Source organism: Mya arenaria, chromosome 3, assembly GCF_026914265.1.
Source record: "Mya arenaria isolate MELC-2E11 chromosome 3, ASM2691426v1".
NCBI classification, from domain to species: Eukaryota; Metazoa; Mollusca; class Bivalvia; order Myida; family Myidae; genus Mya; species Mya arenaria.
Window position 1 is genome coordinate 81,428,494 of NC_069124.1, and position 115,845 is coordinate 81,544,338.

At 37.9% G+C, this 115,845-nt stretch overlaps 5 protein-coding genes and 1 long non-coding RNA gene across 19 annotated transcripts; 4 read left to right on the top strand and 2 right to left on the bottom strand.

The window, feature by feature from the left end:
* Positions 1–24,518: 24,518 nt before the first annotated feature.
* On the bottom strand, positions 24,519–48,033 carry LOC128227940 (ceramide glucosyltransferase-like). Of its 7 annotated transcripts, none has more exons than XM_052938902.1 (11): positions 47,905–48,033; positions 40,121–40,462; positions 39,719–39,843; positions 38,673–38,814; positions 38,066–38,168; positions 37,077–37,178; positions 36,768–36,883; positions 33,017–33,195; positions 32,650–32,736; positions 31,484–31,688; positions 24,519–30,663 (listed from the first exon to the last, which is right to left on the bottom strand). In XM_052938902.1, exons 3-11 carry the CDS (start codon positions 39,838–39,840, stop codon positions 30,469–30,471), a joined length of 1,251 nt encoding a protein of 416 aa, XP_052794862.1. In that variant the 5' UTR covers positions 39,841–39,843; positions 40,121–40,462; positions 47,905–48,033; the 3' UTR covers positions 24,519–30,468. The 7 variants fall into 7 exon arrangements, with proteins under 7 accessions (XP_052794862.1, XP_052794867.1, XP_052794861.1 ...); XM_052938907.1 differs by lacking the exon at positions 47,905–48,033 and adding an exon at positions 43,007–43,163 and having other exon boundaries at positions 31,496–31,688; XM_052938901.1 differs by lacking the exon at positions 47,905–48,033 and adding an exon at positions 43,007–43,163.
* An 8,128-nt stretch (positions 48,034–56,161) lies between these two features.
* LOC128226765 (protein FAM227B-like) lies at positions 56,162–69,364 on the top strand. Of its 6 annotated transcripts, none has more exons than XM_052936805.1 (17): positions 56,162–56,263; positions 58,611–58,768; positions 59,163–59,271; positions 59,546–59,689; positions 60,029–60,099; positions 60,291–60,311; positions 60,993–61,058; positions 63,297–63,446; positions 63,597–63,695; positions 64,012–64,116; positions 64,492–64,618; positions 64,823–64,957; positions 65,132–65,328; positions 65,672–65,904; positions 66,135–66,285; positions 66,647–66,664; positions 68,633–69,364. In XM_052936805.1, the coding sequence occupies exons 2-17, from the start codon at positions 58,625–58,627 to the stop codon at positions 68,744–68,746; spliced, it is 1,884 nt and encodes a 627-aa protein (XP_052792765.1). In that variant the 5' UTR covers positions 56,162–56,263; positions 58,611–58,624; the 3' UTR covers positions 68,747–69,364. The 6 variants fall into 6 exon arrangements, with proteins under 6 accessions (XP_052792765.1, XP_052792764.1, XP_052792766.1 ...); XM_052936804.1 differs by lacking the exon at positions 66,647–66,664 and adding an exon at positions 67,785–67,805; XM_052936806.1 differs by lacking the exon at positions 66,647–66,664.
* Positions 69,365–71,485: 2,121 nt separating this feature from the next.
* Positions 71,486–87,941, top strand: LOC128228955 (neuronal acetylcholine receptor subunit beta-3-like). 3 transcript variants are annotated; one of them, XM_052940540.1, is made up of 7 exons: positions 71,486–71,622; positions 82,357–82,482; positions 83,866–83,999; positions 84,448–84,492; positions 85,705–85,814; positions 86,246–86,793; positions 87,058–87,941. In XM_052940540.1, exons 2-7 carry the CDS (start codon positions 82,386–82,388, stop codon positions 87,891–87,893), a joined length of 1,770 nt encoding a protein of 589 aa, XP_052796500.1. In that variant the 5' UTR covers positions 71,486–71,622; positions 82,357–82,385; the 3' UTR covers positions 87,894–87,941. The 3 variants fall into 3 exon arrangements, with proteins under 3 accessions (XP_052796500.1, XP_052796499.1, XP_052796501.1); XM_052940539.1 differs by lacking the exon at positions 71,486–71,622 and adding an exon at positions 79,397–79,531; XM_052940541.1 differs by lacking the exon at positions 71,486–71,622 and adding an exon at positions 80,369–80,435.
* Positions 87,942–89,441: 1,500 nt separating this feature from the next.
* LOC128225603 (uncharacterized) lies at positions 89,442–93,385 on the top strand. Its single transcript, XM_052935495.1, has 5 exons — positions 89,442–89,476; positions 90,207–90,284; positions 91,958–92,038; positions 92,317–92,429; positions 92,970–93,385. The coding sequence occupies exons 2-5, from the start codon at positions 90,209–90,211 to the stop codon at positions 93,180–93,182; spliced, it is 483 nt and encodes a 160-aa protein (XP_052791455.1). The 5' UTR covers positions 89,442–89,476; positions 90,207–90,208; the 3' UTR covers positions 93,183–93,385.
* Positions 93,386–93,735: 350 nt separating this feature from the next.
* Positions 93,736–109,734, bottom strand: LOC128226319 (neuronal acetylcholine receptor subunit alpha-7-like). Its single transcript, XM_052936203.1, has 8 exons — positions 109,627–109,734; positions 109,374–109,418; positions 99,579–99,685; positions 99,213–99,352; positions 97,116–97,229; positions 95,305–95,586; positions 94,928–95,121; positions 93,736–94,463 (listed from the first exon to the last, which is right to left on the bottom strand). Exons 1-8 carry the CDS (start codon positions 109,732–109,734, stop codon positions 94,050–94,052), a joined length of 1,404 nt encoding a protein of 467 aa, XP_052792163.1. The 3' UTR covers positions 93,736–94,049.
* On the top strand, positions 106,554–109,041 carry LOC128225604 (uncharacterized). Its single transcript, XR_008259663.1, has 3 exons — positions 106,554–106,636; positions 107,301–107,889; positions 108,114–109,041. It is a non-coding gene; the product is annotated as an uncharacterized LOC128225604 (long non-coding RNA).
* Positions 109,735–115,845: the final 6,111 nt, after the last annotated feature.

The following is a 115,845-nucleotide window of genomic DNA, read 5'->3' on the forward strand; positions in this document are numbered from 1 at the left end:
TTTGCCAGTGCGGGCCATGAGCGTGTAATTCCCTTGTATAGTCATATGTCGTTAATGTACTTTGCCAGTGCGGGCCATGAGCGTGTAGTTCCCTTGTATAGTCATATGTCGTTAATGTACTTTGCCAGTGCGGGCCATGGGCGTGTAGTTCCCTTGTATAGTCATATGTCGTTAATGTACTTTACCAGAGCGGGCCATGAGCGTGTAGTTCCCTTGTATAGTCATATGTCGTTAATATACTTTACCAGTGCGCCTTGTATAGTCATATGTCGTTAATATACTTTGCCAGTGCGGGCCATGAGCGTGTAGTTCCCTTGTATAGTCATATGTCGTTAATATACTTTACCAGTGCGGGCCATGAGCGTGTAGTTCCCTTGTATAGTCATATGTCGTTAATATACTTTGCCAGTGCAGGACATGAGCGTGTAGTTCCCTTGTATAGTCATATGTCGTTAATATACTTTACCAGTGCAGGCCATGAGCGTGCAGTTCCCTTGTATAGACATATGTCGTTAATGTACTTTGCCAGTGCGGGCCATGAGCGTGCAGTTCCCTTGTATAGTCATATGTCGTTAATATACTTTACCAGTGCGGGCCATGAGCGTGTAGTTCCCTTGTATAGTCATATGTCGTAAATGTACTTTGCCAGTGCGGGCCATGAGCGTGTAGTTCCCTTGTATAGACATATGTCGTTAATGTACTTTGCCAGTGCAGGCCATGAGCGTGTAGTTCCCTTGTATAGTCATATGTCGTTAATATACTTTGCCAGTGCAGGCCATGAGCGTGCAGTTCCCTTGTATAGACATATGTCGTTAATGTACTTTGCCAGTGCGGGCCATGAGCGTGTAGTTCCCTTGTATAGTCATATGTCGTAAATGTACTTTGCCAGTGCAGGCCATGAGCGTGTAGTTCCCTTATATAGTCATATGTCGTTAATATACTTTGCCAGTGCAGGCCATGAGCGTGCAGTTCCCTTGTATAGACATATGTCGTTAATATACTTTACCAGTGCGGGCCATGAGCGTGTAGTTCCCTTGTATAGTCATATGTCGTTAATATACTTTACCAGTGCGGGCCATGAGCGTGCAGTTCCCTTGTATAGTCATATGTCGTGAATGTACTTTACCAGTGCGGGCCATGAGCATGTAGTTCCCTTGTATAGACATATGTCGTTAATGTACTTTGCCAGTGCAGGCCATGAGCGTGTAGTTCCCTTGTATAGTCATATGTCGTTAATGTACTTTGCCAGTGCAGGCCATGAGCGTGCAGTTCCCTTGTATAGTCATATGTCGTTAATGTACTTTACCAGTGCAGGACATGAGCGTGTAGTTCCCTTGTATAGACATATGTCGTTAATATACTTTACCAGTGCAGGCCATGAGCGTGTAGTTCCCTTGTATAGTCATATGTCGTTAATATACTTTGCCAGTGTCGGTCATGAGCGTGTAGTTCCCTTGTATAGACATATGTCGTTAATATACTTTGCCAGTGCGGGCCATGAGCGTGCAGTTCCCTTGTATAGTCATATGTCGTTAATGTACTTTACCAGTGCGGGCCATGAGCGTGTAGTTCCCTTGTATAGTCATATGTCGTTAATGTACTTTGCCAGTGCAGGCCATGAGCGTGCAGTTCCCTTGTATAGACATATGTCGTTAATGTACTTTGCCAGTGCAGGCCATGAGCGTGCAGTTCCCTTGTATAGACATATGTCGTTAATGTACTTTACCAGTGCGGGCCATGAGCGTGTAGTTCCCTTGTATAGTCATATGTCGTTAATATACTTTACCAGTGCGGGCCATGAGCGTGCAGTTCCCTTGTATAGTCATATGTCGTGAATGTACTTTACCAGTGCGGGCCATGAGCATGTAGTTCCCTTGTATAGACATATGTCGTTAATATACTTTACCAGTGCGGGCCATGAGCGTGTAGTTCCCTTGTATAGTCATATGTCGTTAATATACTTTACCAGTGCGGGCCATGAGCGTGCAGTTCCCTTGTATAGTCATATGTCGTGAATGTACTTTACCAGTGCGGGCCATGAGCATGTAGTTCCCTTGTATAGACATATGTCGTTAATGTACTTTACCAGTGCAGGCCATGAGCGTGTAGTTCCCTTGTATAGTCATATGTCGTTAATATACTTTGCCAGTGTCGGTCATGAGCGTGTAGTTCCCTTGTATAGACATATGTCGTTAATATACTTTGCCAGTGCGGGCCATGAGCGTGCAGTTCCCTTGTATAGTCATATGTCGTTAATGTACTTTACCAGTGCGGGCCATGAGCGTGTAGTTCCCTTGTATAGTCATATGTCGTTAATGTACTTTGCCAGTGCAGGCCATGAGCGTGCAGTTCCCTTGTATAGACATATGTCGTTAATATACTTTGCCAGTGCGGGCCATGAGCGTGTAGTTCCCTTGTATAGTCATATGTCGTTAATGTACTTTACCAGTGCGGGCCATGAGCGTGTAGTTCCCTTGTATAGTCATATGTCGTTAATGTACTTTGCCAGTGCAGGCCATGAGCGTGCAGTTCCCTTGTATAGACATATGTCGTTAATGTACTTTGCCAGTGCAGGCCATGAGCGTGCAGTTCCCTTGTATAGACATATGTCGTTAATATACTTTGCCAGTGCAGGCCATGAGCGTGTAGTTCCCTTGTATAGTCATATGTCGTTAATATACTTTGCCAGTGCAGGCCATGAGCGTGTAGTTCCCTTGTATAGTCATATGTCGTTAATATACTTTACCAGTGCGGGCCATGAGCGTGCAGTTCCCTTGTATAGTCATATGTCGTTAATGTACTTTGCCAGTGCGGGCCATGAGCGTGTAGTTCCCTTGTATAGTCATATGTCGTTAATATACTTTACCAGTGCGGGCCATGAGCGTGCAGTTCCCTTGTATAGTCATATGTCGTTAATGTACTTTACCAGTGCGGGCCATGAGCGTGTAGTTCCCTTGTATAGTCATATGTCGTTAATGTACTTTACCAGTGCGGGCCATGAACGTGTAGTTCCCTTGTATAGTCATATGTCGTTAATGTACTTTGCCAGTGCAGGCCATGAGCGTGCAGTTCCCTTGTATAGACATATGTCGTTAATGTACTTTACCAGTGCGGGCCATGAACGTGTAGTTCCCTTGTATAGTCATATGTCGTTAATGTACTTTGCCAGTGCAGGCCATGAGCGTGCAGTTCCCTTGTATAGACATATGTCGTTAATGTACTTTACCAGTGCGGGCCATGAACGTGTAGTTCCCTTGTATAGTCATATGTCGTTAATGTACTTTGCCAGTGCAGGCCATGAGCGTGCAGTTCCCTTGTATAGACATATGTCGTTAATGTACTTTACCAGTGCGGGCCATGAGCGTGTAGTTCCCTTGTATAGTCATATGTCGTTAATGTACTTTGCCAGGGCAGGCCATGAGCGTGCAGTTCCCTTGTATAGACATATGTCGTTAATGTACTTTACCAGTGCGGGCCATGAACGTGCAGTTCCCTTGTATAGACATATGTCGTTAATGTACTTTGCCAGTGCAGGCCATGAGCGTGTAGTTCCCTTGTATAGTCATATGTCGTTAATGTACTTTACCAGTGCAGGCCATGAGCGTGTAGTTCCATTGTATAGTCATATGTCGTTAATATACTTTGCCAGTGCAGGCCATGAGCGTGCAGTTCCCTTGTATAGACATATGTCGTTAATATACTTTTCCAGTGCGGGCCATGAGCGTGTAGTTCCCTTGTATAGTCATATGTCGTTAATGTACTTTACCAGTGCAGGCCATGAGCGTGCAGTTCCCTTGTATAGACATATGTCGTTAATATACTTTACCAGTGCGGGCCATGAGCGTGTAGTTCCCTTGTATAGTCATATGTCGTTAATATACTTTACCAGTGCGGGCCATGAGCGTGCAGTTCCCTTGTATAGACATATGTCGTTAATGTACTTTGCCAGTGCAGGACATGAGCGTGTAGTTCCCTTGTATAGACATATGTCGTTAATATACTTTACCAGTGCGGACCATGAGCGTGTAGTTCCCTTGTATAGTCATATGTCGTTAATATACTTTACCAGTGCGGGCCATGAGCGTGTAGTTCCCTTGTATAGTCATATGTCGTTAATATACTTTACCAGTGCGGGCCATGAGCGTGCAGTTCCCTTGTATAGACATATGTCGTTAATGTACTTTGCCAGTGCAGGACATGAGCGTGTAGTTCCCTTGTATAGTCATATGTCGTCAATGTACTTTGCCAGTGCGGGCCATGAGCGTGCAGTTCCCTTGTATAGACATATGTCGTTAATATACTTTACCAGTGCAGGACATGAGCGTGTAGTTCCCTTGTATAGTCATATGTCGTTAATATACTTTGCCAGTGCAGGACATGAGCGTGTAGTTCCCTTGTATAGTCATATGTCGTTAATATACTTTGCCAGTGCGGGCCATGAGCGTGCAGTTCCCTTGTATAGACATATGTCGTTAATGTACTTTGCCAGTGCGGACCATGAACGTGTAGTTCCCTTGTATAGTCATATGTCGTTAATGTACTTTACCAGTGCAGGCCATGAGCGTGCAGTTCCCTTGTATAGACATATGTCGTTAATGTACTTTGCCAGTGCAGGACATGAGCGTGTAGTTCCCTTGTATAGTCATATGTCGTTAATGTACTTTGCCAGTGCGGACCATGAACGTGTAGTTCCCTTGTATAGTCATATGTCGTTAATGTACTTTACCAGTGCAGGCCATGAGCGTGCAGTTCCCTTGTATAAACATATGTCGTTAATGTACTTTACCAGTGCAGGACATGAGCGTGCAGTTCCCTTGTATAGTCATATGTCGTTAATATACTTTACCAGTGCAGGCCATGAGCGTGCAGTTCCCTTGTATAGTCATATGTCGTTAATATACTTTGCCAGTGCAGGCCATGAGCGTGTAGTTCCCTTGTATAGACATATGTCGTTAATGTACTTTACCAGTGCGGGCCATGAGCGTGCAGTTCCCTTGTATAGTCATATGTCGTTAATATACTTTGCCAGTGCAGGCCATGAGCGTGTAGTTCCCTTGTATAGACATATGTCGTTAATGTACTTTACCAGTGCGGGCCATGAGCGTGTAGTTCCCTTGTATAGACATATGTCGTTAATGTACTTTACCAGTGCAGGCCATGAGCGTGTAGTTCCCTTGTATAGTCATATGTCGTTAATGTACTTTGCCAGTGCAGGCCATGAGCGTGCAGTTCCCTTGTATAGACATATGTCGTTAATGTACTTTACCAGTGCAGGACATGAGCGTGCAGTTCCCTTGTATAGTCATATGTCGTTAATATACTTTACCAGTGCAGGCCATGAGCGTGCAGTTCCCTTGTATAGTCATATGTCGTTAATATACTTTGCCAGTGCAGGCCATGAGCGTGTAGTTCCCTTGTATAGACATATGTCGTTAATGTACTTTACCAGTGCGGGCCATGAGCGTGCAGTTCCCTTGTATAGTCATATGTCGTTAATATACTTTGCCAGTGCAGGCCATGAGCGTGCAGTTCCCTTGTATAGTCATATGTCGTTAATATACTTTACCAGTGCAGGCCATGAGCGTGCAGTTCCCTTGTATAGACATATGTCGTTAATGTACTTTACCAGTGCAGGCCATGAGCGTGTAGTTCCCTTGTATAGTCATATGTCGTTAATGTACTTTACCAGTGCAGGCCATGAGTGTGTAGTTCCCTTGTATAGTCATATGTCGTTAATGTTCTTTGCCAGTGCAGGCCATGAGCGTGTAGTTCCCTTGTATAGTCATATGTCGTTAATGTACTTTACCAGTGCGGGCCATGAGCGTGTAGTTCCCTTGTATAGTCATATGTCGTTAATGTACTTTACCAGTGCGGGCCATGAGCGTGTAGTTCCCTTGTATAGACATATGTCGTTAATGTACTTTGCCAGTGCAGGACATGAGCGTGTAGTTCCCTTGTATAGTCATATGTCGTTAATATACTTTGCCAGTGCAGGCCATGAGCGTGCAGTTCCCTTGTATAGACATATGTCGTTAATATACTTTGCCAGTGCAGGCCATGAGCGTGTAGTTCCCTTGTATAGTCATATGTCGTTAATATACTTTGCCAGTGCAGGCCATGAGCGTGTAGTTCCCTTGTATAGTCATATGTCGTTAATGTACTTTGCCAGTGCGGGCCATGAGCGTGTAGTTCCCTTGTATAGTCATATGTCGTTAATGTACTTTGCCAGTGCGGACCATGAACGTGTAGTTCCCTTGTATAGTCATATGTCGTTAATGTACTTTACCAGTGCGGGCCATGAGCGTGTAGTTCCCTTGTATAGACATATGTCGTTAATGTACTTTGCCAGTGCGGACCATGAACGTGTAGTTCCCTTGTATAGTCATATGTCGTTAATGTACTTTACCAGTGCAGGCCATGAGCGTGTAGTTCCCTTGTATAGTCATATGTCGTTAATATACTTTACCAGTGCGGGCCATGAGCGTGCAGTTCCCTTGTATAGACATATGTCGTTAATGTACTTTGCCAGAGCGGACCATGAACGTGTAGTTCCCTTGTATAGTCATATGTCGTTAATGTACTTTACCAGTGCAGGACATGAGCGTGTAGTTCCCTTGTATAGACATATGTCGTTAATGTACTTTGCCAGTGCAGGACATGAGCGTGTAGTTCCCTTGTATAGTCATATGTCGTTAATGTACTTTACCAGTGCGGGCCATGAGCGTGTAGTTCCCTTGTATAGTCATATGTCGTTAATGTACTTTACCAGTGCAGGACATGAGCGTGTAGTTCCCTTGTATAGACATATGTCGTTAATGTACTTTGCCAGTGCGGGCCATGAGCGTGTAGTTCCCTTGTATAGTCATATGTCGTTAATGTACTTTACCAGTGCGGGCCATGAGCGTGTAGTTCCCTTGTATAGTCATATGTCGTTAATATACTTTGCCAGTGCGGGCCATGAGCGTGTAGTTCCCTTGTATAGTCATATGTCGTTAATGTACTTTACCAGTGCGGGCCATGAGCGTGTAGTTCCCTTGTATAGTCATATGTCGTTAATGTACTTTGCCAGTGCAGGCCATGAGCGTGCAGTTCCCTTGTATAGACATATGTCGTTAATGTACTTTACCAGTGCGGGCCATGAGCGTGTAGTTCCCTTGTATAGTCATATGTCGTTAATATACTTTACCAGTGCGGGCCATGAGCGTGTAGTTCCCTTGTATAGACATATGTCGTTAATATACTTTGCCAGTGCGGGCCATGAGCGTGTAGTTCCCTTGTATAGTCATATGTCGTCAATGTACTTTACCAGTGCGGGCCATGAGCGTGTAGTTCCCTTGTATAGTCATATGTCGTTAATATACTTTGCCAGTGCGGGCCATGAGCGTGCAGTTCCCTTGTATAGTCATATGTCGTCAATGTACTTTACCAGTGCGGGCCATGAGCGTGTAGTTCCCTTGTATAGTCATATGTCGTTAATGTACTTTGCCAGTGCAGGCCATGAGCGTGTAGTTCCCTTGTATAGTCATATGTCGTTAATGTACTTTACCAGTGCGGGCCATGAGCGTGTAGTTCCCTTGTATAGTCATATGTCGTTAATATACTTTACCAGTGCGGGCCATGAGCGTGTAGTTCCCTTGTATAGACATATGTCGTTAATATACTTTACCAGTGCGGGCCATGAGCGTGTAGTTCCCTTGTATAGTCATATGTCGTTAATATACTTTACCAGTGCGGGCCATGAGCGTGTAGTTCCCTTGTATAGTCATATGTCGTTAATGTACTTTGCCAGTGCAGGCCATGAGCGTGCAGTTCCCTTGTATAGACATATGTCGTTAATGTACTTTACCAGTGCGGGCCATGAGCGTGTAGTTCCCTTGTATAGTCATATGTCGTTAATGTACTTTACCAGTGCGGGCCATGAGCGTGTAGTTCCCTTGTATAGTCATATGCCGTTAATGTACTTTACCAGTGCAGGACATGAGCGTGTAGTTCCCTTGTATAGACATATGTCGTTAATGTACTTTGCCAGTGCAGGCCATGAGCGTGTAGTTCCCTTGTATAGTCATATGTCGTTAATGTACTTTACCAGTGCAGGACATGAGCGTGTAGTTCCCTTGTATAGTCATATGTCGTTAATGTACTTTACCAGTGCAGGACATGAGCGTGTAGTTCCCTTGTATAGTCATATGTCGTTAATATACTTTGCCAGTGCAGGCCATGAGCGTGTAGTTCCATTGTATAGACATATGTCGTTAATGTACTTTGCCAGTGCAGGCCATGAGCGTGTAGTTCCCTTGTATAGTCATATGTCGTTAATGTACTTTACCAGTGCAGGACATGAGCATGTAGTTCCCTTGTATAGTCATATGTCGTTAATGTTCTTTGCCAGTGCGGGCCATGAGCGTGTAGTTCCCTTGTATAGTCATATGTCGTTAATGTACTTTACCAGTGCAGGCCATGAGCGTGCAGTTCCCTTGTATAGTCATATGTCGTTAATATACTTTACCAGTGCGGGCCATGAGCGTGTAGTTCCCTTGTATAGACATATGTCGTTAATGTACTTTGCCAGTGCAGGCCATGAGCGTGTAGTTCCCTTGTATAGTCATATGTCGTTAATGTACTTTACCAGTGCAGGACATGAGCGTGTAGTTCCCTTGTATAGTCATATGTCGTTAATGTACTTTGCCAGTGCAGGACATGAGCGTGTAGTTCCCTTGTATAGTCATATGTCGTTAATATACTTTACCAGTGCGGGCCATGAGCGTGTAGTTCCCTTGTATAGTCATATGTCGTTAATATACTTTGCCAGTGCGGGCCATGAGCGTGCAGTTCCCTTGTATAGTCATATGTCGTTAATGTACTTTACCAGTGCGGGCCATGAGCGTGTAGTTCCCTTGTATAGTCATATGTCGTTAATGTACTTTACCAGTGCGGGCCATGAACGTGTAGTTCCCTTGTATAGTCATATGTCGTTAATGTACTTTGCCAGTGCAGGCCATGAGCGTGCAGTTCCCTTGTATAGACATATGTCGTTAATGTACTTTGCCAGTGCAGGACATGAGCGTGTAGTTCCCTTGTATAGTCATATGTCGTTAATGTACTTTGCCAGTGCAGGACATGAGCGTGTAGTTCCCTTGTATAGACATATGTCGTTAATGTACTTTGCCAGTGCAGGACATGAGCGTGTAGTTCCCTTGTATAGTCATATGTCGTTAATGTACTTTGCCAGTGCAGGACATGAGCGTGTAGTTCCCTTGTATAGTCATTTGTCGTTAATATACTTTACCAGTGCGGGACATGAGCGTGTAGTTCCCTTGTATAGTGATATGTCGTTAATGTACTTTGCCAGTGCAGGACATGAGCGTGTAGTTCCCTTGTATAGACATATGTCGTTAATGTACTTTGCCAGTGCAGGACATGAGCGTGCAGTTCCCTTGTATAGTCATATGTCGTTAATGTACTTTGCCAGTGCAGGACATGAGCGTGTAGTTCCCTTGTATAGTCATATGTCGTTAATATACTTTACCAGTGCGGGCCATGAGCGTGTAGTTCCCTTGTATAGTCATATGTCGTTAATATACTTTGCCAGTGCGGGCCATGAGCGTGCAGTTCCCTTGTATAGTCATATGTCGTTAATGTACTTTACCAGTGCGGGCCATGAGCGTGTAGTTCCCTTGTATAGTCATATGTCGTTAATGTACTTTACCAGTGCGGGCCATGAACGTGTAGTTCCCTTGTATAGTCATATGTCGTTAATGTACTTTGCCAGTGCAGGCCATGAGCGTGCAGTTCCCTTGTATAGACATATGTCGTTAATGTACTTTGCCAGTGCAGGACATGAGCGTGTAGTTCCCTTGTATAGTGATATGTCGTTAATGTACTTTGCCAGTGCAGGACATGAGCGTGTAGTTCCCTTGTATAGACATATGTCGTTAATGTACTTTGCCAGTGCAGGACATGAGCGTGCAGTTCCCTTGTATAGTCATATGTCGTTAATGTACTTTGCCAGTGCAGGACATGAGCGTGTAGTTCCCTTGTATAGTCATTTGTCGTTAATATACTTTACCAGTGCGGGCCATGAGCGTGCAGTTCCCTTGTATAGTCATATGTCGTTAATATACTTTACCAGTGCAGGACATGAGCGTGTAGTTCCCTTGTATAGTCATATGTCGTTAATATACTTTACCAGTGCGGGCCATGAGCGTGCAGTTCCCTTGTATAGTCATATGTCGTTAATATACTTTACCAGTGCAGGCCATGAACGTGTAGTTCCCTTGTATAGACATATGTCGTTAATGTACTTTGCCAGTGCAGGACATGAGCGTGTAGTTCCCTTGTATAGTCATATGTCGTTAATGTACTTTGCCAGTGCAGGCCATGAGCGTGCAGTTCCCTTGTATAGACATATGTCGTTAATGTACTTTGCCAGTGCAGGACATGAGCGTGTAGTTCCCTTGTATAGTCATATGTCGTTAATGTACTTTGCCAGTGCAGGCCATGAGCGTGTAGTTCCCTTGTATAGACACATGTCGTTAATATACTTTGCCAGTGCAGGCCATGAGCGTGCAGTTCCCTTGTATAGACATATGTCGTTAATATACTTTACCAGTGCGGGCCATGAGCGTGTAGTTCCCTTGTATAGTCATATGTCGTTAATATACTTTACCAGTGCGGGCCATGAGCGTGCAGTTCCCTTGTATAGTCATATGTCGTTAATGTACTTTGCCAGTGCAGGCCATGAGCGTGCAGTTCCCTTGTATAGTCATATGTCGTTAATGTACTTTGCCAGTGCAGGCCATGAGTGTGCAGTTCCCTTGTATAGACATATGTCGTTAATGTACTTTGCCAGTGCAGGACATGAGCGTGTAGTTCCCTTGTATAGTCATATGTCGTTAATGTACTTTGCCAGTGCAGGCCATGAGCGTGTAGTTCCCTTGTATAGACATATGTCGTTAATGTACTTTGCCAGTGCAGGCCATGAGCGTGTAGTTCCCTTGTATAGACATATGTCGTTAATGTACTTTGCCAGTGCGGGCCATGAGCGTGTAGTTCCCTTGTATAGTCATATGTCGTTAATGTACTTTGCCAGTGCGGGCCATGAGCGTGTAGTTCCCTTGTATAGTCATATGTCGTTAATGTACTTTGCCAGTGCGGGCCATGAGCGTGTAGTTCCCTTGTATAGACATATGTCGTTAATGTACTTTGCCAGTGCAGGCCATGAGCGTGTAGTTCCCTTGTATAGACATATGTCGTTAATGTACTTTGCCAGTGCGGGCCATGAGCGTGTAGTTCCCTTGTATAGTCATATGTCGTTAATGTACTTTACCAGTGCGGGCCATGAGCGTGTAGTTCCCTTGTATAGACATATGTCGTTAAAGTACTTTGCCAGTGCAGGACATGAGCGTGTAGTTCCCTTGTATAGTCATATGTCGTTAATATACTTTACCAGTGCGGGCCATGAGCGTGCAGTTCCCTTGTATAGTCATATGTCGTTAATGTACTTTACCAGTGCGGGCCATGAGCGTGTAGTTCCCTTGTATAGTGATATGTCGTTAATATACTTTACCAGTGCGGGCCATGAGCGTGCAGTTCCCTTGTATAGTCATATGTCGTTAATGTACTTTGCCAGTGCAGGCCATGAGCGTGTAGTTCCCTTGTATAGACATATGTCGTTAATGTACTTTGCCAGTGCAGGACATGAGCGTGTAGTTCCCTTGTATAGTCATATGTCGTTAATGTACTTTACCAGTGCGGGCCATGAGCGTGTAGTTCCCTTGTATAGTCATATGTCGTTAATATACTTTACCAGTGCGGGCCATGAGCGTGCAGTTCCCTTGTATAGTCATATGTCGTTAATGTACTTTACCAGTGCGGGCCATGAGCGTGTAGTTCCCTTGTATAGTCATATGTCGTTAATATACTTTACCAGTGCGGGCCATGAGCGTGCAGTTCCCTTGTATAGTCATATGTCGTTAATGTACTTTGCCAGTGCAGGCCATGAGCGTGTAGTTCCCTTGTATAGACATATGTCGTTAATGTACTTTGCTAGTGCAGGCCATGAGCGTGTAGTTCCCTTGTATAGTCATATGTCGTTAATATACTTTGCCAGTGCGGGCCATGAGCGTGTAGTTCCCTTGTATAGTCATATGTCGTTAATATACTTTGCCAGTGCGGGCCATGAGCGTGTAGTTCCCTTGTATAGTCATATGTCGTTAATATACTTTGCCAGTGCAGGACATGAGCGTGTAGTTCCCTTGTATAGTCATATGTCGTTAATGTACTTTACCAGTGCGGGCCATGAGCGTGTAGTTCCCTTGTATAGTCATATGTCGTTAATGTACTTTACCAGTGCGGGCCATGAGCGTGTAGTTCCCTTGTATAGTCATATGTCGTTAATGTACTTTACCAGTGCGGGCCATGAGCGTGTAGTTCCCTTGTATAGACATATGTCGTTAATATACTTTGCCAGTGCGGGCCATGAGCGTGTAGTTCCCTTGTATAGTCATATGTCGTTAATGTACTTTACCAGTGCAGGCCATGAGCGTGTAGTTCCCTTGTATAGACATATGTCGTTAATATACTTTACCAGTGCGGGCCATGAGCGTGTAGTTCCCTTGTATAGTCATATGTCGTTAATGTACTTTGCCAGTGCGGGCCATGAGCGTGTAGTTCCCTTGTATAGTCATATGTCGTTAATGTACTTTGCCAGTGCGGGCCATGAGCGTGTAGTTCCCTTGTATAGTCATATGTCGTTAATATACTTTACCAGTGCGGGCCATGAGCGTGCAGTTCCCTTGTATAGACATATGTCGTTAATGTACTTTACCAGTGCAGGCCATGAGCGTGCAGTTCCCTTGTATAGACATATGTCGTTAATATACTTTACCAGTGCGGGCCATGAGCGTGTAGTTCCCTTGTATAGTCATATGTCGTTAATATACTTTGCCAGTGCGGGCCATGAGCGTGTAGTTCCCTTGTATAGACATATGTCGTTAATGTACTTTACCAGTGCGGGCCATGAGCGTGCAGTTCCCTTGTATAGACATATGTCGTTAATGTACTTTACCAGTGCGGGCCATGAGCGTGTAGTTCCCTTGTATAGACATATGTCGTTAATGTACTTTGCCAGTGCGCCTTGTATAGTCATATGTCGTTAATATACTTTGCCAGTGCAGGCCATGAGCGTGTAGTTCCCTTGTGTAGACATATGTCGTAAATGTACTTTACCAGTGCGGGCCATGAGCGTGTAGTTCCCTTGTATAGTCATATGTCGTTAATATACTTTACCAGTGCGGGCCATGAGCGTGTAGTTCCCTTGTATAGTCATATGTCGTTAATGTACTTTACCAGTGCGGGCCATGAGCGTGCAGTTCCCTTGTATAGTCATATGTCGTTAATGTACTTTGCCAGTGCAGGCCATGAGCGTGTAGTTCCCTTGTATAGTCATATGTCGTTAATGTACTTTACCAGTGCGGGCCATGAGCGTGTAGTTCCCTTGTATAGTCATATGTCGTTAATGTACTTTACCAGTGCGGGCCATGAGCGTGTAGTTCCCTTGTATAGTCATATGTCGTTAATGTACTTTACCAGTGCGGGCCATGAGCGTGTAGTTCCCTTGTATAGTCATATGTCGTTAATATACTTTACCAGTGCGGGCCATGAGCGTGTAGTTCCCTTGTATAGTCATATGTCGTTAATATACTTTTCCAGTGCGGACCATGAACGTGTAGTTCCCTTGTATAGTCATATGTCGTTAATATACTTTTCCAGTGCGGACCATGAACGTGTAGTTCCCTTGTATAGTCATATGTCGTTAATATACTTTACCAGTGCAGGCCATGAGCGTGTAGTTCCCTTGTGTAGTTATATATCGTTAATGTACTTTACCAGTGCGGGTCATGAGCGTGTAGTTCCCCTGTATTCGCATATGTCGTAAATGTACTTTGCCAGTTCAGACCATGAGCGTGTAGTTTCCCTTGTATAGTCATATGTCGTAAAAATACTTTTCCGGTGCAAACCATGAGCGTGTAGTTCCCTTGAATTGGCATATGTCGTTTATGTACCCTGCAGGAACAATCAGATTTCGATTGACTCCGCTTAAAACTAGACCTGATGTAAAAGGCTAACATATGCATATTAGTCATAACAATAACGGTTATGGAGTTTCTGAATTAATCCTTTATTATGTATTTCCTGTATTTGTCTGGAAAGGCATTTTATTCCAAGAAATATAACTTTTATGGAAATGAAAGGAATATATGCATAATTTCGAAGATTTTACCATCCAGTTTATGTAAAAACGTTCGATTGCTAGTGTGCAAAAATTCAGAATCGAAACATTATGCCTAAGCTGTATCCATTGCATGATTGTATTGTATATTATATATACAGTTCCTCGACGCCAATGCATATATACGGTATTAAATCATCCACGGCACTGTAGACCATTCGTTATTCGGTGAATTGTCGTGTGGAGCATTGCATTTATTGTCTTATGTTTTTGAAACTTGATTGAACCATGTAATGATTATAATTAAACATTGCAATTATGCCTGTGGGAAGCGCTGTATGAATCACTATATGCTTCTGTACCAGTTTTACTGTCAGTTACGATTTGTTCGGCCTCTAAGCCAATTTATAATGTCATTTGAAGATATTGAATATACACATACTCGTAAAGGCCTAACACGAACCAGACGGAAAACGTCACATTTTACACCACGGTACAGTCATAAGAGCGGACCAATTCTGACATTAAAACAATTAATGGAAATAAGACGATTTCCAGACTATGTGTCTATCAGTTGTTCTGGCCAAAGTTTCCCTTTTTTTCCTGAATAACAAGCGTTTATGGTTGCCATTTGTAGCAGAGCGTCCATAAAGTAGTATTTCGGGAGACATGCACTTACTATATATTATACATCATTCAATCATGTTGATAATATTTGTCAAAAATTGCCACAGTATACAACCCTGATAACCAACTCGTACCGCTTCCCGAAACTGACCATATTGCCAACACTCGTGGCCCAATCCCTTTGAATGCTTGATTTTACAAAGCCGGTTTAAATATTCTGTTAAAATTTGCATTGATATTCTCATTGTCAAATGTGTTATCATGCAATTAAATATTATTAAATCAAACAATATTGCCACACACATTCATGTTTACAGCACGGACCTTTGGATAAAACCCAACAGTGCATTAACTTTAGAATTGCGGAAAAAATACAACATTACATGATAATAGTTGTACATAAAATTGCCTGACAAAGCTACCGAATACCAAGAAGACCTCGAAACTAATCAGGATAATACACAGTTAATTTATGGTGCCATATACATTATGTTTATTGCATTTTTACTATGACAGATGTTTTGCAGTATCTACTATGCATGCCGGCGGTCTAGATAGTGCCAGTGAATACGAATCATAAGGAAATATGGTTGAACGGCCATCGCCATTTGCAAGCCTGTCATAGTTATAGATATATACTGATATAAGCTACATAGTTATAGATATATACTGACATAGGCCACACACTAATAAAGGCCACATGTTTCCTATCACAGATAAACAAATAACAATACAATCACATTAGAAACAATACACATATAAAACACATACAAAGTACATAACATTCACAGGTACTAGTTCACAACAGAATCTACCGATTGTGGATCGAACTCGTGCAATAAGGCTAACACCGCTATCACTCGTCGCTGTGCTGCTATTGTTATGCACCAGTAAATTGTAACCACGGCCCCCCAGGTCCGGGGGTATACCGGGGATAACCGGGGAAATGGGCCGTGTTTTACCTTTCAGGTGGCCCCGCAGTGCCGGGTGAATGCGGTGGTATTGTCTTCGCTTTAAATATAGCGGGGAATGGGCCTTACCTAGGGGCCATGGGTGCGGGGGCATTAGGCGGGGATTTTACCATCTGTTAGTCCCCCGCAGGGCGGGGATTTTAACCGGGGTTGGCTAGACCGAAAGTCAAAGTCCCCGCTATTCCTCGGACCTGGGGGCCGTAGTTACAATTGACTGGTGCATTACTGTACTGCAAAGTTAATAATGGTGAAATAGAAAGAGGTCGTGACTCTATAAAAACATGCAATACTTCAGAAATATGCCGCCATAATGAAATATACAGATACAGCCATGTACATGAAATATAATCAAAAAGACGTTAACAAACAAGGGCATTGCCCATTTGCAACATATAACAAATACAAATATGAACAGATACAAAACTAACCTCAAAATCCACAAGTACCTGACAAGTTAAAAATATACTTTGGCTTCATGAAGGGACAAAGAATGATGTCCTCTTCCTCCAGAACTAAAACTGCACAATGTCACATGACCAATTATAGGATTTAAACCACGAAAATGCGGGAAATGATTTTACGCCTGACTTTATATTTTATAAACACAAATCATAAAGCTAATGGTCAAAGGGAGACAACCTTAGGTTTACAACTACCAAAATTGGAAATTCATGAAAATAATGAATTTTCAAGCCGGTTACACATATTACATTTCTTAAAAATGTTTATTGCTTGAAACTATTTTAAGTTGATTAAACGAGTAAGGGAAACTGTGGTCCACATAGTTTCTGGTACTTAAATGTACACGACGTCGAGTCAACCACATATGACCATCAATAAATATTTTCCCTTACTTCTTTCAATTTATTCTGAACTGATTAAACATTTTTTTTCTAATCCATGACGTTCACATCGCCACAAATATAATGATGCTTCAAGATCCAATCAATTCGTTTCAAAACTGTTTAAGTTTGGGCTTTATTATGACGTTTCATAAAAGCGTATTGTTATTGTGTGCAAAATGTAAGAATTGTTAAGTTTACATATTCATTAGTTAAAAGATATCAAGATTCAAGAGAGCCAAAATGGCCAATATCGCTCGAGTATTATGTCATTCGATGTAAACAAGACTAATGTGCCAATACATTATTATAGGTTACTCATAATGACTAGGATTGGAGGTGGCAAGAATTGACCTTATGGCGTAATGTTTTGCCTAAGATTACAGGGATTCGATCCTGAATGAGAATCCATCATCACGTTCATTAGGTTTCACAACAATTTGACATAATGACCTTGTTTTCTATGGAGGCTATTCGTTGCCAAAAGTCCAAACGTGTATGTGTGTATTTTAGGTTTGTATCATTGATGATTTACCAATTTACATTTTACAGCCGCCAACTCATCGGTTGTATGTTTACATTTTACACTGCACGTTTTCATTTTTCATTGTACCGATTGGAGTTTTATTCTCGTTGCATCTATTCAACAGACGATTCAGTCGTGTTTATAAAGTTGTGTATGTTAAAACACACGTCATTCTGTGAAAGTCACGTGCCGGGTTTACATTGCGGTGTGTAGAAGACAGATTTCAGTTCGTAGTTCTACAAAATACATTGTATGGTGGTAACTTTTCATTCACAGTTGAACATGAGATGAATTTAATTTTATTTATAGATAGATCCGCCTTAACCATGTCTAACTCCGCCTTAACCATGTCTTAACTCCGCCTTAACCATGTCTTAACTCCTCCTTACGTCTTTCGGAAATTTCCGCTATCACTCGGCTCTATTTAAACCAATTATGGATACTTTGGACCATGGACATTGCGAACCTTATTATGGAAATTACGAATCATCTATATTATGACACTATGGACTATGATTTGGAAACAGGATGGATTATAAATTATTTCATGTCGACATGAAATGAGATGTATGCAAAATGATACTTGACTCAAACACAACAAAATGTAAGCCATTAGCATTAAATTATACTTCAAAAATGAAAAGTCCCATTGTCTTATTTTTCTTTTAAAGCTGCACTCTCACAGATTGGCCGTGTTGACAACTATTTTCATTTTTTTTGTTTTGGAATTAGCCAATTTTTGCGTAAATGTCTGGATACCAGTGGTATAAGACTGCTGACAAATGATCAGATACAGTTTTTCAGTTTTACGTTCGCAAATTGATGTTTTATGGCTAAAAGTGATACTACAGTAACGTTTTAAGAAAAATGAAAAATGTCGGCAGTTTAGATTTAACAATTTAGATCTGTTTTATTGTGAGTAATCTTATTATTTGTATAGAAAGCATTGCTGCCAAAATCAGCCGAGTCTGGGACAAAAAAAGGTTGTCAAAACTGTCAATCTGTGAGAGTGCAGCTTTAAATTACTATAAACACTATTTTAAATTCAACCATTAGAGGACACTTTCTTGCTTTTTTGCAATGTTTAAGATTGCAAGTAATATTAGATAATTTAAAATTTAAGAAGAAAAAAATCTAAATTTTCATTAAGTGGAAATTATTCACTAAGATGCGCCAGAGGTTTCTTACCTGGTAGCTGGAACTGTATGGATAAAATACACTAAGATTACAACTTCATATAACTCGTACATTATACTGTAACGAATATTATTTTATAGGTAATTAATAAAGTATTTTAATGATGAAGTCAATTTATTGCTAATGAACAATTATTTCTTGCTGCTAGCTTTTATACCCCACCCACACTCAACAGTCAGGGCTTTTTTCACATTTAGGTGAAGCGGACCTAGCCCTTTTGGAGGGGAAAAATCGCGCGTTTGTTTTTCTAATCTAAGACTCACGATATCTATTTTTCATGTTCTTGAAATCCCCCACTTGATTGTTATGGTTCACAGTGGCAGATCCCGTAATTCATAACTGCGGGACACAAGTGGGTTGGAGGGCTGTTCTTCCATCCACATGGATATTTTGTTTCAATGATGTATTGAAATTACACATTTACACCATACATGCTTATTAAGATAGTAAATGTATAACATCAGACAAAACTAGGTGGATATCATTATGATGTCCATCAAAAGTTTCGTGGGTTTGCTGGACCAGGTTTTGAACAGGCACTTGCGTTAGAGGGGCGTTACTTAAGGGCACAAATTTTTGGACATGATCCCTCGAGTGGGCATGACATTAATATGTTTAAAATGTGGGTAGTGGGGTTAAGGGGTACTCCCCCTAGAATATATAAAAAATATTTTTAGTCTGAATTGGTGCATTATGGCGTAATTAAGTACTTTTTTTCTGAGAAATATTGACAAAAAAATAACCTTTAAGTTTACTTGCGGGCCAACTGGGGGGGGGGAACAGGCCCTACAGCCCCCCACACACACTGAACGACCCGCCCATGGTCCACTTGTAAATAAAATAAATGAACAATTTTTGCCTGCTTGGGTATATAAGTAAAAAAAAACTGACAGTGGCAGTATAAATCTTGGTCCGTGAGCCCAGCTCAGATACACCCAACTGCAATTGACTAAATAATATGGTGATTTAAAACCCATTTAGCGCTGTCAGGAAAATGTCCACCTCAAACAAAATTTTAAAGTGGATTTAATTTGAAGACTGATACAATTGTTTCTTAAACTGTGGTGTTAGTCTTATTGTGATATTAAGGAATGGAATTAATTTATCTGTACATTGAAACATAAAATAACTTCAATAGGTCTGTGATTAGTACTGTTTACACGGGGAAAATTGAAGATTTGAATTTGCTGTAGTCTTTCCGACTAAAGAAAAACACGAGAATTGGACATTGAATTATGCTTGTTTGGCTAAAGACAATATAGTTATACTAACATATCGCACACCATTTTAAAGGTAATTGACTCTTCTTTCCATGTCACTTATTTAAAAATGGATTGTTTATATGTTGGTTGAGAAATTTGCATAAAACCGGACTCTATCGTGGAATCGGGTAAGTTTTAGTTACATACCTTGTTTCTTTTTTGTATATCAAAGACACTAAATATCTTCAGATGTGTTGTTTATCTCATTGTATGTACCCAAAATGGCTTTAAACAACATTTTAGTGACAAACAATGATTCAGATGCCTGTGGGGTCGATCTGACACAAATATACATTTTGACTACTATAATGACAAATGACAAATCAATACGGAACAACTGACGAATAGAAACAACAAATAGCACGTCTACATTGACAAATGTAAAAGATATTTAGTACGATTAAGAAGCACATTGTGGGAATTACACGTCTGGACTTTTGGCAACGAATAGCCTCCATAGTTTTCACCCGAATTGACACATATTCAAACTTGTTTTATACCTTATCAAGACGACCAATCTGATACAGGTTTGGAAAGGTTGGATGATTTTTCTTACCGGAGATAACATTCAAACTTGAATTAATCTTTATCCACATAATAATTATCACCAAATTTGGCAAATATCAGATGAAAAATTGGCCATAATTTTACGTAAATACGAATTTTTATGTCTACTATTTTTGCCACGTGCTAGTATTTATACCGCCCCTTGAGAGCATGACAAGCAGCCTCATTTGCGAAATCAGGGTTGTTTTATGTTTGACCTACCTGACCCTTATGCTTTTCAGCAAGACTGTATCAAGACGATCATTCTGACCAAATTTTGAAAGAACAGATGACAAAAAACAGCATATAATGCTAAGTTTATTCTACGATTTTTACCTAGCTTAATCGATACTTTATCAATTCTTTAGTGGAGCATGGAAAACGATAAAAAAATATGTGTTCAACAACATTTTTATGCCCCCAAAGGGCGGCGTATAGTACCGTCTGTCCGCCCATCTGACACACGGTTTCCGTTTAATAACTGAAGAATGCTTAAGCTCAGGGACCTCAAATTGGTATGCAGGTTGGTAATGAACAGCTAATGACCCGTACTGGTTTTGAAGTTAGTGGGTCAAAGGTCAAGGTCGTGGTGACCACAAGCTGTTAATCCGTGTCTGATCAATAACGCCCGTATACCGCCAACTTGGTAAGAAGGTTTGTTACGACCAGCAGATGAGCCATATTGATTTTGAAGTCAGTAGATCAACTGTCACGGTTTTGGTGACCACGTGCTGACCCACGGTTTCCGTTTAATAACTGAAGAATGCTTCAGCTCAGGGGCCTCAAACTTAGTATGCAGGTTGGTAATGACGTGCAGATGAACCCTTAACATTTTGAGGTCAGTGGGTCAAAGGTCATGGTCGTAGTGACCTCTAGCTGAAAATCCGTGTCCTATCAATAACTGAAGAACGCTTAATAGGCCCAGAGACGGATTGACATCCGCTCAATCTTGCAGTAATCTCATACTTCACTTTAAAAATGCTGTAGACACTAAGAAAGAACTATTTTTGCTCCCTCAGGGGCAATTTCGTGGTGTATTATCTTATAGAAAAGTAAAAAAAAAAATTAGGCCTTGGCCGTTTGGAAACTACAACATTTTAAAAGTCGTTACCAAATAATTTTCAACTTTAGAATATAATATTCTCTTGTAAAAAATTACCATTTAATAATTTTTTTTACAGAAAACTGTTTCAATTCTATAATATATGACGTAATAATACACATCAATATATCTTCAGCTAAAATGAAGATGTTTCATGTCTTAAAAAACTGAAATTTATATTACTTCAAACCTCGCAATATTTTATGATGGACAACAATAATAAAAAGAATCCGCATCGATTTGTGGAGAAAATTTTAATAAGACATAAAACTTCAGACGGTACTGATAAATAAGACATACTGTCAAGTTTGGTTTCACTGTTGAACTTTCACATGCATATAACGTGACATCATAAGAGAAGAATGTTGCCTGTCCATACATATTAAACAGATAATGCCTACTGTAAGCATTTGTCTTCATTTTGCAATTCTTCGTAGAAAACGTTACTTATAGTAAAATTACGTTACAATCAATTCTAAAGCAAATAGGACTAGATTTATAGACTTAAAACTTTTCTCAGCACAACCATATTCCGTTATGCAAGTTATTGCAAAAAATGAACATCTCACCGTTTCAAGATTTATGATACAAATACAAATCTGCCTATAAAATACGTTATTTTAAATTTCAATAACATGACTTAACATGTTAACATTCTTAAGTATGTGTCAATTAATGGATTAGAAACATCAATTACATTCTATCACGGATTAGAATACTGTATCTGTAAATTGTAGTGTACGTAACCACTGTTAACAAGAATATCATTAACCATGCAACATTATTATATTATTATCAGTGTACAAATAGTGTGAAAACACAGACAAGAAATGTGCTGTAGACACAGAGCACCCCTGAAGAAAAACGTGTCCCTCAACATGTACTTTTCTCACATTACATCAAAGCAATTTGATTTTTTTAACATTATTTGTCATTTACGTGATATAATACATGATAACTGATACATGTAACAATTTATGCACAATTTACGTGATGAAAAATGTCTACATGTATATAAGACATATATAAAAAGAATCTGTAATGTAGTCAAGTTATCTCTTTTAATTTTTGTAACACTTTCACACCGATATGCTCGCAAAATAGCAACATCCTGCTCGAGTATGTATCACAAGATTCGCTTTAAAACACGAGGTGATTCATATTATCAAGCTCCACTGCGTCATCGTCTTCTTCATAGTCAGTGGAATTTACATCTGCTCTAGTACACAATACGACAGTAATCTCTTATGAAACAATACAACCACTTGCCAGCCGTATTCGATACCACTGGGGCCTTTTTCTAACCACTACATTCTACATCTCGAAGTCGTAGTGGGTAATGTTCATGGGACTGAAGCCAGACGTACACTTGATATTTGACCCGCATGCATTTTAAGAGCTGCCCTACATGGCGTTAACTCATGTTGATACGGATTTACGTGTCTAAAGAGTCACCTTGATCTTGGTTCTTTGTGCAGAATGTTTCATATACATTCGTTTACTTGTGTATGTTTCGGTTTACCTTACAGCAGACGAAGCGTTCGATTCCTTCAAAAAGTTTTCGACAGTATAGCAATATGGTATTGACATTGGTTCTTTTCAAGGATTTAAAGGGGCGCCATTTTCTCCTTCCTCACTAACCGGCTTGTTTTATCACACATTGTGAATGTGAATGCTATGAATGGCTGGTACTTCTGAACCAAAATATAATTTCCTGTGTTCGACCAGTCTCAGTAACATTGAAAAGTTACCACTTGTTACCTACACCAGTATGAAATAAAAGTGGAATACGTTCGCAGCACTAGGCCATCTGTGTCTGGATATTTTACAGTTACCTAGTTTATGTCTGCCTCTTGTTAGGATAAAGACAAAGCCTCCTCGGGATATAGTTCAGCAGTGGCACCCCGTCAAGACTTGTAAAACTGTAACACATTTCTCTTCGAACACAGTGGAAACCACGATTTCAAAGCCTTTCTGCATAGTTGTCAGTTTTCCACTGTTAGGAAAGAAGACGTAGCAGTTGGGTTTTGCCTATGTTGCCCATAAAAGCCTTCGAGTCCGTCGGAGTTCTTGCTTTTGGACCAGATATCAAGAATGCTCGCGTAGACCTACTTTTGCATTCAAATGAAATGAATGAATCGTGGTTATGACGAGGTTGCGTTTAACATTGAACCTTTAAAATGTTACTTCACTGTTTCAAAACATTTATCTGGTTCAAAACAGTGAAATATCAAATTTATTTCACTGATAAATCTCTATAAACCACCAGAAAGCATTAAATAATATTAATGACTATTTGATTAAGCACTCTGTGTTACACATTATTTGGTAAAAAACAGCGATTTTATGCTACATTTTATAAGTTCTGTAATATACACCAATCTGTGCGGTTTGAATATAGAGAACGATGATTTACCGCTTTTTTTACTCTATACACGTTCATTATACATCGAATAAATAGAAGCAAGAAAACCAAAATTTACATACGGTAACGTTGTTTAAACGTCTGTTACTCACTCACACTCCCTCCCTCACAGTATAAACAGATCTCATTTTGTGACGTTTTCAAAATTGCCCGGGGTGAGCAAGGTCAATTCGCAGCTTATCCTCTATTACAGATAATATTCCCCAACTTCAAGGGAAGTTAGGGTTGGTCATCATGAAGATATGTTATACAACCAAGACTATCTGTCAATATAGGCCCAAATACTAATGGCTATCTAACGAGGTATTTGTTCACGGACATTTGTCACGTAGCTGTGACAACTCTTGTTAAATAGACGTTTAGGGTTTTGGGTCACCAGACGAAGATTATAAAACGAGCTTGGTTTCCTTTTTGGGTGGTTATTTCTGTATCGAGTTACTAGTATATGTGAAGTTCGTTTATCGATGTAAGTTACACCCCCCCCCCAACCTCCTTGGGGGAGCAATGAGATGGGTTTCCACCACACATTGGCTATATTGTGGGCATAGGGACATCACCTACTCCACTAATCAGTTATTACCAGAATGCATACTACCAGCACAAATGTCATGTCCTTACCTGGTTTCTGTTTTGCATGTATAAGCAAACTTGGATGGGTGTTACTTCCATGCCAGAAACACACATACACCAGTAACAGTGGACGGTATGGCCATCTTAGATAGGAATAATACTTGACAAAATATATCTTGCTATTGCCATCTTTACCAGGAATGTTCAAAAAACAAATCCAGTTGTTTTACTTTTATTACGAAAGTACTTTCATATAGCTTGGATGGATTTGGTTCTTTGGCTGTTAACCAAAATAGGCCACTTTTACGTGTATGGTACATATCTTAACAAAAGATTACAGTGGTTTTTAATACAAATATAATATGATTTATTTATATAAATACCTATTTAAAATAGTATGCATGTGCAGAGCAAATAACACATATAGCCACACCTATTTAATGATTTGTTCCAAGACTATTGAATGTTGCAGAGAAAAATTGGAGCAAGCCAGCAGAATCAAATTTCATCAATATTTGAAAATCATGAACAATTACAACATCATTCAACCTTCGAAGAAAAAGTTAAAGGCAATACCCACTAAATATAGTGATTTTATACATGTTTTAGGGGTTGCTTTACACTAAATATGTTCACAAGAAAGCACTGTTTGGCATCTTTCAATTGATGCAGGAAAAAATAGGCAAACTTGCTATAAAAAAGAATTAAAATAGGTTTTTGTATTTTTTGAAAAAGGTGCATAAATTTGTAAAACAAACATCATTTTGGTGTGGCCTTTAGTTTTTCTTGCAAATGTTGTAACAATATTGGTATGATATTTATTTAGATTAGTTTCTTTTCAAGCATTTCTCAATATTCATTCATTCCCTAATCCACAGCATCATTGCCTGGCAACAATTTAAGTTTGAAAATTATGGCTGTCTGAAAAATATAAAAACAAAGTAAATACAGCTCAATAGTCAACATGTTCCACATTTGGAATACTGACAACTAATTCAACAAAATACCTTAAATATTAAGTTTACAGTTCATACCCTGCGAATAAAAGTATTCATTTTGTGAAGTTCTATGATGCAAATTGTATGTGAATGAAAAGGAAGTCAGGAACTATTTAAATAGGAAATCTTAGTAAGTGATAGTAATAATAATAAAATTTAAGTTATGCAGATGTATGAATATTTGTTCTGACATTTGAAATTAAAGTTATTGCCAGGTGTTCATGATTCTAATGCTAAACATTATAAATAAAATATCAAGAAATAAACTGTATTTGAACACATTTTACTAAAAAAAAAAAAAATCAAATAACAGTGCTTAACCACCAAAGGTCTCATAACTACCTAAAACACAGCTAATAGAAAATAGAGAAAGGGGAAAACATTTATGTTTATTCTACAGTCACCACCAACAATAGGCCGCTATTGAGAAATAAAAATATAAATGTAAATAACATGTCGGGTTGCTCAGTAGTATATCTTCATTATCTAATATGTGAAGTCTCAATATATGGACATAAAGTTATAATACAATAAATATACATTAGTTTTTTTGTGTATAGGCTATTGTTTATTGGAAGTCTCTATGAAAAAAAAAATCAAGTCATTAGTGCAGCCAGACAAATGATTCATTTTTAAATAGACCTTCAATTGGCTGAAATTATTGTGTTACTGACAAAGCCCCAGTTAGTTACCATCATCCATGGTATTTTACATGATTATTCATCCTCTCACAAAAAGTACCTTTGTCCTTCCTACAGAACTGTTATATTTCCAGTGCAAAATTCCTTTTTAATCACCTGGTTGAATGATATTCATTACTCACAGTAGATAATTTGACAAGCTACATGTATAAGGTTTCACTTTCAATGTTCACGAATCGAACTTTAAGTACAGCCAATGAAACATAGATCTATCAGTATGAATGTCATCCCATTGGTCAAAATTGATTACAACCATAACGTAATTGAGTGGCTGCTTTCAATATTTGACATGCTGAGTGCAACAAGACGAGTAAGACACTTAATTTTCACATGTAATAGTTTCCATGACATTATCCTGCTTCTCCAAGATATAAAATTGTCTCTTAAAACCACAGGTACTTAACAGCTACATTGTAACATAGAAAGACAAAACAGGAACATGACTATTATGTGATAACAAATGAAGACACATGGTTAAATGTTGGTAAATTATTAAAACTGCATTTACCAGCTTTTGTGTTACTATAAGCTTTCAGACAAGGACTCAGATTAGTTTTAAATTACCATACAGATTCAGCTACTTGAGAATTGACAATACAAGCTTAAATAATAGATCAGGAAGTCCCAGAAATGACTGTGGAATCTCAATCATTTAAAATGTTGTGAAATCATATAACTCAGCATATAACTTGTTAGATATTGTTTCATTTAAACATATACATATAATTTTTAAACATTACGTAATAAATACATACATATATAATAAATACCTCCGACCAATTTTAAAACAATATCAATATATATGAAATTTCAATCACAACCATCAAGACACAACAACATCACATTAGCAGTAAAGTAAAATGGAATGTTACAGATATAATGGTCCTTTTCATCTTCCTGAGCATGTTAAAAATAACTTTTATTCTATAAAGCTCTCATTATTCAACAGTAGTATAACTAAATAAATGTAATAATCCTACCGTGTCAACAAACTTGAATGCTTGAAGACATTTAAACGTTTTATATGAATGTTGTCTAGATTTGTTATTCTATCAATTAAGAGTATAAAGATGGCATATATTGCCAGAGGATGAATCTGTGTGGTGATTTTTAAATGTTCATTTTTCCATTACATACTAAATGGCTAAAATTAACTAAGGAAATATTAACATGTTAAGACATATATGTGTATTAAGTACTACAACTGACAGGGCCAATAACTATACGGAGATATGAACAATATCTCACTTCATGGCATTATTATACATGGTAACACAATAATGAACAGTTTTAAAGAAGCCATTCAATTTCATTGTAACAGATTATTTTTTTAAATAACATGAATAATTCTTTTGAAATCTTTTTTCAAAATTCATTTTGTACTAAAAATGCAACTTCATATACAAAAAAATACTCATGTTTTAGAACAAAATAGAGTCACAGTTTTAGAACATTTTTTATAACAGGTATGATGGGTGATTCTCCGGTCTAATAATAATTATAATTATATCTTCCGTCACCACTAGTATTAATGAAGTGATTTCAACCAACTTCTATTTCCTGGGTACATAACACAACCTTCATGTATGGTTGTGTCTTAAATGGACTTTTACATCTTCAAACTAGAGATTCCAAAATGAACAGACAGGCTTGATGCCATGGTAACAGATGGCATCTTGTAACAAGTACAGCAAGCAACATATTGCACATAATATACATTACATCCCTGCCCTGCACACAGATAACAATCAAGTGCAGGTAAAGTGGGTCACAACGATATCACCGTATCATGTGTGGGTTAAGGCGATACTATTCTATCATGTGTGGGTAATGACAATATAGCCTTATCATGTGGGTTATGACAATCTCACCTTGTCATGTGGATCAAGGCAATACCACCTTATTATCTGGGTTAAGGTGATATCATCCTATCATGTGTGGGTAAAGGGGATATCATCCTATAATGTGTGGGTAAAGGCAATATCACCTTATCATGTGGGTAAAGGTGATACCACCTTATCATGTGGTTAAAGGCGATATCATCCTATCATGTTAGGGTAAAGGCAATATCATCCTATAATGTGTGGGTAAAGGGAATATCACCCTGTATTGTGTGGCTAAAGGGAATATCACCCTATCATGTTGGAGTTAAAACAATATCACCTTATCATGTGGGATAATGGCGATATCATCCTATCATGTGTGGGTAAAGGCGATATCACTCTATATTGTATGGGTAAGGGGAATATCACCCTATCATGTGGGTTCAAGGCGATATCATCCTATCATGAGAGGGTAAATGCGATATTACGCAATCGTGTGTGGGTAAAGAAAATATTACGCTATCATGTGTGGGTAAAGACAATATTACGCTATCATGTGTGGGTGAAGACAATATCACCCTATCATGTGTGAGTGAAGACAATATCACCCTATATTTTGTGGGTAAAGGCTATATCATCCTATATTGTGGAAGAACTATCATGTGCAGGTAAAGTCAATATCAATCATCTATAAATAACTGGGAAAGCTATGTCATTTTAATAAATTATCAGCTCTGTGTTTAGTATAAGCACATTTGGTATATTGCTTTATAAATAACTATGGAGCCCCTAACCTGTGTGCGTACAACAACAAAAAAGCAACAGACAAATTATAATAATTCTTTGTGTCAAAAATCCAATTGAAAGTTATAATTGCAAAAAAAAACCAGTCAACTTTGTCTCACATGACCAATGCATTTTTACAATTTCTTGTTCTCCATACATAACAGACAAGTTAATGATACCCAAGTCTACATATTTTGTCATACTACCACTTCCAACACTACCTAAAAGAACCGTTCAATAACCTAAGTATTCAAACAGTATTCTAGATGTTCATTATCCATTCATGCATGTAAAAAAATCTAATTTAGGGGGATTCATTCTCCAGGGGCTGATTCATAATGCATCTTAGTGACTATTTTCAACATAGTGAAAATTTGCCTTTTTCTAAGTTGAATTTAAAGAAAACTAACAATGTTTCTACACCAACGATATGAAAATACTGCAAAAATGTTCTAAAGAATATATGCATATGAATAAATTTGATGAGAAGTAGAGGGTATTAAAATAATCATTTTCAAAAGTTACGAAATGTTCACCAAGTTGAACCTCAATTCACTGCTATGCTTTATGAGTAAAGTCCCACGTATGAAATTCCATCACATACCCGGTATTTAATATCTGTATAACATGATTAAAAATATAATTATTTTTTATATGTACTGCATTCCCTTTAAGTCAAGGAAGCACTCGCTTAATAAACAGGCATGTAATGACATATGAAATATGTTAATATTTACAGAGTTACACAAGTAGGTCAAAGATGCTACCATTGCCAATGAAAATGGTATGTTAGTATATTACTAGATGCTTCAGAAGCTGTTAAAAACACCTGAATTATATTTGGCTATGCTTTGGTTTGACTGTTCACTGAACAAAGTGGCTATTAAAGTTTTAACATTGAGGAATGGTGAAATCTTATTTCTTCATGATGATTTAAAGTGAGCCCTATAGGGAAAGCTTATGCCCTAGTATGTTTAAAATTCAAGAAAATATATTTTGAAATTCTAAAAAAAATGGATTATGCTCCAATAGAATGTTTAAGTATTATAAAATACAATTAACATTGCTGTAAGATATAGTTATAGCCATGCCAAATTCAGTCAAGGCAATAAAGAATGCCCCTTTCAGACAAAAAGATCAAATTATGCAACTGACACGATTCTAACATCCTCCTTACAAGCATGGTTAAAGTTCAAGGTGGATATACAAATATTTCCTCTTGTATAAATACCAACAACCTTTCAAATAATCAAACACTGAGTTACAGTTTGTACTGCATTATATTATATAAAAAAAATATTCTGACACACAAAGTCATGCATTTGGCCCCACAAAGTATAAATATTGTAAAATCATATTATCCAACAGGTATATAAAGCATTTACAAAATATACTACAGTTTTGATGTTGATAAATATATATATATATATATATATGTGTATACAAATGTAAGTAAAACAAAGAGCCCCTTAATTAATATGGTAAAAAGAGTGATAAAGCAAAACTTCCATTATGCTTAATATACATGAAAAACTGGTTGGTCAAGATCTGGTTTTGAGTCATTCAAATTGCATAATGTAATTAAAAGCGAACAAAGCATTAATGACAGGACAGAACATCTTTCATATTTAGTCCATATATATCAAAACATACAACATATGTTAAATAACAAACATTATGTTAGCAGTTGACCATAGAAAATACAACTAAAAGATCAAATTCTGCACCTATTTACAACACAGCAATGAAGCAATGAAAATATGTCTTTTAAACTATGGTTAAGTATACATGTATAACTGATTGATGGATAAAATGGGTGACCTTGGCCTTAATTGGTAAAACTGATATGTCTGATGATTATGCTACAACTTGACTTTGCCCTTATCATGTGTGTTTAACAGTTCTGTATGTCCCCCGAGGGAAAGTTTATAAGTGTGTTTTCCCCATTTGATGCGGCGCGGTGAGATGAGAGCCACAAAGAAAACCCAGACAGCTAGGACCTCACGCAGGATCCATACTATGGTATACTGCAGCTTGGAGAAAGGTAATGGGCCATGCTGAAATACACAAAACACAGCGTTTCAGCCATAAACCTATAATAATTACATTTTCTGGAAATATGAAACTAGTAAGGTATTCCATGTTCACTGTGCACCAACGATAAAAACAAACCACTTCAATACTGTCAGAGTTATTTCATGTTGCCACATGCACTTCAAATTCACATTATATTTGCATCTGCTAAAACCTCTGTGTTTTATGCAGTAGCAGCACATCAGGGGAGAGAATTGGCTTGAAAATCATCTAGCTGTTTTGTATCGTTTTATTATTAACTTAAGACGGTTGAAATTTGTACTTAAATAACTTAATATGTGGATGAGCATTGACTATGAAATATCACTATAATATATTTTACTGCTTGTACATATGGGCATATAATATGTACTTGAAATGAACTCTTAATTCTGAAACATCAATTAGTATAACAAAAATGCATTTAAACATTTTCAATAAATCACACCGAGAATAAATCATTTACAGAGAATGAAACTTTAAAGTCTTTCTGAAAAATGAAAATATTAACTCTTTCTTTGTTCAATTTGAATGTTGTTCTAAAAGGAAATGAAACATTAAAATTAAAGCCTTCTTTATGATCGTACATCAAACATTTATAATTAAAAGATCAAACAATTGCAACTATGAATCACTTTCAAAATATCACATGATATTACTTCTTAAAAGAAATATGAACATAACTGTATATTGAAAGGAATTAAAGCATATAGAAAATAAATAATAATAATAATAAAGAAAATATACAATATGTATGATTACACTTGTGACAAAATAAAATTTTGTTTACTAAAAAATAAATACCTTTGATTTTACCTGTATCAATCTGAGAAGCAAGTGATCAGATATTAGCCAGAGGCAGAAATGGACAGCGAAGAAGATGTATGGGTTGATGCCAAGGAAGTGGTAGAATGCCCAGGCTGCATACAAGCCCAGGGGGATACACTCCGTCATGGGCTCCAGGAAGCCACTCACCAGAGGCATCATGTTCAACCGTAGTCGCAACCACCTAAAGGTAGAACATCATATTTCAACTTATATTGCTTGGTGGAGGGAAATCCTCCTGTGGTTACCTTTATTATTATGTTAGTTATGGATATTATGTTTCAAAAGTTTATTGTACGAAAGGCCTCTGACCCGTACACAAACACAAGAGCATACATAAATGATACAAACGTGATAGAAAGTGACAATGACATGTAATGATATCAAACTTAAACTTCCATAAAATAGTTTCTTTCTTTAAATGCATAATATATAAACATTGTCACATCACATATGATTAAAGCATTTGTACTAGACATTAAAGTATAAAAAATTTCTAAACTTGATAGTATTTTACAATATAAACATTCATCAACAAAAAATGGAATTCATATTCAATATTGGTATTTTTTGTCACTATTATGCCTGTGTAGGCAAACCTTATGGGCAAACAAGGAATGCTAAAAATGACACAATGCCACAAAACTATGTTTTTCAATCAGCACATTAAAAGTTTTTAATATCTCAATAAAAACAGTGATCTACACCTTGTTCCAAGCCCTTATAAGTTAAATCACGTTGCATCATTCGTAACAAAAGTTGTTGAGCCAAAACTGTTTTCCAATTATCTGTCAATTGACCATAATCCAATCCCAGGGTATGTAACCATGTTTCACAAGTGCCTCCTATATACTAAGTTTCATATAACTACATGTTATTTTTAACTCATATAGTTAACCTTTTTTGTCTATAACTATTAGCATTAACCTTGATTTTTCTATTTCTAGTAACAGCAACCTTGAACTTACGGTTTTGAGGGGAAACCACCAAAATCATATAAACAGGATTTTTCTTGGAAAATGCACTTACTACAGTACAGTTGATTTATAAATTTTCTGAGTTTTAAATACCAGGTTATTACAAAGAATTAAATTCATGGGTGATAAATGTATCATCCACCCCACCGCTTGATCAAGAGTACATACCTGACCATGCGGTTCTTATAACCAACTACTGCTGACTGGGCGAGGTTTTGTTGAGCCGGATAAGAGGACATCACCAGTCTGTGACCCCTGTGAGTGGACAGATAGAGAAATTTAGTGTAGTAGACTACCATTTGATAAGAGCAAAAGGCTTGAACTATTATAAATCACATGACACTGAATGATTCCTTAGCCTTAAGTTATTCATTGTACAAGTATATTAAGTTGACAATTTGTTTAATGATTGGATAAGCAGTTTTACATTCAGTAAGATATCTATGGACCTTATTAGTTTAAAAATTCCAAACTGTTGAAATGAATTGATATATTGCACGAGACATTTACACACAAAGGATTCAAGGCCACTTACTTCTCATGTAAAGCGTGTGTCAGGTAGAAGTCCTCTGCCAGATATTTGCCGAACCAGTTAAGACCGTGCAGCTCATCAAGGGCTGATTTCTTGAACATGTACGACATTCCCGTACAGCAACAGAGGCCCAGGATATTGAACGCAAGGTAGTAGCGGGCAAACGCTCCACCAAAATACGTCTGTTGAAGATAATGTTTCGTATGAGTAAAGTTTTATTTTTATCATAATACTTTAGACAGTGTAAAAAAATCAGATTTAATGCATTGGCCTGATTTCATATATTCTTACGTAAATTACCAGAAAAAAATACAAGCCTGACACTATATGTTTCAGAGGAATATTGATACATGTTCTGCTAGCCTGAAAACAGTTTCACCAGGTTTCTACCCTCAGGCTAGTGCAAATTCATTGTCGATGTTTAACATACATATTAAGTGTGTATACAGATGCATATACTTTAATTGCTGGACAGAAATGGCATTAAAACAGGCTGTGAAATGAAAATGACAAAAGAATTTTCATAAACAAAACAACTAAAAGTATTATGCACACGATAAGACTCCCGGTGAACAACCTGCAGCAATTTGTACACTGTACATCAGGAAAACCCTCAGTTGACCCCTGCCTTTGGGGGAGTTTACAGAACAGAACCAGGGCTTTTTCGGTAACCAGATTGTCATGTGCAATCTAAATAATGGTTTGAAAGTTTGGGCTGACAATAATTTAGGAGTGATATCTAAAATAACAAGAGCTGTCACAGAGACAGCGCGCTCGACTATTCCGCCGCTTTTCAGTGTAAGGATTGAAAAGTTTTGGCGAAACATGCATGGATCACTGTTAGATTAGATTTCAATGCAATACATGATGTGTAGAGGTATTAACATAAATGTGGTTACATGCAAAATTTTAACCAGAATTTTCAAGTGCAATAATAAAGGGCCATTATTTGCAAAACACAGTTATCTAGATTATTCAATTAGGTTGGGTGGTTGAATACCATTGTATAAAGTCTCAATGCAATACATCAAGCAGTTGCTTAGATATTATCCTATGTGTGCTAACATTCAAGACCTTAACCAGAATTTCTAAGTCCCATAATAAAGGGGCAAAAATTGTATAATATGAAAGATAGAGTTATCTTACTTTATTAAATAAGAAGGTTAAATGGTTGGGAGCCTGTGTGTGAAGTTTCAATGCAATACATGATGTATTTGCTGAAGCATTGACTTAAAAGTGGTTACATGCAAAACCTTAACCAGAATTTATATGTTGAATAAAAAGGGGCCATTATTTGAATTTAATGCAAACTAGAATTATCTTACATGGTTATTTAAGTAGATTGGATGGTTGAGTACCATTTTATAAAGTCTCAAAGCAATTCATCCAGTAGTTGCTGAGATATTAACCTATGTGTGCTTGCACACAAAACCTTAACCAGAATTTCTAAGTCAAATACAAAAGGCCTATTATTTGCATTAAATGCAAACTAGAGTTATCTTACTTGGTTATTTAAGTAGATTGGATGGTTGAGTACCATTTTATAAAGTATCAAGGCAATTATCCAGTAGTTGCTGAGATATTAACCTATGTGTGCTTGCACACAAAACCTTAACCAGAATTTCTAAGTCAAATAATAAAGGCCTATTATTTGCATTAAATGCAAACAAGAGTTATCTAACTTGGTAAATTAAGTAGGTTGGATGGTTGAGTACCATTGTATCAAGTCTCAATGCAATACTTCAAGCAGTTGCTGAGATATTAACCTATGTGTGCTTGCACGCAAAACCTTACCAGAATTTCTAAGTCAAATAACAAAGGCCTATTATTTGCATTAAATGCAAACTAGAGTTATCTAACTTGGTTAATTGAGTAGGTTGGATGGTTGAGTACCATTGTATCAAGTCTCAATGCAATACCTCAAGTAGTTGCTGAGATATTAACCTATGTGTGCTTGCACACAAAACCTTAACCAAGGGGTCTTTTCCTTCAAGTGACTTAATGTAATTAACAAAAAATAATGAAGTTTATCATAAAATGAAACAATGAAATATCCATTCTTTTATATCATTATAGTGATAACATTTGATAACTTTAACGTAAGTGCTGTCATGGCATAATTTGTAGGCAACTTTCTATATACAGGTTTATATGACTTAAAAATAAAAGTTTACAAAGGTCTCTGTAAACGTCGATTAAGTGATGTCCGTTATTTGTTACTTATAATAAAGGTATAAAAGTGATGGTTTCATTGACACACTTAAGCTGACACCAAATTTGAGCCAATTAAAATAAACCTGGCCTCCGTTTTTATTTGATATATTGATGCAATTTGACAGTGGATTGATAATGATGATGTATACACAAGTCATTAGGATATATTTTGAAAGCACATTTAGGTGAATTTACCTGCATGGGTAATGCATATATGAGAATGATAACGAATCAGCTGAGAATCACTCCTACACACCACTCTTAAAGCTGCACTCTCACAGATTGAACGTTTCGACAACTTCTTTATTTTTTTCTTGGAACAAGCAAATTTTTGCGAAAATCCATGGAAACAAGTTATATAAAACTGCTGACCGTAGATCACAGATTTTTATAAGTTAAAAACCTGATGTTTTATGCATTTTTCTTAAACTGTTAGTAACGGTTTAAGCCATAAAACATTATTTTTTTGTAACAGAAATATGAAATCTACAATCTGGTTTTTGTCAGCAAGCTTATATCATTGGTTTGCAGATATTTATGCAAAAATTTGCTCTTTCCAAGACAAAAAAGTTGTAAAAATGGTATATCTGTTGCAGTGCAGCTATAACCAGGCTTTATTCATTAAAAGCACTGGAGATAAAAATTGAATTAATAAAACTTTATCAGTAGTGAAATAAATCATCAGTGATTTTAAATTGCAAGAAAATGTTTAGGTGAAACTGTTGCTATGGTAACCCTATCAATATGAGACTTGTTTCCTTATTTTATCAAATCCAATTTACTGTCAAAGTAAAACTATTACAGAATTTGTTTTTCCCTGAGATAAGAAAGCTTTCAATAATATAAACATGTTTCATCTCTCATACTCTCCATCCTTTCAAAGCAGACAAAGCATTTCTAGAGATGTAACAGAAGACTTCTGCAGATATTCATCTACAAATTAAGATTTCTGGGTTGATATTTGTCTTATTTTGTTCAAACTGAGTATCTGAGTAGATATCTCGGCATGCTTGCTTAATTCCAGTTCAGAGTTAGATAGTTCAAATATCAAAAAAGGTGATCTAGTCTTAAATGAAAATTGCAGAGATGCATTTCCCTGTAACCGTAAAACATTCACGCCCATCATAATGAAAACTTTTTTCAACAGAGATGACTAAACCTTTCAGTTACATAACAAAATGCACCTTTATTCTCAAGGTGCCGACATCATGCACCTCTATCCTTCAGGTGCCGACATCATGCACCTCTATCCTTCAGGTGCCGACATCATGCACCATTATCCTTCAGGTGCCGACATCATGCACCATTATCCTTCAGGTGCCGACATCATGCACCATTATCCTTCAGGTGCCGACATCATGCACCTTTATCCTTCAGGTGCCGACATCATGCACCATTATCCTTCAGGTGCTGACCTTCTTTCAAGCACCTTTTTTACAGTAACTTTATCTCTATCTACATGTTCAAGTAACTTCTGGGACAGTGCCAAACCTGCAGGAGCAAACTTAATACATGTTTTTATTAACTTAAGTGCACATACCTTCTCTAGCGTCTGAGCGAAGCCCTTCTGGTCAGTGGTAAAGGGCATCTGGTGACAGAGGGCCACATTTGGTTTCTGCAGCTTACATGCCATGTCCATCATGATATCCGTACTCCCTGTGGGGAGATCATATAACTTTGTCAACAACTTGCCTCAATTTTTAGTAACAACTTTGAAGACGTGTACACTTGAGGAAAAGATTACTGATTTTCTTGCAAAAATGAAACATTCACCAAAAAACACCCCCTTGAACATTTTCAGAGTATGACATTGCTCAATTTTGTAGCAGCTATTTTTTTATGTTTGTACCTTTAATCCTACTTGTGCTGATCCAGACATACTCATACTTGGCATGGTCGTAGGCGGGGGCCATGTTGTGCACCATGGGGTTGATGATGCCGTCCTTTCCACCTGTACATACACACACAATTTTGGTCATGCAGTTTACGTTATTGCTTAACATACAACAACATCAAAGAAGATTTAATTATGCAATGCTGACAGTCTACTAAAACCAATCTAATACAACTTGAATACACTGCATTTTATCTGTTTTATAAATGAATATGATATTATATCAATTTAATGTAGTCATTTATAGATAAAGACTACATTTTTCTTGAGTTATTATAATTATTCACAAATATGTAGCAGTTGGCGTATAATTTTGATCAGGAGGGTTGTGGATAGAGTGACTGCTTGGAGCCTTGATGTAAAGGACAACATTCAACAACTAGTGTGTGTTTAAAGCTGCACTCTCACAGATTTACCGTTTTTACAACTTTTTTATTTTTTGTCTTGGAATGAGCAATTTTTTGCGTAAATATCTGCAAACCAACAATAAAAGATTGCTGACAAAAGATCAAATCGCAGATTTTCATATTTCCGTGCGAAAATTAATGTTTTATGGCTTAAACTGTTACTACAGTTTAAGAAAAATGCATAAAACATCAATTTTTGAACTTCTATATGAAAATCTGCGATCTGAATTTTTGACAGCACTCTTATATCACTGGTTTGCAGATATTTACGCAAAAAATTGCTCATTCTAGGACAAAAAATAAAAAAGTTATCAAAACGGTAAATCTGTGAGAGTGCAGCTTTAAGGGAAATATCTTTATTACCCTACCTATTATGCTACTTATTGCTTGGTAATGCCCACACATACTTGGTTGGACTTAATGTATAGACGAAAACAAATAAAACACTCTCCATCATGGTACAACTTAATATAATTCATTGCGTTAGACATATTAATGTTGTTGTGATTAGAGATCTATACTCAACCCTGTACTCACCTATAAAGAGTGAGCAGTCAACCTTGGGGTACTTTTCCTTGAGTTTATATACAAGATTGATGGCGGGATCGTGGTCATCCTGCACACAACACAGCAGCTCAAACTGGAAAACATAGTGGACATGAACTTATTAAGGAATATGTGGGGGTTATAATTCTACGTTCAAATTTGGTCAGGGTTAAAATTGGTTTCAATTTAGTCTTTATTATATAGCTATCAATGTTTAATAACAAAAAACTGCCTTGACAGCATCTTAAAAAAGATGTTTAGTAACTTCAATTTGATTATCAAGTTCCAATTGACACTAGATTTTAATTGAATTTGTTCGATTTTTCTGCATCCTATATATAAATAACAAGAGCTTTTTTACCACAAATCATTCAAAGTAGCAAAACAAGGAAATTATGCTTAGTTCCTAACATGTTTATGTGTCATAAGTTGATGAATGAGGTAATGCAATATTTACAAGAAAACACCTTGAAGATCTTTACACTTCCCTATGAAGCACACCATTTATATACATGCAACATGAACAGACCATCCTTATAGGTCAGAGTACATTATGAAATGTTCACACACAAAGAAATGTTCACACACAAAAACAAACCTTTGGATATGAAATGCTAAAGTGGCTTTCGAGGTTGATTTCCAACAAGGGATCAATTCCCATCAGGGGCTTGATGATGGACACGCCGGGAACATTGTCTGAGATCAGGGCTGTGTCTTCCTTCTTGAAGAGGATAAATCTCCTGAAACCCACAAACCATCCAGTTACAAGTGAAATATAAAACAACATTAATCAGCATGGTCATTTGGGGAATAGGAGACTAATGTATTTTAAGATTGACATTCACATCTAGGTAAACTTTTAAATTCCTCTGTTATCGAGTTACATGCAAAGTTAAACAACAAAGATGAACATAGGATCATGGAGTAAAATGTATTGTTTCATCTTCAGTCACAGGTGAACTGTGTTTGTAAAAGTAATACAAATATCATTTTACATGTACAGTCATTAAGATTTTATCAGTTGTTTAGTTCAAGAAAATATAGGTTGCATTTCAAATTAAAACTCTTAAAATCTAAATAACCCAGGCCAACCAATAGCCTCAGTAAATATCATTCATGAATAATTAACATTTATGAAGTTGCCTTTGAAAAGAATGCACTTACTTTTTAAGGCATGTAATAATTAACATGAGCTGCCATTGTGCAGTTTTCCCTATATGTATCTTGTTTCGGGAAGTTTTGTGAACAATGTCAGATCAGAGAAATATCAAAGCCAGTTAGAATAGTTCATGTCTTGAGTGAAACAAATTTAAGGGAATGAAAACAAACAGGACCAACACAATGCCTGTTTTTTTTCATAGATAATAATAATATATTTATTTGAAAACCTTAAAACGCAATTTCTTGAATATTGGGTGTATAATTCATGTTGTTATCTTTTTACACTCAGAAATGAAACTTTCCATTGCTTCAGGCTTATTATAACATTGAATCTGGACTATCATAAGCTGTGTTTTTTCTGGCACTAAATTACAGAGCTTAATTCAAAAATCCTCATTTGGACTCTCAAAATGAAAACCCCTTCTGGCTTCTGGAGACCAAGGGAACAGATTCAATTTTGATAGGTATAAACTCTTAACATACCCGCCTATCTGTGACACAATGATGAAGAAAGTGGACATGGCATAGAGGACGAGCGCTATCACGCCCAGGAAGAACACGATGTACGACCATGTTTGCTCATCCAGCAGGCTGTATAGGCCCATTGTCTACAAAACATAATTATAATAGTAAACACATATTACATGTCAATAACAAAATAGACTACATCAATATATATGGGTCATCTTATCAACGTGTTCACCACTATATATCGTAAGATCAGAAATTCCTTTGAATCCTTAGCAAGTTTAATGATTTTTAAAAATAAATAAATGTGTTTTAACAATAATATTACCACTGTCAACATATGATCAACGATTGAAAAAAAGCTTAAAAATTAACTACAAATAAGTACAAAGTTTCAATGGTAAAAACACCACCAACCTGAACAGTCTGTGTGAGGCTATTTCAAACTCCAATGTGAAAGATCAGAATCAGCCTCTACAACTGCATTATAATGCCTGGTGGTAACTCTTCTGATTATTTCAATATCTCCTCTATATATTTCGTAACTTATGTATATCCAAATTTGGCAACTTTGTTCCCTGAAGGTGACTTGACGTTGAGGTTGAAATGTTCCTGTGAGACCGGAGGGCACTGTGTCTTTTATTTTTATTCAGGCTCTAGCCATGTGATTTGTTCCAATGAAATGGAGGGTGGAGCACTACAAGCTGTCTTACTCTTGCTTCTGTCTCTAGCCTTTTGATTGCCAATACCTTCCAGCCTCTGTGTTAAAGGAGAGATAAACAGTGAGTGATACTGAGTGCAGGAAAATCTGTAATTTGTTATGCCTGCTACAAACACTAACTAAAACAACACCATCTTTGCAGTGGCAAGTAATGTCAATAAGGTACATGTATTTGCCTCAACAGACCCATTATGGTAGACAAATACAGTTAAATTATACAGAGAAACAGCTACTCTGTCATCTCAAATTCATTTTAAAACAAATAGATGCATTTATAATCATTTTACATACACCTGTAAAATCATTCAATTGTCTATATATTACATAAACTAGTTGATTTTTCCATTCTGGTAATATACATTGGCTAAACCATGAATATTGATACAGAACATTTGTATATTTAAATGTGTGTTCAGTATCAAAAAGAAGACAATATAAACAGTATCACATTATTTTCTCCCAAAACCTGTTTATTTTTTTAATAATTTTTATATATATCATGCTGCTAATTAAGCCACCTTCCTTCATTTCTAAATGCTTTGGGTGATGTTAGGTCTCTCAAGTCCTTTGACTTACAAAGTGTAAGAAACAGCATTTCAAACATGTTAGCCGTATCTTAAAATTTGAAAACCTGGATCATATTTTACGAAAAACAAATCAGATTTGAAAACGCCAATAAACCCATTAAATGATCAATGAATTCAATATTACTACAGACCTTAAAATTGTGAAACTCACTAGAGAAGCTCATTAAAAATTCATGCTCAGCAATAAAGGACTGCCATCATCCACATGATTTGACTAAAGACATTGTTATACTTCTAGGTTGTTGCATGCTAAACTATCATCTTACACCTAATTTCGCTGACAAAATATCTATTGCACAGCTAGACACAAGGGAAGCAGTGAAAAGCCTAAGAAATTTTACAACAAGTCTTAGTATTGAATTATGTTCAATTTGACTATATGTCGCACTCCCTAGTAAACATTGGGCCCATTGTTCGATACTTTGTAAAAGTTATCAACATGATAAACGACATTGTAGTTAACATTTAAATGTGAAATCTTTAATGCTGCGTTAATACATTTAAAAAAACCAACAACTTCAACAGAGACACCCTACAGTCATCCAAATATTGTTAGGAACATTGCAGATCACAGGTGACTATCCCCTGAGCAGTAACAATTTGAAAGTTAACAACAATGTTGTTTATCATGTTGTAAACGTTAACAAAGTTCTGAACAATCGGCACATTTACAGAAATGATGTATTTTACAACTGCTTCAGTGTCAATTTCTCTGATCTAACTATATTATCAATACAATAAGCATGTACACATAAACAGTTATCAATTTAGTAAAACCATGAAATATTTCATCTTTTAACTTAATAGCTATGGTAAATGCTTATGGTAAAGAATAATCAAATTACTTACAAAACCCCAAATGTGTTTTTTATTATCTGACTGAATCCAAAATTGTAACTACTACTACACTGCACATATTTTATATACTATCAGATCAGTGTGAACAACAAATTTACAAACTTCCTGGATAAGTGTCCTGACTTGCAAAATCCACAAAATGACAACAATAAGTAATCCCTTTGAGATTAATCAATAATTACATTCTTCTTGGACTTAAGACAGACATTGATATTCATGTAAATATTTTGTAATTAAAGAAAATCTCACTAAATCTCACCAAATTAAGCCTAAAATACCCTACAGGTTAATCCCAAAATATTCAAGTTGAAACATAATATTGAAAGATATTTAATATGCATGAAAGCATACATTTCTTGTGTGGTAAGTTATTTCATGAAAAGAACATTCATGAGTAATGGAATTTTTTGTGCATAATTTTATCAAATTTAATTCTAAATATTCATGTATTCTTTAATTTAATAAAGATGTTAAACTACCAGTGAACATATATACAAGGACTTTTTGTCACTAGAAGCAAAAATATACCAAAAAGATATTGATTTTGAAATTTTGTAAACAGTCTTTCTACTAATACACTTAAAATCAATTTTATTGATCTGGAAGGCTAGCACAATCATAATAAAGATTTTGTGGGAAATTGCCAATAATGGCTTAACATATTTATTTTAACCATTTCATCTCCAAGTACCGCTCCATTGAGAAAGTAAACACTCCTATAATTACCAATATTGGAATTGTAAATTCAGATGAAATCCATTAATAAATCAAGACTGGTCTTGCATATGAATTACAAAAGAACACTTTTATCAATATTTATCAGCGAAATTGGCTTGGCAATTCTCTGCCAAAAGTGGACACTGATTATTTTTTATATTACAGCAAAACTATTTCGTGACCAATCCTATTCCAAAGAATAAATAATGACAAATAGTAGCACATGCATTAATCATTGGTTTATGACTCTGTTTAACAATACTATTCATTTTAAAACTTCAAACTGACAACTTGATATTTATCTATTTGAGTGACATAATCATGGCAAGCCAAGCAGTTAGTAAGTTGAAATTAAGTAAACTATTTTTAAAATACATGTCCAAGAGCTTGAATTCTGAAGTGAGAAATCCTATTCAATACCTGTACATTGACTGACCATGTGTTATATGCCAGTTCTTCCTTTTCCTTTTGTTCTTATCCAATATGCACATATGTTATACAGCTCATTTGATAAATCCTTCTTACATTCCTTTAAGGCTGTAGTAATTAGAACATTTGTCACACAAATACAGTAGCAAATATATCTACACTAATGCATGTGAGTCATGGACAGAGGATCAATCATTAATTGCTAAAAATAGGGACAGCATGAACTGCTGCCCAGAATTCAATACCTACCTGTCCCAATATTTGCAATTATTGATCAGTCTTTGAATGTGGCATACCCAGCTTAGAGAACTGAATGAATATGAGATGGGCATTCAAGCCTTATATGTGGCCACTAGCTTCACCTATGGCGCTGTTTTAAAAGACAAAATCACCACCTTAAAACATATCATTGAAGAGTCAGTGAGTGGCTTACATTTAAGTCATCAGTGACATTCCTCAGCCTTTCATGTTCAGATCAATACAAGCTGCGAAATGATTCAATGGATTCATAAAATCATATTTATATGGGTCCGGGCATTTTCATTTCTGTCTAAAGTAACATGGTAATATACAGTCTACAATTTATTGAAACCTCACCCTACAGTACTTTATAACAGCAAATACCCTCGACCAAACAATGATACTATACAGCTGTTTCGTTGACTTCACAATTTTTTTTGACAAAATTAGAAGAATGGAATATCCTCTTCAGCTGTATATTTTTGAAATAACACTTTCATGTCACTATCACTGTAAAATCTTCACACAGATTGTCAATTGTATTTTTTGGCTACAAATTAATGTTGTTACATTTAATTTTAATAAAAGCATAAAAATTGTTCTGTATTATAAATATATACATTTGAAATTTTGAATTTACATCCTCTATAGAAAGTCCGACATGTATAAAATTTCGAGTAGTTTTCATATACATGTATGCACATTTTAAAAAAAAAAGTGTTGAGATGTCAACAGATCATGCAAGGAAAAACAACATTTGTAAGTTCAATTAAGTTCAAAGATTAATTCGATTCAGTACATTCTTTAAATTAATAGAATGTAGTTAATGTTTTTTAAGCTTACAGGTGTAACCAGGTGTTAAATTATAGGTAGTGCGAGTGTTTCTCAGGCGTGTATGTTCCGTTATGTATGATTAGCTCGAGTGTGAATACTTTTTATCCTGTCATGGCAGTGGACACTTTTTACTAACATAATTGTTATATTCACGGTCTATGCACAATTTATTAAATCCTTTGTCCCTTTCCTTTTTTCTTTATGTCATTCCTCATTTGCTTCTCGTTAGAGAAAGATTGTAATTCTAGACTCAAAACTACATTTGACTTTATTATACAAACATCATAGCTGTCCTGGTAAGCTTCTTTATCTTCTCATTTGTCTTAATTTCTATTTTGCATGTCGTTCGTAATTGTTTATTTTAATATGTATTTTGTATTTGTGATTTATTCTCTTTATAATGTCTCTAAAATAATCTTTTGTTTGTTATAGGTTTTTTTCCTCCATATATGAATAAAATAAATATCGAACCCATCAATCAAAATTAAATAAATAGCCCAAAGGTTACACAGGGTACTATACATACAAGATATATGATGACACAGCTATACAATTAAAGTCAAGATCAATAACACCTGCATCATAATTCAGGAAAGAGTTATGGAACATGTTCATCATTATTTTCACTAAAGACTTATATAATCCAGATCCAAATCAGGGCTTTTTCTGCCCATTTTGGGAAAAAGACCCTAGACATTTTGGGAAATTTTGCGTCGTGAAAATGCGGAAATTGGGAAATTTTACAGTGAAAAGAAAAAGCTGTCTAGTCTCCTGCGAATTAGGAAATGATTTAATATTAGTTTATTTTCCCTTTAAAAGACCCCAAAAATATCAATCCTTGGGGTGTAAATATCTGTTGCAATAAATCATGACAGATAATATTTCATATCTCTGAATGTGATGAAAATCAATGATTTCTGAGTTCAATTACCAAAAAAAATTCACATCACATAATTTATAAGGATGTTGAAAATGAACCAGTACAGGTAAAAAGAATTTTCCCAATATCTTATATTTTGCTTTGGGAATGGGTCCGATAGTCGGACCCGTGGGTACTATAGAAAAAGCCCTGCAAATGAAGGAAGAAGTTGGTAAACGAGGGCCTGGTATCCGTTCATCATTATTTTCACTAAAGACTATCCAGATCCAAATGAAGGAAGAAGTTGGTAAACGAGGGCCTAGTATCCCTTTGGTGATGTGGATAAATAGAAACAGCTGCCCTGTTAGATCAGTTGGAAGAGCGCTGTGTAAGTGTGTTTCATTTAGATTTAGGGTTCCAAATCAGGCACACTTTTACTGGTTTACTGTGTCTTTAATATTTATTGTTTAACAGGGCAGCAGGCTGCAACAGCCATGTGAAAATGGGCTTTCAGAAAAACTTTTGTTATTAAGACATTTTTGTGTATCCTGAAATGCCACAACTCTCAACTGTGAAAAAAAAACAACAACTAAAAACAATATAGTATATAGTAAACACAGCCAATAATACAGTTTGTTATGAACACAGTCTTTTTTAAAAATGTCAACACTGTTTACACCATGCAAATTACATATGCTTCTTATACAATAAAATCATTGTTATTGCATGCCAATGTGCTGAATAAATGTTCATATAATAAATGTTTAAATGCAATCTTAGGATGTCCAAATGCTTAGACCTATTGAGCTTCAGGGGGACTTTGCCCCCTCTTTACCCCCACAAGCGCCCTGCCCTTGACCCTAAAGCCCGGACAGTAAAGTGGCGTCAACTTTTCAGAACCCTGAAACCTCTTAACAGGTCCATATATTTTGTCAATAAAATAACAATTTGCTAAAATCTCATGCTTTATGTACAGCAGTATTTTATAATGGTTAGCACGACAATGTGCTAATTAAATGAAATTTAAGGCTCTTAAAATGCTTAAACCCCATGAGCTTCAGGAGGCTTCGCCCCCCTCTGAACCCCCATAAGGGCGCTGCACTGGACCCGTAAGGGGGCCTTTTGCGGCCCCCTTTACCCCCCGCGAAAAAGTGGCGACAACTTTTTAGAACCCAGGGGGAACCCTGCGGCACTGACTAGCTTCTGCCTTTCTGTTTGCAGACAAACATCATAACGGGAGGGCACTAGCATCTGCCTATCTTTTCATTGCTAATATTTTATTTCATTTCAATCAGTGTGTTTTCCACTTCAAATAGTTGGCTAGGGCCCAGGGGCTGCAGGTAAACAATTTCAAAAACAAAACCTCTTGGATATTTTATGCTAGGGCAGCTTGTATAATCCAAAAAACATATCAGCAAATACAAGAATCAGAGGAAAGATGAATTAGAGACTTTGCTCACATTTCTGACCAAAAAATATGGAAAATAATGTTCCATGAATGTTGCATCAACATCATGGAATACTTTGTCACAGTAAAATAGGCTTTAAAAGCCACTTCAACCAATTTGAAACCCTTTGAATATACTTCTGATAGCCACTGCAATCTCAATTTGTTTTTTGCTGTTTACCAGTCCTGCAGCTAGTAACTTCATTGATCAACTGTTCAAGTTTCAAGGCATTGTTGATAGTTTTCACCAACTTACAATTTGTTGTAAAATGTTGACAAAAATATTTGGATAATTCTGCAAATGAGAGCAGTTCAATTGATATTCTTTGCAAAAGCAGTCGAGGAACATCAAATAAATGTAGATGATTGTTACGGAAATGCAAGACCAGTTTGACTTTTATCGTTGTGTATGTGCTATTATGATCACTATTCTAACATCTGTGACGCATCAGTTTCTATTTAAAAATATAAAATGGGTACCAAAAATGAAAAATGGATTTGGATGCCTTTTTTCACTGATTTTTGTTGTCGTTTTTTTTGGCGAGATAAACAAAACCTTTTAGAGCCTAACCAAGACTTAGTAAAAAAACAAGCAGAAGGTTATCAGTTAGCGCAGTGGATAGCGCACTCGCTTCTCACCAAGGCGACCTGGGTTGAATTCCCGGCCTGGGTGCATGTGATTTTGGATGGTGGTCACCAAGTCGGACAAGTGGATTTTTTTCTACGGGTTTTCCAGTTTCCCCCTCAACACAAGACCACACTCTCGTGCAACATGGTGCCAACGACAGTGATTAATATAAGATGCAATAGCTTGTTTCACAATCGTTGTGAAATTAAATAAGTTTAAAACTAAGATGTCTTTAAAATCAAGTACTAGCAGAATATCAATAAGGTGTAACCAAGAATGGCAGGCCTGCAATTTCCAAATATAGAGGCAATGGTGAAGGTCATGCAGTTTTTGGAGTTTATGTATAATTTCATACAAAGACAAGTTTTTATTTTTTTGGCATTATTTGTCAATAAAGTATCAAAAAATATTCTGAACTGATTGAAGAGCGTTGATCTTCTCAACACAAATGCAAAGTTAATAATTGACTTTTTAATGTTAACATCATAACACAAATACCATGAAAGCAACAGCGACGCGACTCAATACAGATCCGATTATGTCCGAAAAAAACCCACATCCGAACATCGTTTTCTATCCACAACAAGACATTTTAGGAATTATGTTGGTCAAACACATTTCCTTGCCTTAATTAGTGTTACTAACAAGACAGCCCTTCTCAAGTTATGGTATGTCATTGACATGATGTTATGAAAAAAGCTTAAAATTGTTGAATTAGTCGTAGACAAGCGTCAGCGACCACCTGTTTTTATTTCTCACCTGAAAGTTTTGTATTTCCAAATGACGCTGAAGCCTTCTGTGATTACCACTATGCAGTCTATGCAGTCAATGTCAATATAAAAACGAACACTTAGTCATAATAAAACGGGTATTTGACTTACCTTCCTTGCGTATATTAATCACTCGATTATAAATCGCTCACACACAATACAAAATGTCTTATAATATTCATTTCCATAAAACAGGCCACCGGAACAGAACTGTCGCACAAACCGGCTCTGTGATTGGTCACTTACCTAAGTTAGTCATTCAGGTGTGACATATTTATTGTAAAAGACCGTTTCTTTCCGTACCAATATCCACAAAAGTACGCGTTGCATTTTGTTAATTGCACTTACTGAGAGGTTTGCTCAATTGTAATTAGTGGCGTAGCTAGCCCTCTATTCATGTGTGAACTTATTATTGTGCTATGGTGGTCTGGGGGCATGCCCCTCCTACTCACCGCTGAAATTTCTAAAAACAATGGTGCATTCTGGGGAGCTTCATTTAGTCATGGAAAATGGACAGTTATAGGATAATAAATCAACAAATAAACCCTTTGCTCGGCAGTGTTTGTTTGTATAAAATAGCAACTATGTTAATAACACTCAGATTGTCTTACAGAAGTCTGATTTTCGGTCCTTTTTGCCATTGACTTGTATAATAACATGTTCAATGGCAATGACCATATGTCTGTAACAGCAAGGTAGGACTTCAAGTACGAATACTCTTACTTTGGCTGAATAATTATTTTTGTCAGAATCATGTGGATTCAGCCGCGAACTCGCGTACGTATAGGCAGCTTTGCGCCTGGCACATTCATTCTTCTTTCTTTTTAAAACACAAACAAAAAACAATGGAATTTGGACAGAAATTTAGTTTGTTGATTGTGGAGCTTTATTTCAACGCGCTCTGCTTGTTCTTTTCATAACGTTTCGAATTGCCGATAATCTTAAAGGGGCTGTCTCACGTATGATAAAATAGCGGGGAAAAAAGAAAATTGTCGAAAACTGACATGTACATGTAAACTTGGCATCGAGCTGTACAATGCATTGAAACTTACTAACTGAAGTACCACATAGTTTACAATTTATTTAAGTTTAGCAGTTATTTCGTATTTTTCCATTAAAAAAGATTACTGGGTATGTCTACCAGGTAGAATTCATTCCTTATGCGTGATTGGCTAGTCGGTGTTATCACGTGATATTACCGAGGTAGCTGTATAGCTTAGTTATGTCACCCGATTAGTATAAGCCTCTGTAGCTCAGTGAGTAAGACGCTGGACTTCAATTTCGGAGACACTGGTTCGAACCCGGTCTCCGACACATTTTTTTGTTACATTTCGGTACTTATTTTACAATTATGATATCAAAGCGTAACACATTCTATTAGATAATTGTCCTGAGATTCGTTACAGAAAAAAACTTCTTTTGGTGCCAATCTGTGACAGAGTCCCTTTAAATTTATAATTATTTGATCAACCGTGACGCATTAAAACTTTTGAGACGCGCTCCTTTTCGAATTCTGCCAACTTTAGTACAAATAGACATGTATTTTCGGGATCGCATCTAGCTTTTTGAAATACTCCGCGTGCTTTATTTTGTTTATTTTAAGATAGACTGGAAGGTGTTCTGGTGGCTGATGACTCCATGTCAACAGACTCCATGATTCGACGGCACTGAATATTCCTGAATATCTCTATCAGCTCTGATTCTGATTCCGTCAATTATATTTACTGAAAAAAAGAGAAAGTTTTTGAGTACAAAGGTTCATTAGACCGTGACTCCTGTATGAATTGGTGGTACAATAAAAAAACTGCATTTGATAAAGGAACCAATTCTTTAAAAATGAATTGAAAAATAACCCAATAATATCAGTGACGTGCACAAGCTGGCACGCTTGAGGCATGAAGCAAAAGATTTTTTCCCCGAATTTCATCATGGCAAGTAACAATAAGTTCGGGAAATTAAATTTTGAAAGAAACTGGGCAAGTTGCGCAAAACTATTATGTCAAAGACTGAAACAGTGTTATGCACAAAAATGCCAGTGCTAACTTTATCAATGGAAATGCACACATTACTTTTTAATAATGTCATGAACAAATTGCTCAGTTAATATCTATGTATTTTTCACTTCTTTTGTTTTAATGTGCTTGTTACGTTAAGGACAGGAAAAATTTCCGCTGCCAAGTTCGGGAAGAGGTGGGACATCAGCATTTCAGCAGTATCTACCTTCACCTTAGTTACAATGATATACTTTGTACAGTCGAGGATTTCTACAGGTGTATTAAAGTGATACTCTTATTCAAAATCAATGTATAAAAACATAAATTTTGAGTGATCAACCTTTAACTAATTACTAAATTATGCATTTATGAAAAATATTAATAACTGATTAACAAGCTAGGTTGTAACCGTTTATTTAATAGCAGAAAGCGCCAAAAAAATGATTGGTGAATGCTAAGATATACTGTGGTCTACTATAGTCGTATAAGGTAGAAATACCGTACGTGTAGTATGCTCATTTCTTTCTAATTAAGCTTGGTATCCGTCATAAGAACCATTGTTTCGACATTTTTCATCCTTTTTGGAATATTAAAACAATATTATTAATTGTGGTTAATCTTATTTGGGAGTAAGCGTGCATCTTTATGTTTAGATGATTTAAAAGGATTTTATTAATATTAAAAATGTGTATATGAATTACTGTAATAAGTTTAAAAGTATATAAATTAGATTCCCTTCTATATATTTTTAAAGATTATTGTTTTCTGAGTTGACCTTCATATAATCGTGTTTCTGCAACACCATACATTATGTTTAAACACATGTTACTTTGTTCAGTAACAGTTTGCACCGTCAAAATGGTATTACTTGCGCACTTGGGCAATACTCATCAAACGTAATAATAGCCCCGGGGATATTTTCAATCACATGATCGAAAAAAGCCATGCAATTGTTCCCAACATGATGGAATAGACATGGTTGAACGTTTGCGGGGTAGTTGAGCAAACTTGCCCCTGCTGCATTTTTAAATAGGAACGTTTCACTGAGGCACAAGCCTGGCAGGTAATTCAGGAACAAACAAAAAAACTCTTTGTTAACAAATACGTGATTAGTAAAAACAAAAGCATGGCAACACGATTTTTTCATTAAATTACTAGTACAACAATTCATCATCTTTTATATTACCAACAAACAAAGCTGCGCCATGTGAGAATTTACTTAAGCCATGGCATTTGTCTGTTGTTATGTGCAATGCGTTTGAAACAACTTAACTAAGAGATCTCGCGATCGAACTCTTCTGAACGGGCACCTTTAACACTGTTTATTAACATGGACATGGTATACTTATTGATATTATCTAAACAAAAACAATCCTATACATGTGTAAAATGAATAAGTCTTCTGTCCATCTTTCTTTGCAAAGGATCGTTTTGTCTTAAACTGTCCATTTATTGTGCGCTGACATAAACTCTAATTGTTTGCACCATTGTCATCAACATAACTACTTAAACGCAATCAATCTAACCGAAACAAGAGATGTTTGTCAAACATTATGCCCCCTGAGCGCCAAGTTGCCAGAAATATTTGGACAATTGAATGAAATATGCATGGACTGAAATGACAGCTGATTTGTCATTGGATGCATATGAGGCAGGTCATCTACTGGTCATACCTAATCTTCATGTCAAGTTTGATGACCATAGGTCCGGGAATTGTTGAGTTATCACTCGGACAAGCTTTGGTCTTCCAACAGACCGACCGACATGTGCAAAGCAATTATATAACCCCTCTGCTTCGAAGGGGGGCATAATTAAACTAGATGTTCACTGAAAACTGATACTTCAACTCATGCATTTAGTGACATATAAATTTCTACTGTCTACTATATAAGAAAATAAAATATGGACAATCAGAAAACCTTTTTTCAGCTTACAGTCACACTGACCTTGACCTTTGACCCACTGACCTCAAAATCAATAGGGTTCATCTGCTGGTCATGACCAATAAGCCTACCTAGTATGAGGTCCCTGGGTCAAAGCGTTCTCAAGTTATTGATCGGAAACCGTTTTTCATGTTAAGGTCACACTGACCTTGACCTTTGACCTCAAAATCAATAGGGTTCATCTGCTGGTCATGACCAATACACCTACCAAGTATGAGGTTCCTGGGTCAAAGCGTTCTCAAGTTATTGATCGGAAACCGTTTTTCATGTAAAGGTCACACTGACCTTGACCTTTGACCCACTGACCTCAAAATCAATAGGGTTCATCTGCTGGTCATGACCAATAAGCCTACCTAGTATGAGGTCCCTGGGTCAAAGCGTTCTCAAGTTATTGATCGGAAACCGTTTTTCATGTTAAGGTCACACTGACCTTGACCTTTGACCCACTGACCTCAAAATCAATAGGGTTCATCTGCTGGTCATGAACAATACACCTACCAAGTATGAGGTTCCTGGGTCAAAGCGTTCTCAAGTTATTGATCGGAAACCGTTTTTCATGTAAAGGTCACACTGACCTTGACCTTTGACCCACTGACCTCAAAATCAATAGGGTTCATCTGCTGGTGATGACCAATACACATACCAAGTATGAGGTCCCTCGGTCAAAGCGTTCTCAAGTTATTGATCGGAAACCATTTGGTATTCCGACCGACCGACCGACAGACAGACAGACCGACCGACCGACCGACCGACATGTGCAAAACAATATACCCCACTTTTTTCAAAAGGGGGCATAAAAATGTACGGAAATAGCATACGTATCAACCTAGCGGGTACTTTCCTGTTCAGTTTTGATTTTGAAAAATATATAAAGGCATTTGTATTAAAATGTAGTTTTGATACTTCGAAAAGAATCATAATGAAACTACATGTACACACTCTTTTCAATAAAATAGAGCATTTTTGGATTAAGGAGTGCTTCAGAGGTTGTAGATGTCCCCAGAGAGACAGCTCCAGCAGCAATGATTGTTTTGTGCTCAATCTTGCCAAAGCCGCCAGACTACAGTGGACGCAGCTTTTTGTCCTCAAACATGGCGAGAACATGCCAACATTTGGTGGCATATGCCAACCAAGCCCTGCAAGATGTTGCGTAACATATACCCTATGTGATTTTTTCCGTATGACTGGTCAACAGAAGTAAGATACCCCAACCCCAACACTAAAATCAACCACCCAGTTTAGAAAGGTGTTATGGTTGCATTTGAAATGATATATATAAGAGGAGATACTCTAGCAGAAAATGAAAATAACTGCTTTTATCTCAGTTGACTAGGGCAAATATGTACTCAACATGCCTAGATAGGTCATGATTTATCTTTGAACCCGTCTCATGCTACTTAAAAGCATTATTTAACTAATGAAATTCACATTTGAAATGATATAAATATGATATATATCATTTCAAATGTGATTTTCATTAGTTAAATAATGCTTTTAAGTAGCATGAGACGGGTTCAAAGATAAATCATGACCTATCTAGGCATGTTGAGTACATATTTGCCCTAGTCAACTGAGATAAAAGCAGTTATTTTCATTTTCTGCTAGAGTATCTCCTCTTTTACATGTTTCTTCATTATTTAAAAGCTAGGTTCTGGCCAAGGATGGACTGCGTCTAAACATATTTTTAGCAAGACGGTGCCTGTAAGATCTTCGTGATGATTCAGATTGGTTGTATGATGTAGTAGAAATTGAGAGAGATGGAGAAGAGTGGCCAGAACTACAAGAAATAGAGCCATTGGCAGCTGATGATAGGTGATGCCAGCCTACCACCACTGGTCACTATGGAACACTATGGTACAGCTGTCGTATGCCATTGTAGTGCAGCAGTTTAATAAAACCGATATTTTTTATTTGCTGTATTTTACATAATAAGTTAATAACCTTTGTGATATAGAGGCTGGTTTGATGATGTGGCTCAAATACAATACAGAATAGGTATAATTCAGATACATGACGAAGATTTGAAGAAGGTGCCTTGTCACATTAAACTTCCGGAAAAGAGGGAACAGGTTCATTTTCTTGTCATTGTGAATTTTTACATTGCCGCAGTATTTTATGTATTCTTCTTCGAGCTATTTTAACAAATTGCTGACAAACTCTACTTTCCCTTTTCATTGGAAGTTGGTGAACGTCAGCCCCATTTTCAAAGAAATCTAATCCATCCGGTCCCTGCAATTATAGACCAATATCACTTCTAAGTTGGCTTGGAAAACTCACGGAGCGCCGCATCCACAAATACCTCTACAACTACGTCGTCTCGAATAGATCGAATACTTACATCCTTCCAACCTGGTTTCATCAAAGGCGATTCTAGCGTCAATCAGTTAGCTTTCTTTTACAACGATGTCTGCAAAGCCTTAGACGAATGAAAATAAGTGGGGCTGTCTTTTGCGATGTATCAAAGGCTTTCGACCGAGTTCGATCGAGTTTGGCATTAAGGTCTCATTCATAATCTGTCATCCATCGGAATTAGTGGTTCCCTTTTTCATTTTCTCCTCTTTTCTTTCTGACAACGGGTAGTCTTACCCAAATCTGTTTCAAGAATCCTCACTATCAACGCTGGAGTTCCTCAAGGATCTATCCTTGGCCCATTACTCTTCCTTGTCTCAATTTATGACATTGTCAATGACATAAAGACAAACATACGCCTATTCACAGATGACACGCTCAAGTTCTTTTTCAATGTCTTCTTTCATTGCATACGGTACTGGTCGTGCTTTAAAGTACTTTGGTTTGGCATCTACGTCACTGTAGATTTTTGCCTTCATGCCAGTTATTTTTCCTAATCCTTCATTGAATACGGTCCCGTATTTGTTCAAAATCGCATTAAAATCATTGTCATCAGTTGCCCCACTGATTTTTACAGAACATATTTCTCCCCAGTCAACCTTTATTTTTTCAAGCCAGTTTCTTCCCAGGAGATTTGGTCCGTCATTATTCACCACAATGATCGGCAATACAACGTTCTTGTCCTCGTATTTCAGGTTAACGTTGCATTTCCCAAGAAGTGTTAAATACTCTCCATAGTATGTTTTCAACTTCGCCTTAGTTTTCTCAAAAGATGAAGATTTTTTCAACCTTTCCCAGGTCTCCCGATTAACTATCGTTGCTGAAGCACCAGTGTCCAGCTCAAATGAAACAGTTGTGGAGTTAAGGTTCATTTCAACCTTATATGGCTTTGTATGATCACCAATGTTATGCATGGTGTACACTTCATCGTCCTCCACAAAGTTCTGTTTTCCTAGTCTCTTTTTTAACTGTTTTTGCGGAAGCTGTTTTTGCTTTTTCTCCGCTCTACAAGCTTTTTGCACATGTTCTGTTTTTGAACAATTGTAGCAAACACAATCCTTATATGGACAGTCATTTGGTCCATGAGTTGTACCTGTGCACCTATAATTAACACGGCTTACCACCTGCTTTTCCGGATTGCCTGTTGGGAGCAGTCCTGGCTGGCTTGTGCCTATTTTGACCAACTTTATACACAGTACATGTAATTCCATTTATCGACTGATTATGTTAAGTGGCAGCACTTTTTGCCGCAAGTTCCAAGCTTGTCGCAATAAATATCCAACGCCTTTTTAAAATCCAACTTTGGTTCTGACAGTTATCTCCGCTGCATCCTGTCCTCATTAATACCACAAACGAGTCGATCACGAAGCATTACTTCTTGTGTCTCTCCAAAATTGCAATCCTACGACAATTTACGTAATTCCGCCACATAGTTTGATACAGTTTCTCCCCTTTTTCGAGCACGGCTGTTAAACTTAAAATCTCTGTACTATTTCTGATGGTTTAGGATGATGATGTTTCTGAACAAGTTCTTTTAATTCAGCAAAATATTTGTCACTTGGTTTGACTGGTAAAATTAAATTGCACATCAGTTTGTATGTTTTTGCACCAACCACTGATAATAAAATCGCTTTCTTTTTGTCCGCATCAGTAATTTCATTTGCAATAGAATAATATTCCAGTCTTTCAATGTACTCGTTCCAATCTCCTTTCCCATAGCAAAACTCTTTTATTCTTCCGTACACAGCCATTATCCACTTTCCTCGTCGCCAAATGTAATAACTTAAGATTTCATAAGCTTTACACACATTTATTCTCGACAAGCATCACAGTACAACTGAATACATTTAGACAATGCAAACCATAAGTAATATCAAGCTATAGTCTATTTCACATTACTACAATAAGTAAAAAAAATAAGATGAAACACCAGCTACAATGAGATTCATGAATGTGCCAGGTAGCGGATAGAATTAACAATCTCTTTAGTGTTCCCATTCACTTTGACCAAAGCCGCTGAATGATTGAGACTTTACATAACCGACATATTATGGTGTAATATAACCTCAAAACTTAAAATCATGAAATCCGAAAATATTACACACCGAAAGCTTCTTGCGTTCTTAGCGACGAATGTATAATTTTTGTATTTTAGATAGTTGGGCCATTTACAACCAGTATCAGGTAACAGTTTTGGCATAAATTGCACGATATATGTGAAAATCTAAATAAAATCTGCTTTATTGGATGGATGGGTATACGCTTTTTGAAACGGATAAAAGCTATATTTTTCGGATAATTTATATGTTCGGATGGAAATGTAGTCCAAATAATTGTATTTTGACGGATTTTTTTACGATTTTAGATATGTCAAATCCTTCACGTACATATTGTTTTGTACCAAAAGTGGGTAGTTGTTCCGATCGGGATTCCGGGTCAAAGCATATTGCCTCCATAAAATATCATAAAAACAAGAAATATTACTAGATAGTGTTATTTTATATTAGTTCTGTACACCAAAAATAAATATCCAATGAGTAATTATGACTTTGATGGGGTTTTCTTCATTTCATTCTGTCAAAACATAACGCGCAAGGCTGCAGTTCACAGTTTTAGAACAATCGGAGCACTTCGGCCCTGCTATATAAAATTCAGAATTTGAGCAAGCCCGAAATACATTTTACCAGTGCATTTGGCTTGTGGGCGTGTGCTAATTTATACCACTGCTTTTCATTTCCAATCCACAAACTTTGCCTAATCAGGGGGATATCAATTCAACGAAATTGCTGGTTTTTTTTATATTGAGCTGATGAGAGGGCTGTTTGGTATTATGATAGACCAATATGAGTTAAACGTATAGATGCAAGTGACAAAATAACTTTTGCATGGGACAGATCAATGGTTGTGATTTGTTCCCCTGAAATTTAGTTTCCTTTTTCCCATTCCCCCCCAAAACATTGCTAATATTGGGATATTAACCATGAATATGAATAATCCCTGCAAACTAAAGGAAGGATATGCACAAAGAATCAGTTAAATTGTTCTGTGTACAAATGAAGTGCGCAAAATATATTTACTGACTCTAAGCCAGTGGTCGAAATTAGCACAAGCCCGCAAGCCCTGCACTGGTGAAATGTCTTCCGGGCTTGCTCAAATTTTAAATTTTATATAGCAGGGCTTGTTCAAAAATATGATTCCATGCAATAGTATTAGAATTCGGGCTTGTTCATCCAAAAGTCTAATTTCAATGACTGGTAAGCAAATATTTTAGCCATCTACATGTATGATCACTCTCCTGTCAAAATTTGCTCTTCATTTAAAAACAGTTTTATCAGACATTAAATTTTTTACCATGAAATATTTAAATCAATATCAAAGATGTTCCAGATTATTCAGTAATCCTCTGATTTCCTTGTATATATGCAGTTTTTAAAATATCATTTTATGGTGTGATTGTAAAGCAACTGAAACTTACTACAATTTCACGGCCTCTAAACGCCAGCTCCATCACTTTATGGTGGTGCAAAGAAAAAGAGCTGTCGACACTTCCGTGGTGGAGCTGTGCCCTATGTTTTCATGAACAAACCTCAGGGATACCGTAATTCTTTGTCAGATTTTCAATGAGAGATTTGCTCCCATTTGTCCAAAATTGGTGAGAGAATTTTAATTTCACTCTTCGCGAACTACCTCAACCTTACTGAAAACTATTTCCGAAACAAACGGCTAGGTGTTGTTTATTTTACCATAGAACTATAAGAAATAGTTTTCAGTAAGGTTAAGGTTATCGCGAAGATTTTTGTTTCCACAAGTAGTATGCATAACCAGCAAAATGTTCAATGAATGATAAACATAGCAACTTTTGTATTCATTCCAAAAGCGTTAACTTTTTATATTACTTCAAGCGCAAAACATACTCGATAGCTCAAACATTACTCAACAGCGCCACCACTAGGGCATCAGTGCCACCACTTTTATAAATATGTGCATTTTTCCTTTTTAAGAAGTGCTTATCAGTTTTGTTGTGTTCCCGCATAGGTAATATACATAACAGTTATCTTTGCATGCGTGAGAATGTTCTTACGGGCTGTGTAAGTACCGAAATGTACTTGCTATGCAATCAGATCTCAAAATATGCACAAGTCCGATTCGGGAGAAAAGCTCCTGGCACCACAGTTTGCACAATGTTAAAACGAAATAGTAACCAGCCTACAGTAGAAGTGTTCTAACACGGTACCACATTCTCCGATTTTCGAAATATGTCCGTTAAATGAAATTTTCAAATAAAATTTAAATCATACTCGGGTTTGTTCATGTAAACATAGGGCACAGCTCCACCACAGAAGTGTCGACAGCTCTTTTTCTTTGCACCACCGTAAAGTGGTGGAGCTGGCGTTTAGAGGCCGTGAATTTGTACAGTTTTGATCATATGATTAATTATTCTGGAATAGTTAAACTTTACATGCATTTATATTAATTAAAGTTTGTAAATTATGTTAAATACTGCAATATTGTTTTTCATGGTACCATTAAGAATACACTGTAACTATGGAGCTGCCACCTATGAGTGATAAGATTGCAGCCATTATGGCGAAACTTGAGAAGGGCGAAAAGAAGAGGGAGGTGGCCAATAGGGAGGTGGAGGAGAAACCCCCTACAAACCTAGAAGAGTTTATGAAAGTGGAAAATCTGGTATGTTCAGTTGCAAACCTGATTGCTGATAGATCATTTGTATTTACTGTTCTTGTTGAACAGTTACTCACTAGCCTGCATTTTATTTTAGTATTTTTTCTCAATTTTACACTTGACAATATGAAAAAGTAAATATTATTGGCAAGATCTGATCAGGGACTCTGCTACCTCACTCACATATTGTCAGTATGTATGGTGAAGCGCTGACTGTTCATATTGACATGAGATTTTAGTACCTGCAGTTTAAAAGTAGTCATTTTTGTTAGTTATAATTTATCTTTATAAAAAAAGATTATGTTTTTAATTCTATTATTATTGACTATTACATGTTTTAAACAGAGAAGACACCTTTGATTTGTTGCAGTTAGATTTGCTGGTATATATGTGTTTTCAGGATGAGTGGCCCCAGAGGTTGACATCAGAGGGTCCCATGGACATTCAGGATGAACGTCTCCTGCTTGGAAGCAAGGAGGACATTGTCGAGCTACTACGGGATGCAGCACGTATCCTTTAAGGCCAATGTATTATGGTACCTTGCTTCCAGTGCAAAGAGATGCCATAGCTAGTTTATATCTTAGTCATAATAAAACATTTTTTGTTAGTCTTTGTATTCATATTACCATTATAAGAATTGCTTATGTGATACATAAAACTAAAAACTATTTTGTTATTAAGTAAGTATCGTAATTGGACCACTGGATATCACTTCTTGGGAGACAATTATTTTTATCAAAATTTTGCATTGCCCTGAATTATTTCCCTTTGACCAGTATTTAGCTCTCGGTGTTGAGAAGCTTAATGCAGTCCAGCAGCGTCTTGAGGCCCTGGAGGACACACTCAACTATTACGCCTCACAGATTGTTGCCGAGGACAAACGAGAGTCTAGGCTACAAGACAGGCTCTTTTACTCACCTTCTAGGAGTAGGGAAACAGTTACTGTTATAATTGGCATGTTAAATAGGAGGAAGATTTAAGTAAATACTTCACTCTTGCTAGCTGCATGATGTCAAACTTGATGTCAATGTTGATACAAAGGGCATATCATTTTGTCAGATGTTACTTAAACTACTCTGCAGTAGTAAATGTAGCTGTTATTTTTTATTTTAAATTAACTTTGATGTACTAGTGTTTCAGAAAACTTTAAACAAATTGCTTCTTATATGTTCTCATGAAATGAAAAGTTGGTTTACTTATATTGATTTGTTAATTTCTGATTTTTAAAAAGGACAAAACCAACAACAGCCTTTATCTGTTTTTCAGCATTTATGACAGAGGTGTCCGGGTCTGATGCTGTAAAGTCTCATCACAGCTCCAAGGGACATAAAAGCTTGGTAAGCATCTCTATCAAAAGCTCCGTTATATCATAATTCGAATGCAATGCAAACCATCAATCAATATATTTAAGAATTAAGAATTAAGAAATATTGAAGAAATAAGATTGTAAACATGAAAATATATGAAGATATTTGATTTACTTGTTTAGTTTATTAAACATTTTATAATGCATTCTACACTATTGTAGGCAGACAAGTTTAATATGAAGGTATACTTTTGGTAGTGATGGAATTTGTTTATATACAGTTGATTTTTTGTGTTTAAAAGGTGTTTCAGAGATAAAACGATGTTTAAGTCTGTGCTCAAATGTCATTGTTTGGTAGCTTTGACTACTTTCTTGTTTTACGTTTCATAACTCATTTTGTTGGCGGCAGTTTCAAGGAAATATGAAGAAGAATTTTAGTAATAGTATGCTTTATAAAACGAAATGCTTCAAACTAACACAGGTTTTAAAGTTATTGAATGTTTAAATTTACTAACAAACTAATTTTTGATGGAATTGATAAATGTACTCAATGATCATTTTTATGAAATGTTTGATGTTGTTAGCCTTTTAATTTCTGCCTTTTGTCAGACCTCAGAGTAATAACTTTAACAACTGTCTATTATGTGTAACTGAAAATGTGATATGCAGTTAAAATGAAGGTCAGAGAAGTCTTATGGTACAGGTGTTCACTTCTGCTCTGGACGGCTGTGAGTTTGATGCCAACCAGGGGTACTTTCTCTCAAAAAGGACACCAGTACTGGTTTTTACCCATGACACAGACTCAAGAGTGATTTATATCGGCTTTCAGCTGTCTTCACATTATGGAGCTACAATGAATCAGTTTAATCTAATGAACGTCTGATATAAACTGTTAAATCTGTATACTATTTTACTAATATTCAGTCTGAGCAGATATCAGGTCTGATCAGTGCAGCTGAGAGGGAAGGGGTTCGCCAAGACCTCATATCGGTATTCTAGCACAAATGGCGCGGGAAAATCACTATATTTTTTATGATTATTAATGTAAAGGTTTTGTCTTGTTTATATTTGCATACAAACATTAGTAAAGGCAGGTGGATATGGTGGGAGATTTATCATTGATGTGAATGTATTGTTTCAATCACCAGTGTTGTCCACAGACACTCGCACTTGTTTATAAGGTTTATGTTATGTTGGTGCTGTCTGGAACTCCAGGCCTCTGCAATGTACCGGTATTGGATTAATTAGAACACTGCAAAATGTATATGATCATGGTATTTGGTTATGAATATAAATGTAGTTTTTAGCTCGACTATTCAAAGAATAGATGGGCTATACTACTCGCCCCAGCGTCGGCGTCAGCATCCGGTTAAAGTTTTAGGGCAAGTTGGGATTTTCACTTATAAGTCCAATACCCTACATTCAATTGACTTAATACTTCACGCAGTTGTTCAGGGCCATCACATGATGAGGTTAGATAACTCCATATTATTCTTTACACAGATTATGGCCCCTGATTGACTATGGAACTTCGGTTAAAGTTTTAGGGCAAGTTGGAATATTTATTAATAACTTCTATATCCTTTGTTCAATTGACTTAATACTTCACACAGTTGTTCAGGATCATCACACAATGAGGTTACATAACTCCATATTATCCTAAATACAAGTTATGGCCCCTGATTGACTTAAGTTAAAGTTTTAGGGCAGGTTAAAGTTTTAGGGCAAGTTGGGATTTTCACTTAAAACTCCAATACCATTCATTCAATTGACTTAATACTTCACACAGATGTTCAGAGCCATCACATAATGAGGTTAGATAACTCCATATTATCTTTTATACAAATTATGGCCCCTGATTGAATATGGAACTTAGGTTAAAGTTTTAGGGCAGGTTGGGATATTGTTTAATAACTTCTATACCCTTCATTCAAATGACTTAATACATCACACAATTGTTCAGGACCATCACCCAATGAGGTTACATAACTCCATATCCTTAATACAAGTTATGGCCCCTGATTGACTTAGGTTAAAGTTATAGGCAAGTAAAAGTTAAGGGCAAGTTGGGATTTTAATAAAAAAAACTTCTATACCGTTCATTAAATGCACTTAATAAAATTCAAAATTATTAACGACCATCTTACAACAAGAAACATAACTCCGTTTTAAGCCTAAAAACAAATTATGGCCCTTGATTTTTTTTTTTAATTTCCTTTGAAAGGCATATTTGTATATTCTTAACCACATTTTCATAATGGGAAATCAAGTAATTTGAATGACTTGCGTCATTGTTTGGGCGGGCTGGTGGGAGTGCAGCATCAAAGTCACCTTATGTATCGAATTATTTTAGTTAGGTTTGACATAAAGAGACCAAACTTGGTATTATTACATTGTTATTGTATTCTAAGTCAAAGCGGCATAGTCGAGCGCGCTGTCTTACGATGGCTCTTGTTGTTTACATATTTAGCTTGGAGGAGGTATTGTGATAGCCTTCAGCGTCTTCGGCATCAGCAATGTTGGCATTGTCATTGGGCAAACACGTTAACACATGCCATATCTCAAAATTCATTCAAGACAAATTATTTATATGTAATGTGATACACATGTTGACCAAACACATGTTTAGCAAGGCCCATAACTCTGCCTGAAAAAAGAGATGAGCATTGGTGTTCGCCAAGTGGCATTCTTATTTGACTGATGTTTTTGTGAGTGAATTTATATACATTATACTAACAAGCGGTAGGGGTAACAGAAGAAAATCTGATGAGAGATATTTTATGAAGATGAATTTGGTTCATTTTACGTAGTTGGAGTCATCGGTATTGTTTTTTCAGTTTTTCACTTTGAAAATTATAAAAATGAGTGCCCTGAATGTTAATATAAGTCACATTGGCAAGAATTTGTCACATTCAATAAACCGTTGTTATGATTGTACATAAATGTTCACCAACTACATGAGTTATATCTTAAATTGTGTTGTGAAAGACATGTTGTTGTTGTTTTCTAACATATTTAATCACATACATACTGGAAAACAAACCATACCATAAAGAACTTTAAAAGTGTTTATGATTTAGAAATTTGATGTCATTTCAATTTTCATAACGAAACTTGCCATGCATAAAATTTTGTACATCTGCTTTATAAAATAATGTTCTGTTAATTTTTTTTTTATATAATTGTTAACGAGACTCTCATCCAACTCAAGTATGTGTGTGTTTGCAGGACTTTGTGGATTCTCTAATGGAGACTCGTAAGAAGAGTTTAGAGTATTGCACATTCCCAGGATTCCGGCATGGTGAGCTCATTGAGTTGCCGGGGCAACTGGAATCTCCACCCATCCTGCATAGAGTCACCAAGGCTCAGGACTTCAATGTATGTATTCTAAAACTCACTTTTATATTTTTAAGGGGCACTTGTTGGAATAACTTTCTTATAATTTGACAAAATTTAATTCAGTTAGTAAATAGTAAACTAGTGTGCCTGTTCTACCAGTAAGTAACCTTCACCTATCTGTTATTTCAGCCTGGGTTTAAGAAGTTCTGGAAGAAGATTTTCCTGTCTGAAGCCTCGGTTGCAGTGATGCAGGACACGTTCTGGTGGTTCTTTCTTGAAAAGTTTGATGTAAGAAACATTCTGACTTGCAGTGTTTGTTTGAAAACTGTTAAGAGTATAGCATTGAGTTGAGTGTATATTTATAATTTGTTTATGTTTTCCTATATTATCTCTGGTCACTTAAAGCTCAAGCATAATATGCATTTGTATTTTTGAAACAATAACAACAGTTTCATGCTAAGCCATGTGCTTTGGTTGAAATATGTTAGAGATGTGGTATTTTCTTCTGCAATTTGAATTCGTGGTCGAATTGATCCCCTCAAGATTAAACATTGGTGCCTTTTGTGATTATTTATGTATACCTGGTATTTTTGTATTTGTATAGACTAACAAGCCAATAGACAAGAACCTTCTGTATGACCGCATAGCGGACAGCTACGTTGCTCTCTTCACCAGCATCAATGGGGACGTCAAGGACAAGTTCCTCATGGTAAAAATGGTTTTATTTAAGACATAAAGTATGTTGAATATGAAAACATTGATACTGTTTGTGATGTGAATCATCGGGTTTGTCTTTTCAAATACATGACTGTCTATGTTTTTGACATTTGTTAAGGAGGATAATGGCGACCCCTTAATAAAGAGCATAAAAACAATTATGCTGAATATTGTGACTTCAATAAATTAAGTTGAATATTTAGCTCAGGTGTCACAAACTTAATTGAATTTTTAACTAGTTGTTACATCATTTGTTTTAAAATTAATAAGAACTGCCAAGCATGATATAATAAAAAAGTGAGTATTATATCCTTGTTAATGTGATGGGGTCATTATTTATGTGTGTTATTGAAAACTTTTTTTGCAGGAGTATCCCAACTGCCTGGCCCAGGCTGTTTTCTCTGCATACTGGGAAGCTTTCCCTGAGTCTCGTAACAAGTTCAGTGACCAGCTTCGTCAAGAACTGCTCAACACCATCAGCGAGTGGACCACAGGTATATACATTGTATAGTGCTGCTTAGGTATACTTCATTTCTACATTAATATAGCTGATAATAAATCTTAAGCTTTGTATTAATATAGACTGCATTTAGGTAATTGTTATAATTTGCTCAAGTAAATTAAGCTGAAGAATCAGTTGAGCTCAACTCATGCTTTTTATGTCTTTATTTAACTGTTGTCATTATTGTTGACTCCAGGGGTGAAGCCAGTTCCAGGCACGTTTAAGAGCTGGAAGATGCGACGACTGCAGTCGAAGCCCCTGAAAGGCATGGAGAAAGAGAACAGCAAGACGGCGGAGCAGATGATGCAAGCGGCAGCACTCAACAAAGAGTGTATGTACATGTTAAAGTTTGAAAACAGTTTGATATTATATATTATTAAAAAAAAAATTGTGTTTAATTATTTTTTAGCTTTAAACCTATACAACTTATAGTATGCCTTAGAAGTTTAGATACATAAAAAATGAAAACTTTATTTGAAGGGATTGTAAAAATTTTCTTTTTCAGTAAACTACTCTCTAGATGTTGAGAGTTTCGCCAAGATGGTTGACAAAATGGGCACAGAGCAGGTAATGTATGGCCTGACCCCATTAGGCATGAGTCGTGATGTGACACAGATGACCAACAGCCCGTCCCAGGGCCCGACAGTCATCTCCCAGTCACGCCTGGCGACTGCTGGCACCAGTAGAGGGAAACCAACTGAGGTGGGTAAAGCAATGGGATTTTGAGTTTGGGGAGCAATGAGGGAAGTTTGTGTTCTTAAGATTGATTGTATAAACCTATATAAGCTAGTTTGAATATGAAATGAAATAAAATTTTAAGAAAATACTCTAGTGTTAGCAATACATCAACATTGGGTTGTTCTAATTATATTTCTACCATTTATGTGCATACATGTGTTTATTTGGCACATGTTTCTTTTTCAAAGTGTATTCAATGTTTTAGTCAAGAAATAATTGCATAGGTCAGATGTATTTACTAGTAAGATGAGACTATAGAAAGTCCTTGTAATCAAAGTACAGCAACATAATGGAACTTCCATTGCAGTCTCACCAGATAGGCCCAGGCCCGACCTATGAGCGTGTCAAGTTCAACACTCAGGGTCGCAGCCCGCTCATTTCCCACTACCTTCACCTGCGAAAGCTGAAGGACCTGGAGCAGCCGGGCAAGCGGGTGCGTCGTACAGAGATAGTCAAAGTCCCCTCTCCTGGGCCAACCTACCGTCAGCTGATCCAGAACACTCTTGCCATGACAGATGCCCTTAGCAAGGAGTACCAGAGGTGTGAGCTTAATTTCTCTCTATGATGTCATGTAACTGTGTAATTCATGTTTCTTTTTTGCACATTTAAAATATGACGTCAGTAATAAAACATCATCAGGCATGTTAAGATATGTAGATAAAACTGCTTTCTTCTTAACTGGACTTATTTCTTGGTTTAACTTTGTGAGAAGCACCTTGACATATAGTTGCTAAAACATTCTGTTATATGTTTAAAATGATGTTATCTAGAATTTGTGATGAAACTGATGCTGAGATCTACGAGCTTGAGAGGCGGCAGGCAACAACGAACCGCGAGTTCAACAAGCTTACAAAGGAGCTCATGTTTACCAAGAATCCGGTGGACCTTAAAATACTCAGTGACAAGATCATCGGACTCAGGGTAAGTTCTTCAATAATGGCATACAACATTTATTCCTTTACATTTTTAACAGTGAATACTGCTTTAGATATAATATCCTGTAATGTCTTGATTATTTTTTTCTATAGTAAGCATTATCTTATATTTAGTATGAAGCTACTCACGTTTTATGTCATATAAATGAAAATATATCATTTTTAGATAAAATGGAAATTTGAATTTGAATTTTACTTATCAGGTTGATATTTGTTTAGTTAAATGTTTGTCAATTTTATAGAAAATGCTTGTAAGTTATTTTACTTTGTAGAAGTACAGTATATATGATAGAAGCTACAGTTTTATGTTTGTCATATAACTCGCATTATTGTTTTATGATTTGTAGAAACCAATGCCCTCTAAGGTATATATGTTGAAGAGCCCCAAATTTCACATCCCTATGAGTGTTTCACCAAAACCTTTACATGTACTTATATGATATACTCAGCATTTGCGGCTGATTGCTTTTGATCACCAATCTTTTTTTACGAAGAGTTGTTGTTGTTTTTATTCAGAAAAGTTTTTGTAACCTCATCAGCAAGATTACTATACAGTTATGCATTTTTTCAGCTTTAAATGGTAACAACATTCGCACATCACAACACATATAAGCACACGTTTGTCTTGGTTTGGCTTTTGCTTCATGCACATTGCTTCATGTGCTTTCAAAGGTTGTCCGCATAATCATGTTCATGTTTTCCGTGATATAATAAGTACTGGAGTTTGCTAAGCACCACTTAAGTCTACCTAATAACTCTTATGTCCACATTGAAGCTTCAGGTTTTGAGAAATGGTAGACTATCATACTGTAGAGCTTTGATGATTGTTACAATAATCTTTTGCCACAATGGTTATTATCATACAAAGGGTTGCAACCCTAGTATGAACCATAAAAGAGTTATGAAACTTGTAATAGTTTTTGTTCGACATTGGTATCTTAGTATTTTTGAATGAACATACATGATTTGTTATTCACCTTACATATATATCGATGCAATGTTTTCCCTCCCAATTACGCACACATTCAAAGCAAACACCGTGAAGTTTAGTTTCAACTGTGATGTTATTATTTAAATCAGCAATTTATGAACAAGCAAAATATCTGCAAATGAAAGATATTCAAACAATATTTGTCGCAGATAGGAGATTACAATATGACAAAGAATAGCTGCGAAATATAGAAACACTGTCAAGCATTTATGTAAATTCAAGTCTTATTTTTCACTGATCAATGATCTCAGAGTTCTAACATGTTCTTCTATATCCTCCTGTTTGCTTCAATATTTAAATGTTTCATTGAGAACCGAGAAGCGTCATTTGCATATCTATGTGATGCAGAAACAAATTTTTAGCCATTAAAATGTTGACAACATATTGAACATTGGCAACTGAATATATCATTTAACCAAACACGCGTTGTTCAAGGATTGATATGTGCGCACATTTGCTTTGTCGTGCCTGTCACCTGCGTGTTTGTTTTGCAGCACAGACGACTGTCGTCGGCGGTAATGTTTTTCAATGTCAAACTACCTAACACCAACTGCATGTTTTCATCTCATAACCTGTCGTGTTCACAGTGATAAATGTTCAATTCTTATAACATCTAAGATTTGTCTCGTCTTTTTGTATGTCAACATTATATACATTAACGTTATGCATGGCAAAGGTATTTTTGGTAGGGTAAAGGAAATCTTTTTTGAACGGATTGTTGGGCATAACCTCATTGGGGGGTGGACAAAGTACGTCATATTTTGGATGGCAAAATAATTATTGTGCCTTTTTGCATACGAATGAAGGCTTCGGGGTAACACCAGCGAAAAACAAATGACCATGTTGTGTATGCATGAATCTAGAAAAGTTTTAAACTCATTCACATCTTTATATATATATATATATCGTACTGATAATAATTTTTTATTATGGTCGTCGATTTGCCTTATTTGTATTTTATTTTGTGAATTGACAGTCGTCAGTAACCTTAAGTAGTAACACTATTTGTCGTTTTTTGCCTCTCCCGTCCGTTTTCACGTAAAACGACTGTGGATTGTCATGACTTGACATGTAGACACGACTACATAATAATTATCCCATGACACCTGGTGGCTGTGTTTTGTGCTGACCAGGACACGTACATTGTCTCATGGCACATTTATGACCGTTTTTTGTAATAACCTGGAAAAAAATTACCTCACTGGTCACATACCAAGTTAATAGGCACAGATACTTCTCATGTGTCATACACTTGTGCCGGCTGTGTTTCGTCTTGTCTAGGAGATAAGCACAGCTTGTTTATCTTCTGTGCCATTACACGTGTCACGTTGTGTGTTGCCAGGATCGTGACCGGGAGACGCCGCTGCTGCAGGACGACAAGGGGCACCACCCGGCCATCCACGTGACAAGCGACAGTGAGGAGGAAGTTGACGTCAGGTTCGACGAGGACGACTGAGGAAAACCACGCTTACAATGTGAAACACAAAATCTGTGATATTATTTTTGATTGAAATTTAAAGTATATAATATTTCATGTATGTCGGAAATGTACTTTGGAAAACGATGATAAATATGTTCACATAGTGTACAGCATTTAATATTTCATGTTTAAGATACTAGTTCAATTAATGATCTTGATAACTAAAATGTGTGAGGGCAGTGCTCACTGGGATGTGATTATCCCTGGGACTGATGCTGACAGTGATGGATACTTGCTCTATCAAGGGTCAATTGAATCCTCCTCAGTTTAGCCGTCACGCAGACAAGGCGTTCATTTTCCATATAGTCAATATTTTCACTTGCCTGAAAATAGAATGATTGTCTAGCGTCATTATTTGAACAGTTAATATTGGCTGGGAAATGCTTTTGATTAATGCTGGATAAGATGTAACTGAGAACTGTCAGGCTCGCGTGATCTGCGGATTGGGTCGATTTTTTATGTTGTGTGAGGCGAACATAAACATTAATGATATACTGTTATTTATGGTTGAGTTGTGTTTGAATTTGTTGTTTTGAACATCCTGTTATTTTGAGAACATTATATTATTTGTGAGTAAATGTTATCATGTGCAAATGTATACATACAGTTTTATTTTGGCTCAACACCACCTTATTGCCGTACTGCTATACTCCCTTTGCTATTCTTCCATCGCTATTCTTCCCTCGCTACACCACTCGCTATTTTGCTCTCGCTGTACTCTCCTCGCTATAGACCCAATGCTATTCTCCCCTCGCCATCCTCCCCTCGCAATAGTCCCCTCACTATCCTCCCCTCACTATACTCCCCTCGCTATGTTGGCCTCGCTATATTGCCCTCGCTATTCTGCCCTCGCTATCATCCCCTCGCTATACTCCCATCGTTTACTCCCTCGCTGTACTCCCTCGCTATTCTGCCCTCGCTATACTGCCCTCGCTATACTCCCATTGCTATACTCCCCTCGCTATCCTTCCCTCGCTATACTGCCCTCGCTATGCTCTTATCGCTATAGACCCAGCGCTGTTCTCCCCTCGCCATTCTCCCCTCGCAATAGTCCCCTCGATACGCCCCTCGCTATGTTGGCCTCGCTATATTGCCCTCGCTATTCTGCTCTCGCTATCATTCCCTCGCTATACTCCCATCGTTTACTCCCTTCGCTATCCTCCCCACGCAAAACTGCCATAGCTATACTCCCATCGCTATTCTGCCCCCGCTATACTGCCCTCGCTGTACTCCCTCGCTGTACTCCCATTGATATACTCCCCTCGCTATCCTTCCCTCGCAATACTGCCCTCGCTATGCTCTTATCGCTATCCTATCGCTTTACTCCCCTCGCTATCCTCCTCTCCCTATACTCCCATCGCTATCCTCCCCTCGTAATTCTGCCCTCGCTATACTCCCCTCGCTTTTCTGCCCTCGCTTTATTCCCCTCGCTATACTCCCCTCGCTATCCTCCCCTCGATATTCTCCTCTCGCTATCCTCCCCTCGCTATACTGCCCTCGCTATACTCCCTCGCTGAACTGCCCTCGCTATCCTCCCCTCGCTATACTGCCCTCGCTATACTCCCTCGCTGAACTGCCCTCGCTATCCTCCCCTCGCCGTACTGCCCTCGCTACATTTCCCTCGCTAAAATACCCACGCTGTACCCCCTATACTATTGGTCTAGTGAGCAGTCTTCGAATCTGCCATACATATAAAAAACTTTGACGGACAATAGTGAAAATAATCTCTTCAAGGTCGTGTAAAACGTATGACTTTCAAAGATTGCATAAATGCAGTCGAATTGTTGTCTCGAACGTCACTATAGAGAGATAATTGCACTGTCAGATTTTCAACCCTAGAACGTCCGCTGAAAGGTATCACTTGATTGGTCGCTGTCGTGTCGTGTTTACAAATGACAGCATGTGGAATCTAAGCTAACCCATATTAAAATCATTACGACGTTCGTATCCATAAATATCGTTTAGATGTCTGATAGGTTGTACATGATTAACGTTGATGATCTAAATGGTGTAGGAATTATCCTTCAAATGAAGTGAGTTTTGAAACATGAAGCATGAATGTCGTACTGTTTTTCCCTCAAATGTCTAGAACCAGAGGAATATCCTACTATGATTTCAGATATACATGTATATATCTGAAAATGTTGAAGTGCGTGATCCATCACTTTGGTGTGCTGATTATCGGAAAATGATTTACTTTATGAAGAATGTTAACGAACTTCAGTAGTAAACATCTAGTCTCTATTACTTATTATTATTCCAAAACATATCTGAAAAATTATGATGTTTGCGGTATGTTAAATAGAACTAAGAAGCAAGAAATACATTCCATAAAGATAGACGTCATAGATGGAATAATGTTAAAAATGGACAGCAACCAATTTTATAAAAGTCGGATAAATTGTCCACAGGTTATTTTCGGCTAGTGAACACTTTTCAATGATTTGATTGGTTAGAAAAAACATTGGATAAATATTGACCAATCAATAAACATTCCGGATAACTTTGACCAAACCATAAAGAGAACCGGTTTTATACAATTGGCAACAGAAGTTTAATAATTAACAGAATAGATGTACATATTCATGATAAATGAATAACAATACCAATTCGATTTTAGTACTTCTTCATATGTTATTTGCATAAAAAAGAAACGAGGATGTGTTTAATAATACTCATGGCCTAAATGTAAGGGTTTCGTACAAGTGCAAACATTGTATAAATGAATACATTACTTTCATGAATGAAATAAAAGCCGTTCGTGATTTAAGTAAAAATGTAGAAAATGATGAATGAAGATGTGCCAGCAAGAAGAGCTGTGTTCTACCGATGTTCTATGGGAACGCAATAAGGTAATAAGTTTCTTTCTATTTCAGGTTTTGTCAATATAAACTTATCATGTAATTTATATGTTTTGTTTTTTTTTCTACTGGCATTCAATGTTGGTTCAGACTTGGTTTAATGTTAGTTTTGTTTTCAAGATAAATATTTGGTACCTCACCGTTTAAAATATAAACCAATCAAAACATTTTATTCGCACAGCGGTTTATTTACAACATTTGATTGGTCCAAAATCAATATAAAAAAGCAAATCGAAACAAAACCCTGTGGCGGATCAAGCTTTGTGACGATCACCTATGTCTAGAATGTTTATAGGCGGCTGGGCTTTTAAAAAAATCATAACGAAATCTGAACAACTTGGCCATCTCTGCGGAATATAACTCAGGTCTAGTTCCGCGGAAAGAGCCAGGGCATATTAATTATCGTTTATTTTTGTGTGGACACCAGTGGTGTTAGACGTTATGGATTAATATAGTATAGGCATGGACAAAAATATATTTTAATCTTAATAGTAAAAGGAACATTATAGTTTCAGCATGCGTTCCTTGTGTTAAAACCACATTGGTCTATATCGCGGGTCACTGAGTGCTTTTATTTGTAAAAATGTCCAAATAGACATAATTCATAGACGTTAAGTGGCACTTCCTTGGCGGCCTCTAAGTTGAGAGACATTTTCCCATGATAGTATAACATTAACAGTTGCATGCAGCACAGGCATGAGTTAAGATCCAGAACTTCCGTATACCATGTCATCGGAGTACACTATGATACACTGCATATTATATCGATGCCGCTTTCTCCGTTTTATTTACATAACCAATACTTTCTCCATAAATCCTGATCATGATGATGTAACCAATATATAACTCATTTACAATTTTAGCATTTCTTGAATTTCTGAGAAGTGAAAAAAATCAGTTTGACCGTAACTGAAGTAATTTGTTCAAAACAAAGTGCATGTTTCAAACCGGCCTAACACTGAATCAGGCGTTGATGTTTGGGCTACCATGATTAACGTTCATTGTACTTGATTATAACGATTTCAGCATATACTAGACCACTGCTCGTCATACATATCCGAGTAAAACTGATTGAAGTTCACTGTATGGTTTGGGATCCTATTACTTGTATTAGTCAAGGTTTGGAAAACAGACATGTTGTTACGTAACTGAACATGACATTGGATCACTCACATGCATTATATGCTCACATGCATTTTATAAGCCAAAATTGTATGTTCAAATTCACAACCACATATAAATTTTAAATCTCGTCCGACCTTGATCAAGATCGGTGACTGACGACAGTTATTAACAGATCGAATATGGGATAAGTCTTAACATTGTTCTTGTTTGTCTGGGATCTGCCGTTATCTAACGTTCGGTGTCCTTCATTTATGCACAGAGGCTTGATGACAGGAGCTGATGGGAGTCATAATAAATAAGTTCAATTAGCCACACTTATATTAAATGGTTCATATTACAGTATAGGGTACTTATGAATCTTATTTTATGTTTAATGCAATGAATTATATTAATTTATATTTATGTGTAAAATCACTAAAATGTAATTTTGGCTAGTTGAACTGATTTATGATGAATTTTATGAGCTCCTGCCATCAAGCTATTGTGCATTTATGGGGGAATTTTCTTACATTGAATCGTGGTCACCTTTATCACCATACATTTACAAATTTACGAAAAGGGATTGCTTACAACTCCGGTACTGCAATATTTGCCCATCTGTGTAGTAGCTGTTTCCATCTCTCGCTCAGCATCCGAAATTTATAAGAGAAGTAAGGGACATGTATGTGTAAGCGTCTTGAATTGCACCGGCTAGTCCAGACATTGGCTGCAACGTACATGTACTACCATCGTGAACGTCACTGGCATCAGTGTCACTATGATTTACTACGATGATGGCACGCTGAATTGCATTCTAAAAGTTCGAGCAAAATTACTTTTGTAGAAGCTCAAATTCAGCTTATTTATTAAACTTATAACTCTATAGCTTTAAATATCTCAATGCAGATTCCTTGTTTAAAGAAACGTTATCAAGGGCCTTAATATTCAATTGACAAATATCTTTCCCTGCTTACGCACGAGTTTTGAACTGAACATCTGTATACAGAATGAGATTTATTTTGCGGGGAAAATCCTAAATCTATCTTATTTGAAAGGTAAATTACATTAAGTGAGATCGTAAGTTTTGTATTGAAGAATTCTCGAAGCAGTAGTCACTTCAAGCCCTAGTTTTTAACAAACTGCTGCAAATAGAAACACATGAGAAATGTGTTTTATGAAAGATCTGGATAAAACGTTTATTGAAAAGGGTTAGCTCAAGAACTCTTACATAAAAATGCCATGGGCCATATCCAATAACAAACTTAGACTGAACTTAAATGTAAGAGTGCAATCTGAATGTTTTGATTGGACTGTAGAATCAATTGGCAAACAGACTGAATAAAGTCACTAAGTCATGTCTATGGATAGGGATCAGAATTATAATAAATATCTGCTCAGCTTGGTTGACATTGAGATTATTGATATAGCTATTAGATTTTAGTTTATCTATGTCTTTGAAATACAGAGTCCGGCATCGTTGGTTATCCCGTTACACTACTACGCCATGCAGTTTAACGGAATCAAGTGCCGTGGTTGTCGACAATGGGTCAGAATGGAAGGTGTTTTCGATACTTAAGAAGATGTACGCTCAATGTAGGGAGTTCCGACATTAATACTCTAGTGGCTGGATTATGGGTCAAGGTCCAAAAAGGTCCAATTTGCAGACCACGCAAAAACACGCTCAAAATGCATATGTCTATATAATGTTTGTCAAGTTTGGATGATATCTTTCGGGTTTAATAATATGTCATTTGAATAAAACATAGAACATGTTAACCCTGTATGGAATCAAGAAAATTGGTCAAATATTGGAACAAATCTTGTAAACACTTTTGAGGTATCATATACTACACCATGTTCATAAAATTATCCATCATGTTTGTCTTTAGGAGTTCTAGACTAAGTTTAAATAATAGTCAGTTCGAGTAACAAAGTAGTCTATTAGGTAAAAACTTTCTAAACATCTAATAATACCTCTCAAGCCAAATCCGAATGTCATCGGAGAAGATTAAGACTTTGAACATATGCTTTCTTGTGGTTTAAGGAGATGCATATAGGAACAAAAATTATATAACACTGTTGAAAACAAATATCAATTTGATATTCACTTGAACATGAAGCCCGCTCTCACGTCGAAATCAAACATCTATGCGCACATGGGCTGTAACACGATTTCAACCACGTCATAAGGTTCGCAATAATTTTGGCGCGCTTTTCTGAAATCTAAAATCAGAAGTCATTTTATATCCTTTTTATGCATGCATAATAAAAAACGAAATACTATTTGTTTCATTGTACGATCACCGAAATCAAATATTACAACAAGTGCATATACTGGCCTTTCTAAGCTAAAAAGTATCCACTGGTATAATGTCGATATCAAGGATCTTAATTATTACATTGACAAATGTATTTCCCTGCTTAAGTACGCTCCTTGAAAGAAACATACTGTATTAAGAACAAGATTCATTTTCTCTAGGGAAATCTTAATTCTATCTTATTTGAAAGGCCAATTGCAGATCGCAATTTTTGTATTCAAGAAATCCCGGAATATAATTCACTTCAAGCCCTAGTTTTAACAAACTGGTGCAATTACTAGAGAAATGTCTGGGTATATTGTTTTGTGGAAATAACGCGCCATTAAGGAGTTTCGGATTGTATGGCAAACATCTGATATACGCCATGGAGGAGTTTCGCAACTTTCTAGTACCCGCCAAAGAGAGGTCAATAGGACTGTATCGCCACATTCGAGGAGATTTTTGACCTCCATATGATTCTGTTTCAAGATACGCTCCATGTGAGCTAACCAATTACTGTATATGTCAAAATGAATACTCCAGCAACTACGCTATTATATGATTCCTTTAATACACAACATCTAGGTTCAATTATGGGTCATAAAAAACAAGATCAAATTATAGAGGAATGTGAACATAAAAGGAACTTTGAATTATCTTAATCAATAAAAACATGCCTAGGAAAAATATGTACGTAAAGCTTAAATTATATGATTCGGTTTGAAAAACTAGGTAATTTGAGCATAACAAAAACATAAAGTAAGCACAATACATAAAATATATCACCTTCAAAAGAATTTGCTTTGGTAATCTATTAGAAAATGTGAAAGTATAATTGCGTATAAATACCAACAGAGCACCCCGATCTCTTCAAGGTTGTATGTTAAAGAAATGTTTATACCATACGTATATGGATTTTATGTGAATACACAAGTCTATAATTGCACGCACGATAAATCCAGTTCTGATGTCCATTCTGGTAGGCCATGAGAAACTACCACTAGTAGGGGCTCTAACCATACCTCCTGGATGGAAGGCGTTGACCTAGAGATTACTTTCATATTGAATCAACTTCAACTCAACTTAATTCACCAACAAAACAACGTAAAATATGTTTCCAAGAGGTCATGACGGCATGGAAACATCCAAGGGGGTCCCGAGGGCTTGGAAACCTCAGAGGAAACATGCAAAATGGTCATGAGGACATGGGACCATGTAAGAGGGTCCAGAGAGCTTGGATTCATGTAAGACGAGTCTTGAGAGCTTGGGTTTATGAAAGGAGATTCTGAGAGCTTGCATATATGTAAGCGGATCCTGTGGGTTTTGATTTATGTAAGAGGACCCTGAATGCTTGGAAACATGTAAGAGGATCCTGAAGGCTTCGGTTCATGTAAGAGGATCCTGAGGGATTCGGTTCATGTAAGAGGATCCTGAGGGCTTGGATTTATGTAAGAGGATCCTGAGGGCTTGGATTTATGTAAGAGGATCCTGAGGGCTTGGATTCATGTAAGAGGGTCCTGAGGGTTTTGATTCATGTAAGAGGATCCTGAGGGCTTCGGTTCATGTAAGAGGATCCAGAGGGCTTGGATTTATGTAAGAGGATCCTGAGGATTTGATTCATGTAATAGGACCCTGAGGGCTTTGGTTCATGTAAGAGGATCCAGAGGGCTTGGATTTATGTAAAAGGATCCTGAGGGGTTTGATTCATGTAAGAGGACCCTGAGGGTTTCTGTTCATGTAAGAGGATCCTGAGGGCTTGGATTTATGTAAAAGGATCCTGAGGGCTTGGATTTATGTAAGAGGATTATGAGGGCTTGGAAACATGTAAGAGAGTCCAAATTCATGTAAGAGGATTTTGAGGGCTTGGATTTATGTAAGAGGGTCCCGAGGGCTTGGATCTATGTGAGAGGTTCCTGAGGTCTTGGGTTCATGTTAGAGGATCATGAGGGCCTGGATTTATGTGAGAGGATCCTGAGGGCTTGGATTCATGTACGACGATCCTGAGGATTTCGGTTCGTGTAAGAGAATCCCGAGGGCTTGGATTCATGTAAGAGTATCCTGAGGGCTTCGGCTCATGTAAAAGGATCCTGAGGGCTTTGGTTCATGTAAAAGGATCATAAGGGCATGTATTTATGTAAGAGGATCCTGAGGGCTTTGATTCATGTACGATTATCCTGAAGGCTTAGGTTCGTGTAAGAGGATCCTGAGGGTTTGGATTTATGCAAAAGGATCCTGAGGGTTTGGATTCATGTAAGAGTATCCTAAGGGCTGCGGTTCATGTAAAAGGATCCTGAGGGTTTGGATTCATGTAAGAGGATCCTGAGGGCTTGGATTCATGTAAAAGGATCCTTATGGCTTTGATTTATGTATGTCCAGAGGGCTTTGATTCATGTAAGAGGGTCCAGAGGGCTTTGAATCATGTAAGAGGGTCAAGAGGGCTTTGATTCATGTAAGAGGGTCCAGAAGGCTTTGATGCATGTAAGAGGATCCAGAGGGCTTTGTTTCATGTAAGAGGGTCCAGAAGGCTTTGATTTATGTAAGAGGGTCCTGAGGGTTTTGATTCATGTAAAAGGGTTCAGAGGGTTTGGAAACATGTTAGAGGGTCCCGAGGGTTTTGATTCATGTAAGAGGGTCATGAGGGCTTGGAAAAATTTGAGAGGGTCACGTGGGTTGAGAAACATGTAAGAGGGTCCAGAAGTCTGAGAAACATGCAAGAGGGCTTAGAAACATGTAAGAGCGTTCCCAGGTCTTGGAGAAATGGGTCTAGAAGTCTTGAATTCATGTAAGAGGGTCAAGAGGGATGAGAAGCACGAAATACGGTCCAGAGGGCTTGGAAACAAGTAAGAGGGTCATGACGGTTTTGAAACATGTAAGAGTGTTCAAAAGGCTTGGAAACAGAGGGCTCCGAATGTTTCGCAACATGCATGAGGACCCTTATGGGCTTGGAAACATACAAGATGGCCACGAGGCCTTGAAAATATGTAAGAGGGCCCAGAGGACATGGAAACATACAGGACGGTCAAGAGAGCCTGGAAACATGCAAGAAGGTCTCGAGGGCCATGAGGGCTTGGAAACATATAAAAGGGTCCCAAGGGGTTTGAAAGGTGTAAGGGTGTCCAAAATACTTGGAAACATGCCAGAGGCCGAATGCTTTGGAACATGCAAGAGGGTCATTATGGACTTGGAAACGTACAAGATGGTTCAGAGGCCTTGAAATTTTGCAAGAGGGCCCAGAGGACATGGAAACATACATGAAGATCAAGAGAGCCTGGAAACATGCAAGACGGTCTAGAGAGCTGAAAAACATGTAAGAAAACCATGAAGGTTTTGAAACATGCAAGAGGTTCAAAAGGGGTTTGAAACATGTAAGAAGGTCCTGGGGCTTAAAACCCTGCAACATGTTCCTAAGGTATTCGAAACATGGGCATGAGCAAAACAGGAGGGGCCTCAGGGCTTGTAAATATGCATTCGGGTTTTTAATAAAAAAAGTAAAAACTTTTTACGGCTTTTATATATGCGAGAGGGTCAGGAGAGCTTGGAAACATATATGAGGGTCCTGAGGGCTTGGAACGATGCTTGTCAAATCCGATCAGATTAAGACATGCTGCCAACTTGTCATGAAAGTCGGAGGCCTCTAGCTGGTGCTTATACATTTGTATTTAGGTTTGTGTACATCTAATTACTTTTTCTCGTGGCCTTTATATACCCGGAATCATGTGGAGCACTGTCAAAACATTATTTTGGAAACATGTTTGTCGAAGTGTTTAGGGAAACTAATCACCTAATAAAACTCCGGTAATAAAACGAAGTTCTTTAAGCGGCATAGACTGCCCTTTGTTTCATTTAAAATGGTGAAGGACAAGAAAAGTTATATTTGATTTAAAGCTGCACTCTCACAGATTTACCGTTTTTGCATTATTTTTTTTGTCTTGGAAACTAACGGTTTAAGAAAAATGCATAAAACATCAATTTTTGAACTTAAATGCAAAAATCTGCGATCTAATTTTTTGTCAGCAGTCTTATATGACTGGTTTTCATGCACTTCCCAAAAGTCGGCTCGTTCAATGACATTTAAGGTAGGCTATTTACAAAATGTATCACACAACATAGAAACATCTAGGATTAAGAAAATACAAATGTATAACAATTCGAAAAATGTGCACTGAAATTCGTCACTTTTATTATTAGGTTACACTCGATAGACAATCAAGTCAGAGAGAGAACTATCCTGGTGGTTCTGTATAATCAAATATCTCCTCAGAACAGTCTTGGTATAATCAGATTGGGAGGCCGCCTCGAGGAATTCATACGTTTGGTACCAATAAAGCGGCTGTTCTGGATAAGTTTTATTTGCTTTATTGCCACAATTAGGGGGGATATCGGCTTGTTTTCTCGCCATTTGTTTGTTTTCATTGGAATACGTATAAGATCTTATAGCAGACGTATGCAACTGTGTTGGGAAAGTGATCAGGATTTATTTTACTTTTTTACAAGAGTAGGTAAGTCAGAACTAGAATCTAGAAGCCATTGCTTAATTGTACTCTAAATTGGCGAAATGAAGTTAAGACTCTTGAAAAAAATGGATTTGGAAGTGCAATCTTTGTCGCTAATGTAGGTTCATGTTAGACCGAAAATTCCACATGTCGAGACTAAGGGAACCCCAGTTCCAACAATGGCTGCACGGATATACGTACATACACGATCCGAGTCCCTTCGTATCATGAATAGTTTTTATGTGTATGCTTTTTTGTAGCTAAACAACTATTTGCCTGTTAAAAATGGTAAAAGTAACAGTTTGATCGATATAATAGCTTGGTGTAATTCGCTGTTCGCTGTAAACTGGCTTCAGTGTTCTACAGTAGTCCATCCATCAGTAAACGTGATCTTTAGTTGCATGGCCATTGCATTTAATTTAATTTAATCATTGGTATCTTTTGTCCGTAAATTTCTAATGCTCATTTTAATTGTTTAAAAAAGGAAAGGTTAAATTACTACTTTATTACGTCAAGTCGTATTACCGTATACAAAGACAAACGTTTTTTATCACTTTGTAGTTTACGAATTATCAATTTATTAGTACTAAGCAAAGCTAATATGTCGAATGAAGATAAAGACATTATATGGCCGTTCCTGTAGCATTAGCTAATACCAGAAACTCTCAATAATATTACTGATTATTTCTGCTTAAACATTTTTATTTATTAAATCTGATGTTAAATGAATTTCAAAAAGAACCGCAAGGCAACAGTTAAAATAACTTTAGTGGTCAACATTTTCTTTTCTCCAATGAGAAGACATCATTTCTGAAGTTGTCTAAAACTTTCATTTCAGTAAATCAGCACTCAGCCGTTGTTGATTTAAATCAGATGCAGCGATAGATATAAACAGTGGCTGGCATATTTAGTAGGTAGTTTACGCAATAAAATGTAGACAACTTGAAAGTTAAAGGTTGTTACTGTTTTCTTTCACAAAATAAATTGTTATGCGACTGTTTGTATATCCAACCATTTATTTTTGTTGGTACGCACAAACAACCTTTAACCATAAATAAATGATCACAGGTTGTAAGAACATATTTCAAAGATGAAGATGTAATGTTATGTGATGAAATCAATTTGTGTTCTGCTTTGTTCTATAACTTCCCAGTACAGCTTTTAACGTTTATTGTAGAGGCTTTTGTGCAGTGATTTATTGTCAAATTATTCGAAGAAGACTTGATTTATTCAAATATTTCAGCAAGTACACTGGTGCCGAAAAGCGTGTGTATTTAAGCAAAAACATAGCAGACGGAATATATCCCGCGGGAAATCAGATTGTTTTCCGACAAGCATAATATCGACATGTTAAATTGTGCTTTATAATGGAGGTTGGTGACATGCTGCCTCAAAACTGACTGGCTGTCTCCTGCCTGTTATGACAACAGCAACAAATAATGATCAACAATCGTGCACACAAGTTTAGTTATATTATAACCATTTTGTAGCAGTTGAAAATTCAGTTTTCGATATATAGTTTTATATGTAGTATTACATTAACATCATAGCACGTTCATTACAATGCTATAAGAAAACATGTATTACCGTCCCAGGCGCGTATCTAGGGCAAATTTGGGATTGTACAGATCGATGCCTTGGGGATAGATGTGGGACGGGGTATTTCAAATTCGGGTTTTTTGGTATGACAAAAACTTCGACCTGTCAAAATTTCATTACGCAACTGCGTATTTGCGTACAGACAGCTACGCGCCTGTATTACACCAACATCCCAACACGTGCATTACCATGATCTTGTAAGACATGTATTACACTAACATCCTAACACGTTCATTACCATGGTCTTGTAAAACATGTATTACACTAACATACCAACACGTTCATTACGATGATCTTGTAAAAAATGTATTACACTAACATCATAACACGTTCATTACGATGATCTTGTAAAACATGTATTACACTAACATACCAACACGTTCATTACGATGATCTTGTAAAACATGTATTACACTTACATACCAACACGTTCATTACGATGATCTTGTAAAACATGTATTACACTAACATACCCACACGTTCATTACGATGATCTTATAAAACATTTAGTACACTTACATCATAACACGTTCATTACGATGATCTTGTAAAACATGTATTACACTAACATCATAACACGTTCATTACGATGGTCTTGTAAAACATGTATTACACTAACATCATAACACGTTCATTACGATGATCTTGTAAAACATGTATTACACTAACATACCCACACGTTCATTACGATGATCTTGTAAAACATGTATTACACTAACATACCCACACGTTCATTACGATGATCTTGTAAAACATGTATTACACTAACATACCAACACGTTCATTGCCATGATCTTGTAAAACATGTATTACACTAACATACCCACACGTTCATTACGATGATCTTGTAAAACATGTACTATTAGAACATCCTAACACGTTCATTACCATGATCTTGTAAAACATGTATTACACTAACATACCCACACGTTCATTACGATGATCTTGTAAAACATGTATTACACTAACATCATAACACGTTCATTACGATGATCTTGTAAAACATGTATTACACTAACCTCATAACATGTTCATTACGATGATCTTGTAAAACATGTTTCAGTGCATACAAATTATAACTGCAAAACATATATAAATTAGTATAATGCAGTGAGAATTTACTAGCAAGTGTAGACGCTTGCAGAGAAGAGAGCTTTTACAGTATTATATTTACAAAGCTTGACACAAAAAATAAAACAATTTATTCCAATAACACTTAGTTATCGTTTCAGACAGTGACGGTGGTGATAGTAGTTGTTCGATGGACCTCCGGGCTGTGGCCTTGGCCCCGGGCTGCCTTGTAACGCTCACCTCCCTGTGTCTCGCCCTGGCTTCTCACAAGGAACATATCGCGCCAGGTAAATTGGCGAACTGTTCCACCAGGAGAAAATCCATCCACTTACATTAATTGATGCGATCTGACTGCTGATAATATAAATCAACGAGAATTAGGAAATGCACGTATCAATGATAATGTAAAGATGAATACCTACATAATTATTTTCTCTAAATTAAACTAAGGAACAGTGAAAAACCTTTATCTGTTAAATATAATCTAGACATTTATTGCTGTTATGTTAGATACATTATTCACCAGCGGTTAATTTCTTAAAAACTTCATCCTGTTTAAGTATGGTCATTGGAGCACCATTTTTTTTGACGATTCGTGACAAATATTTCCCGTTTGCTTCCATAGCAGTCACGGTTTTGTTCCGACTTTCGAATGCATTCATCTTGTTCGTTTTAAACGGTCGATTGTTTAAAATACTGGAATAAATAATCAAACATTTTTTTATAATGTTCCATAAAGATTCGTTCTAGGATAAAGTCGAACTTGTAAACAGGTATCTACGCATTTGTATCTTTATACCTTCATGCCGTTCTCAGTTTTCCTTCCTGAAATGTTTTTTTTATCAAACTACACAATATAAGTAATTGCATGTCCGAAGGCCATAATTCGTGCGATGCGGCTCATGTATGATCATCAAGTTAAGAGATAGACGGGATAACAAGTAGGCACATTCATAGAATTGTAGAATCGACCACACTATAAAATGTAGCCAGCGATAAGAAATTGTATTTGTTCTTGCCATACTCATCTATTTCTTAATTGTTTAAAAGCATAAACGAACTATTTAATCTTCAAAACTCCTCCTCTGACAAATCGAATTTCAGGTTTTGTTTTAAAAACATCGAATTGTGAATTAAGGCGTTGAGGGAATTTTACGAACGAACATATATGCGTCATCAGAAATAAATCATTTTGCATTAAAACGGAAAAATAATTGTATATTTATGTCAAGGTTCCAGTCTATCTAATCAACAATGTCCTTTGGCTTCTTTATGACATCTTTGACAACTAATCTATTGAAAAAGTGACCGGAATTCTAATATATTTCTTAAAATATGAGCATTAGCCATAAAACACATTATGATGTTGATTGGATAATGGCAAATATTCCTTAAACTATTTTCAATATTGCAACACCTTTCTGTTTGAATACAAAATGTATTTTGAACTAAATTATGTATATAACACCCGTTATACATGTAAGAAGGCACACATGCTTGAACCATGTAGACAGTCTTTCAAAACCATATTTGCAATTGTGTTACTTATTGTACATTTTGTGATTCAAACTCACTTTTGCATAGACATGTCATGCATAAAACATTGACATTTATTGTTCTCTGTCGTGTGTGCAAAACTTATCCACAGGAAACAATTCCTGACGTTTCAGAGTTGGCTGGATGGGAGCGGCGACTGTACGCGAATCTCACTTCCAATTACAACGCTTTCTCGCGGCCCGTCATGAGCGCCTCCCAGCGCGTGCACCTCAACTTCAGCCTCAGTCTCAACCAAGTCATTGATCTTGTACGTTAACGGCCATCTTGTTTATGCATATATGATATTAATATTTAATAATGTAGTTGAATTTCGGGAGTGTCTAACAAGATAGTCATGTCATTTGGTGGTCAATTACACGCGTTTTCATTAATTATGTTATAATGTTGCATACATGCATGTATACTATATACATGTACTTCAAATGCTTATAAATATGTTTGTTTTTTAATATAATTTAAAACCATTCTGTCAATTTGGAGCTTGTTCCGCGGAACAAAGCTCCATAGTATGTGTTAGCATTAAACCGCTTGTGTTACGTAATGGCATCAGCCACTTCCTAATGAAACATTTTGCAAGTGGAGTGCGGGTCTGCAAATCATTCTAATTAAGAAGGGAAAGTTAGCGTGTAACATTAATTCTCGCGTCTGAGACGTCTGGCAGGTGTTCTTTGATGTATGTGTTGTTTTAATTGCAGGACGAGAAGCACCAGATCCTCACCACGTATGTCTGGATTAACGAGGTAGGTACACACGTGGTCCTCGTGTACAGGTGCTCTCCAACATGAAGGCTTTCAACCTGTTTTGCTGGCGGATGATACATTTATGCAATCGGAAATACCCACACCATGGCAAAGTCTCAATCGTCTCCATACAAATTATTAACATAAATCATAAATATAAATATTTAAGTTTATTGCTTAAAAATTGGTCATTGCTTCACATAGAGAAACTTTCCTAAATCCTCCCGTCCATTACGCTAAGCTCAAGGGTGTCTTATATTTTGTGTTTGTCCTCTATCACTTTGTTGCGTTTATATGACGAGATTTTCCCTCGAGGCAAATTTACACCAAGTCTTAAGATGGGGAAGATTAACCCCGAGGGTATTCCATGCCATATAAACACACTAATTAGGGTGTATAAACACTGGGGATATTTGGATTTCTTTTCGTTTTGGATATTAAAATTTTGACACGGTTTTACAGTAAATAATTGGCAAATAAAAGGAACTAAATTGTTAAAGATATACTTTTATTTATGTTGTCAAAGTTTATTTAAATTATCAGCAGACTGTTTCATCAGGGGACTGAAATGTTTGCAATGCCAGGTTAATGTCTGGTTGAAGTTGTTTGTTTCCAAGTTTGGCCAATTTGTCTGTCGTTGAGACTCATTTGCTTTCAATAGGAGCGCTTAATTTTCAGAACCTATCGCCCTCTTAATTCAGCTGGAATAATTAACGTTAAACATATGTTTGATTATTTGTCTAATATGAAACAAATATGAATACGTTAAGTGTGTTTTCTTACAGTATGACTTTTTTCTTTCTTTTATTTGGAAAACACAGATCTTTATTATTTTCCTGGAAATACTACAACATGATATCGCTAAGTGAATAAGACTGATAAAACTAGATATTGATATTATATGTTAGTATATTATCTTCATCATAATGTCTAACGTACTTTTCAAACTACTGGCATAAATTAAAAAATAATTCTCATTTGTTGCCATATAAACGCGTTGACAATATACCCAAGTGAAAAATGTTCCAACATATGTATATGTGTCCCCACGGCCACCCACGGGGAGGGGGATTTCCCTAAAGGTCAAATGTTCAATATATTCAATTAATTTAATTATGTCCATGGATTTAAGAATGCCCGCCTCACGAGAATATCGACCGCCCTTTAAAGACTTCAATAACTACTGATAATTAGCCCTGTATATATTGACAGCGGTGGGATGACGCGAACTTGCGGTGGCGACCGGAGGACTTCGACGGGATTGAGCGACTCATGTTCCCCGCCGCCCTGATTTGGCTCCCGGACATCTTCATCTTCAACATGTAAGTACAATACTCCCGAAATATAGTTTGCATTACCGTGCTTTTTAACTCAACGCCCTTAACAAGGTTGCATTTTTTAAAAAGATTATAAGTATCTTCCATGGCAGAGAGTGTAAGATAGGTTCATTCCGACCCGAGCGTAGGGTGTTTTGCGGAAACGAGGTTTACCGAGTTTCCGCAAAACACCCTGCGCGAGGGTCGGGATGTAACTATCTTACACGAGCGGCTATGGTAGATGATTTTTCTCCCACCTCAGTTAAACAAAATTAATTTAAGATGTATTTTTGCTGGAACTCGTTTGTGCTTAGTGAAAATAATTGCGTATGGATATGCGATAGCACGTGGTTGTCATGGATACGCGCGCAGTGATCTAGTTAATGTTAATAGTCAAACAACTCTCTTAAGCTAGCCAATGCTCTATTCATTTGCAGTGCAGGATTCGCAAATGAAGGGTTTGTGAACGTGTCCGGAAGCCGAGTGCTCGTGCTGTCTACAGGGAAGGTCACGTGGTCGATACCGCTCCGCATCCGGAGCGCGTGCCCCGTGGACGCCACGTACTTCCCTTACGACAGACAGTCATGTGACATACATTTCGGCTCGTGGATATATGATTTCTCACAGATAGACATTTCCCTGGAATCCAATATTGCGGACGTAACAAACTATGTCGTAAACAATGAATTTGATCTCTATCACGCTTATTTGCGGCGGACGATCGAAGGTCCCAGTTGTTGCCCAGGCAATGAAAGCCATCCCATGGTTCACTTGAGCATCCAGCTGAAGCGGAAAACCAATTACTATGACTACATTGTCATCGCCCCGACGCTTAATCTGTGTGTGTTGACGCTTGCAACGTTCTTACTTCCGTGTGAGTGCGGCTGGAAGATCGCGATCGGGCTCACGGTCTTCCTGACCCTATACGTATTGCAGCTGCTAATCGCGGAAAACGTCCCAGACACAAACTCTACACCTTTGATAAGTATGCAGGAGTTGCTTTGCTGAGGTCATTACAGAAAAAGATACATTCACTTTTAATCCTATATTTTACATACTACGTTACTGTAGGTACATATAATATCTATACCTTTATGCATGTTTCCCTTTATGAACGATTAATAATAATTATTATTTTATAATGATAATAATAATAATAATAATAATAATAATAATAATAATAATAATAATAATAAATATCCTTAAGGTCCCCTTCTCCTTCGTTTTGAATAGTTTTATTCTGTTTCAGGTGTATTTATTCTACTTGTCATGTCGTTAAACAGCATATCCCTCATAACGGCGACCATCATCATGAACATTAAGCGCCGATCTTTAGCGGATCCGCCGCCTCCCGTGCCGCGTATTCTCATGCACGTGTGCGAGAAGTACCTGGCTCGTGTCGTCTGCGCACGCATGACCAACTGGAAACGGATTGCTTCTACGCCTAACGAAGTAGTAGAGCAGATCATGATATTCCCGCCGGCGGACGACGTGTCGGATTCAGGGGAAACGTGTGGCCAGTACGTGCAGCGACAGGAAATGATGTCAGACGTCTCAAACGAATCCGCAGATCTTCAAAACTCCCAGGATATTGAAATACAACCGCCCCCCTCACTCGACAGAACAGAAACTGCAGAGTCATCGTTTTCAACATCAAGTGCCAATGACAACTCTCTGAATGATGTCGCTTGCACGGATTGCCTGTTAAAACCAGGGCCTTGTGATACTGCGAGTCACGAAAACTACTCATTCCAGGGTGATGAATCGGACACGTGCACTGTGACCTCGTCGCGTGACGAAAGACGCGGGCTTGCGGAGACGTCATTATATACTCGGCCACGACGATTTTCAAAACACAGACCTTCATACAAAAAAGCAATAAAATCCGGTCACACTGTGACGTCTAAACGCCATTCAACTAAGCCTAAAATCAGATACAATGAATCCCAACTGTCGAATATTAGCCGGAAGTATCAGTGGTACTTCGTTGCCGATGTTATAGACACTACGGCATTTCTAATATACGTAATCGTCATGTTCCTCAGTATTGTGACAGTTCTAGTCATTATTCCACTTTTTGCTTGATTACCTTGTTTTAATAATGATACTTTTAGCAGGGATCTTGAAAACTGATTATGCCAATGCAACATATAATAATAAATATAATAATATGCGCCTATATGTGAAAAAACAACAACGTAACTATACAAGATAATGATCAAAAGAAAGATGGTCACAAAACATCAAGCAATAAGAAAGTCGTAATAATTATCTCCCGGAATGGTGAGCACACAGTCACCGCGTCCGTCTGTCCGTCACAACCTTTTCCGGAGAATACCCGCCCCCCCCCCCCTAACCTTTCTCTTCAACAATATGCAAGTAAGCATCTTGTCTGGACCATAACTCGAAATGTACTGAAGGGATTAAAATGAAACGGGACAGTAAGATTGCGACGGAAGTGTGCTGCTCAAGAGCTTTAATAAATAATGATCTCAAAATATGACAGGAAATGATCGAATCATCCGATTAGAACGTTATTGAATTGTTTAGGCTTTGTAATACAAGATGAGAGTTAAATTATTATCTTCGAGTTGCTGTTTAATACTTGTTTAATAAAATCAAAATAAGTATGTAAGTCAAAATTCGTTGGCTCGATATTGCTTGGCTCGATATCCTCGTTGGCTCCAACTGGATTTAAAGGACTGCCCTTTTCAATATTTCTTCATAATATGTTCATATAAAATTCGATCGGATGTCTCGATTTGTCGAGGGTCAATTTTTCTCCACGCTCGACGTCATTGTCACGGCCCCTAGTAAGAATTTCGCACTTTTTTGTTTTGATTGCATGGCTCGATGTCATTTTCGCGGTGCCCGGTAGGAATATCACTCCTTTGATTTGATTGCTCGGCTCGATTTCGCACAAGGCGCTAATCGTCTAGCTTTGCTTGATTGGTATCATAATTATTATTAAATAAAGCTCAATGCATTTTGAGATTCACATTCACATAAAATCGGCAACCCCAAAGATTACTGAACTGGGGGGGGGGGGGGGGGGCAAAAAGAGCTTACATTACTGTAAAAATGTAATCTCGTAATCAGACGACTTCGGCAATCTGTAACTTGGTTGAAACATAAAGACCAAGTAAGAGCCAGATTCCTAACCGTCCGAGCGCAAGCAAGCGAAGTGGTCGGAATCATGTAAATATGCTATGTTAATTATTAGTCGGTTGGCTATGTTTAAAATTGTCCAGGACGTAGCTTTAACTTAGAGACCGCTTCATAAATGGCAAAAGAATGCTTTTAGTATTTTCCAAGTTGCACGATAAAATGGTAAGTACACTGTGTTTAAAAAGTATACTTTAATTGATAACGGCCCTGAATAATCTTTTTTGACAATATTGATTTTTTTTTTTAAATACCGACTACCCCCCCCCCCCCCCCCCCTCCCCCCTGTTAAGTTAAAGTGAAATATGCTTGATTATTGTTTTTGGTTTATTATGGGTTAATGTTTATGTTATATTTTATTGCGTCAAAAAATCAGATATTATAACATGGTATTGTCAAAGTAACGAATGTGTAATTTTGCGAACAGTACGATACGGCAACGGGAACTATGTCAAATAAATACTCTTCTCCAGTGGAGGTATTGTCGGAAAAAAACAAAGAAGGTAAACATAACGCTATATTTAACGTCTCAAAGAATAATACACATTCAGTTTACATTCCTGCTTGGCTCGATATTCCCAAGGCTCGAAGTATTTTGAGCACCACCACCACCACCACCACCACCACCACCACTACCACTACCACTACTACTACTACTACTACTACTACTACTACTACTACTACTACCTACTACTACTACTACTACTTCTACTACTACTGCTACTACTACTTCTACTACTACTGCTACTACTACTACTACTACTACTACTACTACTACTGCTGCTGCTGCTGCTGCCACTACTAATACAACTGCTACAAATAATACTGCTACTGATGCTACTGCTACTGCTGCTGTTACTGTTACTGCTACTACTACTACTGCAAAGAAAAAAATAGAAACCAACCTTCAATGATTCAATTTTGACCGGAAATTTGAGCATTTTATAATCTTAATATTCAACCGAGAGTATTTGAACTTTTCAATATTCATGACAAGCTGCAGTGATAATGATACCACGCGTTAATCACCTATCATCCGTCCGTATGTGTGCAGTTCGATCAGCTCTGAATGGACGTTCAGGGCCACGGTTATCTCGCGACTTGTATATAACTTACAAATGGGACAAGGTGAAGGAAATGATTGTGTTTATGATCCTGTGTATGTAACAAAGCACCCATATGAACAAATAAGTGTGGTTGTAACAGCTTACAAGAGGTGACCGTTTCTTGTAGCCATGGAGAAGACGGGCGGCACGCGGAGGGTCGTTGTTGCTATAGACGACAGCGTTTACTCGAATCTCACAATGAACTGTAAGTTTATTTTAACATTTAATAAGGAAATCAAAGATGTTTTATATGTGACATACATGTACATAGAGATAGAGAACTGTTGCTCAAAATATCTGAAAAACAATTTGATTGTCTTCCTTGGACACTTTCATACGAAATAGGTGTTATGCCCGCATGTTATGTAATACACGACGAAATAGGAAATCATTTAAATTCAGTCTTGATGATATGGTTGCTAATTTCTGCCATTTCAAGTTTTCACGGCGCGAAGTGGCGAAACTTCGTCAAGTAACGAGGCAAAATTGCGCCTAGTGGTAGGCAAAAATGCGCCTAGTGCTTGGGTAAAAATGCGCCAAGTGCTGGGGCAAAAAGCACCTCGTGGTGGGGCAAAATACGCCTACTGTTGGGTTTAAAATGAGACTAGTCGCGGGACAAAACTAAAAATGCGCCTAGTGGTGGGTAAAATGGGCCTAGGGGTGGGTAAAAATGCGCCAAGTGCTTGGGCAAAAGTGCACCTTAGTGGTGGGGCAAAAATGCGCCTAGTGGTGGGGCAAAAATGCGCCCTAGTATTGAGCAAAAATGTGCCTAGGTAAACATGCGCCTAGTGGTGGGTAAAAATGCGCCAGTTGGTGGGGCAAAATGCACCAAGGGGGGGGGGGGGGGCAAAATTGCGCCTAGTGTTGGACAAAAATGCGCCAAGAGGCGGGGCAAAAATGCCCGTATTGGTGGGTTAAAATGAGGTTAGTAGGTTAGTAGTGGGTAAAAATGCGCCAAGCGGTGGGGCAAAAATGCCCCCAATGGTGGGTTAAAATGAGGTGGTGGGTAAAAATGCGTCTAGTGGTGGGTAAAAATGCGCCTTGTGGAGGGTAAAACTGCGCCAAGTGGTGGGTAAAAATTGGCCTAGTGGTGGGGTAAAAATGCGTCTAGTGGTGGGTAAAAATGCGCCTAGTGGTGTGGCAAAATGCGCCAAGAGGTGGGGCAAAAATCCGCATAGTGTTGGGTAAAAATGCGCCTAGTGGTGTGGCAAAATGCGCCAAGAGGTGGGGCAAATAGTGTTGGACAAAAATGCGCCATGAGGTGGGGCAAAAATGCGCCAAATGATGAAGCGAAAAGGCGCCTAGTGGTGGGTAAAAATGCGCCTATTGGTGGGGCAAAAATACGCCTAGTGTTTGGCCTATTGGTGCACTAAAATCCGCCCAGTAATGGGGCTAACGGATAGTCTGACTTTTTAAAATTGCGCCCGGTGGAGGTTCGAAAATGCGCCCGCTGACGGTTTGAAAATGCGAAATAATAATGCGGCACATGTTCGCCTCGCCACTTGGTGTATTTTTCGAATGTTTGCCTAACCATGTGGCTTGTTTTCGAATGTTTGCCTAACCATGTGGCGTGTTTTCGAATGTTTGCCTAACCATGTGGCTTGTTTTCGAATGTTTGCCAATCCATGTGGCGTGTTTTCGAATGTTTGCCAAACCATGTGGCGTGTTATCGAATGTTGCAAAACGATTAGACATGTTTTCGATTGTTTGCCTAACCATGTTGCGTGTTACCAAGTTTTGCAAAATACAGAAATATGCTACCATAAGCTGCTCAACAAAAATAACTAGATACTAACTTGATAATGGTACTAGTGATTATCAGCAGACATCACTCGCATGCTTTTAAAGTAATGGTAACGAATGTTGCGTTTGCTGCAGGGTACGCGAAAAACGTGTGGCGGCCGGGGGACGAGGTGCTGCTGGCTTGGAACGTAGAGCCCCACCCGGCAACTTTCGGCAGTATGTACCGTTATATTACCCAATCGTAACACTCAACCATCTGTGCACGGCCGAAGCGGACATGTTTGACCTCTGCTTTTCCATTTTCCTATGCTAGGTCTAATTCTCCAATCACGCTTTAATTCTCGAGTCAAATTATAGTGCATATTCAAGTAATGGTGAAAAATGTCAATGATGCCAGAATGATTTTCTTTAGCAATAAAACTATTTTATTGAAATTCAGGCAGCGAATACCAACAATTTATATGCTAAGCAATCAATTGTATTATGTTTTGAAGCTGTGAACTTGATGACTGGCGACCCTGACGTGATCTCCAAGATACTTTCAGAGCAGAGCGTCCATATTGAGCAGACGATTGAAAAGTTCCAGCAGAAACTAATCGACGCTAAGGTTTGAATCATCAGCTCATTCTTAACGTTAACTTGGTAATAGTAGAAGGAGCAAGTTTATTCGAGGAAATATAACACACAATATATATTTGAAATAGGCCAACATGAACCGTGCTCAAATTCATAGGATAAAATGGCTTACGTATACAAATAGCGAACATGTAAACTATAAACACGTATATTTGAATTAAAGTAATAGTATCTATAGGGTTTAATATACATATCATAACTATTAAATGAATTGAACTATAAACAAGCATATTTGTATCATAGTATTAACAACAGTTTCGGTAGTATTTTATAAACATATAAATGACACCTGACTTGTGCACTATATCCATGTACTGAATAACTAAACGAAGTTGATATTATAAACTTGCAAAATAGCTACAATAATGTATACTAAAGTAAAGATATTTGAAATATTGCGCTTTAACTATTGCGTCAACATAATACAATTACATAGAAACAAAAACTTCACAAATACGTACAAATGTAAATGTGTGACCAGAGCTGATTTCCAACATTATCCAAACTTCAGGTGGAAGGACGTGTCATTCAGCTGCACGAAGCCAAGGCGGGCCCGGCCATCGTGCACGCGGCCGAAAGCGAGAACGCGGGAATGATTGTGTGCGGAAGTCGTGGCCTGAGCACGCTGCGGCGCACGTTCATGGGCAGCGTGAGCGACTACATCCTCCACCATGCACACGTGCCCGTCCTCGTCTGTAAGTTCGATCCCCTGCAGACGCACTGATGCTGTGCGGGTTGGCTTATAGTGACGGAATACGTCTCGTGTTATCCGATCTGTAAATTACAGACGACAGTGTAGACCTGTCCCTGACATTGTGCATGTTTAATTATTTTTTATCATGCATAATTCGTTAAAATCATTTTTTGCGAATGTCATTGTTTTTACACGTGTATAGATGAGATACAAATACAGTTGATTGATTTATATGCTAACAGTTAGTTCGGTTTACGTATCATTTGGTGTATTAGTGGGTCGGTCGGTAGACCAAGTATTGTCCGCATAAGAACTTAAGAACTGTTTCACCTAGGACGTCATCGGATGTTTTGCCACTGACCAGTAGATGATCACTTTTGTTTAAAGTTCAGTAGGTCAAAAGTAATGGTCATGGAAAACAGTATTATGAACACTTTTGTAACACAACAACTAAAGAAGGCTTGTCATAGGACAAACGTCAGTTGTAGGTTGCCCTTTTTCTTAAAAATCCCTCATCTTTATTCTGTCTGCCACATGTTTCTGGCAATGTGGCGCATACTGCTTGACAAATGTTACTTGTTATAATACAGAAGCTGTTAATTGACCGTGTATAACGAACGCTCATCAATGCTCATATTTCTGAATAAACAGGAACGCTTTGGTGGTAAAGTACAAATTGCTTTAAATTAAGTACAATTTGTAGAGTAAATATTTAACTAGCTCATTTTTCTGTTTCTTTTTTTATTTGAGAATTCTCTGATGACAGGACCTTTGATTTTATGATTAAATTGAATAATTGTGCACTTATCGCGATGACTCTGAGGAACAATTTATTATAACAGGCTGCAGGCTCTATGCAAATGGGAAATTAATCAGAAAGTTGATGGAAAATGAAAACTATTCCATGTGCAGATGCATAACATCAGGGTCAGCGGAAGTTATCCTGACGAGAATCAAAGCGGAAGTCCCGAACTGGAAGAGAAAGAAGAGCACCATGAATATGCGGTCCAAGACTTGCGCCAACTTCCGCCACTCGTCCATGCCCAGCGACTCTCGCCGCCTCTCCTCCATGTGATCTTGGATCTTATCCAAACAGTCTAGTTGCTTCTTAAGTAGAGACATCACCTCCGTTGATGTGTCGAAATCTAATTTGACGTCCTTGAGGTCGGCCATTTTGTCGCCACTGTGGTCGGAGAGGACTGACGTCATGGCGGTGCGGTACCCGGCGTCTATGGGGCCGTTGTGGTTGGAATCTTCGTCTATGGTCGACCGTCCGGGAAAACCTGGGTTATCATACGCCTTTGCTAACTTCTGCAAAGAATTATTTTTAGACATATTTCGGGTACTAGTATTTAAGTAAATTATATATATAAAACATATTTAACATCTAAAAGCATAATGAAAGCGACACATTGGAAGAGAAAATCTGGTTGTTATATAAGTAAAACCGGTGTCGAGTTAGTGTGAGACAAATTTTCCAAATGCATATTGGCTGTAGTCTTGACTTTTGACAGATTGAATCCTAAAACAATATGGGTTATTCCATGGTCTAGAACAAGTAACCCGTGAGTGAAGTTTCATGGTCCTTAGTCAATCCGATGTCGAGTTATTGTGTGGACAAAAGGCGCCATCTACTTAAAAGAGCAACACACCAATGAAGTTTCATGGTCCTAGGTGTTGTGCGGTCTTCGATCCAACGGACCACCAAACCGACCGATATTTGTAAATGTATATGCCCTTTTTTCTTATTATTAAATGTAAAACCAGCATGCTACCTTCATATCATCGCACTTCGTAAGTTTGTCAGTTTTTTTAACAAGAAGGATCCTGCCGAAACAATCGAGGAAGACGAGTCGCACCCAGGGCGGCAACCGCTTCCCGAACTGCCCCTTGAAGTGCAGATTTAGTACCGTGACCGTCATCAGGCACGACAGAGACACCAGACCCATTGCGCACGCGAAATACACGCCTGGATATGGATTGAATAGTTTTGGTGCGCTAAATTAAAATGCTAAGATTATTAAGTGAGAACAAAACAGGGTGAAATGTTTGAAATGCAATATAGCAAATTGTTTTATGGAGTTCAATACGTTGATCATAGTCAAATTGTACCAGGCTTTATCCTGTCATATAGATGTGATAAAACATTGACCTATGTAAGGGAAGGTCTCCGAGTCCGCCGGCATGGTCTCCGACACCACGAGTAGAAAGACAGCCAGGGAGAGGAGCACAGTGATCTCAAGGGAGACCTTCTCTCCAGCGTCCGGCGGCAACAGGAAGCCGAGGAACGCCATCGTGGAGATGAGCGTGCACGGAAATATCAGGTTCAGCACATAAAATAGCGGCTTCCGGCGCATCTGCACATAGAACCTAACGTCGGGGTACGGCTCCGGGCAACACTGGTATATGATCTCCTTCCGCTCAGTTGGTACACCTTAAGCACGGACGAAACATGCAGTATTGTTGATTCTTAACGAAATAACAATGTGTCACGTACAACTTATTTTACCATCAATGGTCTATCAATGTGATAAAACAAGAGAGCCCAAAGGGACTCAGATCGCTCACCTGGTCCATGTAGCTCAAGCCAGGGCATTTATAGGGTGTTTACAAGATCTCCCCATGGTTTGGGCTATTGTCCTACGTTTTCACTCGACAAAACATATACATGTACTAATATCCAAACTTGACCTGTATTTGATAAAAGCAATCGTGTTCATGCTTCGATCGAATTTTAACCTTTTATATACTTCACCATATTATTATGATGATTGGAATTGGGATGGGTGCTAGAGTGTAAACATATTGAAAAAAGCATTCTCGGAAAAGTCAAGGACAATTTCTCCATTTCTTTAAATGAAGGGCACACAACTGAAGACCTACTTTTCCCAGTTCGCCCATTATCAAACTATACCGATATAAAGTACGAAACAGAACAGAACCTATAACTTATTCAGACTTGTACAAGGTACATCGTCTTCGTAACTGTAAAAACTATAGGATTGGTGAAGGAATGAAAGTGCTAGATTATAAACAGTTCAAATATGTGGGGTTTCTTTTGCATAAATTAAGCGCACTTTACTCCTGAACTTCTTATCCGATTTGGCCTATAATATTATTTGACCGTGATCAAATGGTCAAACATATAATTTCAAATATGTTAGGGTTTGTGAATACATGAAGTTGTAGATAGTAAACAAAGTAAAATATGTGTTTCTTACAAACTAAAGGTACATAACTCTTTTGTTCAGATTTGGCTCATAATCGAAATTCGCCCAGAACTTATGGTCGTACATTTTATTCTAAATATAATTAGAGATTATGGAGAAATGAAAGTGAGAGTGAAAAAAAATCAAGATTTAATATGCCATTTGTTTCAAATTCAAAGGCACATAACTCTTGACTTTCTAATATATTCCCCCCTTATTTAAAAAAAATAAAATAATAATAAAATAAATAAATAATGCCATGGTCATACATATCACATCTTAATATGATTAGAATCGGTGAATTATTGAAGGTGTCGTTGTAAACAATGTTAGATATGGCATGCTTTTTTAAAATAAATAAAGAGCTCTAATTCTAAGGGTCAGTTTTACCAATACACAAACTTGACCGAGATCTGAAGGTCATACATTTCCATTCTTTATATGATTAGAATTCGTGAATGACTGAAGGTGCAATAGTGATAAGAAAGTAAAATATAACTGTTGATCGTCTGTTCAGACATAGCCCACTATCAAACTTCACCGAGAATCCATTGTTTCCGAGTATGAATAACATTGGCTCAGATATATCGATGCTAGAACGTTAACACACTTATTGTTGACGGCTGGCGACGAGCAACGGAAAAACGATGATCACAAATGTTCTCCTTTGACCTTTACGTGGTTCAAGTGAAACGAAAATGAACGAACATTTCGACTAAATTAATATCTTTCGTTTAAACAAAAGTAAATATACCTATGATATCCCATTCGCCGTTAGCTACAAACGAAGAGGTGTCGGCCGCCGGGTTCTTTCTTGTCAAGTTGAGGTCCCAGCCATGGTATGACCATGAACCAAACTGCAGTTTACCTGAAATAGGATGAATTCAGCATTTAAATCTGTAAACTTCTTCGCTACTCGATGTAAGTATGTATCACACTTCTTTCACGTTTTTGATTCACAAATACATTAATATTAGTTATTAGACGCACGCACGCACGCTCATACACACGTACACACGTACGCACGCACGTATGTACGCACACACGCACGCACGCACACGTATACTTATGGTTAAACTGTATAGAACAGTTAAATGCATTAATATTGAAGCTTAAAGAAAATCAAAGAGCTGAAAGTACTGATAGACTAGTGCTACTAGGGTAACTGGAGGAGCGGGGAACCCTCCGTAGAATTGTTTTGAATTTTGAACGCCCCACATACAGACTAATAACAATTTATGTACACGTCTAATGATCCCAAATAATCCTTTTTATATGAGATCGATTTGGATGTTAGTTTGGCTCGCACATGTATATCACGGAAATAATATGAAAATGTATTCTGCTGATTACGTTTCAGAGTACGTTTGAATACCGTACGTACTGCTTATTATCACACTACTCAACAAATCGTTGGTTTGAGTGGTTAAAAATCCAAAACATTATCGTTTCCATGGACACAGACCAGAAGACAGCAAATTTCACACTATAACAATAAATGTTTTGGCCGATGGCAAAAAATCGACATATTTGTGCGGTAATTGTCCATTCCGTTACTATTACACAGTCCATACAATCTTTTTGTTGTGTATTACTCCCAGTGTTAACGCATATAATCTGCATTTTTCCCCAATCTGTCTGCGGTCTTCAAATCTGCGACATTCTATTCCTCTGTTATCTGCATTTTAATATGAATCCCACCTGCTAAAATATAATCGTTACGTTTCTTTTTTCAATGCGGAAATATGCACAGACACTGAAAAAATATGGCGAAAGTTGGGAATGAACCTGTTTTGACAGTTCCCTGCAAATTGTATAACAGCGTCGTGAACGCTCGGTCGTTCCTTCAACGGTAACTATAAGGTTATTGCTGGGTATTTGTGACATACGATTTCATTGGAAGAAGAGCTGTGTGAAGTTAGCTAAACATACGACATTGGACATTGGACATTCAAAATCGAATGTTGTGCTGGCACGACATTGGACATTGGACATTCAAAAGTGAAAGTCGTGCTAGCACGACATTGGACATTGGACATTCAAAATCGAATGTTGTGCTGGCACGACATTGGACATTGGATATTCAAAAGTGAATGTTGTGCTGGCACGACATTGGACATTGGACATTCAAACGTGAAAGTCGTGCTAGCACGACATTGGACATTGGACATTCAAAATCGAATGTTGTGCTGGCACGACATTGGACATTGGACATTCAAAAGTGAAAGTCGTGCTAGCACGGCATTGGACATTGGACATTCAAAATCGAATGTTGTGCTGGCACGACATTGGACATTGGACATTCAAAAGTGAAAGTCGTGCTAGCACGACATTGGACATTGGACATTCATAATCGAATGTTGTGCTGGCACGACATTGGACATTGGACATTCAAAAGTGAATGTTCTGCTGGCACGACATTGGACATTGGACATTCAAAAGTGAAAGTCGTGCTAGCACGACATTGGACATTGGACATTCAAAAGATTTTGAATGTCCAATGTCCAATGTCGTATGTTTAGCTAACTTCACACAGCTTGGAAGAAGAGTTGTCTTTTTCTGCCTCATGCATATGCATTGAAACGAGATTTTGTCATTCAGTTTTACCGAATCAAGTACTATGGTTGCCGAATGATATATAAGTAACACGTAAAGCCTTTAAGGGGTAAGGGTGGTCTAGTGGTATAGGTGTCCGCTTGTTACTCGATATATTATAAGTTAATTAGTGCCCATCCAGTGTCACATTTTACAGGCTTCGTTAAGTTGACACGAGTGAAATGATTTGCGTGTAATAACTGTAAAATATTTAAGTGATAGCATACTGACATAACTGTATGTTTACTATACTCACAGACTTGCGTGTCAAATGGGAAGTAGGTGACGTCCACCTTACAGAGACTACGGATGACGGACGGAAAGTTGTAGTAGACGTCTCCGTTTGGGTATATGTTAGGTCGGTATTGCTGCAGGCCGCCTAGCACATTCTTGGCACTTCCAGGATGTCAGGAAGTGAAAGAGAAGGTGAGATAGTTGTCAGGTGATTCTACTTGTCAGTTAAAGGTGTAAGTAATGCGACAACCATGTACAGTTATCAAATTAACCGAGCAATAATCATTATTTGTGGTAATATCCAATTTTGAGAAAATAATTGTTGTGGTATCAATGACCACATTGCGCAATTTAACCCAAACTTTCATTTGAAAAAACATATACCTACTTATCATAGAGCGTGATGTCCGGTACCCAAACTCTATGGTAAGGCACGGCGATGTTCTTGATCCCCGTCTCTGTTGCGTTCCATGTCAACTGACAGTCGTTCCAAACCTTGAAGTAAAAGAAGAACATATACGTAAATTAACCTATAGTGGCCAAACCGTGTATAGGTAGCTGAGTGGGGCCTAGCGGTGTAGAGTTAGGTGACTGGAGCCTAGCGGGATAGAGTTAGATGACTGGGGTCTAGCGGTGTAAGCGGTGTAGAGTTAGGTGACTTGGGTCTAGCGATGTAGAGTAAGATGACTGGGGGGGGGGGGCGCCTAGCGGTGTAGAGTAAGGTGACGGGGGGGGGGGGCCGCCTAGCGGTGTAGAGTTAGGCGACTGGGGCCTGGCGGGGTAGAGTGAGGCGACTGGGGCCTGGCGGGGTAGAGTGAGGCGACTGGGGCCTGGCGGGGTAGAGTAAGGCGACTGGGGCCTAGTGGTGTAGAATTAGGCGACTGGGGCCTAGTGGTGTAGAGTTAGGTGACTGGGGTTTAGTAATGTAGAGTTAGGCGACTGAGACCTAGTGGTGTAGAGTTAGGCGACCGGGGCCTAGTGGTGTAGAGTTAGGCGACTGGGGCCTAGCGGTGTAGAGTTAGGCGACTGGGGCCTAGTGGTGTAGAGTTAGGCTTCTGGGACCTAGTGGTGTAGAGTTAGGCGACTGGGGCCTAGTTTTGTAGAGTAAGGCGACTGGGGCCTAGTGGTGTAGAGTAAGGCGACTGGGGCCAAGTGGTGTAGAGTTAGGTGTAGAGTTAGGCGACTGGGGCCCAGTTGCGTAGAGTAAGGAGACTGGGGTCTAGCGGTGTAAGCGGTGTAGAGTAAGGCGACAGGGGCCTAATGGTGTAGAGTTAGGCGACTATTGCCTAGTGGTGTATAGTTAGGAGACTGGGGCCTAGTGGTGTAGAGTTAGGAGACTGGGGCTTAGTGGTGTATAGTTAGGCGACTGGGGTCTAGTGGTGTAGAGTTAGGCGACTGGGGCCTAGTGGTGTAGAGGTAGGCGACTGGGGCCTAGTGATGTAGAATTTGGCGACTAGGGCCTAGTGGCGTAGCGCTAGGAGACTGGGGTCTAGCGGCTGATACCTAGTGGTGTGGAGTTAGTCGACTAGGGCCTCGTGGTGTAGAGTAAGGCGACTGGGACCTAGCGGTGTAGAGTAAGGAGACTGGGGCCTAGTGGTGTAGAGTTAGGCGACTGGGGCCTAGTGGTGTAGAGTTAGGTGACTGGGGCTTAATTATGTAGAGTTGGGCGACTGAGACCTAGTGGTGTAGAGTTAGGCGACCGGGGCCTAGTGGTGTAGAGTTAGGCGACTGGGGCCTAGCGGTGTAGAGTTAGGCGACTGGGGCCTAGTGGTGTAGAGTTAGGCTTCTGGGACCTAGTTGTGTAGAGTTAGGTGACTGGGGCCTAGTTTTGTAGAGTTAGGCGACTGGGGCCTAGTGGTGTAGAGTAAGGAGACTGGGGCCAAGTGGTGTAGAGTTAGGTGTAGAGTTAGGCGACTGGGGCCCAGTGGCGTAGAGTAAGGAGACTGGGGTCTGGCGGTGTAAGCGGTGTAGAGTAAGGCGACAGGGGCCTAGTAGTGTAGAGTTAGGCAACTGTTGCCTAGTGGTGTATAGTTAGGAGACTGGGGCCTAGTGGTGTAGAGTTAGGAGACTGGGGCCTAGTGGTGTAGAGTTAGGAGACTGGGGCCCAGTGGCGTAGAGTAAGGAGACTGGGGTCTGGCGGTGTAAGCGGTGTAGAGTAAGGCGACAGGGGCCTAGTAGTGTATAGTTAGGCAACTGTTGCCTAGTGGTGTATAGTTAGGAGACTGGGGCCTAGTGGTGTAGAGTTAGGAGACTGGGGCCTAGTTTTGTAGAGTTAGGCGACTGGGGCCTAGTGGTGTAGAGTAAGGAGACTGGGGCCAAGTGATGTAGAGTTAGGTGTAGAGTTAGGCGACTGGGGCCCAGTGGCGTAGAGTAAGGAGACTGGGGTCTGGCGGTGTAAGCGGTGTAGAGTAAGGCGACAGGGGCCTAGTAGTGTAGAGTTAGGCGACTGTTGCCTAGTGGTGTATTGTTAGGAGACTGGGGCCTAGTGGTGTAGAGTTAGGAGACTGGGGCCTAGTGGTGTATAGTTAGGCGACTGGGGCTTAGTGGTGTAGAGTAAGGCGACTGGGGCCAAGTGGTGTAGAGTTAGGTGTAGAGTTAGGCGACTGGGGCCCAGTGGCGTAGAGTAAGGCGACAGGGGCCTAGTAGTGTAGAGTTAGGCGACTGTTGCCTAGTGGTGTATAGTTAGGAGACTGGGGCCTAGTGGTGTAGAGTTAGGAGACTGTTGCCTAGTGGTGTATAGTTAGGCGACTGGGGCCTAGTGGTGTAGAGTTAGGCGACTGGTGCCTAGTGGTGTAGAGGTAGGCGACTGGGGCCTAGTGGTGTAGAATTTGGCGTCTAGGGCCTAGTGGCGTAGCGCTAGGGACTGGGGTCTAGCGGTGAAAGCGGTGTAGAGTAAGGCGACTTGGGCCTAGTGTTGTAGAGTTAGGCGACTGGGACCTAGTGGTGTAGAATGAGGCGTCTGGGGCTTAGCGATGTAAAGTTAGGTAAGTTGGGCCCTAGCTGGGTAGATTTAAGCGTGTGAGGGCTTAGCTGTGTAGAGTAAGGCGACTGGGGCCTAGCGGTGTAGAGTTAGGTGACTGGGGCAAAGTGGTGTAGAGTTAGGCGATTGGGGGTTGGTGGTGTAGATTTAGGCGACTGGGGCCTAGTGGTGTAGAGTTAAGCGACTGGGGCCTAGCTGTGTATAGTAAGGCGACTGGGGCCTAGTGGTGTAGACTTACGAGACTGGGTCCTAGTGGTGTAGAGTTAGGGGACTGGGGCCTAGTGGTGCAGAGTTTGTTGACTGGGGCCTAGTGGTGTAGAAGTAGGCGACTGGGGTATAGCTGTGTAGAGTAAGGAGACTGGGGTCTAGAGGTGTAGAGTTAGGAGACTGGGGCCTAGCGGTGTAGAGTTAGACGACTGGGGCCTAACGGTGTAGAGTTGGGCGACTGGGACCTAACGGTGTAGAGTAAGGTGACTGGGGCCTAGTGGTGTAGAGTTAGGAGACTAGGGTCTAGTGGTGTAGAGTTAGGAAACTAAGGTCTAGTGGTGTAGAGTTGGGCGACAGGGACCTAGTGGTGTAGAGTTAGGAGACTAGGGTCTAGTGGTGTAGAGTTGGGCGACTGGGGCCTAGTGGTGTAGAGTAAGGAGACTGGGGCCTAGTGGTGTAGAGTTAGGAGACTAGGGTCTAGTGGTGTAGAGTTGGGCGACTGGGACCTAGTGGCGTAGAGTTATGACAAGGGGGCCTAGCGTCGTTGAGTTTGGCTTCAGGGGCCTAGTGGTGTAGAGTTAGGAGACTGGGGCCTAGTTGTGTAGAGTTAGAAGATTTCGGCCTAGTGGTGTAGAGTTGGGCGACTGGGGCCTAGTGGCGTAGAGTTATGAGACTGGGGCCTAGCGTCGTTGAGTTTGGCTTCAGGGGCCTAGTGGTGTAGAGTTAGGCGACTGGGGCCTAGTGGTGTAGAGTTAGGCGACTGGGGCCTAGCGGTGTAAAGTAAGGCGAGTGGGACCCTAACGGTGTAGATTAAATCGTGTGAGGGCTAAGCTGTGTAGAGTAAGGTGACTGGGGCTTAGCGGTGTAGAGTTTGGCGACTTGGGCCTAGCGGTGTAGAGTTAGGTGACTGAGGCCTAGTGGTGTAGACGACCGGGGCCTAGTGGCGTACAGTTAGGCGATTGGGGTCTAGCTGTGTAAGCGGTGTAGAGTTAGGCGACTGGGGCCAAGTGGTGTAGAATAAGGCGACTGGGGCCTAGTGGTGTAGAGTTAGGCGACTGGGGTCTAGTGGTGTAGAGGTAGGGGACTGGTTGGGTGCCATTATAGCGCTGGGAGACTTAGGCCCACAGGTGTAGAGTTAGGCACTCTAGTGTTGTCGAGATAGAGTAAGGCGATTGGGGCCAAGTGGTTTAGTATCATGCGACTCGAGGGCTAGCATTATAGAGACTTAGGCCTAGCTGTGTAGAGTTAGGCGACCGGGTCCTAGTGGTGTAGTGTAGGGCGAGTTGGGTCCAGTTGTGTAGAATTAGGCGACGAGGAGATTAGCATTATAGAATTAGGAGACTTGGGTCTAGAGGTGTAGAGTTAGGCGACCGCATCCTAGTGGTTTAGTGTAGGGCGAGTTGGGTCCGGTTATGAAGAATTAGATGACGAGGAGACTAGCATTATAGAATTAAGAAACTTGGGCCAAGCTGTGTAGAGTAAGGTGACCGGGTCCTATTGGTGTAGTGTCGGGTGAGTTGGGTCCGGTTGTGTAGAATTCGGCGACGAGGAGACTAGCATTATAGAGTTAGGAGACTTAGGCCTAGCTGTGTAGAGTGAGGCGACCGGGTCCTAGTGGTGTAGTGTCGGGCGAGTTGGGTACGTTTGTGTTGAATTAGGCGACGAGGAGACTAGCATTATAGAGTTAGGAGACTTAGGCCTAGCTGTGTAGAGTAAGGCGACTGGGGCCTACCCATTGAAGAGTTAGACTGACTACTGGGGCCTACCCATTGAAGAGTTAGACTGACTACTGGGGCCTACCCATTGAAGAGTTAGACTGACTACTGGGGCCTACCCATTGAAGAGTTAGACTGACTACTGGGGCCTAGCAGTGCAGAGTTAGACTGACTTCTGGGGCCTAGCAGTGCAGAGTTAGACTGACTTCTGGGGCCTAGCAGTGCAGAGTTAGACTGACCACTGGGGCCTAGCAGTGCAGAGTTAGACTGACTACTGGGGCCTAGCAGTGCAGAGTTAGACTGACCACTGGGGCCTAGCAGTGCAGAGTTAGACTGACCACTGGGGCCTAGCAGTGCAGAGTTAGACTTCTGGGTGTCTAGCAGTATAGAGTGCGGCAACTGAGGACTTATGGTGTAGAATTAGGCGACTGGAGGGGTGAGGGTCGGGGTCTGGCAACATTGAGTTATCAGACTTAGGCCTAGGAAAGTTTATTTGCTATCAGACCACCGACCCATAACACTATACAGACAAACAGAATACATATACAATTTTGTGCAACAGTATAATGAATTTCAAGTCGCCTAACTCTACACCACAAGTGCGCCATAATACCGCTGATATTATTTTACACAAGAATGCATTGAAATAAATGCGTTTATTCCGTGCATCAAGTGATAAATCTAAATTATGCCGCTTTAATAAAGTGTTGTTGTTTTGTAGAGCGTTTGAGACAAATGCCATGTCAGCCATTACAAGACACGCGTGTTTGCAACTATGTAAACGCATGGGCTTCTTCATAAATTATATTACAGTCAATTTACTAATTTGCACACGAACTAGCATTGATTTCCAGTGTTTCACGATCTGCAACACCATATATTGGAAGGATGAATATACAACGTTAGAAATAATTACGTATCTCGAAATAAAACTAAAACTAGTTGAACGTAACCACTATGTGTTCGCTAAAGTGACTACGAGAACAAACAGTGCGGTGATATGTAAGCAAGAAAGCAGATCAAGTAGATCCAGCATGTTCTGCAAGTCTCTAAATCGCAAACCATCCAGCTTCCAAACCTATAAAGAAGGAAAGTAACCAATGGTCTAAGATGGTATAACCATGTTTTGATTCACTGGCATGCATGTGTTTAAAAAAGTAAACACTGTAACACTGAGTCGTCATATCCGACTTTGGTGTAATTTTCCCTCCAAGTGAAAGCTAGTGGTTAGTTGCAAAAACGCACATCAGCGATATACTATTAACGGATGATCTTATAACGAAACGTTACCGTCATTTCCATGATCGTCAAATTCCTGACTGTTTTTTTGTCATTGATTCAATCACAACTTGCAAAAAAAAATTCAAGGCCCGTTAAAAAAGAATAATGATAATAATTTGCCATGTTTATCGAAACACGCCATACAATTGCAAGAAATGTTTATGTCAATGCCATTCTACCTAAGATTTAACAGGATCGTATTTTCTAAATACTCATACATTCTATTCGACTTATTGTAAATACATGAGAACATCCACACGTGCTGTCTCCAGGTCTTGTTTCTCCCAAATGGTTCCAGTGATTGTTATATGTAGATATAATGCTTTTTTGGTTTAAACAATCTTTATTTCAAAATAACATTTACGGTTTCACACCTCATGAGCTCACATTATATTTTATTATAAATGTATCACGACTTTTGTGGCATTCGTATAGGTATTTATTTTTGGAAGAAGATATTATTACTACCTGAATTGTACGAGGAATTCACTAAAGTGTGCTGAACACTAGATGCCAAGGAGCATAGCTCAGGTACGACTTATTTAAGCTTCTTTTTTATATGACGAACATTTTAGAAGTATATTGACGTCATCGTAGCACGCCATTTTACTTCTATTGATACTAAAGTTTTGACAATACTATCATAATACTATGGGGCAACTCGTCATCCAATTACTTCACATATTACAATTAGATATAATTCAATAAGGCCTTTTTTATTTGATTCTATGTTTTACGAACACCGCCGCTCAAAAAAACTCATTTTTGAAATAAAAATAAAATTGTGATTTCTGGATTTTTTTATTTCCGCCGATGAAACTTTATCGCGGCAAATCATAAAAAGCAGAGGACATCGCAATAGCTGTAAAAATATTGGTGTAAACATTTCTGAAAAAGTTTAAGCCAATGAAAAACATTCATCGGATTTGCAGGCTGGTGATAAAAACCTGGTATCCGGTACCTGGAATCCCCCGGTATCCGGTATCACTGTCTGATACCGAATTATGTTGATATCGAGGTTTATATCAGATGATAAATCCAAGTATCCACGGTCCGTTATTAATTGCTTTTTTACAACCAATGCATACTTTAAATAACACGGTATCAACATAATCCGGTATCATAAACTGTGATAACGGCTTTTCTCGATATCGATACCTGGTACCGGGTTTTAATTCACCCGGATAATCCTTTGTGGCAGGGTGACTTCCGGTTTATTTCCGGGTTATAACAGCGATAAATATGGACTAATTATCGTTCCAGGTTATTTATTTATTTTTATTAGATTTGTCATTTAAATGAGTTTATATTACATTATTGTGATATAATTTGAATGTCATGAGCTTTAAATCGCTTGACTGTTTACCTGGACAGTTTAGTTCTTGTGGGTGGGGTAGATGGTTCAGAAAAGACTGCAGTTACTATTCTTATTGGAGTATTATTAATAACAAAACAATATCATCTATTCTAAAACATTTGTTTTGAAAATTAACACAAATAATACATTAGGCTGTTTTACTATCTGACAGTGATAATCTATAATGAGGAATCTGTATGTTCATTACCAGGTACAGTATAACTATGTAATAGTCTTATGAATGAACATATATAAATCATCATCAATATAAATTATGATATTTATACTGCTCTGTGTGTTTTATTACTATGTAATAAAAGAATTACTTAGAAAGAGTAATTATGTTATGCTGTCACCTTTGTAGTGTTCTCAGCTTCTGAATGATACTAGTTACTACATGTGGTAAGTTATGTTTAAACATTATGATGGCCACCGGACTAGTCACATACACGCAGGCCTGGAATTAAATCGGAGTCCAGATTGTCTTAAAACCCATCCATAAATAAGTCTGAGAGTAACTAATTTTTTTATAAAAAATATACTTTTAGTTTTCCATTCCTTTCTTTACAGATATGATATGCAGATGTTATCTACTGAGACCATCACTTTCAATGAAGAACATCACTACAATCGGTTGGGCTGCTAGATTGGTAGCAATATGATTGTAGCCCAGTGAGATTTTAGTGGTTTACAACCTATCACTTACCATTGACCAATTATCTCCCTTTTTGTAAATTGACCACTTACTCCAAAACCAGTTTTGGTTGGACAAAGCTATTTTTAGAAAAAACCAGTTTGATGAGAGCCTTTGTCCAGAACAGGTCATTGTGGCAGACATGTTTGTTTTAAGAAGTTTTAAATAAGGATCTTGGATCATTTTATATTTGGTATGTATTCACTTATGATTTGATATTATCATAAATGATAACCATTGTGTTGCATTTATTCTGAATTTGTGTTTTGGACAATTCCAAGTAAATTACATATTTTCTTGAGATGGTTGAAATGGCAGTTACTTTGACACCCAGTTTTGTGCATGATTTGTTTATGCAATGATTAACTTGCAGACCATAACAGCACTGTGAGAGATGTATGACAATGAGAGCTAGAGATGTTGCTGTGCTGAGTTGTTGTTGATGGCACTTGATTCCATAAATCTGTAAGTAGGCAATGTGTATTGTATTGTGTGATATGAATTGTTTTCTGAATCATGTTTTATTGTTTTATCCATATTTATGTTAACTGGCCACTAGACACATAAATACAGTATTATGAGACTATTGAATATAAGGATGTGTAATAACTGTTATCAAATAACAACAGTAAGATATGTAAAGTATTATAGTTCTCATTTATTTATTATTGTATATTGTCTATTTTCAGTGTGTTGACATATTCGACTACGACTATTAGAGTATTAGACTATTCGAGTGTTTGATTACTGTTATACCATGCACGTATTGATTGGACATTAAAGATATGTGAACCCTTGACACCTTGTGTGACTTTTCCCCTTATAAGTAACAATACATATAAGTGTGGTGGGACACCAAAGGTTATATGATGTAAGCTAGTGCCTCTTGAAACACTATTGTTGGTTGGGCATCTATTGCTTACTGGGCCTAAAAACAAAATGTTTGGTTAGGGTTACATCCTTTTCAAAAATAGGTATGGTAGGTAGGCTTTTTTTTTATTAGGCTTTATAATAGAATGTCATTTTCATCATTGGAAAATGGTGTTAAAGTTATCTTCTATATAAGCAATTAAGGTTTTAAACTACTTATTGAAAAGCAAAAAAAATAAAATGGTAGGGTCGGCGCCTATTCCGTAGGTAGGGTCGGGTAACCCGAACCAAATGTATTTTTTTTAGGCCCTGGACCGCTATATTGGATGGACCATACGTGTTGGTTGAACAACAGTTACTATAAATGGTTGGACCGGAAGTGTTGGTTGGACCACCAGAGTTGTTTGGACTGCTTGTTGGACAGAATGTGTGATGGACAACTAGTATTATTTGAATCACTGTTGGATAGACAGCTTTTGTTTTATCAGACAGCTATAATCAGTTGATTTACAAGTTCCTGGATCGCTAGTTCCTGGTGGATAAATATTCCATGTACAGAAGGAAACAAAAAGGTTCTTTTGCTAACTGTAACAATGACATGGTTGGTGAATTGGTATCAGACAATTTGCAGCCAAGACAACACAGTGAAATGATAGCCGATTCCTTAAACTCTAAATGGCAAATCATAGAGAATACATCATAGCTTTTGCTTTTCTGTGTTTTTTTTTCCCCGATCAAAAAATAAAATTCCAGAAATGTAATTTTATTTTTATTTTTATTTCCTCCTCCTACGACACTTCACAACTCTGGCCGTTCGTAAAACATATAATTAAAAAAAAGGCCTAACCTAAAAAATGACAGTAGGCTAGCTCTAGTGGTCGAGTCACAGGGCTTGCGTGGTGTCAAAGTATTGTACTGAAATGGTCTGAGTAGTACATGTATATCACAGCTATAAATCTCAACACCTTGGCAATTAATACAAACACTGCATACTGGGCACTTGTGAGAAAAATAAACATATCAATATTACTGGAGTGATTGTTTATTGTTTTATTGTTATACTGCTGGAGATAACTCACCATTCTGACCCACGTGTTCGTCTCTAGTATCTGCATAGGCTCATTCTGGAAAGCAGAAAAAGCAAAAACAACCGTGAAACATTTCAGAGATATGCCAAATCACAAATGCCATGGTTAAAGAGTTTCTGACACGTAAGCGTTTACGTGATACTTTGTTGTACAATAATAACCCGTTATACATTATAAGCAAACTAAACACGACCTAAAAGCTACATAATTATGAACCATTATATCTATACAATGATTTACTGACCAGTTCCACAATCTGCCGGACGGCGAGTCCGAGTTGAACCTGGACGGCGTCCCGAGGGTTACAGCGAGGCAGCACTTCGGGTGAGTAACCCTCGAACAACTCATCCATCAGGTCCTTAAGAGGAATGCACCATGTCGGCGGGACTGGTCGTGTAAATATAAAACGAACATACATTCAAATACATATCGACGTAATACAAAATAATGACCCACCCTCCCCAAATAGAATAATGACAGGACTTTTTTTTTGTAAACAGAACAATGAGCAACCCGTAAAGTAAAACGACCAGTAGACGTAGAAAATGACTCAACACACATAGAACACTGAGTTTCATAAATCTATGTAGAAAAGTGAATAAACATATTATATAAAAATCATATGGCAGCATGTGTGACATTGATATTGTCAACCCGAGAGCAGAATGTCACCCCAGGCGTTATGGGTAATGGGATTATAATAACTGAATTAAACTTATCTTTATTACAACTTTACCTGCTTTGTAATTGCAACACAACATCCCGGACGCGTATACAGTTCAAATATTAAAACTAAAAGCATATTTATTGTTCGGCGTCTCCATGGGATGAGGTTGAGTTTCTGTTCATGTTCTTAACTATGGTGATACATGTGTGTATCAAAATGCGCAATAGCTCAATCTCATTATATAGAATCAGATCCCCAGTACCCGCTTTACCACGCAACGCTGTGTTACATAACGGAATGAAATGAAGTGAACGTCACGATATGATTTTAATGAGATTGGCAATGGCTATGATGTCTAATTAATTTTGGCATGCAATATGAATAAACATTTCACATAATAAAGCATCAGGTCAAATGACACCGTCAGGACGACTTTCATGTGCACATTTGATATGTTTTACTTTTTTAAGAAATACATGTTATTAAAACATTTTTTTTTTTCAAAGTGATGTTTTCTTTGAATTCAGATTTCTTAATTTATACTAGTCTAGTATTGCATTCGAAACTTACAGGGCTACGCTCTATTTTACGTGCAATCACTAGTCTTCTTTCGGGTACATCTAGAATGAACATTTAACAATGTTCAAGTATTACAGCGTTCAAGGCATTTTGACTTAAGTATTAGTTTATTATTATTGCACAGGATAAAAATGGATGCAAAGTCGACATGCTCAAGAACCGTTCAATTTGATATCTGAACACGATTTTCGCACCTACATGTGATAAAAGAATATTGAGTTGAGTGCATGTTTTTTACAGTTTTGTTTTCCTATTTCGCAACATCTGAACATTTGTTTAAAGAGTATTTGGCAATAATTACCTTGCAAAGCCATGTTTCATTGGACATATTCAGTGTGTGTATACCACGCGATAAATTGCGTCATAAAAGCTACGTTGGAAGGCAATCTTTGCTTCGCTTGAGGACTTTAAACAAAGATAACTTTTCTATTTCTTTACCATTTTAAAATGAAACATCTCGCAGTCTACGCAGCTTACGGAGCCCCGCCTTCGGTCTTTTACCGGAGTTTGATTAAGTGTTTAGTATCTTAAAACACTTCGACAAACCTTTTCACAATACGGCCGTCTGACGGAGCACTGTCAAAACATTGTTTTGGAAACAGGGTTGTCGAAGTGTTTGATGATCCTAATCACCTTATCAAACTCCGGTAATAAAACAAAGGCGGGGCTCTTTAAGCGGCATAGACTGCCCTCTGTTTCATTTAAAATATTCGTTCAATTAATTCAGTTTAGTGATGACATTTTTGAAACACGACACGAATATTGTAAAGAAAGAAAATACATGTGTCATTCCCTCTATTAGCACGCTTAGCACAATTTAACAGTTTGTCCCGTTGTTGTATATTTCTCTTGAAAACATGACGACATAACTTATTTTTAGAGAAGCGTAGCAGGCAACATTTTCGACAGTCTGGTGTTACTGATGTGGTTGACTACACGGCTTTTACTCCTCTTTGAATATATATAGATTATAGCTTTCCCAACGAGATGCGATGACAGACATAATGCAAAATAACTTAAGAATAATTAAAGCAAATACTTGCTTATATCATTGACAGTAGTTAATGTATTTTTATAGTGCATCATCCCTTTGAAAGTACAATCCAATTTTACTGTAATTATTTGTTGCATGTAAACTTGAAAAACTTTGGTATTGTTTCGCCGTTTGCAACAAATGAATAATTATACTTGCCTGCAACTGTAATAAAAAACATCTTGAATAAGATAACAGCTAAATAAGTAAACAGTTAAGCATGTTATTGAAAAGTCTTTATTGATGAGCCATGAGTCAAGATTACGTGTATATCTGCAATTACTTGAATAGTGCATCAAATAAAATATAAAAATCGCAATATACATATTGACTGGACACGAGTAGTCACGTTCTGTCTTTAATTGAAACCGATAAAAGAATATTTAAAAAAAAATCTCATTATTTAGTAAATCGGATCTCGAATATCGCAACATACATCGTGATCCGTTTTTTTTCGGCGTATCGTTACAACTTGTACACTTTAAATGGACGAGAGCCGTCACCTGGTGTTATATTGAATCCGATAAAAACATATTTAAATAAAAATACACCTGTATTTATAATTCGTTTGTTATTTCCAACTAATTTATTAACTTTACAAACTAATTCATGGCACCATTTGATGCGTTGCGGCAATGATGTTTCTTGTAAAAGAAATGATTTGTCTTTTTAAGATATCTGCCAGAAAACAGTTGCACAAATTGAATACTGTCCGTTGATTATTTACTTAGAATGGTAAAAAAGTTATAATTATTAAGGGTTACTTAATACTAAATTATAAATTATGGTGTTGCCTTTGTCCGCTCTTGTTTCTAAACGCAATGTTATTTGTGTGTTTTTATCTGTATTTTTCTCGCTCGCTCAACTCATTTTTCCCGCCAAAATCTGTCAAACTAAAGATTCAATTGGTGTTGCTAAAGCACCAGTTGTTACGTTAATACAGTTAATAGTCTGATTCCTTATTCATGTTTATTCTTTTCAAAATACTAATTTAAAAAAAAAGGTTTTACAGGTTAAAAAATTGAGAATAAATGTTCTTTTTCACACGTAAAACTACTACGTATTATAAATACACATTTCTGATGTAAATATCAAATTGTTAAATATAAAAATCTCTGCAATTCTTATTACGGATATTGGGAACTTCTTTAAAATGGAAGGAATCAATCATATATTTTCAAATATCGATGCAGTAATTTTAGATCACAATATGTCATTTTTGCATTGACGGTATAAAGTATCAGCACAAGGACGCCGACGAAAGCTCAAGGGTAAAAACAAAAAGCATCTTTTTTCTTCAAAAGCGTTTATGTTAGGATTTGATTTAACATTGCGCGACGTCTTTTTTTAATAATAACCTTATATTGTCGCTAAATATGACTTCATCTACGAGTACTAATCGAAGAGGAAGTAAGTAACATTAAAGTTCACATATATAACGAAAACATATTACATATACGTATTAATCAGTGAAAAAAATGCAAATAAAAAAATAAAGCAGTTACCTACCTAGTAAAACAATCACTAGTATCGCATTCAATAGAGCCATTTTGAATGTAAACGTGAAACTGAGTCGAGAGACAGCCTACATACATGAGTGCATTGAAATAAAAACAGCAGCAAATCCTTAATGACTTAAACAATCAGGCAAATGGATACGATGGAACAGATTTATTATACAGCACCATCATCAACATGAGCTCAATGATTTTCTGATAAAGCTGTTCCCGATGGGAGTCTGAAAAATTCAGTATTGTACGTCAATAATCGCACCTCAGTGCATCGTTTCTTTATCTAACTGGATGACCGATCATTTCTATGTTGTCTTTCCTAATTAGGAAATTGGATAGCTATTAAATGACTCCACTTGATATTAATTTTTGCTACTTATAGTTATCTGATATTTAGATGATAGCCTCTTAGGTGTACATTGCTCAACTCTTTACAATCATCACACTGCTTACATACAATGATACATATAAATTTTGTTGAATGTTTGTTTGGTGATCTAACTTGCGTGCACCTTTGTTTGTTGTTGTATATTGGCGTCTTAATCACACTCGATCTGGATGTGCTATCGTTTGCAGTCAATTGTTTTCATTCAAGTACGAATAACCAGATATTTACATATAAACTTAATTTAGTTATGATCACGTGATCGAAATGGACCACCAACATTATTATTGTAGAATAACACTATAAAATATGTTTTATAAAAACAACCTTTATGAATAAACACTTGAATAAACTGGAAACGGAAACATCAAGGTACCAAAAAAAGAACGTTTGTCATATACCGTTATTGTACTTATTACAAACCTTTGGGCACATTTGAAGGGACTGTACACAAGATTGGCACCAAAAAAAGTTTTTTTTTCTATAACGAATCTCAGGACAATTATCTTATTGAATGTGTTACGCTTTGATATCATAATTGTAAAAAAAAGTATCAAAATGTAAAAAAAAATGGGGAGACAGGGTTCGGACCAGTGTCGCCAAAATTACAGTCCAGCGTCGTTTCCACTGAGCTACGACGGCTAACTCTAATTGGGTGACATAATTAAGCCATATATACCTACCTCGGTAATATCATGTGATAACACCGACTAGCCAATCACGCGTAAGGAATGAATTCTACCTTGTAGACATGCCCAGTAATATTTTTTAATGGAAAAATAAGAAATAACTGCTAAACTTAAATACATTGTAAACTATGTGGTACTTCAGTAAGTAAGTTCCAATGCATCGTACACATCGGTGCCAAGTTTATGTCAGTTTTCGACAATTCCCCCCCCCCGCTATTTTATCATACGGAGTACAGCCCCTTTAATGGGTATTTAATAACTTGTCCTCAAACAAAAAAGGTCTTTTTTATATCTTGGTTTACGAACCTTAGGACCCGATTCATCAAAACTCAGACAAAACATTTCGAAGGAATATTTTCTTATTCAAACTATTCTGATTTTTAATAAATGCGTCAACTTGAAAAGTCAATGACCTTTTATTTCAATAAATACTCGTATAAGACTATCAGTGATATAATGTAGGAACTGCACTTAACTCAACGATTACATCTATAGGCTCACACGGTAACACACGAGCCAATCAAATCGCAGGAATTTTAGTTTAGATACTTCCGGTTTGAGTTTACATACAATTAAAACTTGTGGTAAAAGGAGTCGTTGGAATTACCGGAAAACAACAACGGAAAACACTTTAATTTTCGTAATTAGATAACATAAAATAAAGTATGCAAATGGGGTTGGTGGGGCTGGGCTTCATACTTTATTGTGTTGGAGGTGTGTATAACATATACAAACATATTAACATTCTTACACAGTGGTAGGTGCTGATATTGTCAGAACAGTGGCCGGGAAGAGGTTGGGATGGTTACACAGTGGTAGGTGCTGATATTGTCAGAACAGTGGCCGGGCAGAGGTTTGGATGGTTACACAGTGGTAGGTGCTGATATTGTCAGAACAGTGGCCGGGAAGAGGTTTGGATGGTTACATGTGGTAGGTGCTGATATTGTCAGAACAGTGGCCGGGCAGAGGTTTGGATGGTTACACAGTGGTAGGTGCTGATACTGTCAGAACAGTGGCCGGGCAGAGGATGGGATGGTTACACAGTGGTAAGTGCTGATATTGTCAGAACAGTGGCCGGGAAGAGGTTTGGATGGTTACACAGTGGTAGGTGCTGATATTGTCAGAACAGTGGCCGGGCAGAGGTTTGGATGGTTACACAGTGGTAGGTGCTGATATTGTCAGAACAGTGGCCGGGCAGAGGTTTGGATGGTTACACAGTGGTAGGTGCTGATATTGTCAGAACAGTGGCCGGGCAGAGGTTTGGATGGTTACACAGTGGTAGGTGCTGATATTGTCAGAACAGTGGCCGGGCAGAGGTTTGGATGGTTACACAGTGGTAGGTGCTGATATTGTCAGAACAGTGGCCGGGAAGAGGTTGGGATGGTAACACAGTGGTAGGTGCTGATACTGTCAGAACAGTGGCCGGGCAGAGGTTGGGATGGTTACACAGTGGTAGGTGCTGATACTGTCAGAACAGTGGCCGGGCAGAGGTTGGGATGGTTACACAGTGGTAGGTGCTGATACTGTCAGAACAGTGGCCGGGCAGAGGTTTGGATGGTTACACAGTGGTAGGTGCTGATATTGTCAGAACAGTGGCCG

Bases quoted from the DNA above. Each gene is read 5' to 3' on its own strand.
- LOC128227940 (XM_052938902.1), bottom strand. From the start codon at position 39,840: ATGGGCCTATACAGCCTGCTGGATGAGCAAACATGGTCGTACATCGTG. The intron at 38,815-39,718 runs GTATGTTAAGAG...TGTGGGTTTCAG, and splicing joins ATTGTGTCACAGATAGGCGG to GAGATTTATCCTCTTCAAGA. The intron at 32,737-33,016 runs GTAAGTGGCCTT...GTCCACTCACAG, and splicing joins ACACACGCTTTACATGAGAA to GGGTCACAGACTGGTGATGT.
- LOC128226765 (XM_052936804.1), top strand. From the start codon at position 58,625: ATGGAGCTGCCACCTATGAGTGATAAGATTGCAGCCATTATGGCGAAA. The intron at 61,059-63,296 runs GTATTCTAGCAC...GTGTGTTTGCAG, and splicing joins TTCGCCAAGACCTCATATCG to GACTTTGTGGATTCTCTAAT. The intron at 65,329-65,671 runs GTGGGTAAAGCA...CTTCCATTGCAG, and splicing joins GTAGAGGGAAACCAACTGAG to TCTCACCAGATAGGCCCAGG.
- LOC128228955 (XM_052940539.1), top strand. From the start codon at position 79,477: ATGCAACTGTGTTGGGAAAGTGATCAGGATTTATTTTACTTTTTTACA. The intron at 79,532-82,356 runs GTAAGTCAGAAC...TTATCGTTTCAG, and splicing joins TTACTTTTTTACAAGAGTAG to ACAGTGACGGTGGTGATAGT. The intron at 84,493-85,704 runs GTAGGTACACAC...ATATATTGACAG, and splicing joins CGTATGTCTGGATTAACGAG to CGGTGGGATGACGCGAACTT.
- LOC128225603 (XM_052935495.1), top strand. From the start codon at position 90,209: ATGGAGAAGACGGGCGGCACGCGGAGGGTCGTTGTTGCTATAGACGAC. The intron at 90,285-91,957 runs GTAAGTTTATTT...CGTTTGCTGCAG, and splicing joins CTCGAATCTCACAATGAACT to GGTACGCGAAAAACGTGTGG. The intron at 92,430-92,969 runs GTTTGAATCATC...TCCAAACTTCAG, and splicing joins AGAAACTAATCGACGCTAAG to GTGGAAGGACGTGTCATTCA.
- LOC128226319 (XM_052936203.1), bottom strand. From the start codon at position 109,734: ATGGATGAGTTGTTCGAGGGTTACTCACCCGAAGTGCTGCCTCGCTGT. The intron at 97,230-99,212 runs GTGAGTATAGTA...ATCCTATTTCAG, and splicing joins CCCATTTGACACGCAAGTCT to GTAAACTGCAGTTTGGTTCA. The intron at 95,122-95,304 runs GTCAATGTTTTA...ATCCATATCCAG, and splicing joins GGAGACCTTCCCTTACATAG to GCGTGTATTTCGCGTGCGCA.